Genomic DNA, 144,179 nt, shown 5'->3' with positions numbered 1-144,179 from the left:
CAAAAGCATGTCCTGCATTTCTGGCGCTATTTATAGCATCAATCATGCAGGGATTGTCTGCCACTCACTGTAGTGTCACGGCCATGGTGGTTGTGGCATTACAGTGATTGCCCAAATCGATGGGAACAGTGCTCACAGTGAAACATGAAAAGCTGGCAATTCAGCAGCGGCATACACCAGTACCCGACAATTTAGAACAGAAAGAATAGAGCTTCACACATAGATTAGATAGATAGAAACATGTCAGTCACATATATATGAAGTACAGTGACAGTGTTGCTTACTGTACTTGTCATTTAGTGTAAAGGATTTATTTAAAAAAAATAATAGTGTTTTCATGCACCATCTCTTTAAAAAAGCCGGCCGGCAATTCAGCAGCGGTACCCGACAATTTATAACAGAAAGAACAGAGCATCACACATAGATTAGAAAGATAGAAACATGTCAGTCACATATATAAGAAGTACAGTGACAGTGTTGATTACTGTACTTGTCATTTAGTGTTAAAATAAAGGATTTATTTAAAAAAAAATTGGCGTTGGGTTCCCCGTAATTATAGGCTCTAGCGGAGGTTAAGCAGACGGCTGGGGCAGATGTTTGAAGCCTGGGAAGGGGGTAATACCCACGGAGCTTCCCAGGCTACTAATATCAGCCCCCAGCTGAATACCTAGCCTTTACTAGCTATTAAAATGAGGGACCCCCCAAAAAAATGACGTGGGGTCAGCCCTAATTTAATAGCTAGCAAAGGCTAGACAGACAGCTGGGGGCTGATATTAATAGCCCAGGAAGGGTGCCATGAATATTGGCCCCCTCCCAGGCTAGAAACACCAGCCGTCAGCCGTCCTAGAAATGGCGCATCCATAGGATGCGCCAATTCTGGCACTTAGCCTCGCTCTTCCCACTGCCCTGTAGCGGTGGCAGTGGGGTAATAGGGCTCGGGTTGATGTCAGCTTATAATACCAGCTGACATTAAGCAAAGGTTAGTAATGGAGAGGCGTCTATAAGACACCCCCATTACTAACCCCATAGTCAAAGTTAAAAAAAAACACAAACACCCAGAATAAAGTCCTTTAATTGAAATAAAGACACAATTCTTTATTGTTCTAAATTAAACCATACTTACCAACACGCCCATCCCAGCTGAAGCCAATGTCTTCTGCAATAAAAATAAAATAATAAAGCAACATCATCCTTACCTTTCCATGGCTCCCACGACAGCTTCAGCTCTGCTACATTCACATGACAGGCTGGACCGCAGCAGAACGCTGCCATCCAGCTTGCCATGCAGCACACACTGAGAAGCGCAGGCACGCTTGCGCTCCTCAGTGTCTGGCTGTGACAGCATCCAGATGAGCCGAGGTCATGTCCAATGAACTCGACTCACCTCATGCACGTCACTGACAGCGTGGGAAGATTCTCCTGCGCTTGCAGTGAGCATGAGAGAATTCTGACGCTGAAGCGCTGAGTGCAGGAGAATTTTCCCACGCTGTCAGTGAAGTGCATGAAGTGAGCAGAGTTCATTGGACATGAGCTCACATCTTGCACGTCACTGACAGCGTGGGAGAATTCTCACACTGAAGTGCTGAGTGCAGGAGAATTTTCCCACGCTGTCAGTGACGTGCATGAGGTGAGCCGAGTTCATTGGACATGAACTCGGCTCATCTGGATGCCATCACAGCGAGACTCTGAGGAGCGCAAGCATGCCTGCGCTTCTCAGTGTCTGCAGCATGGCAAGCTGGATGGCAGCGTTCTGCTGTGGTCCAGCCTGTCATCTCGATGTAGCAGAGCTGAAGCTGTCGTGGGAACCATGGAAAGGTAAGGATGATGTTGCTTTATTATTTTTCTTTTATTGCAGGAGATCGTTGGCTTCAGGTGGAATGGGCGTGATGGTAAGTATGGTTTAATTTAGAACAATAAAGAATTGTGTGTTTATTTCAATTAAAGGACTTTTTTCTGGGGGTTGTGATTTTTTAAATACTTTGCTAGAAATTCATGGCGGTCATGTCTAATATTGGCGTGACCCCATGAATTCCGGGCTTAGGGCCAGCTGATAATGCCAAGCTGGCCCTAACTCCTTTATGACCCAGTGAGCCACCACACCAGGGCCCTGGATGAGTTGGGTACAGCGCCAGAAGATGGCGCTTCTATGAACGCGCCATTTTCCGGGGTGGCTGCGGACTGCAATTTGCAGCAGGGGGGGGCCAGAAAGCTTGGGCCTCCCTGCGCTGCGAATTCCAGCCCCCAGCTGCCTAGTTGTACCCGGCTGGACACAAAAATAGGGCGAAGCCCCACGTATTTTTTTTTTTAAATTATTTCATGAAATTCATGAAATAATTAAGGAAAAAAGGGCTTCCCTATATTGTTGTGTCCGGCCAGGTACAAATAGGCAGCTGGTGGTTGGGGGCAGCCCTTTCCAGCCTGCTGTACTTGGCTGGACACAAATATAATGCGAAGCCCCACGTCAATTTTTTTTCAGTTATTTCATGAAATAATTAAAAAAAAAAGGGCTTCCCTATATTGTTGTGTCCGGCCAGGTACAAATAGGCATCTGGTGGTTGGGGGCAGCCCGTTCCTGCCTGCAGTACCTGGCTGGACACAAATATAGTGCAAAGCCCCACGTCAATTTTTTTTTAATTATTTCAGGAAATAATTAAAAAAAAAAGGGCTTCCCTATATTGTTGTGTCCGGCCAGGTACAAATAGGCAGCTGTTGGCTGGGGGCAGCCCGTTCCTGCCTGCTGTACCTGGCTGGACACAAATATAGTGCGAAGCCCCATGTCAATTTTTTTTTAATTATTTCATGAATTGCCTGAAATCATTTAAAAAAATTGACGTGGGGCTTCGCACTATATTTGTGTCCAGCCAGGTACAGCAGGCAGGAACGGGCTGCCCCCAACCACCAGCTGCCTATTTGTACCTGGCCGGACACAACAATATAGGGAAGGCCTTTTTTTCTTAATTATTTCATGAATTTCATGAAATAATTGAAAAAAAAATACGTGGGGCTTCGCCCTATTTTTGTGTCCAGCCAGGTACAACTAAGCAGCTGGGGGCTGGAGTCCGCAGCGCAGGGAGGCCCAAGCTTTCTGGGCCCCCCCGCTGCAAATTGCAGTCCGCAGCCACCCCGGAAAATGGCACGTTCATAGAAGCACCATCTTCTGGAGCTGTACCCAACTCATCCAGGGCCCTGGTGTGGTGGCTCACTGGGTAATAAAGGGGTTAGGGCCAGCTTGGTATTATCAGCTGGCCCTAAACCCGAAATTCATGGGGTCACGCCAATATTAGACATGACCGCCATGAATTTCTAGCAAAGTATTTAAAAAAAAGCACAACACCCAGAATAAAGTCCTTTAATTGAAATAAACACACAATTCTTTATTGTTCTAAATTAAACCATACTTACCATCACGCCCATTCCAGCTGAAGCCAACGATCTCCTGCAATAAAAGTAAAATAATAAAGCAACATCATCCTTACCTTTCCATGGTTCCCACGACAGCTTCAGCTCTGCTTGTTAGAACTCTCCTGTTAGGTTTTTTTTTTATTCTGCTGGTCACATGACCATTTTTGACTATTTAATCTGGCTCCGCCCTTCTGGTCTTGCTGGACTTCATGGTATTTACTACTCTTGAGCTAGCTTGGTGCTCTGTTGCCGTTCTCTCTTAGTTTTGCTAGGTCTTCTGACCTCTATGCTTTTTGTTGTGTGTTTGTCTTTGACTGCTACTATTTCTGCTAGGAGGTGTCCAAACTTATCCCAGTCCCTAGTTCTTGTAGGGATCCCTCCCTCACATCTATAGGTCTTCGTTCAGACTAGCCGAGGACTTTAGCGGGTCTGATCGCAGGATCAGGTTCCCCGTTACATCGTAGGGATCTAGTTTAGTTCTACTGTAGGGACAGTTCTCCTGTCTTTCCTTAGTCCCTGTAGCAGATCATAACACTGCTACATCGAGATGACAGGCTGGACCGCAGCAGAAAGCTGCCATCCAGCGTGTCATCAGGAAGACACTGAGAAGCACAGGCATGCTTGCGCTCCTCAGTGTCTCGCTGTGACGGCATCCAGATGAGCCGAGTTCAAGTCCAATGAACTCAGCTAACCTCATGCGCGTCACTGACAGCATGGGAAAATTCTCCTGCACTCAGCGCTTCAGCGTGAGAATTCTCCCACGCTGTCAGTGACGAACACGAGGTGAGCTGAGTTCATTGGACATGAGCTCACCACATGCACGTCACTGACAGCGTGGGAAAATTCTCCTGCACTCAGCGCTTCAGCGTGAGAATACTCCCACGCTGTCAGTGACGTACATGAGGTGAGCTGAGTTCATTGGACATGAGCTCACCTCATGCACGTCACTGACAGCGTGGGAAAATTCTCACGCTGAAGCGCTGAGTGCAGGAGAATTTTCCCACTCTGTCAGTGACGTGCATGAGGTTAGCTGAGTTCATTGGACATGAACTCACCGCATGCACGTCACTGACAGCGTGGGAAAAATCTCACGCTGAAGCGCTGAGTGCAGGAGAATTTTCCCACGCTGTCAGTGACGTGCATGAGGTGAGCTGAGTTCATTGGACATGACCTCGGCTCATCTGGATGCCGTCACAGCCTGACACTGAAGAGCGCAAGCATGCCTGCGCTTCTCAGTGTCTGCGGCATGACAGGGGGGATGGCAGCTTTCTGCAGCGATTCAGCCTGTCATCTCGATGTAGCAGAGCTGGAGCTGTCCTGGGAACCATCGAAAGGTAAGGATGATGTTGCTTTATTATTTTTCTTTTATTGCAGGAGATCGTTGGCTTCAGCTGGAATGGGCGTGATGGTAAGTATGGTTTAATTTAGAACAATAAAGAATTGTGTGTTTATTTCAATTAAAGGACTTTATTCTGGGTGTTTGTGTTTTTTTTTTAACTTTGACTATGGGGTTAGTAATGGGGGTGTCTTATAGACGCCTCTCCATTACTAACCTGGGCTTGATGTCAGCTGGCATTATAAGCTGACATCAACCCCAACCCTATTACCCCACTGCCACCGCTACAGGGCAGTGGGAAGAGCGAGGCTAAGTGCCAGAATTGGCGCATCCTATGGATGCGCCATTTCTGGGACGGCTGACGGCTGGTGTTTCTAGCCTGGGAGTGGGCCAATATTCATGGCACCCTTCCTGGGCTATTAATATCAGCCCCCAGCTGTCTGCCTAGCCTTTGCTAGCTATTAAAATAGGGGGGACCCCACGTCATTTTTTTGGGGGGGTCCCCCATTTTAATAGCTAGTAAAGGCTAGGTATTCAGCTGGGGGCTGATATTAGTAGCCTGGGAAGCTCCATGGGTATTACCCCCTTCCCAGGCTTCAAACATCTGCCCCAGCCGTCTGCTTAACCTCCGCTAGAGACTAAAATTACGGGGAACCCCACGCCAATTTTTTTTTTAATAAATCCTTTATTTTAACACTAAATGACAAGTACAGTAACCAACACTGTCACTGTACTTCTTATATATGTGACTGACATGTTTCTATCTATCTAATCTATGCGTGATGCTCTATCTTTCTGTTCTAAATTGTCGGGTACCGCTGCTGAATTGCTGGCCGGCTTTTTTAAAGAGACGGTGCATGAAAACACTAATATTTTTTTTAAAAAATCCTTTACACTAAATGACAAGTACAGTAACCAACACTGTCACTGTACTTCTTATATATGTGACTGACATGTTTCTATCTATCTAATCTATGTGTGATGCTCTATTCCTTCTTGTCTAAATTGTCGGGTACCGGTGTATGCTGCTGCTGAATTGCCGGCCGGCTTTTTTAAAGAGAGCGTCTTCTGAGCAGTTTATCAGCTTTTGGACACCTTTGAAGGTATTTTCTATGTATTTCTATGTGTTTTTGTTTGCCTGCCATTGGTTTTAACGGTGTTCGACGGTGTTCTAAGGTGTTCGACGAACAGATCGATGAACAGTTCCTCGAACATCCCGGTGTTCGACGAACCGAACCAAACCCGGATACTACGGGGGTGGCTCAACACTACTCGAGCATCACTATGCTCGACGAGCTCGGCGAATATTTCCAGATTAGTCGGGCAGGAACAGGCACTCCCTGCATGTTTGGCGCTCTTTAGAGAGCCAATGAACATGCAGGGATTGCCTGCCACGCACTGAAATGCCGTAGCCATGTTGATTGTGGGCATTATCGTAATTGTTTGGCTGTACAGTGTCATCAGGTCTATATAAGACCTGGCACCGCTATGCTCGTCACAGTGTACCCTGGAATCAGGCAGAGTAGGGAGAGGTGCTTCTGCGTCAGGGAGAAATTTGCTTCTTTATAGTTAGTATAGGTATTCCATAACATATATACAGTATTTATCCATCTGAACTAACAGTCCTTCTGAGGACTAATCCAGCTGCATATATTCAGTAGTGATATCAGGAGTTAGGCAGGCAGGCAGTGTATGTGGCAGACTGTAGTGCATGATACAGCACAAGAGGTTCCATTGAACTTCCTGTTAGTATAGTTATATCCTATATATATATCCATCTCAACGAACAGTACTTCTGAGGAGTAATCCAGCTGCATATAATCATTGCTAGGCAGGCAGTGTATGTGGCAGACTTAATTGCATGATAAAGCACAAGATGGTCCCTTGAAAGTCCTGTCTGCTGCTGCTTTAATAATTACAGATATTTGTAGACATAGCCCCAGATATCAGGGGCCAGGGCAATTTTTTTTTATCTTAATCCTGGTTATTAGCTTAAAACGCAATCCAGAGTCAGATTTTTTCTGTTCCATTTTCTTGTTCTCACTGCCTCCTTTTCCATTCTGTTGCAGTGTGTCGGTCAAGCTATTCACACTAGGTGTCTGTGTAGAATAGTATTAGTAAATTAAAGACCTGCTATTTAAAACCGTGGTTTTCTGTCAGACATAACACCTATAAGAGTGTTTCAAAATCAGACATTTCTTCCATTTTCATTCCGTTGCAGTGTGTTGGTCAAGCTATTCATACTAGGTCTCTGTGTAGAATAGTCTTAGTAAATTACAGGCATGCTATTTAAAACCGTGGTTCTCTGTCAGACATAACACCTATAAGAGTGTTCCAAAATCAGACATTTCTTCCAATTTCATTCCGTTGCACTGTGTCAGTCAAGCTATTCACACTAGGTGTCTGTGAAGAATAGTATTAGCAAATTACAGGCCTGCTATTTAAAACCGTGGTTCTCTATCAGACATAACACCTATAAGAGTGTCCCAAAATCAGACATTTCTTCCATTTTCATTCCGCTGCAGTGCGTCGGTTAAGCTATTCACACTAGGTGTCTGTGAAGGATAGTATTAGCAAATTACAGGCCTGCTATTTAAAACCGTGGTTTTCTGTCAGACATGACACCTATAAGAGTGTTCCAGAATCAGACATTTCTTCCATTTTCATTCTGTTGCAGTGTGTCGGTCAAGCTATTCACACTAGGTGTCTGTGAAGGACAGTATTAGAAAATTACAGGCCTGCAATTTAAAAACGTTGTTCTCTATCAGACATAACCCCTATAGGAGTGTTTCAAAATCAGCCATTTCTTCCATTTTCATTTCGTTGCACTGTGTCGGTCAAGCTATTCACACTAGGTCTCTGTGTAGAATAGTATTAGTAAATTACTGGCCTGCTATTTAAAACCGTGGTCCACTGTCAGACGTATCACATATAACTGCGTTCCAAAATCAGCCATTTCTCGTGAACGTGAAAAATGTTGTCCTCCATTAAAAATGGGCAAGGTGCGTGGCAAGGGACGGGGAAGTGGACGTGATGGTGATGGTGCATGCAGAGGCAACGGCCGAGGATGTAGCCTTGGGCAAGCTGAAATTGTGCCACAACAAACACCTACATCTTGTCCCAATTACTAGGGGACCGCAGAACACCACAATTAAACACATAGCAATGTCAAAAAGTTGTTGGTTGGATAGCAGATAATGCTTCTAGTCACTTTGCCACGACCACCACCACCTTGTCTTCCACATGGTCAAGTCTCAGTAGCCGTGAGTCTGGACTGCATATTCCTTACCCTAATCCTCCTTCCTCCCATCATGCCGAGTGCCCGGAGACAACTGATGCCGCACTTGGACACTCAGAAGAGATGTTCGCTTTTCCATTTGTAGATTCAGGGCTCTCGCCCGCCAGCTTCAAGCAAGTCAAGAGGAGAACGCGTAAATCGATGCCCAAATAGTGGGGCAGCCACGGTCACATGATGGCGACGGTGGGAAAGTGAAATTACTGTCGCAAGAGAGGGATGATAATGATGATGAGACATAATTGCCAGAAAGTCAGGAGGAGGACCAGGGTGCGGAAGTGGAAGACAAGGTTGTGGATGATATAGTAACTGACACAACCTGGCAGGAGAACATGCAGAGCGAGGACAGCAGCACAGAGAGGGAGGGAAGCAGAGCACCCCAACAGGCAGGAAGAAGCAGTGTGGTGGCCGCAGACAGAAGGCAGGCAACCATTCCCCATAACACCAACATGACGGAAGTTTCCAGCACAACTGTTAGGTCTTCTAGAGTCCAGTTATTTTTTAAAGACTCTAGAGATAACCCCAAAAAGGCAATTTGCACCACCACGTGGAGACGGAAGATTTCCTCAACCTGATTGCAGCGGCCGTCCCTCAGTACTCGGTCCCCAGCCGCCACTATTTCTCCCGGTGTGCCATCCCCGCTGTAACATCCCTGGCGGCGTGCTTGCATGGTGCACCACCTACCACCATGCAAGACCGCAATCTTACCTGTCAGTCCATGCTGCACTCTTTGCTCCAGTACCTGCTCTGTCCATATCTCTTGTCTGATTGCTTAAGGCATCGGCGCGGCTTTCTGCTTGTTTCTTATAGCTACTGTGTGCACAGTCCTAATGCGTCCCCAGCCTATTGCTGTGAATCACTGGATACTTAAACCCCCTCCACCCAGTAGGAGGTGCCTGAGCAATACTTTCTCTGTTTGTCCCTTGCAACTGAATTGCCAGGTCCTGTCCTGTATCTAGTCTGTTCTGCCACCCTGGGGGCTGTATACCCAGGCCTGTTACCAGTCTGTTCTGCCACCCTGGGGGCTGTATACCCAGGCCTTTTACCTGTCTGTTTCCGCCACCCTGGAGGCTGAGTTCCCAGGACCGTTTCTGTAACTTGTTTCTGTTTCAGTTCCTGTCTGAACAGTGTCCTAGCCCGATTCTTGTTTGCTTCCATGTTTTTACCTTCCCTTTTCCTGCAGTGTCTGAACCTGCACCTAACTCCAACTCGTTGTCTCTGTACTTCTCTTTGTGAGTTTTGTGTCCACTCGCTACTTCATTGTAAGTACCTTGTCTGTATCTGGTTCTGCAAGTTCTGTTTCCCTGCCTCCTTATTTACCTCCTGTGTTCTAGCTATCTTCCTGTATCTTCCAGTCTGTTCCATGTGAACAGAGCCCTGTCCTGTCTGCCTTCACCTTCTGCTCTGTTCTGCTCTGTTTGCTCACCGCTCCGGCGGTTCCGCTCTGCTCCACTTGTTTACCGCACCTGCGGTTCCGCTCTGCTTGCTCACCGCTCCGGCGGTTCCGCTCTGCTCCGCTTGTTTACCTCACCTGCGGTTCTGCTCTGCTCTGCTTGCTCACCGCTCCGGCAGTTCCGCTCTGCTCTGCTTGTTTACCGCACCTGCGGTTCCGCTCTGCTCTGCGTGTTCACCGCTCCGGCGGTTCCACTCTGCTCCGCTTGTTTACCGCACCTGCGGTTCCGCTCTGCTCTGCTTGTTTACCGCCCATGCGGTTCCGCTATGCTCTGCTTGTTCACCTCTCCGGCGGTTCCGCTCTGCTCCGCTTGTTTACCGCACCTGCGTTTCCGCACTGCTCTGCTTGTTCACCGCTCCGGCGGTTCCGCTCTGCTCTGCTTGTTTACCGCACCTGCGGTTCCGCTCTACTCTGCTTGTTTACCGCCCATGCGGTTCCGCTCTACTCTGCTTGTTCACCTCTCCGGCGGTTCCGCTCTGCTCCTCTTGTTTACTGCACCTGCGGATCCGCTTTGCTCTGCTTGTTTACCGCACCTCCGTTTCCGCACTGTTCCGCTTGTTTACTGCACCTGTGGTTCCGCTCTGCTCTGCTTGTTCACCGCACCTGCAGTTTTGCTCCGCTCTGCTTGTTCACCGCACCTGCGGTTTTGCTTCGCTCTGCTTGTTCACCGCACCTGCGGTTTTGCTCCGCTCTGCTTGTTCACTGCACCTGCGGTTTTGCTCTGCTCTGCTTGTTCACCGCTCCTGCGGTTTTGCTCTGCTAGTCCACCGCACCTGCAGCTCTGTTCCTGTATCCCAGTCTGTACAGGTCCCTATCCAGCCTGCATTCATACCTGCCAGTATCTGCCTGTCTGCATTCCAGCCGTGCCTGTCAGCACCCGCCTGTCTTCATACCAGCCGTGCCTGCTAGTACCCACCTGCCTTCATACCAGCCGTGCCTGCCAGTGCCCACCTGTCTGCATACCAGCTAACCTGCCTGTTCCTGCATTCCCCGGTGTGGGTCAACAGCTGTGCCCGAGGTCTGACCTGGAGTAGCACCTGGTCCCTCTGCTCGGTTCCTCCCTGGTTCACGGAGTCGACTGAGCCGCCGTGTGACCTTGGTCGGATCGGGTTGATACTTAGTTACAACCCTCCAGGCACTCCTCGGTTCATGGTACAGTGGGATCACTAATCATGCTCACACCAGTCAGTCCAGGCGCAAGCGTAACAGTTTGCTCAGGCCATGGTTCCCGTTGAGCCCCACGGCCCTTCGCTCTCAGAGACATTTTGAATCCTTGTCTGGTGAATACGTGCACCAAGAAATTTTTTTTTTCTCAAGCTGTGGCCCAGGCAATTTATGAACAAGCCCAAATGGATCTATCAGCACTCGTTCCTGCGGATCCACCACGGTACTATGGGGATCCAAAACGAGGCCGTGCATTTGTTGAGCAATGCATGCTGCATTTCAAGTTCTATGCTCACTGTTTTCCTACTGATTGGGTTAAAGTGGCATTCATGATGTCCTACCTAGCGGGTGATGCCTTGAAATGGATCACCCCCCTATGGGAAGCATGGGATCCAATCGTCTCTGACCTGCAGGCCTTCCTGGTGGCCTTTCTAATGGTCTTCGATGACCCTAATCCTGAAGCTTCTGCTAAAGCTTCCCTTCCCAATATCCTGGAGCAGCCCCGATGGGTGATGTGTGTAGGTAGCCTACTAGTTCTCCAGCCTGAAGAGACTGCTGCCCACACAGAATCCACACAGGATGACAATGCTCCACAGAATACATCCCTTCCCAACTTCAAGAGGCAGTCCAGATGTGCAAGGCATAGAGGTAAACCATCACACCAGGTTCTGTCCTCCCAAAGACCTCCTGTTCCCCAGCCTATAGAGGCAGCACTCCGCACAGAATCCATGAAGGATAACTATGTTCGTCAGGCAAAGCAGAGGCCAGAACTCAGTCACAAAATCGGATTGTGGTCCCGCTGCGGTTGTTTGGGACCCCTTGACGGTTTTTGTCCAGCGAAGGTTGGAGAATCCCAAGACATTAGGCCTATAGGAGAGGCTGCACTTGGCGTTAGTGTTTCATCTCCACAGATGACCATGACTGTCTCCGTGGCAAGTGAAGGCCTCGGATTAACTGGAAATTTCGGGCGTAAAGCCTTGAATAGTCAGTGTCTGATTCCCGTCCGACAACTCCAGAAGCCGGTTTTGGCATTGTCTGCGGAAGGACGAGCACTACTCAGAAACAGTCAAAATATGTCTGTACAAATTAAGCTCCAGATTGGAGCATTGCACATGAAGAAGTTCACATTCCAGGTGCTGTCTGGTTTACCCACAGGTCGTCCAGAGCCGAGAGATCTAGTGCCCGCTCAGGTCTGGAGATCCTGCATGGTGTTTCCTGGGGGACTGCTGAGGTGCAAGGGGTGTCCAGTCCCCATATCTGCAGGACAGTCAGCAGTAGAGTTGAGCCACCCCCGTAGTGTTCGGGTTCGGTTCGTCGAACACCGGTGTGTTCGCCGAACTATTGTTGAACTGTTCGTCGAACTGTTCGTCGAACACCGTTAAAAACAATGGCAGGCAAACAAAAACACATAGAAACACATAGAAAACACCTTCAAAGATGTCCAAAAGCTGACAAACTGCTCAGAAGACACAACTAACACATGGAAAAGTGACAAGTACATAGAAGTCATGCAAAAAGAAAAGAGGTGGAGGAGTAAAAGGAGGGGGAGACACAGATATAGGCATGTCATGCTCTTCTAAAATCAAGAAAGACTGGAGTAAAAATCTAAAATCAGTCTACCAACACCCAGACGTCGTGACAAGAAAATTAAAAAAAGAAATATCTTTAGGTAGAATGGCGGTTCCATTCAGAACACTTTCCTTACAAGACGTAGTGGTATCCCCATTGTGAGTTGTGCCAAAAACGGAAACCAATACATTCGGACTAATCCAACATTTGTCATATCCAAGGGGCAGGTCAGTAAACGACAACATCGACGCGAAACCAAGTTCAGTAGTATATACTGTACATCCTTTGACAAGGCAATCAGGTGGATCAAGAAGTTTGGCCTAATGGCCAAAACAGACTTTGATGCGGCATTCTGGTTACTTACTACCTGTGCATCCGAATAGTGTCCACCTATTGCGCTGCATCTGGGAACTAGCATACTATATAGATCACTGTTTGCCAATGGGGTGGTGCAGATCCTGCTCACTATTTGAGGCGTTTAGTTGCTTCCTCGAATGGGTTGTAATGGACGTTTCTAAGGGGGCACATATTATCCATTAACTCGACAACTTCTTATGTCTGGGCCCAAAAGATTTGCCACAGTGTGAATACACGCGGTAGTCCACCTGTGAGAAGGAGAGAGGTGGATGGAGAGCGGACACCACAGAGCCGAGGGGTAAGATGGAGAACGGAAGAAAGAAAGAGGGTGAGGGAGGTAAGGGAGTACAGTGGAAGGCCGACCAGAGCTCCCCCACATTCCTGCTGGGCGGGGAACAGCCCTGGGAAGAAAAGCCGCTAGCGAATCTCTTTGAGGTTACGGGCGTCAGCGGGCAGAGGGACTACGCTGGAGTGCGAAGCCGACACGGCCAGTCCGTTCCTGCCCGTGCGACCCCCGTGTCTCAGGGTTTGTGCCAGAGCCGCGGTGGACCCTGATGGCCCGCCCCCCTCTCCCAATACTGGTGCCTGTACGCTGGTGGGTCGAGCCCCCCCGCGGTGGGGGGGGGGAGTAACATCTGCAGAAGAAAGACCATCTTCCAGCCAAACTAAGATGTGTACTTCTTTTCGTGGACAATGTGATATGATCCCTTTCTTACGGACACGCCCATCGCTACAAATTCCAGATGAGGCACAAAAACAGCAGGTGCTTCAACGGATATCAAGTGCTCCTTCAAGTGGGCTCTCCTCCACCTCAACTTCAACATCACAAATACTCCAGTCCTCAGAGGTGTCACCCCAATCGCACTTGCTTCCTCACAGCTCCTAAGTCTCCAGCTGCCCGTCTGAGTATGGGGTAACACAGATGATTGAGTCTGCACAGCTGTTTACTCATACTATAGCCTGGGAAATGGAGGTCTGCTCCAGAGCTTCTGTTAATCCAGACGAGGAAATTATCGGCACTGATGCCCAGAATCTTTATGAGTCGGATCCAGGACCAGATGAAGAAGGTTCTGAGCATAATGTAGACCCTCGTTCCCAAACGAGACAATGATGAAGACGATGATGAGACTCAAATACCTGATTGGAGTGACAACTTGACTTTTCAGTCAGGGCAGGAAGAGGTTGGCTCTGAGGAAGACGGGTGTGAGAACACACAGGGTGATGATGACGAGGTTGGAGATCCCACTTACTGTCAACCCACAGTCAGCCAGTCGATGAGGTCAACAGAAGAGGTGGAGGAGGATGCTATTGACGATGAGGTTAGGTTGCACCTCCCTGGACAGAGACGGAGTACTGGAACCACGTCAACAACTGCATTCTCAACCGCAACTCTGTCTCTGACCACAAGTCGTAGTGGCTATTCAGGTCGCATGGGCTCTAAGCCTTGCATAGCCTGGGCATTTTTTCTGATCGATAAGGATGACCCAACTCGTGTTATCTGTAATATTTGTCACCAAAAGCTAAGTAGAGGCCAAAAAATTCATAGTTTGAGTACTTCATGCATGAACCGTCACATGGATATGAAGCTTAAGTTGCAGTGGGAAGCTCACTGTGCTACAATGCGGCCTAGCGGGCCGGGCCAACCACCGTCTGCCCCATCTTGTGCATCTTCGGCCTCTTCATCCTCTGTGACAGGGAGGACAGCAGTCCCACATGTTTTTGGACGCAGACCTGCCACCTCTTTACCCGCAACAGCCAGGGTGATTGGCAGGTCATCATTTCATTTAGAAGTGGAAACACCAGCTGGTGTTGAGCGCTCTCTGACATCGAGAGCACCACCTTTGGATCAAGGAAACTTAACTTTTCCGCCTGCATCATCCTCACAGACCGGCAGTTTGCCGGGGACACCCTAATCAACCCCGTCTAAGCACAACAGGCGGCCCTCGGTCTCTCAGATGTGGACAAGTAAAAGACCATTTCCTCCTAGCCATGATAAAGCTAAGAGGTTGAATTTCACCATCTGCAAGCTGTTGGCTACAGAAATGCTGCCTTTCCTCCTGGTGGACACAGAGGATTTTCGAGACCATATGTATGTCGCAGTGCCCCAGTACCAGATGCCCAGTCGGCACTACTTCTCAAAGAAAGGTGTGCCTGCGCTATACCAGCATGTTGCACACAACATCACTGCTTCTTTGAGAAACTCTGTTTGTGACAGGGAGCATTTCACCACAGACACTTGGACGAGTAGGCATGGACAGGGGCGTTACATGTCGTTGACTGGGCACTGGGTAACTAACGTGACAGCAGGACAAGGGGCTGTTGTCCAAGTCTTGCCATCCCCACGAGTTGTGCATCAATCCTCTTTATCTCGAAGTTCCTCCACTGCTTCTGCCTCCTCAACCTCCTCTCGGTCCCCCACCTGCACCCAAAGCCTGTCTGGCAATGCCACCCGCTTTCTAACTACGCAGAAGGAATCCTGCATACCTCCCTACTATGCTGGCAGCAGGCCTCAACGGCATCAGGCGGTGTTTACTTTGAAATGTCTGGGAAATGTGAGTCACACAGCTGAGGAGTAGTGGTCAACTCTGGAGACCCAGTTTCATGAACGGTTGTCTCCACAGGACCTGCAACCAGGGAAGGCCATGTGCAACAATGCTGCAAACCTGGGTGCGGCCCTTCACCGGGGCAATGTCACACACGTGCCTTGTATGGCTCACGTGTTGAACCTGGTTGTCCAGCAATTTTTGGCCCACTATCCCGGACTAGATGACCTTCTGCAGAGGGCACGGTCGCTGTGTGCTCACTTCCGCCGTTCGCATCCCGCAGCTCAATGACTTACATCTCTACAGAAGTCGTTGGGCCTGCCAGTTTACTGGCTGAAATGCGATGTGCCGACACGGTGGAATTCAACTCTGCACATGTTGCAGCGATTGTGGCAGCACCGACAAGCCCTGGTGCAATATGTTGTGATGTATAGCCTGGGCCAACGAGATCCAGAGGTGGGGCAAATCACGCTGCAGGAGTGGTCTCAGATCAGGGACCTATGCACCCTTCTGCACAGTTTTGAAATGGCGACGAAGATGTTTAGTGCTGACGATGCCATTATCAGCATGACTATTCCGGTGATTTACATGCTGGAGCACACGTTAAACAGAATTTGGAGTCAGGTGGTGGGACAAGAGGAGGTGGAGGAAGTAGAGGAGGAGTCGTATGCGGAAGGGATAACATCTCCAAGGTCCAGACAGTCGGCAGCACCAAGTCGGCAGGCATGGGAGGGTGGGGGAGAGGGATTAACCAGGGTGCACTGTAGCAGCCAAACTGTTGAGGAAGGTGCAGGAGCTGAGGAAGAAGTGGAGTACGAACTGGCGATGGGCATGGAAGACTCATCAGATGAGGGAGACCTTGATCACATTTCTGTTGTGCGAGGTTGGGGGGAGAAGGCAGAGGAAGGAAGCATGATTCTTACGTCGCTACCAACACAACAAGGACTTGGTCCTCCTGGATGCGCAAGACACTTGAGTGCCTTCTTGCTGCACTACCTGCAACATGACCCTCGCATTGTCAGAATTCGAAGTAATCCCGACTACTGGGTTGCCACACTCTTAGATCCCCGGTACAAAAGTAAATTTGCCGAAATAATTCCTGCCATAGAAAGGGATTCACGCATGCAGGAGTATCAGCAGAGGCTGTTGCAGAATCTTACATGTGTTTTTCCACAAAACACCAGTGGTGCACGTAGTGAATCTCACAGTTCTAACTTGCTAACCGTGGGACTGTCGAGTCTTCATCACTCAAACCATAACAGTAACAAAGTATCTGCTGGTCAAAGCAAATTTGTGGAATCGTTTCACCACTTTTTTAGACCATCCTTTGCAAGGCCACAGGAGACAAGAAGTCTGACACATAGTCAACGCCTTGAGAGGATGGTACAGGAGTATTTCCAAGTGAACATCGAAGCCATGGCTGTGTCACTGGACCCTTGCTCATTTTGGGCTTCCAATCTGGAAAAATGTCCGGAGCTCGCCACTCACGCCTTGGAGATCTTGTCATTCCCTGCAGCCAGCATTCTCTCTGAACATGTGCTCAGCGCTGCTGGTGGTGTGCTGACAGATAAGCGCATGCGGCTGTCCACTGAGAATGTAGACAGACTCACGTTCATAAAGATGAACAAATCTTGGATCCACAAGGACTTTTCTACCCCTGTGTCATCATGGGGCGACTAAAAGCTTGAGGATTTGGTAAAATCACCTCACCAACCATTATAAGCAACTCTGGGGCAATTGATGCCACTTATGTGGTGTCTGTGCCACAATTTTTGGAAAAAATTGAGACTCTTTTTGGAGTCCCCTTGCTGTGTTTTACGTGACGTTGGCATCGTCAATTCCAGGTGGGTTGAGTCGCTGTTATGATCTGCTACAAGCACTAAGGAAAGAAAGGAGATCTGTCCCTACAATAGAACTAAGCTAGATCCCTACGATGTAACGGGGAACCTGATCCTGCGATCAGACCCACTAAAGTCCTCGGCTAGTCTGTACGAAGACCTATAGATGCAAGCGATGGATCCCTACAAGAACTAGGGACTGGGATAAAGTTGGGCACCTCCTAGCATAAATTGTAGCAGTAAAAGACAAACACACAACATAGAACATAAAGGTCCGAAGACCAAGCTAAACAGACTGAGAAAGGTAACTAAGCACCAGGCTAACTTAAGAGTAGAAATTACAATGAAGTCCAGCAAGGCCAGAAGTGCGAAGCAGGATTAAATAGGCAAACAAGGTCATGTGACCAGCAAGATAGAAAAAACCTAACAGGAGAGTTCTAACAGTACCCCCTCTTCTATGAGGATCCTCCGGATCCCCTAGGCCCAGGCTTATCAGGAACCCTCTGTGAAACGCTCTGACAAGTCTGGAAGCAGAAACATCTTCCGCACTCACCCATGAGTTATCCTCGGGTCCGAAACCTTTCCAAGCGACGAGATACTGCAAACTCCCTCTATACCGTCTAGAATTTAGGATGCGGGAAATTTCGTATTCCCCGTCCTCCACCACTGGAGGAACAGTGGCAGAGACGTCTCCATCCGACACATAAGCTCTTTTCAACAGAGAAACATGAAACACCGGATTAATCTTCCAGGAGGTAGGAACCTCCAACCTAACAGCAGATTGGTTAACTACCTGAAGCACATTAAAGGGCCCTCCAAACTTGGGACCCAATTTTTTAGAAGGAATCATCAACCGCAGATTCTTAGAGGACAACCAAACCATGTCACCAATAGCAAACAAAACCTCTTGCCGTTTCCTATCAAAGTACCTCTTAGATTTTTTGTTAGCCTCCTGAAGATTACCACGCACATCCGTCCAAACTCTCTCCAAGTCACCGGAAAAACTGTCCTCCTCAGGCACAGCTGATACCAATTTGGAGAATGACCCAAAAGACGGATGTCTCCCAGAACAACAAAAAAAAGGCGAACAACTAGCAGAAGAGGATGTATGGTTGTTAAGAGCAAACTCAGCAAGTGGCAGAAACTCAGAACACCCCTCCTGATTGTCTGCCACAAAACAATGCAAGAACTGCTCAACATCCTGATTCTTCCTTTCTATCTGGCCATTAGACTCAGGATGATATCCGGATGAAAACGACAAATGAACTCCCAACCTGTCACAAAAAGCACGCCAAAAACGAGCCACGAACTGAGGTCCCCTATCCGAAACAATGTCAGTAGGAACACCATGTAGTCTGACAATTTCCTTGACAAAGGCCTTAGCGAGAGTCCTAGCGCAGGGCAGTTTGATGAAAGGAACCAAGTGACACATCTTGCTAAAACGGTCCACGACCACCCAGATTACTGTGAAACCCTCAGAGGGGGGAAGGTCAGTAATAAAGTCCATAGCCAGATGTGTCCAAGGTGCACTAGGAACCTCCAGAGGGCAAAGCAACCCCGCTGCAGGAGTATGTGAAGACTTAAATCTAGCACACACCGTACATTGACGCACCCACTTAATGACTTCCTTCTGCCATCCAGGCCACCAAAAACTGCGACCCACAAGTCTCTTGGTCTCAGAAATTCCTGGATGACCTGCCAACCGAGACTCATGACACTCAACAAACAAATCTCTCCTAAAGGTCCTAGGCACAAACAACCTCCCATGGGGAGTGTTAGATGGGGCATTCTCCTGTGCTTTAAGAATCTCATCTTCCAAAACGGAGTCCAATGCAGCAATCACAACACCTTCTTGTAAAATGATCCCCTCCTCCTCAGCACCGACCATGGGAGAAAATCTGTGAGACAAAGCATCAGCTTTAACATTCTTGGTACCCGGGATGTAAGTAACGGAAAAATTAAACTGCGAGAAAAAAAGTGCCCACCTAGCCTGACGGCATTCAAGCGCTTGGCAGCATCAAGATAGATCAGATTTTTATGATCAGTGAAAACCTGAATGGGAAATTCAGCACCTTCCAAGAAATGACGCCAGTGTTCAAATGCGAGTTTAATAGCCAGCAATTCCCGATTACCAATATCGTAATTAAGTTCAGTCTCAGAAAATTTTTTTGAAAAAAAAGCACAGGGATGTACTCCATCCTTGTTTTTCTGAGACAACACCACACCGACCCCCACCGAAGAAGCATCAACCTCAACCAAAAACGGCTTAGTCACATCATGCTGCATAAGGATGGGAGCAGAGCTGAACCTCTCCTTTAGAAACACAAAAGCTTCAATGGCCTCAGTAGTCCACTGAACCGCATTAGCACCTTTCCTGGTGAGATCGGTCAGTGGTTTGACAATAATAGAAAATTTTTTAATGAATTTTCTGTAATAATTGGCGAAACCCAAAAACCTCTGTATCGATTTCAAACCAATAGGCCTAGGCCATTCCTGAACTGCCTGAACCTTCACAGGGTCCAACTCAAAGCCCTCGCTGGAGATAATGTAGCCCAAAAAACTAATTCTCTGTACAGCAAACTCACATTTCTCCAGCTTAGCAAAAAGCGAATTGTCAATTAATAACTGTAATACCTCACGTACGCTCTGCCAATGAGACTCCAGATCAGGCGAATAAATCAAAATGTCATCCAAATACACAACCACATTTTTGCCGATCAAAGGTCTAAGGATGTCATTAATAAGATTCTGAAAAAATGCTGGAGCATTGGTAAGACCAAAAGGCATAACCAGGTTCTCAAAATGACCCACAGGAGTGTTAAAAGCAGTCTTCCATTCATCACCCTCCTTCATGCGCAACAAATTGTATGCCCCCCGGAGATCAATTTTAGAGAACCAATTGGCCCCCACTAACTGATTAAACAAATCAGGAATCAATGGCAATGGGTAAGGATTGCGTACAGCAATTTTATTAATCTCACGAAAATCCAGACAAGGACGTAAACCGCCATCCTTTTTTTTAACAAAAAAAAATCCAACAGCCACAGGAGACTTGGAAGGCCTAATGTGACCGGCGGCCAAGCTTGTCTGGATATATTCCTCCAAAGCCTTTCTCTCAGGAATAGTAAGATTAAATAAACGACTTTTAGGAAGAGTCGCTCCAGGGACAAATTCAATGGTACAATCATAGTCTCTATGGGGAGGCAATATTTGTGACTCCTCCTCAGAAAAAACTCTCCAAAAATCCTGAATAGGTACAGGTAATTCCCCTTTTTTCACCACAGCAATACGTCCGTTACAACACTTGTCATAACACTTAGGACTCCAGGACTTAATTTCATTGGTAGACCAATCCAGTACAGGATTGTGCAATTTTAACCAGGGTAATCCCAAAATTACTGGAGAAGGCAAATTATTTAATACCACCAAATCCAAATTTTCTTGGTGAATACCATTAATAGTGAGGGGAAATTCACAGACCTTGTGAGTAACACTCTTCAAGGGGGAGCCATCGACAGAAACCACAGCAATAGGGGATGACAAAGGTTTGGGTTTTAATTTAAGTTTTTCCAAGAATCCCCCATCAATCACATTGAGAGTAGAACCACAATCCACAAATATCCGAAATTCAATTAATTCTTCCTGAGCAGCAGTAGCAGCAGAAAGAAATACCCCCTTAGAATTTAAACAGGCAATACGGGCGTAACTGACCTTTTTTTTTTTTTTGTTCATACGAAGCACACAGTTCTTAATAAAATGGTCAGATTTCCCGCAATAAAAGCACAAACCTTCAGAAGATCTGCGGTCTTTTTCCTGAGAGCCGAGTGCCATCGCCCCAATCTCCATCGGCTCTCCAATGTCAGTACAGACCCTCTCAAGACTCGGAGCTGACATGGCAGAGGATTTACTTTCATTAACCCTTGCACGCAGTCTCCTGTCCACCCGTATAGCTAATTGCATAGCCTCCTGCAAGTTTCCAGGTGTGGGATAAGCAATCAGCAAATGCTTAACCCTTTCACCTAGCCCCGCAAGAAACAAACTTTTCAAAGCTGAATCGTTCCACCCCACCTGGGCAGACCACCGACGGAAGTGAGAACAATATTTTTCCACATTACCTGATCCCTGCCTCAAATGTCTTAATTCAGTCTCAGCTGTTGAGACACGATCAGGATGATCATACAACAAACCCAAAGCAGAAAAAAAACTATCCACTGATCTAAAGCATGGATCACTAGGTTGGAGAGAAAAGGCCCATCCCTGAGGTTCTTTGCGCAAAAGTGACATTATGAACCCTATGCGCTGTGATTCATCACCAGAGGATCAGGGTCTCAAACGAAAATACAATAAACAAGCATTTTTAAAGGAAAAAAATTCCTGTTGATCACCAAAGAATAAATCATTCTAACGTACCTTAGGCTCCACAAAATGTGCTCCAGAACAGCTACTCACGTGTTGTTGGAGCTCGGCCACCTCCAGAGAGAGTCCCTGCAGGCTTTGAGCCAAATCCTGAACCAACACCATGATGGAAACTGGAAGTCTTTCCTTAGAGATTTTTTTGGGCTGGACTTACTGTTATGATCTGCTACAAGCACTAAGGAAAGAAAGGAGATCTGTCACTACAATAGAACAAAGCTAGATTCCTACGATGTAACAGGGAACCTGATCCTGCGATCATACCCGCTAAAGTCCTCGGCTAGTCTGTACGAAGACCTATAGATGCAAGGGAGGGATCCCTACAAGAGCTAGGGACTGGGATAAAGTTGGGCACCGCCTAGCAGAAATTGTAGCAGTAAAAGACAAACACACAACATAGAACATAAATGTCTGAAGACCAAGCTAAACTGACTGAGACAGGTAACTAAGCACCAGGCTAACTTAAGAGTAGAAATTACAATGAAGTCCAGCAAGGCCAGGAGGGCGGAGCAGGATTAAATAGGCAAACAAGGTCATGTGACCAGCAAGATAGAAAAAACCTAACAGGAGAGTTCTAACAGTCGCTCCCCCCCTTTTAACCGTAAGAAACTACATACACTATGGCTTGGGGTAACACAGATGGTTGAGTCTGAAGAGCTGTTTATTTAGACATTTGCTCCAAAGCTTCAGTGTCTGCTAGTCAGTGTAGTAGCCCAGCTCTGAAGCAAGCTACACCGCCTGTGTATCTAATAAGAATTTTTAACTGCTTCTAGCCTAGGCAATACTTTGGGCGTAGTAGCCCAGCTGCAAAGCAAGCTGCACAGCCTGTGTATCTAATAAAAATTTTTAACTGCATCTAGCCTAGGCACACTGTGGGGACCCCTAACCAAACCCAGACGCTCAGCCCCCCTACCGCCCCCTTTCCTTGACAATACAATAATGTAACTCTTACAACTGGATGGTGAGGATCGGTCACAGCTTTATTAACTCTTTATACTTAATCCATTAGAAAGGCATTTTTATTTCTAAAATAATTCAGCTTGTTGCAGCATGCCCTGTGTCTCCACACCGGCAAGTTGGCCAACAAGTGTAACTCTCCAACATGTCCTTTCTATTTCCAGGCCACGGAGGATCCTGCGTACTCGTATGCAGGACTCTGACCCCCATCCATCACGCTTAATGCTTGTTCCACTCCGTCCTGGTGTCCTGACAGGAATATGTCCAGTCCAATATCCATTAAGTGAACACCGTCGGACCGTTGTAGTGCCGGCGTCCCTGCCCTCTGCTAGGCAGGGACGCTGTTCCCCTCACCGCTCTGCTCCGTGCCCGGCGTCCCTCTCCCGCTCTGCTGGCAGCGCGCGCTCCTTCCCGGCCACTGTGCTTAGGGCGCACGCGCGCGCCCTCCCTCCCTCTTGAAGGGGCCGCGCGCGCCGTCCTAAGGAGTCCCCGGCCAATGGCCGGAGGACTTTACCATATATAAGGCACCTCCTCCAAAATGGAGGTGCCCGAGCAATGTTGTTGCACCGTTCTACTCTGCTTCAGCCCTCAGGTCCCGTTGCCAGTTACCTGCCAGTTACCTGCCAGATTACTGACAGCTTGCTGTCCTAATCCTGCCTGATTTCCTGTTACCTGCCTGCCTGCCTGTGGTCCGACGGTCTGCCTTACAACTCCGGTCAGTCTGTCTAAGGACCAACTTGCCCGCTCACCTGGGAGCGCACATCAGCTACCTGCCTGCTTGCCTGAGGTCCGACGGTCTGCCTTACAACTCCGGTCAGTCTGTCTATGGACCAGCTTGCCCGCTCACCTGGGAGCGCTTCTCCGCTACCTGCCTGCTTGCCTGCCCGGAGGCTCCGCTGTCACGTGCTGTGACCACCAGCTATTCCAGACTCTTGCCCGCTCACCTGGGAGCGCTTCTCCGCTACCTGCCTGCTTGCCTACCTGGAGGCTCCGCCGTCACGTGCTGTGACCACCTGCTATTCCAGAGACTCTCGCTTGCTCACCTGGGAGCACACATCCTCCATCTGCCTTGCTAGCCTACCTGGAGGTTCAGCCATCACAGGTCGTACCTACCCCTTACCTAGAGACTGCCCCGGTCACTTGCCGTGACCTCCAGCCCGTTCTTCCAGAGACTGCCCTGATCACTTGCCGTGACCTCCTGCCCGTACACCCAGAGACTGTCCCGGTCACCTGCTGTGACTGCCTGCCTGGTCGCCACCCGCTCCCTTACAAGGACCGCTCCCTTGTATAGTAGCCCAGAGGTTCCGCCTCCCAGACCCGTTACAGTTTGCTCGGGCCATGGAACCCGGTGGCACCCAAGCTCCCTCGCTCTCGGACCTGTGTCATGAACTGTCCCGTCAAAGGTCCCAACAGGAGTCCATCCTGGGTCACCTGCGGAATGTCAATACTCGCCTGGACACTCTGACTGTTCCACCAACAACCTCCGCCAGTGCCATGTCTCGCAATCCGGCAGCTCCGCTGTCCACTAACACCATGATAGCCTACCCCGGACCTCGGCTTTCTGCACCTCCTCGCTTCGGAGGCGACTCAGCCCAGGCTCGGGGCTTCATAAATCAGTGCACCCTGCACTTTGAACTATTGTCCCACCAGTTTAACTCCGACCGAGCCAAAATTGCATTCATCATGTCCCATCTCACCGGGGAGGCCCTGGCCTGGCTAAATCCTCTATGGGAGAGAAGAGACCCCCTGGTGTCCAACTTGCCTGCTTTTCTCACGGCTTTCCGGAAAGTCTTCGACGAACCCGGACGGAAGACCTCATCCGCGTCATCGTTGCTACGCCTCCGTCAGGAAAGTCTCACCGTGGGCCAATATGCCATACGGTTCCGTACCCTTGCCTCGGAGCTGGCCTGGGATAACGACGCTCTGGTTTCCGTCTTCTGGGAGGGTCTGTCCGGCCGTATTAAAGATGAACTTGCCGGTCGGGACATTCCTACCACTCTCGATGACTTAATAACTCTTGCCACCCGGATTGACCTACGGTTCCAGGAGCGTGCCAGAGAGGTCACCCGTGAGAGGAGGTTACCACGTCTAGCTCCTACTTTTCAGAAACCCGTCACTCCTTCTGTCTCTAACCAGGTACACCCTCCTGAGCCTATGCAGGTCGACCAGACCAAGATGGTCAAGACCCGTCAGGACTTACGCCGTGCCGAGGGGACCTGCTTCTACTGTGGCAGTAAGGAGCACCGGATCCGTGCCTGCCCGGAGAGGTCGGGAAACGCCTGTGTCTAGGTTCGCTCAGAGAGGTCCACGTAGACAAGAATAAATCCTCTCCATCCCTGCTGTTGTCAGTTTCAATCGTCTACGGGGAGAACCGTTATTTCGAACTAGCCCAACTGGACTCTGGAGCAGCCGGGAATCTTATTTCACAGTCCCTGGTAGAGAAATACCGCATCCCCACCAAACCTCTGGCTGTACCCTTGTCTGTTGCTGCCGTGGATGGGGGGCTCTTACCACGCCCCATCCAACTCATCACCGAATCCATTACTCTGCAGGTGGGAATGCTGCATTCTGAAAGTATCTCCTTCCATGTTCTGCCTGGACTCTCTCACGCCCTCTTGCTAGGCCTACCTTGGCTCCAGAAACATGCACCCGTTCTTGACTGGCAGACCGGAGAAGTCCTTCGCTGGGGACAGGGCTGCCATAAGACCTGTCTGGTTCCCGTTCATCCCGTCCGTCCTTCTCCTACCCCAGCTAATCTACCTGGACTTCCGATTCCTTATTGGTCTTATGCTGATGTCTTTAATAAAAAGGAGGCAGAGACACTACCCCCTCATAGACCATACGACTGCCCTATCGACCTGTTACCTGGTACTTCTCCTCCCCGTTGGCGTATTTATCCATTATCCGCTGCTGAGACCCGGTCGATGTCCGAATATATTGAGGAGAATCTGGCCAGGGGATTCATCCGGAAATCTACCTCCCCGGCGGGAGCAGGCTTCTTTTTCGTCAAAAAGAAGGACGGCTCTCTCCGTCCCTGTATAGACTATAGAGGACTTAACCAGATCACGGTGAAGAATAAGTACCCCCTTCCGCTCATTCCGGAGTTATTTGATCGTCTGAGGGGGGCTAGAATCTTCACCAAACTGGACCTCCGTGGGGCGTACAACCTGGTTCGTATCCGTCAGGGGGATGAATGGAAGACGGCATTCAACACCCGGGACGGCCACTATGAATATCTGGTAATGCCCTTTGGCCTCTGTAACGCTCCTGCCGTCTTTCAAGAGTTGGTCAATGACATCTTCCGGGACCTTCTCTACTCCTGCGTAGTGGTGTACCTGGACGACATCTTGGTCTTCTCTCCGGATCTCCTGACTCACCGGAGGGATGTTCGTCAGGTCCTGCTCAGGCTCAGGCAGAACCATCTCTACGCTAAATATGAGAAGTGCCTCTTTGAGCAGACCTCGCTTCCGTTTCTGGGCTACATTATCTCTCAGACCGGCCTACAAATGGATCCTGAGAAACTGTCTGCCATCGAGAAATGGCCCCGACCAGAGGGGTTGAAGGCTATTCAAGGGTTCCTGGGCTTCGCCAACTATTACCGCCTCTTCATCCCGCACTTCTCTTCCCGGACTGCCCCAATTTCCGCGCTCACCCGTAAGGGTACTAATCCCAAAGAGTGGCCGCCCGAAGCAGAGGAGGCCTTTCTTTCCCTAAAACAGGCCTTCTCTTCCGCCCCGGTGCTGCATCGCCCGGACGGCAACAAGCAGTTCTTCCTGGAAGTTGACGCCTCCTCCTCTGGAGCCGGAGCGGTACTTACTCAAAAATCATCTTCCGGGAGAATGGTAACTTGTGGCTTCTTCTCCAAACTCTTCTCCTCTTCTGAGCGCAACTATTCCATAGGAGACCGAGAGTTATTGGCCATCAAGCTGGCGTTGGAGGAGTGGCGTTACCTACTCGAGGGGGCTCTTCATCCGGTAATAATTTACACTGACCACAAGAACTTGGCTTACCTCCAGCATGCCCAGAGACTTAACCCGCGCCAAGCCCGGTGGTCCTTGTTTTTTGCTCGCTTTGATTTTGTTCTTCATTTTTGCCCGGCTGACAAAAACGTCAAAGCAGACGCCTTGTCCCGATCCTTTCTGGTGTCCGATCTCGAGGAAGAACCTAAACATATCATCGATCCCGCCAGAGTAATGCAGGTGGCTCCCGTGAGTCTAAATCGTCTCCCTCCCGGTAAGACGTTTGTTTCAGTACCTGATCGGGAGAAGATCCTACACTGGGGCCATTCGTCTAAACTAGCTGGCCACGCCGGTCAGAAAAAGACCCTCCAGCTTATTGCCCGGCACTATTGGTGGCCTACCCTGCACAAGGACATAATAGACTTTGTTTCTGCCTGTGTGTCCTGCGCCCGCAACAAAGTCCCGAGACATCTGCCAGCCGGACGCCTCCTTCCGCTTCCTGTACCTGCTGCCCCCTGGCAGCATATAGCAATGGACTTTATAACTGATCTCCCAGGCTCTGCCGGTTGTACGGTCATTTGGGTGGTCGCTGACCGCTTTTCCAAGATGGCTCACTTTATTCCCCTGCCAGGCCTTCCGTCTGCACCCGAGCTGGCTAAAGACTTTATCCGCCACATCTTCCGTCTTCATGGCCTGCCCCTCCACATCGTGTCGGATCGTGGGGTACAGTTCACCTCACGTTTCTGGAGAGCCACTTGTAAACTACTAGACGTCACCCTGGACTTCTCTTCCGCTTACCACCCACAGTCCAATGGTCAAGTGGAGCGGATCAATCAGAACCTGTCCAGTTACCTCCGGCACTTCGTTAATGCCCACCATTCTGACTGGGTGGATCTCCTACCATGGGCCGAGTTCTCTTATAATAATCACGAGAGCGAATCCTCCTCCAAATCCCCGTTTTTTGTAGTCTTTGGTCAGCATCCTCGGATTCCTTTTCCTGTCTCCACCTCTGTGGACAACCCGGCTGCGGAATCTCTCGTTAGCAAATTTTCCTCCATATGGGAGAGTACCCGGTCCGCACTCCTTCTGTCATCCGAGCGTATGAAAAGACACGCTGACAAAAAACGCCTGGATCCTCCACAATTTCGTCCAGGAGATAAAGTCTGGCTCTCATCTAAATATGTTCGACTCAAGATACCTTCTTACAAGTTAGGGCCTCGGTTCATCGGTCCTCTGGAGGTCATCAGTCAGATCAACCCGGTGGCCTATAAATTGAAACTCCCGGCCAACTTACGGATCCCTAACTCCTTCCATGTATCTCTCCTCAAACCCGTGGTACTTAACTCTTTTTCCAAGTCTACAGGTACGCCTCCTGCTCCGGTTTCTGCTGAGGACGAGTTTGAGGTAGAGAACATTCTTGCCACCAAAAGGGTAAGAGGAAAGACCTTTTTTCTGGTAGATTGGAAGGGGTTTGGTCCTGAGGAGAGAACGTGGGAGCCCCGGGAGAACATCCATGCCCCTCTCATCCTAGCTAAATTTCTATCTGGCCTAAAAAAGGGGGGGCCTAAAGGGGGGGGTACTGTAGTGCCGGCGTCCCTGCCCTCTGCTAGGCAGGGACGCTGTTCCCCTCACCGCTCTGCTCCGTGCCCGGCGTCCCTCTCCCGCTCTGCTGGCAGCGCGCGCTCCTTCCCGGCCACTGTGCTTAGGGCGCGCGCGCGCGCCCTCCCTCCCTCTTAAAGGGGCCGCGCGCGCCGTCCTAAGGAGTCCCCGGCCAATGGCCGGAGGACTTTACCATATATAAGGCACCTCCTCCAAAATGGAGGTGCCCGAGCAATGTTGTTGCACCATTCTACTCTGCTTCAGCCCTCAGGTCCCGTTGCCAGTTACCTGCCAGTTACCTGCCAGATTCCTGCCAGCTTGCTGTCCTAATCCTGCCTGATTTCCTGTTACCTGCCTGCCTGCCTGTGGTCCGACGGTCTGCCTTACAACTCCGGTCAGTCTGTCTAAGGACCAACTTGCCCGCTCACCTGGGAGCGCACATCAGCTACCTGCCTGCTTGCCTGAGGTCCGACGGTCTGCCTTACAACTCCGGTCAGTCTGTCTATGGACCAGCTTGCCCGCTCACCTGGGAGCGCTTCTCCGCTACCTGCCTGCTTGCCTGCCCGGAGGCTCCGCTGTCACGTGCTGTGACCACCAGCTATTCCAGTCTCTTGCCCGCTCACCTGGGAGCGCTTCTCCGCTACCTGCCTGCTTGCCTACCTGGAGGCTCCGCCATCACGTGCTGTGACCACCTGCTATTCCAGAGACTCTCGCTTGCTCACCTGGGAGCACACATCCTCCATCTGCCTTGCTAGCCTACCTGGAGGTTCAGCCATCACAGGTCGTACCTACCCCTTACCTAGAGACTGCCCCGGTCACTTGCCGTGACCTCCAGCCCGTTCTTCCAGAGACTGCCCCGGTCACTTGCCGTGACCTCCAGCCCGTTCTTCCAGAGACTGCCCTGATTACTTGCCGTGACCTCCTGCCCGTACACCCAGAGACTGTCCCGGTCACCTGCTGTGACTGCCTGCCTGGTCGCCACCCGCTCCCTTACAAGGACCACTCCCTTGTATAGTAGCCCAGAGGTTCCGCCTCCCAGACCCGTTACAACCGTATGAGGCCTGCTTTTTTTCCTTCCAGTTGTCGGTGTCGTATCACTACACCGCCTCTGTCTCTTCTAAATTTTGCCATCCGAATATTTATTACCCGCCTTGTCCGTTCGATGGCCGTGATGTCTCGAGCACCTAGCCATGCCGCTATAGGCACAATCTCAGACCATACTATAGTTAGTTTTGTGAAAAATTCTCTGAAGCGCTCAGTGTCTAGTTTCATTATTGCCATTAGGGCTCTTGTGATGACCTAGGTCATTTCCCCCGGCCTGTATAACTAAGATGACCGGACCTCTTGCCTCTCTCCCTACCTTGATTACCTCCATTACTACTTGTGGCCATTGCAGGCCTCTAATACCTCTCCAGTTGAAATATGTATAATGAAACTCTAATTTACTCCCGCCTGGGCGGACTTTCGCCCTTTTTTCTGCCCAATATATATACGAGTGGCCTATCACCCACACTGTTGGCTTAGCGTCACCTGTAAAAGAAACAAACCACGTTAGGATAACAAGTCCGGTCTTATGTATCTCGCCAAACACGTGGATCGCCATCTCCCTATTGTCTGAACTTCCGTTTCTGACAGTCCAGATTTTGCTGCTTCCGTGGCCGCGCCTATGCGGAATGAGTGTGTCTCATAATCTTTGGGGTGGTTCCCTGCCGATGTTAGACATTTATTAAATATAGCTTGGAACTGGTATCTTGATAATGGCGTTCCATCAATGTGTGATAGGAAGAAATTACTTTGTGATCTGATGGTTATATATGTTTTTACTATTGTTACCCGACTCAGTGTACCGTTTGTGGGTTGTAGAAGTACCCAAGTGCCCCTGCCTGCTGGAACCATTTTCGATTTGGTATGCGTAGACATATTGCATTATTGGCTATGACTACATCCTGGTGAAATAAGCCTCCACTGGTGGTAATTTTGGATTGAGGGACTAATTTGCTTATGCATAGCGCCCCGAAGAAGGCGATCGCAAATGCAGTAGACAGTAGTGTTGCTTCAAATTGTGAGTGTCATGTTAATGGTGTTAGGGATATGATGTGAGAAATCAGTTTTAGTGACACGGGATGGGACGTCTACACTCCTGACTTGGCTGACCCCTTTTCTACCCTTTTATGGATTGTATGATGATTAATTTCTTTGTCACATCTCCCCAATTCAGTAGCTGGAAGTGAAATGCTACTCCGGTCAGACACCGCTGCGCTGATGCCCCTAATATGCCCCTCATCATTAGCTGGTAGAAAAATTCTATGGTGACTTGTAATCTGGCTTGTTCACATTGGTCAACCCGTCTGCATGCTACTAGTCGTGTCCACTCTTCCCATATGCTTGCGACGTCGACGGGGCAACTGACGCTCTGATTAATGGTATCAACTATTCGCCACTAGATCCCATAGGGAGGGTGGGCAACTGTTGCCCGATGGGTGGGCGTTGGGGAGGAGCTCTGTGAAAATCTGCCAATTGAATTGTGATAAAGCGTTAGCAGCAGTGCTAGACCCCTCAGCATCGTGGCTAGTGTGGACCCATACATTGTGTTTTAGGCACAAGAATGCTAGCCGGCATAGTAGGCCTAGCACTGGGAGAGACGATGATGCCATCTTATTAATGCAGTGCGCTAGGCTGGTGTTTTTTGTTATGAAGCGTATATTTTTGTTAGCCAGGCGAGCGCCCCATATTTCTATTGCTACCACTATTGGGAAGAGTTCCAGGAATGTCTGTTTTTTTGTCAGCACTTGTTCTGCCCAATACGGAGGCCATAAGCTTGTGCACCATTGGTTATTTAGTATCGCTGCATATCCGTACAGATGGGCTACTCCAATGAGTAACAGACACTGCTACAGGCCCAAAAGGTTTTACTTGGCTAGATGCAGTAAAAAATTGTTATTAAATACAAAGGTGGTGTAGCTTGGTACAGATGGGCTACTACAATGAGTAGCAGACACTGCTACTATGCCCAAAAGGTTTTACTGGGCTAGATGCAGTAAAAAATTGTTATTAAATACAAAGGTGGTGTAGCTTGGTACAGATGGGCTACTCCAATAAGTAAGAGACACTGCTACAGGCCCAAAAGGTTTTACTTGGCTAGATGCAGTGAAAAAAATGTTATTAAATACAAAGGTGGTGTAGCTTGATACAGATAGGCTACTCCAATGAGTAACAGACACTGCTACAGGCCCAAAAGTATTTACTGGGCTAGATGCAGTAAAAAATTGTTATTTAATACAAGGGTGGTGTAGCTTGGTACAGATGGGCTACTCCAATGAGTAACAGACACTGCTACTATGCCCAAAAGGTTTTACTTGGCTAGGTGCAGTAAAAAATCGATATTAAATACAAAGGTGGTGTAGCTTGGTACAGATGGGCTACTCCAATGAGTAACAGACACTGCTACTATGCCCAAATGGTTTTACTTGGCTAGATGCAGTAAAAAATTGTTATTAAATACAAATGTGGTGTAGCTTTGTACAGATGGGCTACTCCAATGAGTAACAGACACTGCTACTATGCCCAAAAGGTGTTACTTGGCTAGGTGCAGTAAAAAAATGGTATTAGATACACAGGTGGTATAGCTTGCAACAGAGATAGGCTGCTCCACTGACTAACACACACTGCAAGAGGCCAAAAAGGATTGGCTTAGCTAGATTTAGCCAAATGCTGTGAAAAACACTTGCACAGCACTGGCACAGACCTGCCTGGCAAAAAGTGCTAGGAACTGCCGTAACCTAGCCCTCAAAAGGGCTGCAATTACAACTAGTCCCTACTCCCTAAACCTATCTGTCTATTTAAGAGCAAATTCGCTTGCAATTCACACAGTTACAAAGTATAGCGCCCACAGCAGCAGCGGTGCCGTCTAACACTCAGCTGCAACAGTGAGAAAATGGTGGCGACGGGGAAAATGGCTGGATCTTATAGGGCAAGGACATGTGACATACACAGCCAATGACACATGCCCTTGCTTGTGTGAAAAAAAAGCACTTAGCTGCGTGTGTGCGCTGCTGATAGGCTGACAGACTGCACCTCCCCAATGTAAATGCGGGATAGAAAAAAAAAATGGAGATGGGCATTATTTCTGCAGAGATCCATTCCCTGCCCCTCCCCCCGCCCACTCTACACTGAAACTGTCTATTAACATTGATTAACAGTATTACTGTGAAAAAATCCAGTTACAATTTTGGTGCACGAACAGTTATCGAACTTAACCTCGAACAGCTGGATTTTTTGCAAATCGTTCGGGTTCGTCGAATGGCTCGAACACCGCCCAAAACAGCTCGAATTTGAGATTGGCGAACAGTTCGAGTTGAACACTGCTCATCTCTAGTCAGCAGTTTCTTCTTCTTCTTCACCAGATCTGCTAGTCGCTGACTCACTGTGCGCTGAAGTCTCCGAAGGAAGGGATGCAGAGGCATTGTCCCCACACAGTCTCTGCACCCCTCCAACCAGGCGGAGGACCTCCAGTTGTCTCCTGAATCCTCCGGGGTGCTACCTGATAACAAATGGAGAGAGACTTTTCTGCACCCTGTACCTGGTACTTCGCCCACTTCATCCAGTAAGCTTGGCAAAGTGTCTGTCAAGGCGGTGGTTTCCCCCGAGTCTCTGTACCCCTCCAACCAGGTGGAGGACTTCCAGTTATCTCCTGAATCCTCCGGGGTGCTACCTTATAACAAATGGAGAGAGACTTTTCTGCACCCTGTACCTGGTACTTCGCCCACTTCATCCAGTAAGCTTGGCAAAGTGTACGTTAAAGCTGTGGTTTCCCCCGAGTCTCTGCACCCCTCCAACCTGGTGGAGGATCTCCAGTTGTCCCGTGAATCCTTTGGGGAGCTACCCAATATTAATAAGTGGAGAGAGACTTTCCTGTGTCCTGTTCCTGGTTCCTCGCCCACTTCATTTGTTGCTGAGGATGGCCTGATGGAAGGAAGCATCCTAGTTACCAAGATGATGAGACCAGCTTTGTTCCCTCTAGTGGACAGAAGAGGAAATCTTCTTGAGGAGAAGGATCGGCCTCCAAATTCTCTGCAGAAAATCCTTGCTGGCTGGAGGAAGAGGGGGCGTAGAGGGGGGGTACTGTAACATCCCTGGCGGCGTGCTTGCATGGTGCACCACCTCCCACCATGCAAGACCGCAATCTTACCTGTCAGTCCATGTTGCACTCTTTGCTCCAGTACCTGCTCTGTCCATGTCTCTTGTCTGATTGCTTAGGGCGTCGGCGCGGCTTTCTGCTTGTTTCTTATAGCTACTGTGTGCACAGTCCTAATGCATCCCCAGCCTATTCCTGTGAGTCACTGGATACTTAAACCCCCTCCACCCAGGAGGAGGTGCCTGAGCAACACTTTTTCTCAGTTTATCTTTTGCAACTGAATTGCCAGGTCCTGTCCTGTATCTAGTCTGTTCCGCCACTCTGGGGGCTGTATACCCTGGCATGTTACCTGTCTGCTCTGCCACCCTGGGGGCTGTATACCCAGGCCTGTTACCTGTCTGTTTCCGCCACCCTGGGGGCTGAGTTCCCCACCTCGTTTCTGTATCTTGTTTCTGTTTCAGTTCCTGTCTGAACAGTGTCGTAGCTTGTTTCTTGTTTGTTTCCATGTTTGTACCTTCCCTTTTCCTGTAGTGTCTGAACCTGCACCTAACTCCAACTCATTGTCTCTGTACTTCTGTTTGTGAGTTTTGTGTCAACTCGCTACTTCATTGTAAGTACCTTGTGTGCATCTGGTTCTGCGCGTTCTGTTTCCCTGCCTCCGTATTTACCTCCTGTGTTCTAGCTATCTTCCTGTATCTTCCAGTCTGTTCCATGTGAACAGAGCCAAGTCCTGTCTGCATTCACCTTCTGCTCTGTTCTGCTCTGCTTGCTCACCACTCCGGCGGTTCCGCTCTGCTCCACTTGTTTACCGCACCTGCGGTTCCGCTCTGCTCTGCTTGTTCACCACTCCGGCGGTTCCGCTCTGCTCTGCTTGTTTACCACACCTGCGGTTGCGCTCTGCTCCACTTGTTTACCGCACCTGCGGTTCCGCTCTGCTCTGCTTGTTTACTTCTCCGGCGGTTCCGCTCTGCTCTGCTTGTTTACTGCACCTGCGGTTCCGCACTGCTCCACTTGTTTACCACACCTGCAGTTCCGCTCTGCTCTGCTTGTTCACCGCCCCTGCGGTTTTGCTTCTCTCTGCTTGTTCACCGCACCTGCGGTTTTGCTCCGCTCTGCTTGTTCACCGCTCCTGCGGTTTTGCTCTGCTAGTCCACCGCACCTGCGGCTCTGTTCCTGTATCCCAGTCTGTACTGGTTCCTATCCAGCCTGCGTTCATACCTGCCAGTATCTGCCTGTCTGCATTCCAGCCGTGCCTGTCAGCACCCGCCTGTCTTCATACCAGCCGTGCCTGCTAGTACCTGCCTGCCTTCATACCAGCCATGCCTGCCAGTGCCCACCTGTCTGCATACCAGCTAACCTGCCTGTTCCTGCATTCCCCGGTGTGGGTAAAAAGCTGTGACCGGGGTCTGACCTGGAATAGCACCTGGTCCCTCTGCTCGGTTCCTCCCTGGTTCACGGAGTCGACTGAGCCGCCGTGTGACCTTGGTCGGATCGGGTTGATACTTAGTTACGCCCCTCCAGGCACTCCTTGGTTCATGGTACAGTGGGATCACTAATCACGCTCACGCCAGTCAGTCCGGGAGCGAGCGTAACACCCGCATTTTACAAGCACGAGTCTCACAACATTAGACGTGCCCTCAACAACGCAGTTACTGAGAAAATCCACCTAACCACGGACACGTGGACAAGTGCTTGTGGGCAGGGACAGTACATCTCGCTGACGGCACACTGGGTTAATATGGTGGAAACCGGGACCCAGTCGGACCTTGGGATGGAAAATATCCTCCCGACGCCGAGAATTAAAGGTCCTGTGTCAATCAGGGTTGCCCACACATTCTACAGCTCCTGCACCTCCTCCTCTTCAGCCTCCATCTCCGAAATTACCACATCAGATGCAAGCTTGAAGCACTGCAGCACTGCTTGGCCAAGCGGCAACAGGCTGTGCTGAAGCTAATATGCTTAGGTGACAAACCGCACAACGCTGAAGAGTTGTGGACAGCTCTGGAAGAGCAGGCAGATCTGTGGCTGACACTGCTGACCCTACAGCCAGCCATGGTCATGTGTGATCATGCCTGGATCCTGGTGGCGGCTCTGAGTCGTGTCGAGCTCACACACGTACCATGCATGGCCCATGTGCTTAACCTAGTGGTTTAGTGGTTTCTCAAAACCTACCCGGATCTGTCAGATCTGCTTGTCAAAGTACACCGCCTGTGTGCCCATTTTAGAAAGTCAGCTACATCTTCCGCCGCCCTTGCCGTGCTTTAGCAGCGTTTGCAACTTTCAGCTCACCGACTGATCTGCAGTGTCCCCACACATTGGAACTGTACATTGCAGATGTTGGGAAGGATTTGTGTGCAGAAGAGGGCAGTTGTTAAATATCAGAATCAACAAGGCTGTCGGTGTTCAGGTCAGACTCCACATATAAAACCTCAGGAGTGGACATGGATGTTAGACAGATGTACCAATCTTCAAAACTTTGAAGACTCCACCTAGATGGTTAGCGGCGATGATGCCATAATTAGAGTCACCATCCCGCTTCTCTCTCTTCTGAAATGCTCTCTGCTCACAATTAGAGAAGATTCATTGCAGGCGGAGCACGATGACATGGAGCAGGGAACCATACAGCATGATTCCACACAGCCCAGCCTCATCGCATCCCAACGTGGATTGGGTGACAATGAGGAAGAGTAGGAGGAGGAGGAAGAACAGGAGCTAGTTTCCTGCGCTATACACTGTGTTCCAAATTATTATGCAAATAATATTTTCTCAGATTTTCCCAAATTACCTATATGAATTGCAGTCATTGTAATTTTCCAGTCAAAGAACTATTACAGTACAATTGAAAGGTTTTTGTACAAACTGCCTATGATAACAATATATTTTTAAAAAAATAAATAACTCAAACTGCACTCAAAATGCATGTTCCAAATTATTATGCACAGCAGAGTTTTCAACCTTTTCATTTTAACAAAGAACAAAAAAATGGTCATTTTTGAAATTATAAGCATTAGCAGGTTATTACAAACTGAAATCAAACACTTTTCAACTCAAAACTTTATTCTAGGTGATGTTACATTTGCACATAGGACCGCTTGTTCGAAAGGAGCTTCTGAACTATCTCGTCCATTGAATTTGTCAAGTTTTGGATGGTTTCTGCTTCAATTGTTTTGCATGATTACAGAATACACTCCCAGAGCTGTTTCTTAGATGTGAACTGCGTCCCTCCATCATAGACACTCCATTTGATGATGCTCCAGAGGTTCTCAATGGGGTTGAGGTCAGGGGAGCATGGGTGCCACACCATAAGTTTGTCCCCTTTTATGCCCATAGCAGCCAGACATGCAGATGTGTTATGTGCAGCATGAGACGGGGCATTGTTGCGGAATTATTGAAAAAATTCCCTTCTGAAAACGCTGGTGACAGAGGTTACAGTTCTTTGGACAACCAAGGAGTACAGGCGATAGAGACACAAATGCAATCGAGCAGAGGAAGAGGAACACTGTCAAAGTTCAGGGACAGTTTTCTCAGACCCTCCCATCGCACAAGCTCTGATGCATTGGGTACTCTCCCAAGGAGGGAAAAGTTGAGGAAGATGCTAAGGGAGTACCTTGCCGACTGTACCCCCATCCTCCGCGATTCCTCTGTGCCTTATAATTGTTGGGTATCCAAGCTGGATATGTGGCATGAACTGGCTCTCTATGTCTTGGAGGTCCTGGCCTGCCCTGCCGCTAATGTTTTGTCAGAGCGGGTTTTTAGTTCCTCCTCCTTCTTCGAATCCTCATTCTCCACCACCATATCACCACCATATGTACCATATCAACATATCTACATCTTTTGCAAGGGACATTGGAGTTCCTCCAAATTTTTAGCATCCGTTGCTTCACTGCATAGGCAAACAATATGCGAGACCCACTTCCTAATAATGGGAACATTGTTTTCAGGAGACCCTCTGACCTCTATGTCTCTTGCAAGGGGCATTGGAGCTCCTCCAAATTTTTGGCAGCCACTCTTTCACTGCATAGGTAAACAGTTTGGGAGACACATTTCCTAATAATGGGAAGATTGTTTTCAGGAGACCCTCCAACCTCTACGTCTTTTGCAAGAGGGGCATTGGAGTTTTTCCAAATGTTTGGCAGCCGTTGCTTCACTGCATAGGCAAACAGTATGGGAGACACACTTCCTAATAATGTGAATATTGTTTTCAGGAGGCCCTCTGACCACTTTGTCTCTTGCAAGGGGCATTGGAGTTCCTCCAAATTTTTGGCAGCCGTTGCGTCGCTGCATAGGCAAACACTATGCGAGACCCACGTCCTAATAATGGGAACATTGTTTTCAGGAGGCCATACGACCTTTACGTCTCTTGCAAGGGGCATTGGAGTTCCTTCAAATTTTTGGCAGCCATTGCATTCACTGCATACCCTTTAACTGTATAGCAGACCCTCTCCTTTCTAATGAGAACATGTCATTACTGTGGCCCAGCTCTATGTGTCTTTAAATTGTTAGTAGGTTTTTTCCTACATTTCGGCAGCCGTTGCACTCACTGCATATTCTATAACTGAATAGCAGACCCTCTCCTTTCTAATGGGAACATGTCGTACCCGTTACTGTTGCCCAGCTCTATGTGTCTTTAAATTGTTAGTGGGGTTTTTCCCAAATATTTCTCAGCCCTTGCAGTGACAGCAAGGGCATTACCACTATAGGAGGCCAACTTTTTTTAACTGAGACCCCCCTCTATGTCTTTTCAAAGGGGTATTGGGTTGCGTCCAAATTTTTGGCAGCCCTTGCAATCACTGCATACGCAATAACAGTATAGGAGACCTATTTGTTAATAATGGGAACAGCAAAGCATAGCCGGCTGATGGCTCTCTAACAATAGCGAGGGCCGACTGCTGGCTTTTTAAGAATAGTAAGGCTGTAAAAATAGTGTTAGTGACTTTTACAATCCCTACTTCATAAATTAAACAGGATGTGTCTGATGATGTGTCACACACCACATGGCCAGATAAGGTTGTAAAATCTTAAAATCACATTTCCCGGGGAATGCATTTGTCTTGGTTGAAAGCAATGCAAAAGTGCAAAAACGCATCAAAAACGCTACTTGTGAACATAGCCCAAGGTGTGGAGGAGCATTTTTGATTTTGGTTATTTATTTTGCCCTCAGTATCTCTACACAGTAATAATGTTCCATCTGTATTTCCTTGTAGCACTAATATTCCCCTGTGCCTCCTTACATTTTACAGCACCATAATTCCTAGAATTTTAATACCCCTGTGCATCCTTACAATGATTATGATCTCCCAGGTTTCTGCCAGGCACAAATGGAGGTTTTTCTTTCTCATTCTTTGCGATTCTAGCAGAAAAAAAATGACATGCTTCATTGACTCCATATCATAGATAATCTCTCCTAGAAGCATTATCTATAATATATGGCAGGCAGTATGCAGCACCATATGGTAACCAAAGTACCTACAGTTTAATAGTAAGCATGATGCCTAAAGCTTATTGCTTTAAAACATCAAAACAATGGAATAATCAATGGACTGGAACCAGCTCAGCACAATCAATTTGACATTAGTGTAAGACATTTAAGTATTTTAATGTAATTTGATCCCTGACACATAACTGTCATTGATGATAGCATATATTATAAAAGATACTTCCACTATTTCTGGCTTTGAAGAATAGTATCAGGTGTAAAGGGGATGGACACCACCACCCCTTTAAGAATGACTTTTCCGTGTTATTATTCCCACGTGCAGCAGTAGTTGTCCCCGTGTGAGTGTAATGTCTAATGTAATGTTGATGCTTTTATGTGTTCTCCCTGTATTGTACAGTGCAGCAGTTGCCTAGTTACAGCAGCATGGCAGAGCTGGCCAGGGGGAGGAGTGGAGCAGGGAGGAGCAGAGGCAGTGAGCTTAGGGATAGGAGACAGGAAGTCAAGGGGCAGTATCCAGGTGGCCATGCCCAGGACAAGGTGTCAGAGAAGAGCTCCAGAGAAAGGGAGCTGGCGTGAAGACGGGGGTGTCCCCGCAAAGAAGGAGTTGAGGCATTGGGGCCGTAAGCCCATGAGTAAGGACCAGTGATGGTGTAAATGCACTCAGAGAAGAGGCCAGTACACGAGACATCAAGGGTCCATGTGAGTACCAGAGAGTCCGGCAGCCAGAGACCTGAGCCAGGGTTAGAAGGTGCGAGGATCCGAGGACAGAGACTAGGCACTAAGCAGAGTCCGGCAGCCATAGACCCAGGCCAGGGTTAGAAGGTGCGTGGGAGAGAGAGAGAGTGCTGACAGTCCTCAGAAGGAGCTGAGGACTGAACAGAGGCTGTGGAAAAGGGATGTACATATACATATCTATATCCGAGTAGCACAGCGAGAGAGAAAAGGGACTGTGCAAAAGGCATAGGAGCCTTATCCAAGTAACACAGCTTCCCTAGGACAAGCGGCAACCAGGACAGAGGGTGTGCTGAAGGTGAAAGTCTGCCTGCTTGTGTTGAACTGAGTCAGAAGGTAGAGAAACGGCTTATTGTCCCTGCATAAGACCTGGGCCTGAGAATATCTGCTGCACCTACCCGTACACTTCAATCTGTCAGTAAAGTTGGTTTTATTTAAAAGCACTCACTCTATCCGTTTATTCATGTGCAAGGTGCCACGAGTATCACCCCGTGCCACCTCGTTACACTTGGCGTAGTCGGCAGGATCGTATCCAAACGTCCTGTGCCCACCGGACTAGTGGGGAGGACCCCTGAGGCCTGTGAGACGGCGCCCGCATGGCGCATTGCAGTGGCGACCACACTGTGGTCCAAGATGGCGCTGAACACTGACAAGAAGATGGTGGTCAGTGGCGCGAAATCCTGGGGAGGCAGAGAAAGCGCACATAGAAGTTGCCCGCCCTACGAGAGCAAGTGTGTGCTGAGGGAATGGCCTGAGAGAAGGAGGCGGTCCCCAGGATTGTATCTGCAGGCCGGCAGATGGAGGAAAAAGAGGAAGAAGGCCTGCCCCAAGCAGCATGATGGTGGGTAGGCGGATCCTCGTGTGGAGTAGTGCAGGTGACCTGTCGCCATTTTCAAGTTGGAGAGTGAATCTGAGTGGAAGACCGATGTTGCCGAGTCCTCCTGATAAGAAGAGAATTTTTTTTGCTGAAAAAGAGTGTTGCCCCGCAAGTTGAGGGCGATGAAGCCGGTTGTTATGTTCTGCTACCAGAGCTAAGGAAAGAGAGGAGATCTGTCCCTACGATAGAACTCAGCTGAATCCCTACGATGTAACAGGGAACCTGATCCTGCGATCAGACCTGCTAAAGTCCTCAGCTAGTCTGTACGGAGACCTATAGATGTGGGGAAGGAATCCCTACAAGTACTAAGGACTGGGAGGAAAATGGACACCTCCTAACAGAAATAGTAGCAGACAGACGAACAAACAAAATATATAGAACATAGAGGTCCGTAGACCAAGCAAACTAACAGAGTTAGATACAGAGCACAGGCTAGCTAGAAAGTAGTTATACAATGAAGTCCAGCAAAGCCAGAAGGGCGGAGCAGGATTAAATAGGCCAACAAGGTCATGTGACCAGCAAAGGAAAAAACCTAAGAGCAAGGTTCTAACAGTACCCCCCCTTCTAAGAGGATCCTCCGGATCCCCTAGGACCAGGCTTATCAGGAAATCTCCTGTGAAACGCTCTGATAAGTCTGGACGTGGAAACATCATCTGACCTCACCCAAGAGTTATCCTCGGGTCCGAAACCTTTCCAGGCCACAAGATACTGCAAACTACCTCTATACCGTCTAGAGTTAAGGATGCGAGAAATTTCATATTCCCCGTCCTCCACCACCGGAGGAACAGAGGCAGAGGCGTCACCATCCGACACAACAGCTTTTTTTAACAGAGAGACATGAAATACCGGATTAATTCTCCAGGAGGTAGGAACCTCCAACCTAACAGCAGATTGGTTGACAACCTGAAGCACCTTAAAGGGCAATACAAACTTGGGACCCAATTTCTTAGAAGGAATCCTCAACCGCAGATTCCTAGAGGACAACCAAACCATGTCACCAACAGCGAACAAAACCTCCTGTCGTTTCCTATCAAAGTAGTCTTTAAATTTTCTGTTGGCCTCCTGAAGATTACCACGCACATCCGTCCAAACTCTCTCCAAATCACCGGAAAAATTCTCCTCCTCAGGCACGGCAGATCCCAACTTGGAGAACGACCCAAACGACGGATGTCTCCCAGAACAACAAAAAAAAGGCAAACAACCAGCAGAAGAAGATGTATGATTGTTCAGAGCAAATTCAGCAAGTGGCAGAAACTCAGACCACCCCTCTTGATTGTCTGCCACAAAACAACGCAAGAACTGCTCAACATCCTGGTTTTTCCTTTCTGTCTGGCCATTAGATTCAGGATGATATCCGGACGAGAACGACAAATGAACTCCCAACCTGTCACAAAAGGCACGCCAAAAACGAGCCACGAACTGAGGACCCCTATCAGAAACAATGTCAGTAGGAACGCCATGAAGTCTGACAATTTCCTTGACAAAGGCCTTAGCGAGAGTTTTAGCGCAGGGCAGTTTGACGAAGGGAACCAAGTAACACATCTTGCTAAAACGGTCCACGACCACCCAGATGATAGTAAAACCCTCAGAGGGGGGAAGGTCAGTTATAAAATCCATAGCCAAATGTGTCCAAGGAGCACTAGGAACCTCCAAAGGACAAAGCAACCCCGCAGCAGGAGTATGTGAGGACTTAGATCTAGCACATATAGTACATTGACGCACCCACTTAATGACTTCCTTCTGCCATCCAGGCCACCAAAAACTGCGACCCACCAGTCTCTTGGTCTCAGAGATTCCGGGATGACCTGCCAACCGAGACTCGTGACACTCAACAAACAAATCTCTCCTAAAGGTCCCAGGCACAAACAACCTCCCATGAGGAGTGTTAGATGGGGCATTCTCCTGTGCTTTAAGAATCTCATCTTCCAAAACAGAGTCCAAAGCAGCTATCACAACACCTTCTTGTAAAATGTTCTCCTCTTTCTCAGCACCGACTATGGGAGAAAAACTGCGAGACAAGGCATCCGCCTTAACATTCTTAGTACCAGGGATGTAAGTAACGGAGAAATTAAACCGCGAGAAAAACAATGCCCACCTAGCCTGACGGGCATTCAAGCGCTTGGCAGCATCAAGATATATCAGATTTTTATGATCCGTAAGAACCTGAACGGGAAATTCCGCACATTCCAAGAAGTGGCGCCAGTGTTCAAATGCGAGTTTAATAGCCAATAATTCCCGATTACCAATATCGTAATTCAGTTCAGTCTCCGAAAAATTTTTTGAAAAAAAGGCACAGGGATGTAATCCATCCCCGTTATCCTGAGACAATACTGCGCCAACCCCCACAGAGGAAGCATCAACCTCAACCAAAAACGGCTTAGTCACATCAGGCTGCATAAGGATGGGAGCAGAGGTGAACCTCTCCTTGAGATACACAAAAGCTTCAATGGCCTCAGAAGACCACTGAACCGCATCAGCACCTTTCCTGGTGAGATCGGTCAGAGGTTTGACAATACTAGAAAAATTTTTTATGAATTTTCTGTAATAATTGGCGAAACCTAAAAACCTCTGTATCGATTTCAAACCAATAGGCCTAGGCCATTCCTGTACAGCTTGACCTTTCACCGGGTCCATCTCAAAACCATCGCTGGAGATAATGTAACCCAAAAAACTAATTCTCTGTACAGCGAACTCACATTTCTCCAGCTTAGCAAAAAGCGAATTGTCCATTAATAACTGTAATACCTCACGTACGCTCCGCCAATGAGACTCCAGATCAGGCGAATAAATCAGAATGTCATCCAAATACACAACCACATTTTTGCCGATCAAAGGTCTAAGGATGTCATTAATAAGATTCTGAAAAAATGCAGGAGCATTAGTAAGACCAAAAGGCATAACCAGATTCTCAAAATGACCCACAGGAGTGTTAAAAGCAGTCTTCCATTCGTCACCCTCCTTCATGCACAACAGATTGTATGCCCCCTTAAGGTCAATTTTAGAGAACCACTTGGCCCCCATTAACTGGTTAAACAGATCAGGAATCAATGGCAGTGGGTAAGGATTGCGTACAGTAATTTTGTTAATCTCACGAAAATCCAGACAAGGACGTAAACCGCCGTCCTTTTTTTTTACAAACAAAAATCCAACCGCCACAGGAGACTTAGAAGGCCTAATGTGACCGGCGGCCAAACTTGTCTGTATGTATTCCTCCAAAGCCTACCTCTCAGGAATAGTAAGGTTAAATAAACGACTTTTAGGAAGAGTCGCTCCAGGGACAAATTCAATAGAACAATCATAGTCTCTATGGGGAGGCAAAACCTGCGATTCCTTCTCAGAAAAAACTCTCCAAAAATCGTGAATAGGAACAGGCAATTCTCCCCTATCCAAAGCTGCAATACGCCCGTTACAACACTTGTCATAACATTTATGGCTCCAGGATTTAATTTCACTGGTAATCCAATCCAGTACAGGATTGTGAAATTTTAACCAGAGCAATCCCAATATTACTGGAGAAGGCAAGTTATTCAACACTACCAAATCCAATTTCTCATGGTGAACACCATTAATAGTGAGAGGAAATTCACAGACCTTGAGAGTAATATTCTTCAAAGGGGAACCATCCACAGAGACCACAGCAATGGGGGATGATAAAGGTTCGGGTTTTAAATTGAGTCTTTCCAAGAATCCCCCATCAATAACATTCAGAGTAGACCCACAATCAACAAACACCCGAAATTCCATTAATTTTTCCTGAGCAATCGTGGAAGCAGCTAAAAATACACCCTTGGAATTTAAACAGGCAATACGGGCATGACTGACCATTTTTTTTTCTTTCTTCATACGAAGCTCACAGCCTTTAATCAAATGACCAGATTTTCCGCAATAGAAACACAAGCCTTCAAAAAATCTACGGTCTTTTTCTTGAGAGCGAGGTGCCACCGATCCAATCTCCATCGGTTCACCACTGTTAGTACACACATTCTCATAACCAGAAACTGACATAGCAGAGGATTTGCTCTCATTAACCCTTGCATGCAGTCTCCTATCCACCCGTATAGCTAATTGCATAGCCTGTTGCAAATCTTCAGGTGTAGGATAAGCAATTAGCAGGTCTTTAACCCTTTCATTGAGCCCAGCAAGAAATAGACTTTTCAGAGCAGAATCGTTCCACCCTGTTTGAGTAGACCAATGACGGAAATGAGTACAATATTTTTCCACATTACCTGATCCCTGTTTCAAACGTCTCAACTCAGTCTCAGCTGATGCGACACGGTCAGGATCATCATATAATAGTCCCAAAGCAGAAAAAAAACTATCCACTGATCTGAAGCATGTATCACTAGGTTGCAAAGAAAAGGCCCACTCCTGAGGCTCTTTGCGCAAAAGTGACATTATGAACCCTATGCGCTGGGATTCATCCCCAGAGGACTTGGGTCTCAAACGAAAATACAATAAGCAAGCATTTTTAAATGAAAAAAATTCTCGGTGTTCACCAAAAAATAAATCCGGCAAACATACCTTAGGCTCCAAGAAATGTGCTCCAGGACAGTTACTCACGTGCTGACGGAGCTCGGCCACCTCCAGAGAGAGTCCCTGCAGGCGATGAGCCAAATCCTGAACCGACACCATGATGGAACAGAAAAATCTTTCCTTCGAGCATTTGCTGGGCTGGACTTACTGTTATGTTCTGCTACCAGAGCTAAGGAAAGAGAGGAGATCTGTCCCTACGATAGAACTCAGCTTTATCCCTACGATGTAACAGGGGACCTGATCCTGCGATCAGACCTGCTAAAGTCCTCAGCTAGTCTGTACGGAGACCTATAGATGTGGGGAAGGAATCCCTACAAGTACTAAGGACTGGGAGGAAAATGGACACCTCCTAACAGAAATAGTAGCAGACAGACGAACAAACAAAATATATAGAACATAGAGGTCCGTAGACCAAGCAAACTAACAGAGTTAGATACAGAGCACAGGCTAGCTAGAAAGTAGTTATACAATGAAGTCCAGCAAAGCCAGAAGGGCGGAGCAGGATTAAATAGGCCAACAAGGTCATGTGACCAGCAAAGGAAAAAACCTAAGAGCAAGGTTCTAACACCGGTCAAACTGGACCAAAGTGAAGCCGCGATGGCAGCTGTTGTTTTCTCTCTTATACCAGTTGGTGCCTCGACATCGGAGGCCTGTTATGGACTTGGACTTTGATGACTTCAGCAATTGCCGCTGGGGTCCAGATCGATGCTGCCTTGCAAGAGCAGGCACACGTGTGTGTTACCCCTTTAAATGCTTTAGTACCGTTGGAGAAGGAATCGTGTCCCTGCTGCCACAGGGAATGTAATGGACTGTGCCCGAATGCAGTTGGGCATGCAAAGGACCCTTTGCAGTAATTTTTGCATTTCTTAAAGGGACAGTACCGATTTTTGTCCCTTAAAGGGGAAGTGATTTTTCGCGGGGTCTTTCTTTTGTTTTGTTGCCTCGTCAAGTGAGGCTGGATTTTGCATGTTTTGGACTTCTGTGCTTCACAGCAGTGGACTTGTTGCGACTCCACCGGAGCAGAGTGTGTGTGTGGGCTACCCCTTTAAGATGCGCACGTGGGGACTGTGTTTATGCTATGTTTCTTTACAGGGCCCCTGCATGTCTGAGGACGGCCTTGTTTAAGAAGAGGGGGGGGTGTAAGGAGGATGGACGCCACCACCCCTTTAAGAAGGACTTTTCCCTGTTATTATTCCCACGTGCAGCACTAGTTGTCCCCGTGTGAGTGTAATGTCTAATGTAATGTTGATGCTTTTATGTGTTCTCCCTGTATTGTACAGTGCAGCAGTTGCCTAGTTACAGCAGCATGGCAGAGCTGGCCAGGGGGAGGAGTGGAGCAGGGAGGAGCAGAGGCAGTGAGCTTAGGGATAGGAGACAGGAAGTCAAGGGGCATTATCTGGGCGGCCATGCCCAGGACAAGGTGTCAGAGAAGAGCTCCAGAGAAAGGGAGCTGGTGTGAAGACGGGGGTGTCCCCGCAAAGAAGGAGTCGAAGCAGTGGGGGCCATAAGCCCACGAGTGAGGACCAGTGAGGGTGTAAATGCACTCAGAGAAGAGGCCACTACACGAGACATCAATGGTCCATGTGAGTATCAGAGAGTCCGGCAGCCAGAGACCTGAGCCAGGGTTAGAAGGTGTGCGAATCCGAGGACAGAGACTAGGCACTAAGCAGAGTCCGGCAGCCATAGACCCAGGCCAGGGTTAGAAGGTGCACGGGAGAGAGAGAGAGAGAGTGCCGACAGCCCTCAGCAGGAGCTGAGGACCGAACAGAGGCTGTGGAAAAGGGATGTACATATATATATCTATATCCGAGTAGAACAGCGAGAGAGAAAAGGGACTGTGGAAAAGAAATAGGAGCCTTATCCGAGTAGCACAGCTTCCCTAGGACAAGCGGCAACCAGGACAGAGGGTGTGCTGAAGGTGAAAGTCTGCCTGCTGTGATGAACTGAGTCGGAAGGTAGAGAAACGGCTTATTGTCCCTGCATAAGACCTGGGCCTGAGAATATCTGCTGCACCTACCTGTACACTGCAATCTGTCAGTAAAGTTGGTTTTATTTAAAAGCACTGACTCTATCCGTTTATTCATGTGCGAGGTGCCGGGGTGCTCGCTGAAGGTTGCTCAGTAGACTCGCCCACGACTACCTCGTTACACTAACACACACATATCTATGTTAGATTTATAGTTCTACCAATATAATTCAATTACTATAGGAAGGAAATTAGAATGCAAGATTATTATTATTATTATTATTATTATTATTATTATCTAATGAAAGAACAAAGCACTGTGAGAAAAACTTTTTTGACAACCCTTTAGACAATGTAATAACTCTATTAGTGGTTGTCACTCAGGGTTTAGCTAGTCACAGTCAGTCAGCATACCTTTTTAATGGCATGGAATAGCATGGTACACTTCAGTATTCTATACAAAGATACGGAGTACTGTACAGTTAAAAACGTGAATTGCACAGTATAGACTTTTTTACTATAAAAAATTATTAACCTCGCATATCCCCTATTCAGTAGGAAACTTTGTAACCTCTCAGATATCTGTGAAGAAAAATGAAAGACATGGTATAGTTGCACAATAGTAAAAAAAAAAACCCTTAGTGATACCCAGATGATTGTCACAGTTCTATATTGCAAGTCACATTCCTCTTACCAATTGTATTTTATGGAAAAAAAAAGTAAATTAAGTTTAGCTAGTCATACATAGGCTATATCTGTCTGCAGAATGATTCTTTACATGTTAGCTATGTCTCCCAGCTCCCTTATATACATGAATGCTCTGTTTGACCAAGCATTCATGGGTATTCAATAGGAAGAGAGGAGAAATCTCTAGCAGCAACTTATCTCCTAGAGAATGAAAGGATTAGGTGAGTGTTTGAAATCAAACTGTTCGATCCTTATTACATCCAACATAATCTTTCATGGTAAAGTCAGAAGGTTCGCCATATACATTGGAAGGTCAGCGGATCTTTTTGATTCACCCAATTTCAATTTAGTTTGCACAGGTACTGGGACCTTTCTCTATTTGTCTCTGTATTTTGCCTTTCAATTTAATAAGTTTACATTTGCTTTTATTTTCTTAATTTTCTTTATGTCATCTTTTAAGACCTACAAAGAAGGTAAGAATACATATGTTATGACAATAACATTTTCATTAACAATTAGAATTAACAAAAAAAAAAGAGAAAAAAATATCAAAGTGTTACTTATTATGTCAACAATGGTCCCACAGGCCTAAAATACTGGATTTATGATAATTAGTGGCAATGATCGAATCTTTTTGAAATTTAAATTCAACATCTTTGACTAATCTTTCCCTAAAAAAATGGATTTTCAGCAAATTGATTTGCTGCAACCTGCAATAATTACAAAGTCTCCAATAGACATCTTTTTGAAATTTGAATTTGCCAGCTTTTAATAAAAAAAATGGCAATTATAATAACAAAGCACGAAAAAAAATGTGTGTAACACTATGAGATTTCCTAGGACTGCAATGAATTCCTTTTACATTTTGTAACGCAAACACAGCCTTAGTGATGTTGAAGTGACCTCAAGATATCTAGCTATAGGTAAACTGATCATAACAAAGAGTAACAAATAACTCTTTTATTAACACACTGCAAATTGCCAGACTTTTTCTGTCTTTTGAAATGTAAAACTGGTTCAAAAGTTATCCATTTTCTAGCAGTTTCTAGCAGTTCTGGTGTATATAGAAACATAGCTTAAAAGGTAAAAAAAAACATGACTTTTTGACGAGTGATGATTAGTGTTGAGCATTCCGATACTGAAATATCGGGTATCGACCGATATTCGCTGTATCGGAGTTCCGATACTGAGTTCCGATACTTTTACAATATCGAATACCGGAATCGGAAGTTCACATAATGCCTGCGCCCTGCAGTGTCTCTGAAGGATGACAAGCTGGATGGCAGCGCTCAGCTGCGATCCAGCCTGTCATCAGAATGCCATCCCAGCTTGAAAGAATTCTCCTGATTGTTTAAAAGCCGGCGGGCGGTAAAAAGCCGCCGGCTTTTAAATAATCACTCAGCCCCATACTGCTTCCCCGCAGCCTCCCACCCCGATCCTCCGCTCCCCCCATCCTGATCGTAAGTTGGACCGGGCGGGGAGCACAGCACCAAGGAGCGGGGAGCACAGCACCAAGGAGCGGGGAGCGAAGGACCCGGGCGGGGAAGCCGGCAGTGAAAAGACTTCACCGCCGGCTTTCCCGTTCTGTGCTGCGCTTTCCCGACGGTTATTTCAAATGAACAGCTGAGGTATCAGGTGATGCTGTTCAGCTGTTCATTTGAAGTCGCCGCGGTGCCCTCAGAGGGTTCATGTGAGTTCATGCTTGACTGCACTGCATGAACTCACATGAACTTTCCCACAGCAGCACAGGTCAGCCTCACCTCCCAGACCATCAGCCCGTCATGATGTGTCTGTGCGCGGTGTCTGTGCGCGGTGTCTGTGCGCGGTGTCTGTGCGATGTCTGCGGGTGTGTGCGGTGTCTGTGCGATGTCTGTGGGTGTGTGCGCGGTGTCTGTACGATGTCTGCGAGTGTGTGCGGGTGTGCGCGGTGTCTGTGCGATGTCTGCGGGTGTGTGCGTGCAGGCAGACATAGGCCGATGTGACACTACTACTCCCATCGGCCTATGTCTGGCCCCCGTCCACTCGTGCCAGCAGGATCAGCTCGATGGGAGCAGTAGTTCCCATCAGCCTGATCCTGCTATTTAAACTGCCCCATGTGCTATTTTTGCCCCTATACATGTTTTTTTTGGTCCCCAATAAATTTTAAATACATGTCATTGGTGGCCAGTGGTTACCTACAATAAATTAGTTTATACATTACCTGTCCCCGCCGATCGCCACCTAAAATAAAGTAAAAAATAAAAAACTACACCTATACTCACCTAGACACCTAATTCCCCGAAGCCATCGATCTCCTGTAATAAAATGTAAAATAATAAACCACAACCTTATCTTTACCCCTCCGTAGTAGTCCACGAGTGTCCCACGATGATCTCCAGTTTAGAGCAGCCACATAGAATGTGACCGCTCTGAACCGCTGCCGCCGCTAGAATGATGGGGCCGTAAAGCAGCCCCGTCATTGCATAAGCGGGTTCGCCGGAGTTCAGGCAGCGCTGCTCCGGTTAGCTCCTTTACGGCCCTGCTGTACCGTGAGAAATTTCCATGGTACATCAGTGCCGTAAAGGAGGTCTCCGGAGCAGCGCTGACTGAATGCACTCTGGTGACCTCAGTCAGTGGCTCCCGCTGCCGGGAGCGGACGTGTTCCCGGCAGTGTGAGCTTACAGCAGCCATGCACAGCTGTCACCATCTCCAGATGTGACAGCTGTGCATGGGATATCAGCGCAGCAACGTGGACAGGTAACTATTTTTTTTTAGTAAACTAATAATTAAATAAAATAGTGTGTTTTATTTCAAATAAAAAATTTTTTCAGGGTGTAGTGTGTGTTTTCTTTTTAACACTTTGTAGGTTAGTAATGGGGGTGTCTTATAGACGCCCATCATTACTAACCTGGGCTTCATGGCAGCTGGCGCTGACATGAACCCCAGCCCTATTACCCCACTGCCAACGCACCAGGGCAGTTTGGAAGAGCGAGGCTAAGAGCCAGAATTGGCGCATCCTATGGATGCGCCATTTCTGGGGCGGCTGACGACTGGTGTTTCTAGCCTGGGAGGGGGCCAATATTCATGGCACCCTTCCTGGGCTATTAATATCAGCCCCCAGCTGTCTGCCTAGCCTTTGCTAGCTATTAAAATAGGGGGGACCCCACGTCATTTCTTTGGGGGGGTCCCCCATCTTAATAGCTGGTAAAGGCTAGGTATTCAGCTGGGGGCTGATATTAGTAGCCTGGGAAGCTCCGTGGGTATTACCCCCTTCCCAGGCTTCAAACATCTGCCCCAGCCGTCTGCTTAACCTCCGCTAGAGACTAAAATTATGGGGGATCCCACACCAATTTTTTTTTATAATAAATCCTTTATTTTAACACTAAATGACACTTGAGGAGTTAATAAAGATGCAATCCCTAAATTATTATTTATTTTTTAATTAATTTTTCCCAAAAATTTTGACGTGGGCTATGCCATATTTTTGTATGCCAGCCAGGTACAGCATCCAGGAACGGGCTGCCCCCAACTCCTAGCTGCCTAATTGTACCTGGCCGGACACAACAATATAGGGAAGCCCTTTTTTATTATTATTTCATGAATATCATGAAATAAGTAAAAAAAAAAAAAAAATACGTGGGGCTTCGCCCTATTTTTGTGTCCAGCCAGGTACAACTAAGCAGCTGGGGGCTGGAATCCACAGCACAGGGAGGCCCAAGCTTTGTGGGCCCCGCCTGCTGCGTACTGCAGTCCGTAGCCACCCCAGAAAATGGTGCGTTCATAGAAGCGCCATCTTCTGGCGCTGTATCCAACTCATCCAGGGCCCTGGTGCGGTGGCTCACTGGGTAATAAAGGGGTTAGGGCCAGCATTGTATTATCCGCTGGCCCTAAGCCCGAAATTCATGGGATCACGCCAATATTAGACATGACCGCCATGAATTTCTAGTAAAGTATTTAAAAAAAACACAACACCCAGAATAAAGTCCTTTAATTGAAATAAACACACAATTCTTTAATGTTCTAAAATAAACCATACTTACCATCACGCCCATTCCAGCTGAAGCCAACGATCTCCTGCAATAAAAGTAAAATAATAAAGCAACATTATCCTTACCTTTCCATGGTTCCCAGGACAGCTTCAGCTCTTCTACATCGAGATGACAGGCTGGATCGCAGCAGAAAGCTGCCATCCAGCCTGTCATCCCGCAGACACTGAGAAGCGCAGGCATGCTTGCGCTCCTCAGTGTCTGGCTGTGGCGGCATCCAGATGAGCCGACAATGAACTCAGCTCACCTCTTGCACGTCACTGACAGCGTGTGAGAATTCTCCTGCGCATGCGGTGAGCATGAGAGACTCGGTTCATCTGGATGCCGTCACAGCATGACACTGAGGAGCGCAAGCATGCCTGCGCTTCTCAGTGTCCGCGGGATGACAGGCTGGATTGAAGCTTTCTGCTGCGATCCAGCCGGTCATCTCGATGTAGCAGAGCTGGAGCTGTCCTGGGAACCATGGAAAGGTAAGGATGATGTTGGTTTTTTATTATTTTTTTTTTATTGCAGGAGATCATTGGCTTCAGCTGGAATGGGCGTGATGGTAAGTATGGTTTAATTTACAACAATAAAGAATTGTGTGTTTATTTCAATTAAAGGACTTTATTCTGGGTGTTGTGTTTTTTTTAAATGCTTTACTAGAAATTCATGGCGGTCATGTCTAATATTGGCGTGATCCCATGAATTTCAGGCTTAGGGCCAGCGATAATACCAAGCTGGCCCTAACCCCTTTATTACCCAGTGAGCCACCGCACCAGGGCCCTGGATGAGTTGGGTACAGCGCCAGAAGATGGCGCTTCTATGAACGCGTCATTTTCCGGGGTGGCTGCGGACTGCAATTTGCAGTGGGGGGGTGGCCCAGAAAGCTCGGGCCTCCCTGCGCTGCAGATTCCATCCCCCAGCTGCCTAGTTGTACCTGGCTGGACACAAAAATAGGGAGAAGCCCCGCGTATTTTTTTTTTTAAATTATTTCATGAAATTCATGAAATAATAAAGAAAAAAAGGGCTTCCCTATATTATTGTGTCCAACCAGGTACAAATAGGCAGCTGGTGGTTGGGGGCAGCCTGTTCATACCTGCTGTACCTGGCTGGACACAAATATATTGCGAAGCCCACGTTAATTTTTTTTTAATTATTTCAGGAAATTCATGAAATAATTAAAATAAAATTGATGTGGGGCTTCGTCCTATATTTGTGTCCAACCACGTACAGCAGGCAGGAACGGGCTGCCCCCAACCACCAGCTGCCTATTTGTGCCTGGCCGGACACAAAAATATAGGGAAGCCCTTTTTTTTTAAATTATTTCATGACATAATTAAAAAAAAATTGACGTGGGGCTTCGCACTATATTTGTGTCCAGCCAGGTACAGCTGGCAGGAACGGGCTGCCCCCAACCACCAGCTGCCTATTTGTACCTGGTTGGACACAACAATATTTGGAAGCCCTTTTTTTCTTAATTATTTCATGAATTTCATGAAATAATTAAAAAAAAAAATATGTGGAACTTCGCCCTATTTTTGTGTCCAGCCAGGTACAACTAGGCAGCTGGGGGCTGGAATCCGCAGCGCAGGGAGGCCCAGAAAGACATGACCGCCATGAATTTCTAGTAAAGTATTTAAAAAAAACACAACACCCAGAATAATGTCCTTTAATTGAAATAAACACACAATTCTTTATTGCTCTAAATTAAACCATACTTACCATCACGCCCATTCCAGCTGAAGCCAACGATCTCCTGCAATAAAAGAAAAATAATAAACCAACCTCATCCTTACCTTTCCATGGTTCCCAGGACAGCTCCAGCTCTGCTACATTCACATGACAGTCTGGGCCGCAGCAGAAAGCTGCCATCCAGCTTATCATCCCGCGGACACTGAGAAGCGCAGCCATGCTTGCGCTCCTCAGTGTCAGGCTGTGACGGCATCCAGATGAGCCGAGTCTCTCACGCTCACAGCATGCGCAGGAGAATTCTCCCACGCTGTCAGTGACGTGCATGAGGTGAGCTGACTTCATAGTCGGCTCATCTGGATGCCGTCACAGCCAGACACTGAGGAGCGCAAGCATGCCTGCGCTTCTCAGTGTCTGCGGGATGACAGGCTGGATGGCAGCGTTCTGCTGCGGTCCAGCCTGTCAACTCGATGTAGCAGAGCTGAAGCTGTCCTGGGAACCATGGGAAGGTAAGGATGATGTTGCTTTATTATTTTTCTTTTATTGCAGGAGATCGTTGGCTTCAGCTGGAATGGGCGTGATGGTAAGTATGGTTTAATTTAGAACAATAAAGAATTGTGTGTTTATTTCAATTAAAGGATTTTATTCTGGGTGTTTGTGTTTTTTTTTTACTTTGACTATGGGGTTAGTAATGGGGGTGTCTTATAGACGCCTCTCCATTACTAACCTGGGCTTGATGTCAGCTGGCATTATAAGCTGACATCAACCCAAGCCCTATTACCCCACTGCCACCGCTACAGGGCAGTGGGAAGAGTGAGGCTAAGTGCCAGAATTGGCGCATCCTATGGATGCGCCATTTCTCGGGCGGCTGACGGCTGGTGTTTCTAACCTGGGAGGGGGCCAATATTCATGGCACCCTTCCTGGGCTATTAATATCAGCCCCCAGCTCTCTGCCTAGCCTTTGCCAGCTATTAAAATAGGGGGGACCCCACGTCATTTTTTGATGGGGTCCCCCATTTTAATAGCTAGTAAAGGCTAGGTATTCAGCTGGGGGCTGATATTAGTAGCCTGGGGAGCTCCGTGGGTATTACCCCTATCCCAGACTTCAAACATCTGCCCCAGCCGTCTGCTTAACCTCCGCTAGAGACTAAAATTACAGGGAACCCCACGCCAATTTTTTTTTTAATAAATCCCTTATTTTAACACTAAATGACAAGTACAGTAATCAACACTGTCACTGTACTTCATATATATGTGACTGACATGTTTATATCTATTTAATCTATGTGTGATTCTCTATTCTTTCTATTCTAAATTGTCGGGTACAGATGCTGAATTGCCGGCCGGCTATTTTAAAGAGACGGTGCATGAAAACACTAATATTTTTTTAAATAAATCCTTTACATTAAATGACAAGTACAGTAAGCAACACTGTCACTGTACTTATATATGTGACTGACATGTTTCTATCTATCTAATCTATGTGTGATTCTCTATTCTTTCTATTCTAAATTGTCGGGTACCGGTGCTGAATTGCCGGACGGCTTTTTTAAAGAGACGGTGCATGAAAACACTAATATTTTTTTTAATAAATCCTTTACGCTAAATGACAAGCACAGTAAGCAACACTGTCACTGTACTTCATATATATGTGACTGACATGTTTCTATCTATCTAATCTATGTGTGAAGCTCTATTCTTTCTGTTATAAATTGTCGGATACCGGTGTATGACGCTGCTGAATTGCCGGCTTTTCATGTTTCACTGTGAGCACTGTTCCCATCGATTTGGGCAACCACCTCCCCCAATACATTCTACATTATTGTTAGTTGTTTTCCTTCATGTAGATTTAACCTACAAGGAAAGAAAGGGTTTATTTTCATTCCGATATTTGTGTCCCATTGACTTGCATTGGTTTCCGGTATCAGAATCGGCGATATCCGATACTTTTTGGGTATCGGCCCGATCCAATCCGATCCTATATTTCCTGATATCGGAAGGTATCGCTCAATACTAGTGATGATTCAAAAATTATCTCTGTTTTGTAAGTATAAGGAGGTTTGCACTTTGCTAAATGAAGAAACAATAGCTTTTTTATAATTCATAAAAAATCATCTCTTTAATTAGGGAGACAAAGCAGTGTACTTTACTGCCTTGAATTTGAAGAAGTAATGGTCCCTCAACTAGAAGTAAAAAAAAATTATCCCCTTTTTGGAGTTCGCAACTAGTTTGCTAATCGCAAATAACTAGGAAATTATAAAGGCTTTTTATCAAGCTGTTCAAAAATTATCCCCTTTTCTAGGGACAAAACAGATGTTCTGTATTGAACATGAAAAAGACATGGCTTGTTGTCACCAAGCCTTTTAAAAAATTAGCCCTATTTTCAGAGGTGTTTTTTAAGGGTACGAAAACATGAGAGTTTGTTTCCCAGTATCAGTAGTACTGTCTAGCAATATAAAGCACAGTGGGCAGCTGGGGTGTGTGTGACTGATGTAGCTGTGCAGTGGCTGCAGCAGAAGAAGCATGGTAGAGAAATAAAATGGGAACACTATTGAAGTATACAATTTCACACTGTTCACATGTCCACCATTATAACTATGCTCCTACAAACATGACATGAAAACTCTATTTTTAATATATAACGTTTATTAATAGAATGAATAAAATCACATAAAAAATTACAAGAAAAAAGGGAAGGGAACCACATAGAAGAGAAGGTCAGGCTCAGGGATATATATATAATTAATGCAGTTAGAGCGTTAACCCATAAGCACCATATATCTTAGTGGCCTATCACGGCACTATTCATAACAGTACAACTCTTTTCCACATGATAAATCGTTACATGAAATGGCTCTTATGGGGAGATGAGGAGAGAGTGTATACCTATAAAGTACATATGCATAAAGTGCTAAGTGCCTGGAGTATAAAGCCCCACTCTCCACCTCTCTCCACAGACCCACAACATAAGATATTTGTAAAGTACTAGATAGTCATGAGAAAAAAGGAAAAGAAAAATTCAGTTAGAGGGATTAACATCAGTTGCTCGGTCATATTGCATATCATTGTCTTAGTGACATATAAAAAAGATGCTCTATGTTCACAGACAGAAAAATGAAGCATATCAAGAAAAGAACACTGTGTCTACTGTGAAACATGGAGGAGGCCCTGTTATGTTCTGGGGCTGCTTTGCTGCATCTGGCACAGGGTGTCTTGAATCTGTGCAGGGTACAATGAAATCTCAAGACTATCAAGGGATTTTAGAGAGAAATGTGCTGCCCAGTGTCAGAAAGCTGTGACCCAAAACACACAGCTAAAAACACCCAAGAATGGCTAAGAGGAAAACATTGGACTATTCTGAAGTGGCCTACTATGAGCCCTGACCTAAATCCTATTGAGCATCTTTGGAAAGAGCTGAAACATGCTGTCTGGAAAAGGCAACCTTCAAACACGAGACAACTGGAGCAGTTTGCTCATGAGGAGTGGGCCAAAATAACTGTCGAGAGATGCAGATGTCTCATTGACAGTTACAGGAATCGTTTGATTGCAGTGATTGCCTCAAAAGGTTGTTCAAGAAAACATTAAGTTAAGAGTACCATCATTTCTGTCCAGGCCTATTTCATGAGTTTAATTTTTTTTTAAATTCTGCAGAAGCAGGGTTGAAAAGCAATGACTGACTTTCATTTGTTCATTTTCATAGATTTTTAATTTATTATTACTTTTGTCAGATTCAAGTTATTTATGCAACCATTGTGGGTTTTTCTTTCATTAAACGAGGGGTAACAACAATTTTGACCATGTGTGGATGCCAATTCCTCCTGCTGAAATTTTTTTTAACAATTTTGAATAAAATTGATAATTTTAAAACAAAATTTCACTACTGAAGCGTAAAGAAGTTTGGTTGGATAATTTTCAACAATTTTTCCTTTTCTTAAAACCCTAAAGTTGCCATTTGGAATGAATTTAGTTTTGTGCCATGTCTGTGATCTGCTTTTTTTCAACAACATTAAACAACTGAATGAACATCCTCCGAGCCCGGTGATTTCATAATTTTTGCCAGGGGTTGTATGATTCTCAGATTACGAAAAAAACCTTGCCCTTCACCATTTCTTATACTGCTGAAGTGTAAAGGAATGAAAAAGATGCCCATGCCCTTCTTGAAGTTCTTATGGTTATACAATGCATTGCCATGGTTTCAATGTTGTATTATCTAGTTTGTGTTCTGCAACAGTGGGATAACTTCTGGGACCAACCCAGGTAGAAAGACTTAAATGGGCATGTAAATGCAATTTCCTGCTGTTAGGCAGATAGGGAGAATAATTGAGAAAGAGACATATGGTCCTGCTGCTAGCAGACCTGTATGGAAATGAGTGTTTGTGTACCAAGAAAAGGAGACCATAATTGGATAGCATGTTCTGAAGAAAACCAGAAATAAGTGACAGAAATATTCCTTATCTCAGGCAAGGGTGTCTAAAGCAAACAATTACCTATACTAAATAAGAAAAAGGAGTGTAGCCAGACCTGAGGGTCATAGAGGGGAAGATGGCCAGACTGGGATATGAGTTCTCCTATGGGGAACTGAAGATTCAGTGTCACAGCAAGAAGCATGTGGCCCTCATCGAATGCACTCGGAGAGTAGTAAGGGTTTGTAGCGACATACCTAATCCAGTAAGGTCCTCACAAATCAACTGGAAGTTGAAACTAGCTGTGAGGAGCCGTAGTGACACAACTTCATACATGTGGTCTTTACAGGGGAACATGGAGGTTCCCATAATGGTTTGCTGGACTGATGTACCTTGTAATGGAAGTAATGTACCACCACATGTAACCATAAAGTCCCTGCCTTTGGATTGTGCTGAAGAAGTATTCTTGAAGTTGTTCAGTAAATTAAAGTTTATTTTTGGACTCTGGCCTCATTCATCTCTATTCCATCTGGTTCTGGCCTGCTAAGTAAAGCAGCAACATGTGATCTGCAGAGGTCTTTCATGAAGGTAACAGCAGCACACATACCCAGCCTGGATCCCCATTTTCCTGTAACGTGGCAGGGCGCAGATGCGCACCTTGGCCATGACTGTCACCCCACCCATTATTAGAGAGCGGGCTAAAGTCATTATGCATTGCCGCGTAGGCCTCCTCACTATGCCCGTGCTGTATTTAAATGAGGTTGGTCCGATCCGATGGGCGTCCTCCTTACAGCATCTGTTCCTTCTCTCTAGTAAAAGCCGTCTTCCGGATCTGATTGATGTGGATGATGTATCCTGCGTCATTCACATAGCTGAACAAAGTCTACTGCCTGCGCAGCAGCATCGCCGGCCATGCAGTGCATTTTGCTCTGTCCTACAGGATGCATCACCCACATCAATCAGAGCCGGTGGATGGATTTTACTAGGAAGAGATGCCGCAAGGAGGACGCTAACCAGACCAACCTCATTTTGAAAAAAAATGATGTTGCCTTGCTGCTTTCTAGTGCATTAGGTATTAAGAAAAAAATGTGTAATTCAAAATACAGCAGGACAAGCTGCCAGTCCAGCTACACTACATAAATAGTTAATCACATGGAGTCTAGCACTGCTACTGGAATCTCTCCTAACTCTCTCTGTCTCTATAAAATTTGCAGACTACAAATTACATTAATACATTCATCTTATTCACTGCTGCATTTGTACAACACAAACTGTCTGCAGTCCAATATTTTAGCCTTTTTTCCCCAATCTGTATTGCTTATCTGTGAGTTCTTACTATGGATATGGAAAGTATTCAGACCCCTTTAAATTTTTCATTTCTTTGTTTCATTGCAGCCATTTGGTAAATTCTAAAAAGTTCATTTTTTTTCTCATTAAAGTACACTCTGCACCCCATCTTGACAGAAAAAAAACAGAAATGTAGAAGTTTTTGCAAATTTATTGAAAAAGAAAAACTGAAATATCACATGGTCATAAGTATTCAGACCCTTTGCTCAGACACTCATATTGAAGTCACATGCTGTCCATTTCCTTGTGATCCTCCTTGAGATGGTTCTACTCCTTCATTGGAGTCCAGCTATGTTTAATTAAACTGATAGGACTTGATTTGGAAAGCCACACACCTGTCTATATAAGACCTCACAGCTAACAGTGCATGTCAGACGAAATGAGAATCATGAGATCAAATGAACTGCCCAAGGAGCTCAGAGACAAAATTGTGGCAAGGCACAGTTCTGGCCAAGGTTACAAAAGAATTTCTGCATTACTCAAGGTTCCTAACAGGACAGTGGCCTCCATAATCCTTAAATGAAAGAAGTTTGGAACTAGCAGAAGTCTTCCTAGACCTGGCCGTCCAGCCAAAAGAAGAGCCTTGGTGATAGAAGTAAAGAAGAACTCCAAGATCACTGTGGCTGAAGTCCAGAGTAGAGATGAGTGGTGTTCGACTCGAACTGTTTGCCAATCTCAAATTCGAGCTGTTTTGAGCTGTGTTCGAGCCGTTCGGCGAACACGAACGATTTGAAAAAAATCCGGCTGTTCGAGGTTATGTTCGATAACTGTTCGTGCACCAAAATCATAACTGGATTTTTTCACAGTAATGCTGATAATCAATGTTAATACGCAGTTTGAGTGTACAGCGGGGCGGGGGGAGGGTCAGGGGATGGATCTCTGCATAAATAATGAAGATCTCCATTTTTTTTTCTCTTTCCCGCATTTACAGTGGGGAAGTGCAATCTGTCAGACTATCAGCAGCGCACACACGGAGCGAACTGCTTTTTTTCACACAAGCAAGGGCATGTGTCATTGGCTGTGTATGTCACATGTCCTTGCCCTATAAGACCCAGCCATTTTCACCATCGCCACCACTTTCTCACTGCAGCAGCTGCGTGTTAGACCGCACCGCTGTTGGTGTATGCGCTATACTTTCAGTGTTAATTTCAAGCCAATTTTCTCAGAAATATACAGATAGCTTGGGAGTAGGGAATAGTTGTGATTGCAGTCCTTTGGAGGACTAGGTTACAGCATTTCCTACGACTTTAAGCAGGCAGGTCTGTGCTCTTAAATAGATAGGTTGGGAGTAGGGACTAATTGTAATTGCAGTCCTTTTGAGGACTAGGTTACAGCATTTCCTAGGACTTTTTGCCAGGCAGGTCTGTGCCAGTGCTGTGCAAGTGTTTTTCACAGCATTTGGCTAAATCTAGGTAAGCAAATCCTTTTTGGCCTCTTGCAGTGTGTGTTAGACAGAGGAGTAGCGTATCTGTGTTGCAAGCTACACCACCTGTGTATAGAATACAATTTTTTTTACTGCACCTAGCCAAGTAAAATCTTTTGGGCATAGCATCATTCTATTAGGCCATCTATACTAAGCTCCACCTACTTGCAAATTACTAATAATTTTTATCTGCATCTAGCTCGGAAAATAATTTTGGGCTTGTAGCAGTGTGTGGGACTTATTCTTAGTCCATCTATACTAAGCTCCACCAGCTTGCAAATTACAAATAATTTTTAGCTGCATCTAGCTCGGAAAATAATTTTGGTCTTGTAGCAGTGTGTGGGACTTATTCTTAGTCCATCTATATATACTAAGCTCCACCAGCTTGCAAATTACAAATAATTTTTAGCTGCATCTAGCTCGGAAAATAATTTTGGGCTTGTAGCAGTGTGTGGGACTCATTCTATTAGTCCATCTATACTAAGCTCCACCACCTGTGTATGTAATAAAATTGTTTTACTGCATCTAACCCAGCCAATCCTTTTGGGCTAATACCACAGCTTGGCTACTCAGCTCTGCTCGGTTCCTATCCATCGTTTTTTGTGCAAACAACTCCAGAGTTGTCAATTAGTTAACCACCAAAATGAGTGGAAAAAGGCCTGTTGCTGGTGGAAAGGGGAATAGGCATGTTGGGAAGGGAAAAAAAGGTTGTGTCCGTGGGGTAGGTGTTAAAGCAACATTAACATCTGCAGAAGAAAGACCATCTTCCAGCCAAACAAAGATGTCTACTTCTTTTAGCGGACAATGTGATACGATCCCTTTCTTACGGCCATGCCAATCGCTACAAATTCCAGATGAGGCACAAAAACAGCAGGTGCTTCAACGGATATCAAGTGCTCCTTTAAGTGGGCTCTCCTCCACCTCAACTTCAACAACACAAATACTCCAGTCCTCAGAAGTGTCACCCCAATTGCACTTGCTTCCTCACAGCTCCCAAGTCTCCAGCTGTCTGTCTGAGTATGGGGTAGAACAGATGGTTGAGTCTGCACAGCTATTTACTCATACTATAGCCTGGGAAACGGAGGTCTGCTCCAGAGCTTCTGTTAATCCAGACGAGGAAATGATCTGCACTGATGCCCAGAATCTTTATGAGTCGGATCCAGGACCAGATGAAGAAGGTTCTGAGCATAATGTAGACCCTCGTTCCCAAACTGTAACTCCTGTTGGTGGAGACAATGATGAAGACGATGATGAGACTCAAATACCTGATTGGAGCGACAACTTGACTTTTCGGTCAGGGCAGGAAGAGGATGGCTCTGAGGACGAGGCGTGTGAGAACACACAGGGTGATGATGACGAGGTTGGAGATCGCACTTTCTGTCAACCCACAGTCAGCCAGTCGATGAGGTCAGCAGAGGAGGTGGAGGAGGATGTGACTAGCCCAGGGGATGGGGATGACTCGGTACCCGGGCCTTTGCCTGGCCTTTGGGATGTCGCGGTGGTCGGCTCCCGGGCCCGTACCCTGGGGTCAGTCTTTAAAAGGGTGGATAATTGTTAATTTTATAAGAGTTTGTGATGCCACCTGTGGTATCTGGTGAGCAGCACCAGCGCTGCAGTAGTCCACTGAGGCCGGTGATAAGGCAGCTCAATGGTATAGCTCCCCACAGGTGGAGCTAGGCCTCAGAAAAGCGTATGCAGGGGGAATGCAGGACAGGCGAGACCCAGCTGGGTCAGAGCAAGAACGGGAACGGACACGGTAGTCACTTCAGTACCTTTTACTGGTGGAAATTCAGGCACATCCCGGAGCACTGTAGGGTGAAGGGTGCATATCAGGATCCTCCCCAATGAGCGGGTGTAGGGCCTCCTGTTTCTTGCCTCTGCATAGTAAGTTTCTGACCTGCCTGGAGCTAAGCTTAACTTTGTCTCTGTCCTGCGCTGGCTGACCTTGTGGTAGGGCCTTGTCTTGGAGTACACGCTCCCAGTATGCGGGGCCTAAGCGTCTCCTGGCTGTATTACGTATCAGCACCTTAGCGATCCTGGGACTTGCAGTTCTCCAGGGATTCCGGTTATGCCTTACTGGGTCATAGAGATCCCGGTAAGCTCGGATCCGGTGTCCGGTAAATGCTTCGGGGTGAGCTGGTTAAGCTCTTCTGCCCCCTATGTACTAACTCTCCACTCGCTTTCGGCCTACTCGGGCGCTCACTAGGCTATGCACACAAACGGCAACTTGCCACGCTTCACCAATCTTATGGCGCCGGCACACCTTAAGCTCTAACTGGGCTCCCTGAATCAAGCTAACAGGAGCCTCGTGCTCCACTGCTGAACTATTAACTGAGTTCTCTAGACTAGACTGAGCTCCACTGCAGACTGACCTCTCTTAGGCTTCTCTACTGCAGGAACTCTTCAGAGGAACTGAACTGCCTAGCTCCACCTTCCCTATGAAGGTGTGTTCAGCGCTGCTGGTGGTGTGCTGACAGATAAGCGCACGCGGCTGTCCACTGAGAATGTAGACAGACTCTCGATCATAAAGGTGAACAAATCATGGATCCGCAAGGACTTTTCTACCCCTGTGTCATCCTGGGGAGACTAAAAGCTTGAGGATTTGGTAAAATCACCTCACCAACCGTTTTAAGCAACTCTGGGGCAATTGATGCCACTTAAGTGGTGTCTGTGCCACAATTTTTGGAAAAAATGGAGACTCTTTTTGGAGTCTCTTTGCTGTGTTTTACGTGACGTTGGCATCGTCAATTCCAGGTGGGTTGGGTCGCCCCCCCTTTTAACTGTAAGAAACTACATGCACTATGGCTTGGGGTAATACAGATGGTTGAGTCTGAAGAGCTGTTTACTCAGAGATCTGCTCCAAAGCTTCAGTGTCTGCTAGTCAACGTAGAATTTTTAACTGCATCTAGCCTAGGCAATACTTTGGGCATAGCAGCCCAGCTGCGAAGCAAGCTGCACCGCTTGTGTATCTAATAAGAATTTTTAAATGCATCTAGCCTAGGCAGACTGTGGGGACCCCCAACTAAACCCAGACTCTCAGCCCCCCTTCAGCCCCCCTTTCCTTGACAATACAATAATGTAACTCTTACAACTGGATGGGTGAGGATCGGTCACAGCTTTATTAACTCTACATACTCATTCCATTAGAAAGGCATTTTATTTCTAAAATAATTCAGCTTGTTGCAGCATGCCCTGGGTCTCCACACCGGCAAGTTGGCCAACAAGTGTAACTCTCCAACATGTCCTTTCTATTTCCAGGCCACGGAGGATCCTGCGTTCTCGTATGCAGGACTCTGACCCCCATCCATCACTCTTAACGCTTGTTCCACTCCACTATAGTTAGTTTTGTGAAAAATTCTCTGAAGCGATCAGTGTCTATTTTCATTATTGCCATTAGTTATGCGCTCTTGTGATGACCTAGGTCATTTCCCCGGGCCTGTATAACTAAGATGACCGGACCTCTTGCCTCTCTCCCTACCTTGATTACCTCCATTAGCACCTGTGGCCATAGCAGGCCTCTAATACCTCTACAGTTGAAATATGTGTTATGAAACTCTAATTTCCTCCCGCCTGGGCGGACTTTCGCCCTTTTTTCTGCCCAATATATATACGAGTGGCTTATCACCCACACTGTTGGCTTAGCATCACCTGTAAAAGCAACAAACCACATTAGGATAACAAGTCCGGTCTTAAGTATCTTGCCAAACACATGGATCGCCATCTCCCTATCCTCTGAACTTCTGTTTCTGACAGACCTGCTCTTGCTGCTTCCGTGGCCTCGCCTATGCGGAATGAGTGTGTCCCGTAATCTTTGGGGTGGTTCCCTGCCGATGTTATGCATTTATTAAATATAGCTTGGAACTGGTATCTTGATAATGGCGTTCCATCAATGTGTGATAGGAAGAAATTACTTTGTGATCTCGTGGTTATATATGTTTTTTCTATTGTTACCCGACTCAGTGTACCGTTTGTGGGTTGTAGAAGTACCCAAGTGCCCCTGCCCGCTGGAACCATTTTTGATTGGCGTATGCGTAGACGTATTGCATTATTGGCTTTGACTACGTCCTGGTGTAATAAGCCTCCACTGGTGGTAATTTTGGATTGAGGGACTAATTCGCTTATGCATAGCGCCCCGAAGAAGGCGATCGCAAATGCAGTAGACAGTATTGTTGCTTCAAATTGTGAGTGTCATGTTAATGGTGTTAGGGATATGATGTGAGAAATCAGTTTTAGTGACACGGGACGGGATGTCTACACTCCTGACTTGGCTGAACCCTTTTCCACCCTTTTATGGATTGTCGGATGATGAATCTCTTAGTCACATCTCCCCAATTCAGTAGTTGGAAGTGAAATGCTACTCCGGTCAGACACCGCTGCGCTGACGCCCCTGATATGCCCCTCATCATTAGCTGGTGGAGAAATTCTATGGTGACTTGTAATCTGGCTTGTTCACATTGGTCAACCCGTCTGCCTGCTACTAGTCGTGTCCACTCTTCCCATGCCTTACCGTATGCTTGCCACGTCGACGGGGCAACTGATGCTTTGATTAATGGCATCAACTATTCGCCACTAGATCCCATAGGGAGGGTGGGCAACTGTTGCCCGATTGGTGGGCGTTGGGGAGGAGCTCTGTGAAAATCTGCCAATTGAATTGTGTTAAAGCGTTAGCAGCAGCTTTAGACCCCTCAGCATCGTGGCTAGCACGGACCCATGCATTGTGTTTTAGGCACAGGAATGCTAGCCGGCGTAGACGGGAGAGACGATGATGCCATCTTATTAATGCAGTGCGCTAGGCTGGTGTTTTTTGTTATGATGCGTATATTTTTGTTAGCCAGGAGCGAGCCCCATATTTCTATTGCTACCACTATTGGGAAGAAAAAATTTTTTCTGGGCTAGATGCAGCTAAAAATTATAATTAATTTCAAAGCTGGTGGAGCTTGGTATAGATGGCCTAATGCAATGAGTACCACACACAGCTAATATGCCCAAAATTAGTTTACAGGCAAGATGCAGCTAAAAATTATTTTGAATTTGCAACCTGGTGGAGGTTAGTATAGATGGACTAAATGAACAAGTCCCACACACTGCTACAAGCCGAAGCCCAAATATTTTTCCAGAGCTAGATGCAGCTAAAAATTATTATTAATTTCAAAGCTGGTGGAGCTTGGTATTGATGGCCTAATACAATGAGTACCACACACTGCTACTATGCCCAGAATTTTTTTCCAGGCAAGATGCAGCTAAAAATTATTAGTAATTTGAAAGCTGGTTGAGCTTAGTATAGATGGCCTAATAGAATGAGTACCACACACAGCTAATATGCCAAAAATTAGTTTACAGGCAAGATGCAGCTAAAAATTATTTTGAATTTGCAACCTGGTGGAGGTTAATATAGATGGACTAATAGAACAAGTCCCACACACTGCTACAAGCCGAAGCCCAAATATTTTTTCAGAGCTAGATGCAGATAAAAATTATTTTGAATTTGCAACCTGGTGGAGGTTAGTATAGATGGACTAATAGAACAAGTCCCACACACTGCTACAAGCCCAAGCCCAAATATTATTTCAGAGCTAGATGCAGATAAAAATTATTCTGAATTTGCAACCTGGTGGAGGTTAGTTTAGATGGACTAATAGAACAAGTCCCACACACTGCTACAAGCCCAAGCTCAAATATTTATTCATAGCTAGATGCAGATAAAAATTATTTTGAATTTGCAACCTGGTGGAGGTTAGTTTAGCTGGACTAATAGAACAAGTCGCACACACTGCTACAAGCCGAAGCCCAAATATTTTTCCAGAGCTAGATGCAGCTAAAAATTATTAATTTCAAAGCTGGTGGAGCTTGGTATAGATGGCCTAATACAATGAGTTCCACACCCTGCTACTATGCCCAAAATTATTTTCCAGGCAAGATGCAGCTAAAAATTATTAGTAATTTGAAAGCTGGCGGAGCTTAGTATAGATTGCCAAATAGAATGAGTACCACACACAGCTAATATGCCCAAAATTGGTTTACAGGCAAGATGCAGCTAAAAATTATTTTGAATTTGCAACCTGGTGGAGGTTAGTATAGATGGACTAATAGAACAAGTCCCACACACTGCTACAAGCCGAAGCCCAAATATTTTTTCAGAGCTAGATGCAGATAAAAATTATTTTGAATTTGCAACCTGGTGGAGGTTAGTATAGATGGACTAATAGAACAAGTCCCACACACTGCTACAAGCCGAAGCCCAAATATTTTTTCAGAGCTAGATGCAGATAAAAATTATTTTGAATTTGCAACCTGGTGGAGGTTAGTATAGATGGACTAATAGAACAAGTCCCACACACTGCTACAAGCCCAAGCCCAAATATTTTTTCAGAGCTAGATGCAGATAAAAATTATTTTGAATTTGCACCCTGGTGGAGGTTAGTATAGATGGACTAATAGAAAAAGTCCCACACACTGCTACAAGCCGAAGCCCAAATATTTTTTCAGATCTAGATGCAGATAAAAATTATTTTGAATTTGCAACCTGGTGGAAGTTAGTATAGATGGACTAATAGAACAAGTCCCACACACTGCTTCAAGCCGAAGTCCAAATATTTTTTCATAGCTAGATGCAGGTAAAAATTATTTTGAATTTGCAACCTGGTGGAGGTTAGTATAGATTGACTAATAGAACAAGTCCCACACACTGCTACAAGCCCAAGCCCAAATATTTTTTCAGAGCTAGATGCAGATAAAAATTATTTTGAATTTGCAACCTGGTGGAGGTTAGTATAGATGGACTAATAGAACAAGTCCCACACACTGCTACAAGCCCAAGCCCAAATATTTATTCATAGCTAGATGCAGATAAAAGTTATTTTGAATTTGCAACCTGGTGGAGGTTAGTATAGATGTACTAATAGAACAAGTCCCACACACTGCTACAAGCCGAAGCCCAAATATTTTTTCAGAGCTGGATGCAGATAAAAATTATTTTGAATTTGCAACCTGGTGGAGGTTAGTATAGATGGACTAATAGAACATGTCCGACACACTGCTACAAGCCCAAGCCCAAACATTTTTTCAGAGCTAGATGCAGATAAAAATTATTTTGAATTTGCAACCTGGTGGAGGTTAGTATAGATGGACTAATAGAACAAGTCCCACACACTGCTACAAGCCGAAGCCCAAATATTTTTTCAGAGCTAGATGCAGATAAAAATTATTTTGAATTTGCAACCTGGTGGAAGTTAGTATAGATGGACTAATAGAACAAGTCCCACACACTGCTACAAGCCGAAGTCCAAATATTTTTTCATAGCTAGATGCAGGTAAAAATTATTTTGAATTTGCAACCTGGTGGAGGTTAGTATAGATTGACTAATAGAACAAGTCCCACACACTGCTACAAGCCCAAGCCCAAATATTTTTTCATAGCTAGATGCAGGTAAAAATTATTTTGAATTTGCAACCTGGTGGAGGTTAGTATAGATTGACTAATAGAACAAGTCCCACACACTGCTACAAGCCCAAGCCCAAATATTTTTTCATAGCTAGATGCAGGTAAAAATTATTTTGAATTTGCAACCTGGTGGAGGTTAGTATAGATTGACTAATAGAACAAGTCCCACACACTGCTACAAGCCGAAGTCCAAATATTTTTTCATAGCTAGATGCAGGTAAAAATTATTTTGAATTTGCAACCTGGTGGAGGTTAGTATAGATGGACTAATAGAACAAGTCCCACACACTGCTACAAGCCGAAGCCCAAATATTTTTTCAGAGCTAGATGCAGATAAAAATTATTTTGAATTTGCAACCTGGTGGAGGTTAGTATAGATGGACTAGTAGAACATGTCCGACACACTGCTACAAGCCCAAGCCCAAATATTTTTTCAGAGCTAGATGCAGATAAAAATTATTTTAAATTTGCAACCTGGTGGAGGTTAGTATAGATGGACTAATAGAACATGTCCGACACACTGCTACAAGCCCAAGCCCAAACATTTTTTCAGAGCTAGATGCAGATAAAAATTATTTTGAATTTGCAACCTGGTGGAGGTTAGTATAGATGGACTAATAGAACAAGTCCCACACACTGCTATAAGCTGAAGCCCAAATATTTTTTCAGAGCTAGATGCAGATAAAAATTATTTTGAATTTGCAACCTGATGGAAGTTAGTATAGATGGACTAATAGAACAAGTCCCACACACTGCTACAAGCCGAAGCCCAAATATTTTTTCAGAGCTAGATGCAGATAAAAATTATTTTGAATTTGCAACCTTTTGGAGTTTAGTATAGATGGACTAATAGAATGATGCTATGCCCAAAAGGTTTTACTTCAGTTGGTGCAGTGAAAAAATTGGTATTCTGTACACAGGTGGTGTAGCTTGCAACACAGATAGGCTACTCCACTGACTAACACACACTGCAAGAGGCCAAAAAGGATTTGCTTTGCTAGATTTAGCCAAATGCTGTGATAAAAACTTGCACAGCACTGGCACAGACCTGCCTGGCAAAAAGTGATAGGAACTGATGTAACCTAGCCCTCAATGGACTGCAATTACAATTTGTCTTTACCCCCAACCTATTTATTTAACAGCACAGACCTGCCTGATAAAAGTGATAGGAACTGATGTAACCTAGCCCTGAAAAGGACTGCAATTACAATTAGTCTTTACTCCCAAGCTATCTGTAGATTTGTTCGAAAATTGGCTTGAAATTAACAAAGAATAGCGCACACAGCAACAGCGGTGCCGTCTAACACGCAGCTGCAACAGTGAGAAAATGGTGGCGACGGGGAAAATGGCTGGGTCTTATAGGGCAAGGATATGTGACATACACTTCCAATTACACATGCCCTTGCTTGTGTGAAAAAAAGCAGTTCGCTCCGTGTGTGCACTGCTGATAATCTGACAGATTGCACCTCCCCACTGTAAATGCGGGAAAGAGAAAAAAAAATGGAGATCTTCATTATTTATACAGAGATCCATCCCCTGCCCCTCCCCCCGCCCCCCTGTACACTCAAACTGCATATTAACATTAATTTTCAGCATTACTGAGAAAAAATCCAGTTATGATTTTGGTGCACGAACAGTTATCGAACATAACCTCGAACAGCTGAATTTTTTTCAAATTGTTCGTGTTCGCCGAACGACTCGAACAACTCCCAAAAAAGCTCAAATTTGAGATTGGCGAACAGTTTGAGTCGAACACGGCTCATCTCTACTGACGATGCCATTATCAGCATGACTATTCCGGTGATTTACATGCTGGAGCACATGTTAAGCAGAATTCGGAGTCAGGTGGTGCGACAATTGGAGCTGGAGGAAGTAGAGGAGGAGGAGTTGTATGCGGAAAGGCTAACATCTGCAAGGTCCAGACGGTCGGCAGCACCAAGGCGGCAGGCATGTGAGGGTGGGGGAGATGGATTTACCAGGGCGCATGTTAGCAGCCAAACTAGTGAGGAAGGTGCAGGAGCCCAGGAAGAAGTGGAGGAATAACTGATGGAAGACTCATCAGATGAGGGAGACCTTGATCACATTTCTGTTGTGCGAGGTTGGGGGGAGAGGGCAGAGTAAGGAAGCATGATTGTTACCTCGCCACCAGCACAACAGGGACTTGGTGCTCCTGGATGCGCAAGACACATGAGTGCCTTCTTGCTGCACTACCTGCAACATGACCCTCGAATTGTCAGAATTCGAAATAATCCTGACTACTGGGTTGCCACACTCTTAGATCCCCGGTACAAAAGTAAATTTGCTGAAATAATTCCTGCCATAGAAAAGGATTCACGCATGCAGGAGTATCAGCAGAGACTATTGCAGAATCTTACATGTGCTTTTTCACAAAACACCAGTGGTGCACGTAGTGAATCTCACAGTTCTAATTTGCCAACCGTGGGACTGTCGAGTGTGCAGCACTCAAACCGTAACAGAAACACAGTATCTGCTGGTAACAGCAATTTTGCGGAATCGTGTCATAGCTTTTTTAGCCCATCCTTTGCAAGGCCACAGGAGACAAGAAGTCTGACATATAGTCATCGCGTAGAGACGATGGTACAGGAGTATCTCCAAGTAAACATCGAAGCCAAGACTGTGTCACTGGACCCTTGCTCTTTTTTGGCTTCCAATCTGGATAAATGGCCGGAACTCGCCACTTACGCCTTGGAGATCTTGTCATGCCCCGCAGCCAGTGTTCTCTCTGAACGTGTGTTCAGCGCTGCTGGTGGTGTGCTGACAGATAAGCGCACGCGGCTGTCCACTGAGAATGTAGACAGACTCACGTTCATAAAGATGAATAAATCATGGATCCGCAAGGACTTTTCTACCCCTGTGTCATCCTGGGGAGAGTAAAAGCTTGAGGATTTCGTAAAATCACCTCTCAAACCATTTTAAGCCTTCAATTACTAATAATTTTTAGCTGCATCTTGTCTGGAAAATAATTTTGGGCCTGTAGCAGTGTGCGGTACTTATTCTATTATGCCATCTATACTAAGCTCCACCAGCTTGCAAATTACTAATAATTTTTAGCTGCATCTTGTCTCTAAAATAATTTTCGGCCTGTAGCAGTGTGCGGTACTTATTCTATTATGCCATCTATACTAAGCTCCACCAGCTTGCAAATTACTAATAATTTTTAGCTGCATCTTGTCTGGAAAATAATTTTTGGCATAGTAGCAGTGTGTGGTTCTCATTCTAACCAACTGTTTTAAGCAACTCTGGGGCAATTGATGCCACTTAAGTGGTGTCTGTGCCACAAATTTTTGGAAAAAATGGAGACTCTTTCTGGAGTCCCCTAGCTTTGTTTTATTTGACGTTGCCATCATCAATTAGAGGTGGGTTGGGTCCCCCCCCCATTTTAACCGTAAGAATATACATACACTATGGCTTGGGGTAACACTGATGGTTAAGTCTGGAGAGCTGTTTACTCAGAGGTCTGCTCCAAAGCTTCAGTGTCTGCTAGTCAGCGTAGTAACCCAGCTGCGAAGAAAGCTGCACCGCCTGTGTATCTAATAATGATTTTTAAATGCATCTAGCCTAGGCAGACTGTGGGGACCCCTAACCAAACCCAGACGCTCAGCCCCCTAACACCCCCTTTCATTGACAAGACAATCATGAAACTCTTACAACTGGATGGGTGAGGATCGGTCACAGCTTTATAAACTGTTTATACTCATTCCATTAGAAATGCATTTTATTTCTAAAATAATTCAGCTTGTTGCAGCATGCCCTGTGTCTCCAGTCTCCACAACGGCAAGTTGGCCAACAAATGTAACTCTCCAACATGTCCTTTCTATTTCCAGGCCACGGAGGATCCTGCTTACTCGTATGCCGGACTCCGACCCCCATCCATCACTATTAACACTTGTTCCACTCCGTCCTGGAGTCCTGACAGTAACATGTCCAGTCCAATATCCATTAAGTGAACACCGTCGGGCCGTATGAGGCCTGCTTTATCTCCTTCCAGTTTTCAGTGTCGTATCACTACACAGCCTCTGTCTCTTATAAATTTTGCCATCCGAATTTTTATTACCTGCCTTGTCCGTTCGATGGCCGTGATGTCTCACACGCCTTGCCATACCGTTCTCGGCACAATCTCTGACCATACTATAGTTAGTTTTGTGAAAAATTCTCTGAAGCGCTCAGTGTCTAGTTTCATTATTGCCATTAGTTATGCGCTCTTGTGATAAGCTATGTCGTTTCCCCCGGCCTGTATAACTAAGATGACCGGACCTCTTGCCTCTCTCCGTACCTTGATTACCTCCATTAGTACCTGCGGCCATTGCAGGCCTCTAATACCTCTCCAGTTCAAATATGTGTTATGAAACTCCAATTTCCTCCCGCCTGGGTGGACTTTCACCCTTCTTTCTGCACAATATATAAACGAGTTCTTAATCATTGCATAGCAAAATAACAGCAAGGAAGTGGTATGTATATGTCATGTCCTGCTATGCACTTGTTTAAGGCTGAGTTAATCAGAAATTTAAACACACATCCCATGTTAAAATCGTATAGCATAGAAACAATGCATATAAATGTAAATAATCAAAAAGAAAAAGAAAAAGTAAAAAAGGAACACATATATAATAATAATCTATAAATGATCACTCATAATGATACATCAAATCATGTCTGATGTTTAAACCCGCTGGTACACGTGTATTTAAAGTATTAATCCACCAACTTTCTCTATTAAGGAGCTTTCTCCTATAATCATCCACCAAATCTCCACCAATCGCCACGGCCCACGGAGGGGCCACCACAGTTAGTGAATCCTTCCTTATTTAGTATAGAGTCTACCAATACTTTGGGCGTATTATCCCAGCTGCGAAGCAAGCTGCACCGCCTTTGTATCTAATGAGAATTTTTAACTGCATCTAGCCTAGGCAGACTGTGGGGACCCCCAACCCAACCCAGATGTTCTGCATCTAACCCAGCCAATCATTTGATAGTATTGCTAGTAGCAGAGTCGCATGGGCTCTAAACCTTGCATAGCCTGTGAATTTTTTATGATCGCTAAGGATGACCCAACTCGTGTTATCTGTAACATTTGTCACCAAAAGCTAAGTAGAGGCCAAAAAATCCATACTTTGAGTACTTCATGCATGAACCGTCACATGGATATGAAGCATAAGCAGCAGTGCGAAGCTCAATGTGCTACAATGCGGCCTAGCGGGCCGGGACAACCACCATCTGCCCCACCTGTGTCATCCTGGGGAGACTAAAAGCTACTGCGTAGTCTTTTCCAAAAATTTGAGGGAATTACCACGGGAATGGTTTGGAAGAGGTATAAGAGTTTAGGTAGGACGTTCATTTTTAGTATACTTATTCTGCCGAACCTGGAAAAATCCTTCACCGTCCAAGAAGTAAGATCTTTATGGAGTTGTTCAATATAGGGCCCAAAATTAAGATAATATAGACGGGAGAGGTCTCTATGAATACGAATTCCTAAGTATTTGATACCCTGTGAGGGCCAGGCAAAGGGAAAGTTGGACTGGATGGAATCCTGTATGGATTTTGGGAGGGAGACATCGAGGGCCTCAGAATTCGCTGCATTGATTTTAAAATTTGACCATGTAACAAAGTGATCTATTTCAGCCATAACAGCAGGGATGGATATATGTGATTGAGTGATATATACTAGGACATCATCAGCAAATGCAGAGCACTTGTACTCGGTGCCTCCCACCTCAATCCACCTAATATTGGGGTTATCGCGAATTGATGAGAGCAGGTGCTCCATCACTAGGATGTATAAGAGAGGGGACAGAGGACATCCCTGCCTTGTCCCATTGGTGATTATGAAAGGTGATGAAAATGTTCCATTTATCTTCAGCCTAGCTGACGGATTGCGATACAGGGCCATGATTTGGGCTATAAAAGGGTCCCCTAGACCCATACCCCAAGCTTTTTAAGGGAATAATATATGGCGTGCCAGGAAACTCTATGGAATGCTTTCTCAGCATCCAATGAGAGTATCTAATTACAAATTTTTAACTGCATCTAGCCCAGGCAATACTTTGGGCCTAGTAGCAGTGTCTGCTAGTCAGCGGATTATCCCACCTGTTAAGCAAGCTACACCACCTGTAGTTTGGACAATTAATTTTTTCAAAGGAAATGCTTCAGGCCCCCGGGACACTCAGTGAAGAGCATCGGGGAGGCACCCCAAGGCACAGGGGCTGGGACTGGCGGTCGGACGCCTTGCGGTGGACCACCAAGCTCGATCCTTATAAAAGCTTTTTAACTGCAGCAGCTTTAGTGGACGCTACTGGAGCTGGAATTCCCGCGGCTGCTGGTATCAGACTTGCCCTCCAATAGATCTTTTTAAAAGGATTTAAAGTGTACTTATTCAAATTACAGAGACAATTTAAATTAAAAAGCTTAGACCTGCCTCCACCGCAGGGGGGCTCGCTCGATCCACCAGCGGACAGGCACCAGTATTGGGAGAGGGGGGCTGGCCGTCAGGGTTCACCGCAGCTCTGGCACAAACCCGGCGACACGGAGGTCGCACGGGCAGGAACGGACTGGCCGTGTCAGCTTCGCACTTTTTTGGTTTTAGAAGGGCATGACATGCCTATATCTGTGTCTCCCCCTCCTTTTACTCCTCCACCTCTTTTCTTTTCGCATGACTATATGTACTTGTCACTTTTCCATGTGTTAGTTGTGTCTTCTGAGCAGTTTGTCAGCTTTTGGACAACTTTGAAGGTGTTTTCTATGTGTTTCTAAGTGTTATTATTTGCCTGCCATTGGTTTTAACGGTGTTCGAAGGTGTTCGACGAACAGTTTGACGAACAGTTTGACGAACATACGGGTGTTCGACAAACCGAACCGAACTCGAACACTACGGGGGTAGCTCAACTCTAGTCCAGAGATGCAATAGGGAGATGGGAGAAAGTTCCACAAAGTCAACTATCACTGCAGCCCTCCACCAGTCGGGCCTTTATGGTAGAGTGGCCCGACAGAAGCCTCTCCTCAGTGCAAGACATATGAAAGCCCGCATAGAGTTTGCTCAAAAACACATGAAGGACTCCCAGACTATGAGAAATAAGATTCTCTGGTCTGATGAGATGAAGATAGATCTTTTTGGTGATAATTCTAATCGGTATGTGTGGAGAAAACCAGGCACTGCTCATCACCTGCCCAATACAATCCCAACAGTGAAACATGGTGGTGGCAGCATCATGCTGTCAGGGTGTTTTCCAGCTGCAGGGTCAGGACAACTGGATGCCATTGAAGAAAACATGAATGTAGCCAAATACAGAGATATCCTGGATAAAAACCTAGTCTAGAGTGCTCTGAACCTCAGAGTTGGCTGAAGGTTCACCTTCCAACAAGACAATGACCTTAAGCACACAGCTAAAATAACAAAGGAGTGGCTTCACAACAACTCTGTGACCATTCTTGACTGGCCCAGCAAGAGCCCTGACCTAAACCCAATTGAGCATCTCTGGAGAGACCTGAAAATGGCTGTCTACCAACGTTCACCATCCAACCTGACAGAACTGGAGAGGATCTCCAAGGAAGAATGGCAGAGGATCCCCAAATCCCCAGGTGTTGCATCATTCCCCAGAAGATTCATAGCTGTACCTCACAGGGGTGAATCTACTCAATACTGAACAAAGGGTCTGAATACTTATAACCATGTGATATTTCAGTTTTTCTTTTTTAATAAATTTGCAAAAATTTCTACATTTCTGTTTTTTTTCAGTCAAGATGGGGTGCAGAGTGTGAAAAATGAACTTTTTAGAATTTACCAAATGGCAGCAATGAAGCAAAGAGTGAAAAATTTAAACGGGTCTGAATACTTTCCGTACCCACTATATGTCCTTTCACTATCCTGAATCACTCTAAAATGGTGACTGCATTCCCAATCTTGGCTTTTATGCAGGCGATAATACTAACTCTTTGTTGGCTGTACTTTACCATGTAATGTGATAGCTGTAAGGAATCAAGGAGAAGCCTGAGCAGCCTCACTTGCATTCATGTGACTCTGCTTTGACTGAGGCAATATATTTCAATGTTTAAAATAGTGGCAAGCTTTTTTTTACCTGTTTGCAAGAATCAAATCGCAAACTCATCGAATTCAAAAGGACATGAAGATTTTCTTATATTCGACACAAAGTCGATCCGAATTGAATCAATTTGTCCATCTCCAATAATTAGATGTATTCCTCAGAAATTCTTATTAAGTGGTATATTCATTAGACAAGCATATTAGAAATTGTAATAATCACAAAAATGACATTTATTTCATTATGGCCTCTTGTTCTGCTTCAGTTTTCAGAAAGGTATCTGCATTTTTATATCTATGATATAGAGAAGAAAAAAAATCCTGTTAATTGTGTTCTATTCTTTAGAGTCTACTAGTTCATTAGAAGTAACAGTAAAGTTTTGATGAGCCAACAATAATCGGCTAAAGGAAAATGAACAGGGATATAAATTTCATGCAAACTGAATCATTAACATTTTTGCTTGTATCTTGGAAACACCATAAATCATGAATATCCTCAACTATCATGACAAAACATCATTGCAAATTAGGATTAATTATATAGCACAACAATGCATCCAATGTAAGGTAGAATACCTTAGTTACTGTTGTAACATCTTGATCATAATGTTATAAAAGACATAAAGGAAGTATCTCTCCATTACTATCTATCATCTTACTGAACGTCTACATCTTTACATAAGTTTTTTTTTAAGGATTATGCTTTTTCTTTAAAAGAAGGGTAAGTGTAGTAGTTAAATTTCAGGGTAGGAGTTAACTCCTAACATCCCAGTCAGCACTCTCCAGGGCATTAATGGCCTCATTACAGGCGCAGTGGTTGATGGCTATGTCTAATGGTATGACGGCCACTGTCCCTTTCCCCTCTCTCTCAGCTCCTAACAAGCTGCGGTTATAAATCTTGCAGCGGCCTGCACCATTGGCTGTTTTAAGAGCAGATTTCCTTTCACAAATCAGTGACCTTGTTGTTGTTCAAGTGACCTGTTTCTTCTGTATGTAAATAAGGTGATAACAGTGTAGATTCAACGCAATCCATTGATAGCTGAATTTGTTACAGTAGAACTTGAGCTGAGTTTTATAGTTTTACTGATATGATAGTTCTGCAATTCACCAGAACTGTAACTCAAGGAAGTGTGCCTGCCATGCCAGGGACCAGGAAGTGACGGGACTATGTGAAGATTGAATAGCTCTGCACTATTCAAGAGACATTTTGGGAACACCCTTTAAAAGCAATAATTCTCGGGAAGAACATATCTACACTTAAGGAGTATAACGGAACATGGCACAATTTATTTTCTGTATTACATATGAAACACTTACATATCTAAAGTAGAGGGATTATGCACATTGTTAAATGGCCCATTATGACTTACTAAAAAATATACTTCAATATGGCCATATTGTTATGTTCTGCTACCAAAGCTAAGGAAAGAGAGGAGATCTGTCCCTACTATAAGACTCAGCTGAATCCCTACGATGTAACAGGGAACCTGATCCTGCGATCAGACCTGCTAAAGTCCTAATCTAGTCTGTACGGAGACCTATAGATTTGGGGAGGGAATCCCTACAAGTACTAAGGACTGGGAGGAATATGGGACACCTCCTAACAGAAATAGTAGCAGACAGACGAACAAACAAAATAGATAGAACATAGAGGTCCGTAGACCAAGCAAACTAACAGAGTTAGATACAGAGCACAGGCTAGCTAGAAAGTAGATATACAATGAAGTCCAGCAAAGCCAGAAGGGCGGAGCAGGATTAAATAGGCCAACAAGGTCATGTGACCAGCAAAGGAAAAAAAACCTAACAGCAAGGTTCTAACAGTACCCCCCCTTCTAAGAGGATCCTCCGGATCCCCTAGGACCAGGCTTATCAGGAAATCTCCTGTGAAACGCTCTGATGAGTCTGGACGCGGAAACATCATCTGACCTCACCCAAGAGTTATCCTCGGGTCCGAAACCTTTCCAGGCCACAAGATACTGCAAACTACCTCTATACCGTCTAGAGTCAAGGATGCGAGAAATTTCATATTCCCCGTCCTCCACCACCGGAGGAACAGAGGCAGAGGCGTCACCATCCGACACAACAGCTTTTTTTAACAGAGAGACATGAAAGACCGGATTAATTCTCCAGGAGGTAGGAACCTCCAACCTAACAGCAGATTGGTTGACAACCTGAAGCACCTTAAAGGGCCCTACAAACTTGGGACCCAATTTCTTAGAAGGAATCCTCAACCGCAGATTCCTAGAGGACAACCAAACCATGTCACCAACAGCGAACAAAACCTCCTGTCGTTTCCTATCAAAGTAGTCTTTAGATTTTCTGTTGGCCTCCTGAAGATTACCACGCACATCCGTCCAAACTCTTTCCAAATCACCGGAAAAATTCTCCTCCTCAGGCACGGCAGATCCCAACTTGGAGAACGACCCAAACGACGGATGTCTCCCAGAACAACAAAAAAAAGGCGAACAACCAGCAGAAGAAGATGTATGATTACTGTTAGAACCTTGCTGTTAGTTTTTTTTTCCTTTGCTGGTCACATGACCTTGTTGGCCTATTTAATCCTGCTCCGCCCTTCTGGCTTTGCTGGACTTACTGTTATGTTCTGCTACCAAAGCTAAGGAAAGAGAGGAGATCTGTCCCTACTATAAGACTCAGCTGAATCCCTACGATGTAACAGGGAACCTGATCCTGCGATCGGACCTGCTAAAGTCCTAATCTAGTCTGTACGGAGACCTATAGATTTGGGGAGGGAATCCCTACAAGTACTAAGGACTGGGAGGAATATGGGACACCTCCTAACAGAAATAGTAGCAGACAGACGAACAAACAAAATAGATAGAACATAGAGGTCCGTAGACCAAGCAAACTAACAGAGTTAGATACAGAGCACAGGCTAGCTAGAAAGTAGATATACAATGAAGTCCAGCAAAGCCAGAAGGGCGGAGCAGGATTAAATAGGCCAACAAGGTCATGTGACCAGCAAAGGAAAAAAAACCTAACAGCAAGGTTCTAACACATATAAATGAACCCTTACACGTTTTTCTGCCTAATCTACTCCTGAGATGCTAACTGTGGCAAGAGTCTGGCTTTCACTGACTGTTGGTGCACTATAGCCAACCTGTTCCTGGGACTGTGGGAGAGGGACCTCTTCCTGTCGGGTCAGCAATCGTCGATTGACTGCGTCCTCTCCTGGACGCTGTACATCGACAACATCTTGCTGATATGGCAGGGTTCATCTGTGCAGTTGAATTTATTTATGCGAAGTCTCAATATTAATGATAATAATATTCACAATACGTATCAGTACGATCCAAACCACGCTGAATTCTTGGATGTGTTACTGATGAGGGATGCTGATGGAGCGATACAGACCAACATCTATCGAAAATCCACTGCAACAAATATGTTGCTTCATGCTTCATCTTCACACCCTCAACATATGGTGCAATCGGTCCCGATTGGACAGTTCCTGAGACTCCGCAGGATCTGTTCGACGGATCACGATTTTGAAATCCAAGCCAAGGATCTGAAGTCTAGATTTTTTGAGAGGGGTTAAAGCCAAAGAACCATCAAGAGGGCATATAATAGGGCTAAATTCTCTTCGAGACAGGCTCTTTTATATAGAGCCCGTGATGCCACCAATGACGATATGGTAAGATTTATAACTAAATATCACACGCAGGTCCCAGCATTAAGATGTGCCTTGTTGACAGCATGGCCCGTCTTAAGAGCGGACCCTGTGTTATCTAAACTTGTTCCAGCAAAATCATCAATAACATTTCGTCAGTCTAAAAATCTTTGCGACCAATCAGTAAGAAGTCACTATGTGAGTGAACCCATGCTCACTTTTTTGGACGGGTTCTTAGGCAGACAAGGCTGTACCCCATGTGGCCATTGTGTTGCATGCTTGAATATAGAGAGATGTGAAGACTTCTGTGATTCAAGTGGCAATAAACACTATAAAATTAAGAAATAGATTAATTGTCAGACAAAAAATGTTATTTATTATGTCACTTGTCCATTGCTGAGTTATGTTGGTCTGACAACACGTCTCTTGAAAATACGTGTTAGAGAACACATATTGGTTATATTGGCAGTGGCAGAACAAACAGATGTGGCCGCACTAAAAACTTTACCACAACATTTTAAGTTGAAACATCAATGTAATGCTGATTTCTTGAGAGTCAGAGGGATTGATAGTGTGGAAGTTAATATTCATAGTGGACAAATATCCAAACGCCTGGCCCAAATGGAGGCCAGGTGGATTTGGACTCTGAATACTACCCACCCCAATGGTTTAAACGAGAATGTAAGCTTTGTGCCCTTTTTGTGATCACCATTCAGTGATAATTGTGATGAAACAGCCAATATACATGTACATGATGCTATGTTTTTATATGGTTTTAATTTTGTATACATATTCTAGATTCATCATCCTTATGTGGTCACTTTTCATGACAAGCATCCCTTCACCATCATTTAATGGCAACAGACCGAAGACATCAGCGATATGATTCTTATCATGTTTTCATGGAATCTTGAGAGACGTCATGGATCTCACATTTTCAGTGTGACGAATACTAATGAATATCAAAGTATATTTTGTATGTGTCATACTATCTATATCATTTATGGTTAGTAGGGCAGATACTGTTGGTAGGGATAATGCATATATTATATGTACAGCATTTTATGTGCGATGTATGTATACAATTTTTTCACTATATATAATATACTTAGTATAAATAATTGTTTAAAAAGTACGTATGGTGCGCTTCTAGAGTGGTTAGTTGTATTATTGGAACTAAAGAAATACATACAGCATTCATGGGATGGTATTCCAGTGATGAATGAATAGGCAATTACTTGTCCCATCAATTGTGGACTCTGGATGACTCTGCATGTGGAACATAAAATCTAAATTTATAAATATGTAATATCATGTGCATTCCTGTTAATCATGATTGGATATCTTATGCCCCTACATATTTTGTTTAACTCAAATGTGTGTCTATCTGATTATTGAGAGATGTGCATACCTTGATTCCTGTATGCTGTTTTGTGCCCCATTACCGGACAGTATGTTGACTGGATAATTGATACACACCAATGTATCTCTTGCTGTCTGTTTCCATCACTCTTTCCACTAGTGTTGTGGCCTGTGAACGCATACAGCTCATATGCGCCCGTCGGCTTCTTGCATCGCTCTGTGATGCCGCCGCCATGCGCCTCCATTGCTGTTGGGATGCATATGTCACCTCTACAGGCGCGCGGCATCTTTGGGTAAGAGTGCTGTGTTACTTGGTTACATCTGCTTCCGGTGGGCGGATGCATGTGACGTGGGCAATAGTATGAGTGACTTCCATTTCTATTTCTCTGTTTGGTTACGCCCCTTGACAAAGGCTTACGGCCGGAACGAGCGTCAGGGTTGGAGCGCCTGCAGTGGCAGAGTCTGTCTCAATTACAGGCATCCTTTATATGATCCTCTGTGCACTATATAAGATACAGATTGCAATATGTTTAGCTTGTGTGCACCATAATAGATATAGACAGCAATACGTTTGAGACTGCCCTGTGATTTTTTATTGACACCATGCACACACAGTGTTGACAGTGGGCTACATGCCACTTTTACTTCCATAGTGAGTGGGGGCTGGTGTCACTTTATATGGTAAATAGTGCCAGGCGCTTCATGTTTGTCACCACTGTATTTATTGTGTATGTTGTATCTCCCACTCCTGGTTATGAAATTTTTAATAATAAAGATTACTTTTAGATTTAAATATCAATATGCCTGGAGTTCATCTTTTGTTGGTTTTTGGCCTTTGTCTTTCCAGTTCAGACTTTGATATAACAGAGCTTCTTGTATTGGCATGTGATCAGTGTTGTATGTGGATGGGTCTGGCTGACTGGCTCATTTCAATATGTAAGTCCATTTATGCATCACTATAGACATGTAATTTAATTATAAAGATGTACACTTTTGCTTCCCCCTCAAAAAAAAGTAATAATTAATTAATATAAATTAGGCACTGTTTGTGGATTAATAATCTCACTTCGAATTTCACAAAAATGTAAATTTGCCAGGAACCCAAAATTGATTAAACCAAATCAAGCAAAATGGCCTCCGGCAGGCCACCATTTTCTTTGATTCATTTTAGAGCTGTTTGTTTTAATTTTTGAACTACTTCATATATTATGCATGGAGGAGTTAAATTAATGGGTTATAATGCATATTACAAACACAGAACTCTTCTTCTAAGAATGTCTCTGAAACCATTTGCACATTAAATCTTTGTGAAGCCAATAATGAGAGAGTGTCCAAGCCAGTAAATTTACATAGTATGGACAGGGAGGGGTCAATACAGGCAAATAAAGGATATTTTAACATAACAATAACCTGACTGTAGACTAATCAGGCATGCTTGCTGGGGTCAAAGAAGAAATTAAAAAGCCTCAAGGACAAGCAGACACTAAGGAAAGCTACATGGCAGCCCATGTCTATGGGTTCCACCCAGACAGTCATTGACTGTTACAGTAATCAAAGTACAAATGACAATTTAACCTATAATTATATTGGGTGTGAAAGTATGTCTGAGCCACTAAAACTATCCAAATGGCCAAATATTAATGCACCTGATTAAAAATGTAACTTGAAGTTCCTAAGCTTAAATGCAAGATCTGTAGTAAGCCTCTCCATCTACTGTACCATGTGCTACAGTGTATATAATACTAGCATCATTCCATGCCGCAGAGAGGTCTTTGACCTTCTCAGTAAGCAGTAATCAGGATTTCAGTGTGGCTGCTATCACACATGTAGCCCCTTTAGACAACAATTTTCTGAAAAGTCACGTGATAAAAATATTTGTGCAACTTGTCTGCAACTTGATGTGGCGTGACTATTTTAGAGTTCTGATTTTGTTGCATTTTGTGTGTGATTTTCTATAAAATCTATGACTTACAACCAGTGAGAGAAAGCCCAACACATTTGAAAACATTTGCGACTCTTTGTTTCATTCACTGTACATCGCATGTCGTCAGCGACACCATAGGAAATCAAAACTTTCAGCATTGCAATGTGTTGCTGCGATTTCATTGTCACACGGCAGCATGTCTTTATGTAGTCATTAGTGTTGAGCGAGCATGCTTGACACTGCTCAGTACTCGCTCGAGCATCTCACTACTCGGGATGTTCGGCGAGCACCGAGCATTTTCGGGTTACTCGGGCGGGAGCTCGGGTCTCCGCCCTGCATGTTTGGCCTCTTTACAGAGCCAATGAACATGCAGGGATTGCCAGCCAGTCACTGTAATGCCGCAGCCATATTGGTTGTGGGCATTACAGTGATTGGCTGGCCGCACAGCGTCACCTCGAGTATTTAAAACTCGAGGCACCGCCACCTTGGACACAGTCGCTCCGGATCACACAGTGTAGGGAGAGTGCTGCTGAGCTAAGGTAAGATTTATACTGCGAAATAGGTAGTGTAGGGTCTCTAAAGCCTGCTAAATCAAACAAATAGTCCTTCTGAGGACTAATATCTATCCCAGATATCAGGCAGGCAGGCTGTATAAGAGACGCACTGGTTATACCAACAAACACTGCATTACAGTCCTGTGTGCTGCTGCTGCTCAAATTGCTAGACTTAGCCCCAGGTCTCAGGGGCCAGGAAAAATTCTTTTTTTTTTTCATCTAAATCCTCTTTTTTTTTTTTTTCCTCAGTCAGACTGTACAAATACCCATCTTATTAACCTTTTGGTATTTTTTCCCAAAAAAATAAAATTGACTGTGTCTGTGAGTGTTCAGACACAAATATATCTGTTTAAAAGAGTCTGGTTTCAGCCAGATAACTAGAACTGTGGTTTTGTAGTTCAACGGTTCAAATCTCTGCATTATCCACTTTTTTGCCTTTTTTCCATAAAATAAAACAGTTTGAGTGTCTCGCTGACTGTTCAAACACAAATATATGTATTTAAAAAGTCTGGTATATGCCAGGAAATTAGAACTGTGGTTTTCCTCTTCCACGGTTCAAATCTGGGTGTTATCCACCTTTTTGCCTTTTTTACTTAAAAAAAAAACAGTTTGAGTGTCTCGGTGACTGTTCAGACACAAATATATCGGCTTAAAAAAGTCTGGTATATGACAGGAAATTAGAACTGTGGTTTTCCTCTTACACTGTTCAAATCTGGGTGTAATCCACCTTTTTGCCTTTTTTACCTAAAAATAAACAGTTTGAGTGTCTCGCTGACTGTTCAGACACAAATATATCTGTTTAAAAGATTCTGGTGTAGGCCAGAGAACTAGAACTGTGGATTTCCTCTTACACGGTTTAAATCTGGGTGTAATCTACCTTTTTGCCTTTTTTACATAAAAAAAACAGTTTGAGTGTCTCGCTGACTGTTCAGACACAAATATATCTGTTTAAAAGATTCTGGTGTAGGCCAGAGAACTAGAACTGTGGTTTTGAAGTTCCACGGTTCAAATCTCTGTATTATCCACTTTTTTGCCTTTTCTCCATAGAAAACAGAGTTTCAGTGTCTCGCTGACTGTTCAGACACAAATATATCTGTTTAAAAGATTCTGGTGTAGGCCAGAGAAATAGAACCGTGGTTTTCCTCTTCCACGGTTCAAATCTGGGTGTAATCCACCTTTTTGCATAAAAAAATACAGATTCAGTGTCTCGCTGACTGTTCAGACACAAATATATCTGTTTAAAAGAGTCTGGTGTAGGCCAGAGAAACAGAACTGTGGTTTTCCTCTTCCATGGTTCAAATCTCCTTTTTATTACCTTTTTGCCATTGCGAGTGTAAGCTATTTTACTTCATTTACAATGGTTAATATCAACTGCTTGGATATGGTAAATAAAGAATGCTCTTCAAACAATTCCACAAATTACCACCTCCACACTATATAGAAGTGCAGAAAAGAAGAGAACCATAAAAATAAAAACATAATTTTTATTAATGCAATTAAAATATCACAATCTGACTACATAATAACAATACTTAATTAAAAATGTCACAACAGAGTACCCAGTAGAAAAAGAGGGGGATAGCAATCTGCCCTCAGTTTTAATAATATATTAGGCTCCAATCATCCAAATTGATATAAATGGCATAAAAAAGCTGCAATGAAATATAGCTAATCGACCCAAGGGAATGCCTAACAAAGGTAATCTAAAGGGGAAATATAGTTACAGAGGGGATACTACCCCTTCAAATTATCATCCCCAATACAAAAGACCCTTAAATTGGCTAAATAGGTGATGCAAAAATATATCTGCAGCTCTAATATAATACTATACTCATTTGTAGTGGCACAAAAAGACCCTTACATAGAAAAATATAAGCCATGTTAAATACCTGGTCCAAGGTGAGGTGAAAAAATGAGCCTTACAGGAAAATAACAGCCACTGAGCAGGAAGCTATCCCCCTTCACCCCGACGCGTGTTTCGCCCGCTTGCTTCTTCCGGGGGCGTGTCCAGGGTGAGGAGGGAATGTCTTCAAATACACTAAATGGGCCAATAGAATCGCTTCCAATTCAGAACAGGGGAGCCAATCGCCGGACATCTACTGCGCATGACGCGACTGCTCCTCCTCCAAGATAAACCATGGCTTCCTGTGGAAGCGCTCACTGACACGCATGCTGGAACGCAAGCCCGTCAGATACGAGCACTCACGGAAGCCGAGGAGAACGGAGAAAGGTACGCATGCGCATTGCCCGGCGATATGGAAACAGAGACTGTGGAAGTGCATAGAATATATATGATTAATGAATAATGAAAAAATATATATATATAAATATGGATGATGGAGACCACATAAAAAAGAAAAAGGAAATAATCCACATGAAAAACAATAATAAAATACATAACAGGCAAATATATTAATAATATACACCAAAACATATTACATAAATATATAATAATATACACAAAATAATAATAATACTAATAATAAAAAACATTTTTTGAATCTAATAAAATAAATATAGTGAATCATGATAATATCATACAACGATTATAAATATAACAATTTATTAAACAATAAATGTATAATGATGAAAATAGAAATGTGAATTATACCTTTGTATACAGCAGTAATAAATGGCATTTAAATAAAAAGTGAATAGAAAGTGCCAAAAGTGCATATATTAATACGTCCCAATATAGTTAAATAAATACAAAATATAATATACATCTAGCAATAAGTATAAAGTGTGATAATATATAATATTAATTAATGAAAAAAACATTAATCAATGTTAAAAATTAATAGTAATATTAATAGAGTGCAATAGTGAAAAAATATATATATATATATATATATATTGTTATTATGTAGTCAGATTGTGATATTTTAATTGCATTAATAAAAATTATGTTTTTATTTTTATGGTTCTCTTCTTTTCTGCACTTCTATATAGTGTGGAGGTGGTAATTTGTTCAATTACAATGGGCAAGGAGCGTGGGAAGGGATGTGGAACTGGACGTTCTGGTGATGGTGCGTGCAGAGGATGCGGCCGTGGCCAAGGTGAAAATGTGCCACAACCAACAGCCACATCTTCTCGCTCCCACTTCTTGACCATATTACTAGGGAAGCACACAACAGCACCACTATTGCGAACTGATCAGTGTGAACAGGTTATTAATTGGATAGCAGATACTTCCAGTCACCTGGGCACCACCACCTCCGGTCTGTCTTCCACACGGTCAAGTCTTAGTAGCCGTGAATCTCGACTGCATACTCCTCCTCACCCTGATGCTCCTTCCTCCCACCATGCCGAGTGTCGTCAGACAGCAACTGATCCCACAGTTGGACACTCTGAAGAGCTGTTCACTGATCCATTTCCATATTTGGGCCCCTCGCCTGCTCCGCTTGAAGTGGTGGAAGAGGAGATCCCATGTAGCTATGGCCAAATATTTGAACAGCCACAGCCACAGGAAGGCGACGCTGGCAATTTGTCACAAGAGGTGGACGATGACAAGACACAATTGCCACGAAGTGAGGAGGAGGACCGTGGTGCGGAAGTGGAAGAGGAGGAGGTGGTGGATGATCTAATAACTGACCCAATGTGGCAGGAGGACATGCAGAGCGAGGCCAGCAGCACACAGGGGGAGGGAGGAAGAGTACCCCAACAGGCAGGAAGAAGCAGTGTGGCGGCCGCAGATAGGAGGCGGGCAACCGTTCCCTGTAACACCAACACGAGGGTCGCTGTCAGTACAAGCGGTAGGTCTTGCAGAGTCTGGAATTTTTTTAAAGACTATGTTGATAACCCCAAAAAGGCCATTTGTATCACCAGCCAGGCCAGCATCAGCAGGGTTGACAAATCTACCAGAATGACCACCACCAGCATGATCAGGCACATGTCAGCAACGCACCCGACTTTGTGGGGCGAACCCCAGGGTCCACGACCAGTGTCAGCGAGTGTCACCACTGCTTCTTCCGCTGTTGTGCGTTTAAGAGAACCCCCTGTTGTGCGTGCAAGGCAATCCCCTGTCCATAATGCATGCAAAGATGCCCCCTCCTCTCAGTCTTCACTTTTTATGGTAGTTTCTCAAGAGACAGCATCAACGTCCACGTCCACATCCCAAAGCAGCATTCAATTGTCAATATCCCAGACCTTTGAATGAAAGCGCAAATTCTCAGCCAGCGCACCACAGGCCACAGTCCTAAATTCGCACATTTCACGACTGCTTGCATTGGAAATGCTGCCTTTTAGGCTGGTGGAGACGGAATCCTTCCGCAACCTTATGGTGGTGGCCGTCCCTCGGTACTCAGTCCCCAGCCGACACTATTTTGCCCGGTGTGCCATCCCCGCACTACACAAGCACGTGTCCCAAAACATCTGCCGTGCCCTCAAAAACGCAGTTACTGGGAGAGTCCCCCTGACAACGGACACGTGGACAAGTGCTTGTGGCCCGGGACGGTACATCTCCCTGACGGCACACTGGGTAAACATATTTTAAGCTGGGACCCAGTTGGACCTTGGGATGGAACACATCCTCCCCAAACTGAGGATTGCGAGCTTTATGTCAGTCAGAGTTGCCCCCACAGTGTACAGCTCCTGTGCATCATCCTCCTCCTCCTCATGTTCAGCCTCCATCTCAGATATCACCACATCAGTTACAAGCTGGAAGCACTGCAGTACTGCCTCAGACAAGCGGCAACAGGCTGTGCTGAAACTCATAAGCTTAGGTGATAAACCTCACACTGCTTGTGAGTTGTGGACAGCTGTGAAAGAGCAGGCAGATCTGTGGCTGAGACCGCTGAACCTACATCCAGGCATGGTCGTGTGTGACAATGGCCGTAAACTGGTGGCGGCTCTGAGGGGAGGCGAGATCACACACGTACCATGCCTGGCTCATGTGCTTAACCTCGTGGTTCAGCGGTTTCTTAAATCGTACCCCGAGTTGCCAGATCTGCTTGTCAAAGTACGCCGCCTGTCAGCTCATTTTTCGGAAGTCGGCTACAGCTTCCGCCGCCCTTGCTGTGTTGCAGCAACATTTGCAGCTTCCGGCACACCAACTGGTGTGTGATGTCCCCACGCGTTGGAACTCTACCCTCCACATGTTGCAAAGGATTTGTGAGCAGAAGAGAGCAGCTATGGAGTACCAGCTTCAACATGGCCGTCGATATTCAGGTAAGACTCCACACATAAGACCTCAGGAGTGGACCTGGATGTCTGACATATGTACCATCCTGACAAAGTTGGAGCAGTCCACCAAGATGGTGAGTGGCAATGACGCCATCATTAGCGTCAGCATCCACTTGTCTGTCTTTTGCAACGCTCTCTGCAGAGAATTAAAGAGGAGGCATTGCAGCCAGAGTATGGTGAGATGGATCAAGAAGCCGTAGCGGGCGATTACACAGAGCCCAGCCTCATCTCATCCCAATGTGCATTGGGGGACAATGTAGGAGAAGGGGAAGAAGAGGAGGAAGAAGAACAGGAGCTGGTATCATGCGCTGTAGATGGTAGTACCTGTACAACTGTCATACCGTCGGTTCAGCGCGGGTGGCCTGAGGACAGGGGGGAGGAGGAGGAGAGCATGGTCAGTCGTCATCTTGGTGAGGACACGGAAGTCTTGCCCATTACCAGTCTGGCATGCATGGCTGACTTTATGTTACGCTGCCTTAACCGTGACCCTCGCGTTGTCAAAATGTTGGGTGACAGTCATTATTAGTTGGTGACACTTTTAGACCCCCGCTACAACTTTCACTCTCTTATTCCTGAGGTGGAGAGGTCTACAAAAATGGGGCAGTACCAAAAGGCCCTTGCTGCAGAACTGTTAAAAAAATTCCCATCTGAACACGCTAGCGGCAGAGGTCACAATTCGTTGCCCAACCAAGGTGGACAGGCGAGAGAGACGCAACTCCAATCCAGCAGAGGCAGGGGAACACTGTCAACGTTCTGGGACAGTTTTCTGAGTCCCGCCCAGCTTACAGGCCCTGAGGCGCGGGGTACTCTCACAAGGAATGGAAAGTTTCAAAAGATGGTGAGGGAGTACCTTGCCGACCGTTCCAGCGTGCTCCGTGATTCCTCTGTGCCTTTTAATTATTGGGTATCCAAGCTGGACGCTTGGAATGAACTCGCTCTGTACGCCTTGGAGGTCCTGGCCTGCCCTGCTGCTAGCGTGTTATCGGAGCATGTTTTTAGTGCCACTGGGGGAATTATAACTGATAAGTGCAATCGCCTGTCAACTGACAATGCTGACAAGCTGACCCTTATCAAAATGAACAAGGGCTAGATTGGGCCAGACTTCTCATCACCACCAAATGACTGCAGAGCAACATAAAGTCAAATCCACTGTGTTATTTCGGGAGGTGTATTCACATGCACCGCTTCACACCCACACATGGGTATACGCTTCCTCATTTCGGCTGTTTTTTGCTCTTCTCCTTATCCTCAGCCTCCACCACCACTATACCACCAGGGTGCCAGCATTGCAAGTTCCTCCGTCCTTATCTTTGGCAGCTTTTGCTTGGAAGGCATAGGCAAAGACTATGGGAGACCCACTCCCCAATAATGGGAATAATGTTTTTAATATGCTGTACTGCATGGCTCTTGTAAGGGGCATTGAAAGTTCCTCCGTCCTAATTTTTGGCAGCTTTTGCTTGGAAGGCATAGGCAAAGACTATGGGAGACCCACTCCCCAATAATAGGAATAATGTTTTTAATATGCTGTACTGCATGGCTCTTGTAAGTGGCATTAAAATAGTTTTGTAAAGCTACTGTGGCCTCCATGTCTCTTCCAAGGGTCATTGATATTGTCTTTTTATTCCACTAGGACCTCCACGTCTTTTCCATGGGGCATTGATATTGTCTTTTTATTCCACTGTGACCTCCACGTCTCTTCCAAGGGGCATTAAAACCGTCTTGTTAATCTTGTTAATCATAGAGAAAGATGAGGATAAAGCTAATCTATTAAATAATTTTTTTTCGACAACTTTCACAAAGGAAATCGAACTAACAGGAGAAATGAGAAGTGACAAACTTAATCCTCCACTAAGTATGACAAATCTAACCCAAGTTGGGGTACAGAAACGCCTCAGCAACATTAAAATAAACAAATCACCAGGACCTGATGGCATACACCCACGGGTACTAAGGGAACTAAGTAATGTGATAGACAGACTGTTATATCTTATATTTAAGGACTCTGTTGAGACTGGGTCTGCACCACTTGATTGGCGACAGGCGAATGTAGTGCCAATATTCAAAAAGGGAGCGAAAAGTGACGCCGGAAACTATAGGCCGGTGAGTCTGACATCCGTTGTGGGCAAAATTTTTGAAAGCTTCATTAAAGAGGCAATTACGGAGCATCTTGATGCTAATAATCTTTTAATCCCGAACCAACATGGATTCATGAGGAATCGCTCCTGCCAAACAAACCTGATTGACTTCTACGAGGAGGTTAGCTCTCGAGTAGATCAGGGGAAACCAGTGGATGTCGTGTATCTCGACTTCTCAAAAGCGTTCGATAGCGTGCCACATAATAGATTGGTATACAAAATGAGAATGATGGGGCTGGGGGAAAATGTCTGCAAGTGGGTAGCTAACTGGCTAAAGGATAGAAGGCAGAGGGTGGTTATAAATGGAATATACTCAGATTGGGTAAGCGTCACTAGTGGGGTACAACAGGGGTCTGTACTAGGCCCAATGTTATTTAATATCTTTATTAACGACATAGTCAACGGGATAAATAGTAAAATATCAATATTTGCAGATGACACAAAGTTATGTAAAACAATTAATACAAAAGAGGACAGTGCAGACCTACAGAGGGATTTGGATAAGCTGGGTAGGTGGAGCTTTAAATGGCAAATGAGGTTTAACGAGGAGAAATGTAAGGTCATACATATGGGAAGGAAAAATGGAAGTCACCAGTACTCACTGAATGGGAAATCATTGGGGAATTCAGAGATGGAGAAGGACTTGGGCATCTTGATTGATAGCAAACTAAATTGGAGTGCCCAAAGTCAGGCCGCTGCTGTAAGGGCAAACAGGGTAATGGGATGTATCAGAAGAGGTATAGCCGCAAAGGATGAGAACATTGTTCTTCCACTGTACAAAGCACTGGTCAGACCACACTTGGAATACTGTGCTCACTTATGGGCCCCAATATATAGAAAGGATATAAATGAGCTTGAAAAGGTACAAAGGAGGGCAACAAAATTAATAAAGGGAATGGAGGGACTGCAATACCCAGAGAGGTTGGCAAAACTAGGACTATTCAGCCTGGAAAAGAGAAGGTTGAGGGGGGACATAATAAATGTGTACAAATATGTTAGGGGACAGTATAGAGATCTTGCCCGGGATTTGTTCAAAAGGAGGGATATTACGGTAACAAGAGGGCACTCACTAAGACTGGAAGAGAAAAGGTTTCAGCACCAGCATAGGAAGGGGTTCTTTACGGTAAGAGCAGTGAGAATATGGAATTCACTGAGTGAGGAGACGGTAATGTCGTATTCACTACACCAGATCAAGTGGGGGATGGATGCATTTCTAGATACCAGGCAGATTTCAGCATATACTTAAAAATAAAATAAAATAGTAGGTTGATACAGGGATTTATTCTGACTGCTGGTTTCAGAGTCGGGAGGGAATTTTTCCTCAGGTGAAGATTGGCTAAATCATTTGGAGTTTTAGCCCTCCTCTGGATCAACTTTAGCAATTACAGAACTAACAGGTCGAACTTGATGGACGCAAGTCTTTATTCGGCTTTACAAACTATGTTACTATGTTACTGTGACCTCCACGTCTCTTCCAAGGGGCAATAAAACTGTATTAGTAAACCACTCTGAACTCCACATCTCTTCCAAGGGGAATTAAAAGCATCTTGGTAAGCTACTGTGACCTCCACGTCTCTTCCAAGGGGCATGAAAATCGTCTTGTTAAGCTTCTGTGACCTCCACGTCTCTTCCAAGGGGCATTAAAACCGTCTTGTTAAACCACTCTGAACTCCAGGTCTCTTCCAAGGGGCATTAAAACCATCTTGTTAAGCTACTGTGACCTCAAAATCTTTTCCAAGGGGCATTGATATTGTCTTTTTATTCCACTGCGACCTCCACCACTCTTCCAAGGGGCATTGATATTGTCTTTTTATTCCACTGCGACCTCCACCACTTTTCCAGGGGTCATTGATATTGTCTTTTTATTCCACTGGGACCTCCACGTCTCTTCCAAGGGGCATTAAACCGTCTTGTTAAACCACTCTGAACTCTACGTCTCTTCCAAGGGGCATTAAAATCATCCTGTTAAGCTACTGTGATCTCCACGTCTCTTCCAAGGGGCATTAAAACCGTCTTGTTTAACCACTCTGAGCTCCACGTCTCTTCCAATGGGCATTAAAACAGTCTTGTTAAGCTACTGTGACCTCCACATGTCTTCCAAGGGGCATTGATATTGTCTTTTTATTCCACTGCGACCTCCACCACTCTTCCAAGGGTCATTAAAACCGTCTTGTTAAACCACTCTGAACTCCACGTCTCTTCCAAGGGGCATTAAAACCGTCTTGTTTAACCACTCTGAACTCCATGTCTCTTCCAAGGGGCATTAAAACCGTCTTGTTAAGTTACTGTGACCTCCACATCTCTTCCAAGGGGGATTGATATTGTCTTTTTATTCCATTGCGACCTACACCACTCTTTCAAGGGGCATTGATATTGTCTTTTTATTCCACTGCGACCTCCACCACTCTTCCAAGGGTCATTGATATTGTCTTTTTATTCCACTGCGACCTCCACCACTCTACCAAGGGGCATTGATATTGTCTTTTTATTCCACTGGGACCACCACGTCTCTTCCAAGGGGCATTAAAACAGTCTTGTTAAACCACTCTGAGCTCCACGTCTTTTCCATAGGGCATTAAAATTGTCTTCTTAAGCTACTGTGACCTCCACGTCTCTTCCAAGGTGCATTAAAAACATCTTGTTAAACCACTCTGAACTCCAAATCTCTTCCAAGGGGCATTAAAACCATCTTGATAAGATACTGTGACCTCCACATCTCTTCCAAGGGGCATTGATATTGTCTTTTTATTCCACTGCGACCTTCACCACTCTTCCAAGGGGCATTGATATTGTCTTTTTATTCCACTCTGACCTCCACAACTCTTCCAAGGGTCATTGATATTGTCTTTTTATTCCACTGCGACTTCCACCACTCTTCCAAGGGTCCTTAATACCGTCTTGCTAAACCACTCTGAACTCCACGTCTCTTCCAAGGGGCATTAAAATCGTCCTGTTAAGCCAATGTGATCTCCAAGTTTCTTCCAAGGGGCATTAAAACCGTCTTGTTAAACCACTCTGAACTCCACGTCTCTTGCAAGGGGCATTAAAATCGTCCTGTTAAGCTACTGTGACCTCCACGTCTCTTCCAAGGGCCATTAAAACCGTCTTGTTAAACCACTCTGAACTCCATGTCTCTTCCAAGGGGTCATTAAAATCGTTTTGTTAAGCTACTGTGACCTCCACATCTCTTCCAAGGGGCATTGATATTGTCTTTTTATTCCACTGCGACCTCCACCACTCTTCCAAGGGGCATTGATATTGTCTTTTTATTCCACTGCGACCTCCACCACTTTTCCAAGGGTCATTGATATTGTCTTTTTATTCCACTGCGACCTCCACCACTCTTCCAAGGGGCATTGATATTGTCTTTTTATTCCACTGCGACCTCCACCACTTTTCAAAGGGTCATTGATATTGTCTTTTTATTCCACTGCGACCTCCACCACTTTTCCAAGGGTCATTGATATTGTCTTTTTATTCCACTGGGACCTCCACGTCTCTTCCAAGGGGCATTAAAATCGACCTGTTAAGACACTGTGATGTCCACGTCTCTTCCAAGGGGCACTGAAACCGTCTTGTTTAACCACTCTGAACTCCACGTCTCTTCCAATGGGCATAAAAACAGTCTTGTTAAGCTACTCTGACCTCCACATCTCTTCCAAGGGGCATTGATATTGTCTTTTTATACCACTGCGACCTCCTCCACTCTTCCAAGGGTCATTAAAACCGTCTTGTTAAACCACTCTGAACTCCACATCTCTTCCAAGGGGCATTAAAATCGTCCTGTTAAGCCACTGTGATCTCCACGTCTCTTCCAAGGGGCATTAAAACTGTCTTGTTTAACCACTCTGAACTCCACGTCTCTTCCAAGGGGCATTAAAATTGTCTTGTTAAGCTACTGTGACCTCCACATCTCTTCCAAGGGGCATTGATATTGTCTTTTTATTCCACTGGGACCTTCACCACTCTTCCAAGGGGCATTGATATTGTCTTTTTATTCCACTGAGACCTCCACCACTCTTCCAAGGGTCATTGATATTGTCTTTTTATTCCACTGCGACCTCCACTACTCTACCAAGGGGCATTGATATTGTCTTTTTAATCCACTGGGACCACCGCGTCTCTTCCAAGGGGCATTAAAACCGTCTTGTTAAACCACTCTGAACTCCACGTCTTTTCCAAGGGGCATTAAAATTGTCTTCTTAAGCTACTGTGACCTCCACGTCTCTTCCAAGGTGCATTAAAACCATCTTGTTAAACCACTCTGAACTCCAAATCTCTTCCAAGGGGCATTAAAACCATCTTGATAAGATACTGTGACCTCCACATCTCTTCCAAGGGGCATTGATATTTTCTTTTTATTCCACTGCGACCTTCACCACTCTTCCAAGGGGCATTGATATTGTATTTTTATTCCACTTCGACCTCCACCACTCTTCCAAGGGTCATTGATATTGTCTTTTTATTCCACTGCGACCTCCACCTCTCTTCCGAGGGGCATTGATATTGTCTTCTTATTTCACTGGGACCTCCATGTCTATTCCAAGGGGCATTAAAACCATCTTGTTAAACCACTCTGTACTCCACGTCTCTTCCAAGGGGCATTGATATTGTCTTTTTATTCCACTGCGACCTCCACCACTCTTCCAAGGGTCATTGATATTGTCTTTTTATTCCACTGTGACCTCCACCACTCTACCAAAGGACATTGATATTGTCTTTTTATTCCACTGGGACCTCCACGTTTCTTCCAAGGGGCATTAAAACCGTCTTGTTAAACCACTCTGAACTCCACGTCTCTTGCAAGGGGCATTAAAATCATCCTGTTAAGCTACTGTGACCTCCACGTCTCTTCCAAGGAGCATTAAAAGCATCTTGTTAAACCACTCTCAACTCCATGTCTCTTCCAAGGGGTCATTAAAACCGTTTTGTTAAGCTACTGTGACCTCCATATCTCTTCCAAGGGGGATTGATATTGTCTTTTTATTCCACTGCGACCTCCACCACTCTTCCAAGGGGCATTGATATTGTCTTTTTATTCCACTGCGACCTCCACCACTTTTCCAAAGGTCATTGATATTGTCTTTTTATTCCACTGCGACCTCCACCACTCTTCCAAGAGGCATTGATATTGTCTTTTTATTCCACTGCGACCTCCACCACTTTTCCAAGGGTCTTTGATATTGTCTTTTTATTCCACTGGGACCTCCACGTCTCTTCCAAGGGGCATTAAACCGTCTTGTTAAACCACTCTGAACTCCACGTCTCTTCCAAGGGGCATTAAAATCATCCTGTTAAGCTACTGTGATCTCCACGTCTCTTCCAAGGGGCATTAAAACCGTCTTGTTTAACCACTCTGAACTCCATGTCTCTTCCAATGGGCAATAAAACAGTCTTGTTAAGCTACTGTGACCTCCACATCTCTTCCAAGGGGCATTGATATTGTCTTTTTATTCCACTGCGACCTCCACCACTCTTCCAAGGGTCATTAAAACCGTCTTGTTAAACCACTCTGAACTCCACGTCTCTTCCAAGGGGCATTAAAATCGTCCTGTTAAGCCACTGTGATCTCCACGTCTCTTCCAAGGGGCATTAAAACCGTCTTGTTTAACCACTCTGAACTCCATGTCTCTTCCAAGGGGCATTAAAACCGTCTTGTTAAGTTACTGTGACCTCCACATCTCTTCCAAGGGGCATTGATATTGTCTTTTTATTCCACTGCGACCTCCACCACTCTTTCAAGGGGCATTGATATTGTCTTTTTATTCCACTGCGACCTCCACCACTCTTCCAAGTGTCATTGATATTGTCTTTTTATTCCACTGCGACCTCCACCACTCTACCAAGGGGCATTGATATTGTCTTTTTATTCCACTGGGACCACCACGTCTCTTCCAAGGGGCATTAAAACAGTCTTGTTAAACCACTCTGAACTCCACGTCTTTTCCATAGGGCATTAAAATTGTCTTCTTAAGCTACTGTGACCTCCACGTCTCTTCCAAGGTGCATTAAAACCACCTTGTTAAACCACTCTGAACTCCAAATCTCTTCCAAGGGGCATTAAAACCATCTTGATAAGATACTGTGACCTCCACATCTCTTCCAAGGGGCATTGATATTGTCTATTTATTCCACTGCGACCTTCACCACTCTTCCAAGGGGCATTGATATTGTCTTTTTATTCCACTCCGACCTCCACAACTCTTCCAAGGGTCATTGATATTGTCTTTTTATTCCAATGCGACCTCCACCACTCTTCCAAGGGTCCTTAATACCGTCTTGTTAAACCACTCTGAACTCCACGTCTCTTCCAAGGGGCATTAAAATCGTCCTGTTAAGCCACTGTGATCTCCAAGTTTCTTCCAAGGGGCATTAAAACCGTCTTGTTAAACCACTCTGAACTCCACGTCTCTTGCAAGGGGCATTAAAATCGTCCTGTTAAGCTACTGTGACCTCCACGTCTCTTCCAAGGGCCATTAAAACCGTCTTGTTAAACCACTCTGAACTCCATGTCTCTTCCAAGGAGTCATTAAAACCGTTTTGTTAAGCTACTGTGACCTCCACATCTCTTCCAAGGGGCATTGATATTGTATTTTTTATTCCACTGCGACCTCCACCACTCTTCCAAGGGGCATTGATATTGTCTTTTTATTCCACTGCGACCTCCACCACTTTTCCAAGGGTCATTGATATTGTCTTTTTATTCCACTGCGACCTCCACCACTCTTCCTAGGGGCATTGATATTGTCTTTTTATTCCACTGCGACCTCCACCACTTTTCCAAGGGTCATTGATATTGTCTTTTTATTCCACTGGGACCTCCACGTCTCTTCTAAGGGGCATTAAAATCGACCTGTTAAGACACTGTGATCTCCACGTCTCTTCCAAGGGGCATTAAAACCGTCTTGTTTAACCACTCTGAACTCCACGTCTCTTCCAATGGGCATAAAAACAGTCTTGTTAAGCTACTCTGACCTCCACATCTCTTCCAAGGGGCATTGATATTGTCTTTTTATTCCACTGCGACCTCCTCCACTCTTCCAAGGGTCATTAAAACCGTCTTGTTAAACCACTCTGAACTCCACATCTCTTCCAAGGGGCATTAAAATCGTCCTGTTATGCCACTGTGATCTCCACGTCTCTTCCAAGGGGCATTAAAACTGTCTTGTTTAACCACTCTGAACTCCACGTCTCTTCCAAGGGGCATTAAAATTGTCTTGTTAAGCTACTGTGACTTCCACATCTCTTCCAAGGGGCATTGATATTGTCTTTTTATTCCACTGAGACCTCCACCACTCTTCCAAGGGTCATTGATATTGTCTTTTTATTCCACTGCGACCTCCACCACTCTACCAAGGGGCATTGATATTGTCTTTTTAATCCACTGGGACCACCGCATCTCTTCCAAGGGGCATTAAAACCGTCTTGTTAAACCACTCTGAACTCCACTTCTTTTCCAAGGGGCATTAAAATTGTCTTCTTAAGCTACTGTGACCTCCACGTCTCTTCCAAGGTGCATTAAAACCATCTTGTTAAACCACTCTGAACTCCAAATCTCTTACAAGGGGCATTAAAACCATCTTGATAAGATACTGTGACCTCCACATCTCTTCCAAGGGGCATTGATATTGTCTTTTTAATCCACTGCGACCTTCACCACTCTTCCAAGGGGCATTGATATTGTCTTTTTATTCCACTCCGACCTCCACCACTCTTCCAAGGGTCATTGATATTGTCTTTTTATTCCACTGCGACCTCCACCTCTCTTCCGAAGGACATTGATATTGTCTTCTTATTTCACTGGGATCTCCATGTCTATTCCAAGGGGCATTAAAACCATCTTGTTAAACCACTCTGTACTCCACGTCTCTTCCAAGGGGCATTGATATTGTCTTTTTATTCCACTGTGACCTCCACCACTCTTCCAAAGGTCATTGATATTGTCTTTTTATTCCACTGCGACCTCCACCACTCTACCAAAGGCCATTGATATTGTCTTTTTATTTCACTGGGACCTCCACGTCTCTTCCAAGGGGAATTAAAACCATCTTGTTAAACCACTCTGAACTCCACGTCTCTTCCAAGGGCCTTTAAAATCGTCTTGTTAAGCTACTGTGACCTCCACGTCTCTTCCAAGTGGCATTAAAACCGTCTTGTTAAACCACTCTGAACTCCATGTCTCTTTCAAGCAGCATTAAAACCTTCTTGTTAAGCTACTGTTACCTCCACGTCTCTTCCAAGGGGCATTAAAACCGTCTTGTAAAGCGACTGTGACCTCCACGTCTCTTCCAAGGGGCATTGATATTGTCTTTTTATTCCACTGGGACCTCCACGTTTCTTCCAAGGGGCATTAAAACCGTCTTGTTAAACCCCTCTGAACTCCATGTCTCTTCCAAGGGGCATTAAAACCATCTTGTTAAACCACTCTGAACTCCACGTCTCTTCCAAGGGGCATTAAAATCATCTTTATAAGCTACTGCGACCTCCACCTCTCTTCCAAGGCGCATTGATATTGTCTTTTTATTCCACTGCGACCTGCACCACTCTTCCAAGGGGCATTGATATTGTCTTTTTATTCCACTGCGACCTCCACAACTTTTCCATGGGTCATTGATATTGTCTTTTTATTCCACTGGGACCTCCACGTCTCTTCCAAGGGCCATTAAAACCGTCTTGTTAAACCACTCTGTACTCCACGTCTCTTCGAAGGGGCATTAAAATTGACCTGTTAAGACACTGTGATCTCCACGTCTCTTCCAAAGGGCATTAAAACCGTCTTGTTTAATCACTCTGAACTCCACGTCTCTTCCAATGGGCATTAAAACAGTCTTGTTAAGCTACTGTGACCTAAACATCTCTTCCAAGGGTCATTGATATAGTCTTTTTATTCCACTGCGACCTCCACCACTCTTCCAAGGGTCATTAAAACCGTCTTGTTAAACCACTCTGAACTCCACGTCTCTTCCAAGGGGCATTAAAATTGTCCTGTTAAGCCACTGTGATCTCCACGTTTCTTCCAAGGGGCATTAAAACCGTCTTGTTAAACCACTCTGAACTCCACGTCTCTTGCAAGGGGCATTAAAATGGTCCTGTTAAGCTACTGTGACCTCCACGTCTCTTCCAAGGGCCATTAAAACCGTCTTGTTAAACCACTCTGAACTCCATGTCTCTTCCAAGGGGTCATTAAAACCGTTTTGTTAAGCTACTGTGACCTCCACATCTCTTCCAAGGGGCATTGATATTGTCTTTTTATTCCACTGCGACCTCCACCACTCTTCCAAGGGGCATTGATATTGTCTTTTTATTCCACTGCGACCTCCACCACTTTTCCAAGGGTCATTGATATTGTCTTTTTATTCCACTGCGACCTCCACCACTCTTCCAAGGGGCATTGATATTGTCTTTTTATTCCACTGCGACCTCCACAACTTTTCCATGGGTCATTGATATTGTCTTTTTATTCCACTGGGACCTCCACGTCTCTTCCAAGGGGCATTAAAACCATCTTGTTTAATCACTCTGAACTCCACGTCTCTTCCAATGGGCATTAAAACAGTCTTGTTAAGCTACTGTGACCTCCACATCTCTTCCAAGGTGCATTGATATTGTCTTTTTATTCCACTGCGACCTCCACCACTCTTCTAAGGGTCATTAAAACCGTCTTGTTAAACCACTCTGAACTCCACGTCTCTTCCAAGGGGCATTAGAATCGTCCTGTTAAGCCACTGTGATCTCCACGTCTCTTCCAAGGGGCATTAAAAACGTCTTGTTTAACCACTCTGTACTCCACGTCTCTTCCAAGGGGCATTAAAACCGTCTTGTTAAGCTACTGCGACCTCCACCACTCTTCCAAGGGTCATTGATATTGTCTTTTTATTCCACTGCGACCTCCACCACTCTTCCAAATGTCATTAAAACCGTCTTGTTAAACCACTCTGAACTCCACGTCTCTTCCAAGGGGCATTAAAATCGTCCTGTTAAGTCACTGTGATCTCCACGTCTCTTCCAAGGGGCATTAAAACCGTCTTGTTTAACCACTCTGTACTCCACGTCTCTTCCAAGGGGCATTAAAATCGTCTTGTTAAGCTACTGTGACCTTCACATCTCTTCCAAGGGGCATTGATATTGTCTTTTTATTCCACTGCGACCTTCACCACTCTTCCAAGGGGCATTGATATTGTCTTTTTATTCCACTGAGACCTCCACCACTTTTCGAAGGGTCATTGATATTGTCTTTTTATTCCACTGCGACCTCCACCACTTTTCCTAGGGGCATTGATATTGTCTGTTTATTCCACTGCGACCTCCACCACTTTTCCAAGGGTCATTGATATTGTCTTTTTATTCCACTGGGACCGCCACGTCTCTTCCAAGGGGCATTAAAATCGTCCTGTTAAGACACTGTAATCTCCACGTCTCTTCCAAGGGGCATTAAAACCGTCTTGTTTAACCACTCTGAACTCCACGTCTCTTCCAATGGGCATAAAAACAGTCTTGTTAAGCTACTCTGACCTCCACATCTCTTCCAAGGGGCATTGATATAGTCTTTTTATTCCACTGTGACCTCCACCACTCTTCCATGGGTCATTAAAACCGTCTTGTTAAACCACTCTGAACTCCACGTCTCTTCCAAGGGGCATTAAAATCGTCCTGTTAAGTCACTGTGATCTCCACGTTTCTTCCAAGGGGCATTAAAACCGTCTTGTTAAACCACTCTGAACTCCACGTCTCTTGCAAGGGGCATTAAAATGGTCCTGTTAAGCTACTGTGACCTCCACGTCTCTTCCAAGGGCCATTAAAACCGTCTTGTTAAACCACTCTGAACTCCATGTCTCTTCCAAGGGGTCATTAAAACCGTTTTGTTAAGCTACTGTGACCTCCACATCTCTTCCAAGGGGCATTGATATTGTCTTTTTATTCCACTGCGACCTCCACCACTCTTCCAAGGGGCATTGATATTGTCTTTTTATTCCACTGCGACCTCCACCACTTTTCCAAGGGTCATTGATATTGTCTTTTTATTCCACTGCGACCTCCACCACTCTTCCAAGGGGCATTGATATTGTCTTTTTATTCTACTGTGACCTCCACAACTTTTCCATGGGTCATTGATATTGTCTTTTTATTCCACTGGGACCTCTACGTCTCTTCTAAGGGGCATTAAAACCGTCTTGTTAAACCACTCTGAACTCCACGTCTCTTCGAAGGGGCAATAAAATCGACCTGTTAAGACACTGTGATCTCCACGTCTCTTCCAAAGGGCATTAAAACCGTCTTGTTTAATCACTCTGAACTCCACGTCTCTTCCAATGGGCATTAAAACAGTCTTGTTAAGCTACTGTGACCTCCACATCTCTTCCAAGGGGCATTGATATTGTCTTTTTATTCCACTGCGACCTCCACCACTCTTCCAAGGGTCATTAAAACCGTCTTGTTAAACCACTCTGAACTCCAGGTCTCTTCCAAGGGGCATTAAAATCGTCCTGTTAAGCCACTGTGATCTCCACGTCTCTTCCAAGGGGCATTAAAACCGTCTTGTTTAACCACTATGTACTCCACGTCTCTTCCAAGGGGCATTAAAACCGTCTTGTTAAGCTACTGTGACATCCACATCTCTTCCAAGGGGCATTGATATTGTCTTTTTATTCCACTGCGACCTCCACCACTCTTCCAATGGGCATTGATATTGTCTTTTTATTCCACTGCGACCTCCACCACTCTTCCAAGGGTCATTGATATTGTCTTTTTATTCCACTGCGACCTCCACCACTCTACCAAGGGGCATTGATATTGTCTTTTTATTCCACTGGGACCACCACGTCTCTTCCAAGGGGCATTAAAACCGTCTTGTTAAACCACTCTGAACTCCACGTCTTTTCCAAGGGGCATTAAAATTGTCTTCTTATGCTACTCTGACCTCCACGTCTCTTCCAAGGTGCATTAAAACCATCTTGATAAACCACTCTGAACTCCAAATCTCTTCCAAGGGGCATTAAAACCATCTTGATAAGATACTGTGACCTCCACATCTCTTCCAAGGGGCATTGATATTGTCTTTTTATTCCACTGCGACCTTCACCACTCTTCCAAGGGGCATTGATATTGTCTTTTTATTCCACTCCGACCTCCACCACTCTTCCAAGGGTCATTGATATTGTCTTTTTATTCCACTGCGACCTCCACCACTCTTCTGAGGGGCATTGATATTGTCTTTTTATTTCACTGGGACCTCCATGTCTATTCCAAGGGGCATTAAAACAATCTTGTTAAACCACTCTGTACTCCACGTCTCTTCCAAGGGGCATTGATGTTGTCTTTTTATTCCACTGCGACCTCCACCACTCTTCCAAGGGGCATTGATATTGTCTTTTTATTCCACTGCGATCTCCACCACTCTACCAAGGGTCATTGATATTGTCTTTTTATTCCACTGCGACCTCCACCACTCTACGAAAGGCCATTGATATTGTCTTTTTATTCCACTGGGACCTCCACGTCTCTTCCAAGGGGCATTAAAGCCATCTTGTTAAACCACTCTGAACTCCACGTCTCTTCCAAGGGCCTTTAAAACCATCTTGTTAAACCACTCTGAACTCCACGTCTCTTCCAAGGGCCTTTAAAACCATCTTGTTAAGCTACTGTGACCTCCACGTCTCTTCCAAGGGGCATTAAAACTGTCTTGTTAAACCACTCTTAACTCCATGTCTCTTCCAAGGGGCATTAAAATCGTCTTGTTAGGCTACTGTGACCTCCACGTCTCTTCCAAGTGGCATTAAAACCGTCTTGTTAAACCACTCTGAACTCCATGTCTCTTTCAAGCAGCATTAAAACCATCTTGTAAAGCGACTGTGACCTCCACGTCTCTTCCAAGGGGCATTGATATTGTCTTTTTATTCCACTGCGACCTCCACCACTTTTCCAATGATCATTGATATTGTCTTTTTATTCCTCTATAACCTCCACCACTCTTCCAAGTGGCATTGATATTGTCTTTTTATTCCACTGGGACCTCCACGTTTCTTCCAAGGGGCATTAAAATCGTCTTGTTAAACCACTCTGAACTCCATGTCTCTTCCAAGGGGCATTAAAACCATCTTGTTAAACCACTCTGAACTCCACGTCTCTTCCAAGGGGCATTAAAGTCATCTTGTTAAGTTACTGTGACCTCCACGTCTCTTCCAAGGCGCGTTGCTATTGTCTTTTTATTCCACTGCGACCTGCAACACTCTTCCAAGGGGCATTGATATTGTCTTTTTATTCCACTGTAACCTCCACCACTCTTCCAAGGGACATTGATATTGTCTTTTTATTCCACTGGGACCTCCACCACTCTTCCAAGGGGCATTGATATTGTCTTTTTATTCCACTGGGACCTCCACGTCTCTTCCAAGGGGCATGAAAACCATCTTGTTAAACCACTCTGAACTCCACGTCTCTTTCAAGGGGCATTAAAACCGTCTTGTTAATCCACTCTGAACTCCACAACTCTTCCAAGGGGCATTAAAACCGTCCTGTTAAACCACTCTGACCTCCACGTCTCTTCCAAGGGGCATTAAAACCGTCTTGTTAAACCACTCTGACCTCCATGTCTCTTCCAAGGGGCATTAAAACTGTCTTGTTAAACCACTCTGAACTCCTCATCTCTTCCAAGCGGCATTAAAACCATCTTGATAAGATACTGTGACCTCCACATCTCTTCCAATTGGCATTGATATTGACTTTTTATTCCACTGCGACCTTCACCACTCTTCCAAGGGGCATTGATATTGTTTTTTTATTCCACTGTGACCTCCACGTCTCTTCCAAGGGGCATTAAAACTGTCTTGTTAAACCACTCTGAGCTCCATGTCTCTTCCAAGGGGCATTAAAATCGTCTTGTTAAGCTACTGTGACCTCCACGGCTCCACCATGTGGCATTAAAACCGTCTTGTTAAACCACTCTAAACTCCATGTCTCTTTCAAGCAGCATTAAAACCGTCTTGTTAAGATACTGTTACCTCCACGTCTCTTCCAAGGGGCATTGATATTGTCTTTTTATTCCACTGCGACCTCCACCACTTTTCCAATGGGCATTGATATTGTCTTTTTATTACACTATAACCTCCACCACTCTTCCAAGGGGCATTGATATTGTCTTTTTATTCCACTGGGACCTCCACGTTTCTTCCAAGGGGCATTAAAACCGTCTTGTTAAATGACTCTGAACTCCAGGTCTCTTCCAAGAGGCATTAAAACCGTCTTGTTAAACCACTCTGAACTCCACGTCTCTTCCAAGTGGCATTAAAATCATCTTGTTAAGCTACTGTGACCTCCACGTCTCTTCCAAGGGGCATTGATATTGTCTTTTTATTCCACTGCGACCTGCACCACTGTTCCAAGGGGCATTGATATTGTCTTTTTATTCCACTTTAACCTCCACCACTCTTCCAAGGGACATTGATATTGTCTTTTTATTCCACTGCGACCTCCACCACTCTTCCAAGTGGCATTGATATTGTCTTTTTATTCCACTGGGACCTCCACGTCTCTTCCAAGGGGCATTAAAACCGTCTTGTTAAACCACTCTGAACTCCACGGCTCTTCCAAGTGGCATTAAAATCATCTTGTTAAGCTACTGTGACCTCCACGTCTCTTCCAAGGGGCATTGATATTGTCTTTTTATTCCACTGCGACCTGCACCACCCTTCCAAGGGGCATTGATATTGTCTTTTTATTCCACTTTAACCTCCACCACTCTTCCAAGGGACATTGATATTGTCTTTTTATTCCACTGCGACCTCCACCACTCTTCCAAGTGGCATTGATATTGTCTTTTTATTCCACTGGGACCTCCACGTCTCTTCCAAGGGGCATTAAAACCGTCTTGTTAAACCTCTCTGAACTCCACGTCTCTTCCAAGGGGCATTAAAACCGTCTTGTTAAACCACTCTAAACTCCACATCTCTTCCAAGGGGCATTAAAACCGTCTTGTTAAAGCAATCTGACCTCCACGTCTTTTCCAAGGGGCATTAAAACCGTCTTGTTAAGCTACTGTGACCTCCACGTCTATTCCAAGGGGCATTAAAACTGTCTTGTTAAACCACTCTGAACTCCACGTCTCTTCTAAGGGGCATTAAAACCGTCTTGTTAAGCTACTGTGACCTCCACGTCTCTTCCAAGGGGCATTAAAACCATCTTATTAAATCACTCTGAACTCCACAGCTCTTCCAAGGGGCATTGAAATGTTGTTTTTAATTACCTCTAACCTCCACGACTCTTCCAACGTGCATTGCATTTCCTCCTAATTTTAGTCAGCTTTGGCTTTTCAATGCATAGGCGAACACTAAGGGAGACCCACTCCCCAATAATGGGTAGAAGGTTTTTAGTACTCTGTAATCCACGTCTGTTTCAAGGGGCATTGCAGTTCCTCATAATTTTTGGAAAGCCTTCCATTCACTGCTTAGGCCAACAGTGTACAGGAGACCCAGTTGCTATAAATGGAACAAACAGTTTAGTTAAGGCCCTTTGACCTCCATGTCACTTCCAAGGGGCATTTGAGTGCCTCAAAATTTTTGGTAGGCATTTCACTCACTGTATGCCCTAAAACTGTGTAGCCGAACAGCTCTTTTTGGTACAGAAACATATCCCACAAGACATGTGTGTTTGACTGGCCTGATATTGTTGTGAATGGTCCCTGTTCCTTCTGCTCTTTCTCCTTTGCCACCACTTCATCCATCATTCATCACCTGAAGCTTTGTTTTAACGGGAGTCATAGAACTGGGATAGTAGCAGGAAAACATCCAGCAATCCACCGAGGAGGTAGGATATGCGCCAAAACACTGACCACCTCAGGCCTAGCCGCTACTACATACATGCGCTTGCATTCCAAGGAACAGAAAGCTAAGGAGAATGATGGCCTCATGATCTTGAATAATTTACTCGTTGTGTAGGAGGCCGACCACTGCTGCTGACTACCTTCTGAACTTTGTGTTGAAGCCTGATTGACCCAGGACCCGCAATCCTCTATGTCTGGAGGACTTGTTGCATCCCGGTGTCCAACTGTGTCCCGGCATCCACAATATTTACCCAGTGTGAAGGCATCAGGGAGATGGACCATCCCTGGCCACATTCACTAGTCCACGTATTTTGTGGTTAGGCTGTCCTTCCCACTAAATACACTGGGGAGGGCACAGGTAATGTTTTCGTATGCGCGCTTGTGTATAAGGTGCACCAGGACAAATAGGGGTGGCTGGGGACCGTTTATGGACACCCGGCCGCCCCCTGGCGGCTGGGGATCAAGCGTGGACACCCTGCCGCCGGTCGGCTGGGGACTGAGTATGGATACCAGGCCGCCAACGCAGCCAAAACGTGGTGGCCAGATTCCGCCTCCACATGCTTAAAAGGCCCAATTTCAAGTGAAAGCAAGCAAGCAGTATGGTATTGCAGCCTGGGGGTGGGTGGGTGGCAGGCTGCACACTTACGCTTGCATTCCAAGAAAACAAAGCAGATGCTAACTCCTATCATCATCATCATGCTCCTCACCTTTGCACTCTCAACTCCCCTGATGGCATAGCCAGGGCCCAACGGAGGAGTCTGGGTGTCTGGTTGGCTCTTCCAATGCTGCCCTAAAGCAGGCCAGGCTAAGAAAAGTGTAGGGAAGGTTACCGGGACAATTAGTGGTGGCTGGGGACTGAGTATGGAGTCCTCGCTGCCGAAGCAGCCATGAGGTAGTAGCCAGCTTTGGCCTCCTCCAAACTAAAAGGCCCCATTTCAAGTGAAAGCTAGCAGTATGGTATTGCAGCCTGGGGGTGGGTGGGTGGCAGGCTGCACACTTATGCTTGCATTCCATGAAAACAAAGCAGATGCTAGCTTCTATCATCATCATGCCCCTCAACTTGGCACTCTCACCTCCCCTGATTGAGAAGCCATGGCCCACCGGAGGAGTCTCTAGTTGTCTGGTGGGCAAGTCCAATGGTGCCCTAAAGCAGGCCAGGCTAAGAAAAGTGTGGGGAAGGTTCCTGGGACAAATAGTGGCGGCTGGGGACTGAGTATGGAGACCTCACCGCCGTCGCAGCCATGAGGTAGTGGCCAGCTTCGGCCTCCTCCAAACTAAAAGGCCCCATTTCAAGTGCAAGATAGCTGTATAGTATTGCAGCCTGGGGGTTGGTGGGTGGTTGGCTGCATATTTGCGCTTGCATTACAAGGATTGGGGGAGGTACAATTGAACACTGCCCTGGGACAAGGACTTGCACGGGGATAGTTGCAAGTCTGCATCTTCTGATGCGGCAAGGATCACTTCTGATGGCCACACTTTTAGACAGTGACCTGGGTGTCAGAGATGCTTCCAGGGGTCTTCCCCATGCTGTTCCCATGTCTTTTCAGCACTGTATGCATGTGTCACACAGCACATGGCCAGATAAGGTTGTAAAATGTTAAAATGACATTTCCCGGTGAATGCATTTGTCACGGTTGAAAGCAATACAAAAGTGCAAAAATCGCATGAAAAATGCTACTTGCGAACATAGCCCAAGGTGTGGAGGAGTATTTCTGTTTTTGGTTATTTATTTTACCATATACACAAGTCTTTACCCTGGAAAGGATGTTCCTTAACATATTTCACAGGAAAACAGTTTCAGTTTCGTTTTTGAACGTTTTATTGTGAGCCGGTAAAAGTGGCTTAATACCTCTGACCATGTTGTTGACAACAGTGACCTGGGGGTCAGAAATGCTTCCTGGGGTGATCCCCATGCTGTCCCCATGTAATTTGAGCACTGTCACTATCATTTTGGGCACTTTTTAGGCTTTCTACAGACTGCCGGGGGTGCCACCGCAAAAATGCTCGGGTCTCCCATAGACTAACATTGGGCTCGTTGCTCGGGTCGAGCACCCGAGTACCACGGTGAGCTCAGCCCGAGCTTCGAGCACCCAAGCATTTTAGTGCTCGCTCAACACTAGTAGTCAGGCTTGAAGCTACACCCTTACATCTGTCTGTTTATCCACCTATTTATCTATCTATCTACAAAAAAAACAACTGATCAGCACCTCCATACAGAATAAAGCAAGTATGAACTCATAGTATACAAACAAAAGAATACTGCCGCACTCTGTAAGCGCTAAGATGTATGCAAACATTGAATATATCAAACTTTGACTGCATTACTGCTCTATAGTATATACTTATAAAAAGGAAGTTACTTAGCACATAAATTGGCCAATTGATGAGAGAGCAGCAGTGGCGACAAAGCGTACCTTTCTTTGATGGGACCTTAACCTAAATTGTATCAAACATGCCTCTGCCAAGCAAAAAGCCTACATATTTTAAGGACATGTAGGATCCAGCACAAATTAAAAGTAGCCTTCGACTAAAGGGAGGAGTGCATTGTCAGAAAAGGAGGTAGTTAAAGCCTTCAATAGTATACTACAAAAAACTGACCAACACTTCCAAACAGAATAAAGCAAGCGTTAACAGCTGCAAGCTGCTATGATTGCATAATATGCAAACTGTATCTATCTATCTATCTATCTATCTATCTATCTATCATCACTAGTGTTGAGCGAACATGCTCGACACTGCTCGGTACTCGCCTGAGCATCACGCTACTAGGGATGTTCGGCGAGCACCGAGCATTTCCGGGTTACTCGGGCGGGAGCTCGGGTCTCCGCCCTGCATGTTTGGCGCTCCGTATTAGACAGTGTAGGGACAGCACTGCTGATTTAGGGAGAGATATAAACTGCGAAATAGTTAGTGTAGGGTCTGTAAAGGCTGCCAGAACAAACAAACAGTCCTTTTCAGGACTAATATCCATCCCAGATACAGGCAGGCAGGCTGTATAGGAGACACAGTGGTTATACCAGCAAACGCTGCATTACAGTCCTGTGTGCTCCGGTTGCTGAAATTGCTGGACTTAGCACCAGGTGTCGGGGGCCAGGAAAAATCCTTTTTTTTTAATCTAAATCCTCCTTTTTTTTCCTCCTTCACACTGTACAAATACCCGTCTTATTAACCTTTTGGTGTGTCCCCTCCCCCCAAAAAAAAGCGTGTCTCTGATTTTTCAGACACAAATATAACTGTTGAAAATAGTCTGGTGTAGGCTAGAGAAACAGAAGTGTTGTTTTGCACTTCCACGGTTCAAACCTCTGTATTATCCATTTTGGGCCATTTGAATCTAAAAAAAAAAACAGTTTGAGTGTGTCGCTCACTGTTCAGCCGCAAATATCTCTATTTAAAAAAGTGTGGTATACCCCAGTACAATAACTGTGGTTTTGCCATCCCACGGTAAAAAATCTCTATTATTCAGCTTTTGGTATATTTTCTGTAAAGAAAAACAGTAGTGTCTCCTGACTGTTGTGACACAAAAATATATCTGTTGCAAATAGTCTTGTGTAGGCCCGACATCCCAGCGTGGTTTCGCAGTTCCACGGGTCAAATCGCTGTATTATCCAGTTTTGGGCCTTTGGCATCTAAAAAAAAAGCAGTTTGAGTGTGTCGCTCACTGTTCAGCCGCAAATATCTCTATTTAAAAAAGTGTGGTATACCCCAGTAAACAATAACTGTGGTTTTCCTCTTCCACGGTTCTAATCTACTCTTTATTACCCTTTTTCCATTGATAGTGCAAGTGTAAGCTATTTTACTTCATTTACAATGGGCAAGGCGGGTGGCAAGGGACGTGGAAGTGGATGTTTTGGTGATGGTTCGTGCAGAGGATGGGGCTGTGGCCAAGGTGAAAATGTGCCACAACCAACAGCCACATCTTCTCGCTCCCACTTCTTGACCAAATTACTAGGGAAGCACAGAACAACACCAGTATTGAGAACTGATCAGTGTGAACAGGTTATTAATTGGATAGCAGATAATACTTCCAGTTACCTGGGCACCACCACCTCCGGTCTGTCTTCCACACGGTCAACTCTTAGTAGCCGTGATTCTCGACCGCATACTCCTCCTCACCCTGATGCTCCTTCCTTCCACCATGCCGAGTGTCGTCAGACAGCAAGTGATCCCACACTTGGACACTCTGAAGAGCTGTTCACTGGTCCATTTCCATATTTGGGCCCCTCGCCTTATACGCTTGAAGTGGTGGAAGAGGAGATCCCATGTTGTGATGCCCAAATATTTGAACAGCCACGGCCACAGGAAGTCGACGTTGGCAATTTGTCACAAGAGGTGGACGATGACGAGACACAATTGCCAGGAAGTGAGGAGGAGGATCGTGGTGCGCAAGTGGAAGAGGAGGAGGTGGTGGATGATCTAGTAACTGACCCAAAGTGGAAGGAGGACATGCATAGTGAGGCCAGCAGCACACAGGGGGGGGGAGGCAGAGTTCCCCAACATGCAGGAAGAAGCAGTGTGGTGGTCGCAGACAGAAGGCAGGCAACCGTTCCCCGTAACACCAACACGAGGGACGTTGCCAGTACAAGTGGTAGGTCTTCCAGAGTCTGGAATTTTTTTAAAGACTCTGCTGATAACCCCAAAAAGGCCATATGTTCCACCTGCCATGCCAGCATCAGCAGGGGTGACAAAACTACCAGCCTGACCACCACCAGCATGATCAGGCACATGGCAGCAAAGCACCCGACTTTGTGGGGCGAAACCCAGGGTCCACGACCAGTGTCAGCGGGTGTCACCACTGCTTCTTCCACTGTTGGGCGTGCAATAGAACCCCCTGTTGTGTGTGCAAGGCAATCCCCTGTCCATACTGCATGTAAAGATGCCCCCTCCTCTCAGTCTTCACTTGTTATGGCAGTTTCTCAAGAAACAGCATCAACGTCCACGTCCACGTCCCACCGCAGCGTTCAATTGTCCATATCCCAGACCTTTGAACGAAAGTGGAAATTCGCAGCTAACGCCCCACAGGCCACAGTCCTAAATTCGCACATTTCACGACTGCTTGCGTTGGAAATGCTGCCTTTTAGGCTGGTGGAGACTGAATCCTTCCGCAATCGTATGGCGGTGGCCGTCCCTCGGTACTCGGTCCCCAGCCGACATTATTTTGCCCGGTGTGCCATCCCCGCACTACACAAGCACGTGTCCCAAAGCATCTGCCGTACCCTCAACAACTGGGAGAGTCCACCTGACAACGGACACGTGGACAAGTGCTTGTGGGCAGGGACGGTACATCTCTCTGACGGCACACTGGGTAAACATAGTGGAAGCCGGGACCCAGTCGGACCTTGGGACTGAACACATCCTCCCCACACCGAGGATTGCGGGCCCTATGTCAATCAGTGTTGCCCCCACAGTGTACAGCTCCTGCGCATCCTCCTCCTCCTCCTCATGTTCAGCCTCCATCTCAGATCTCACCACATCAGTTACAAGCTGGAAGCATTGCAGTACTGCCTCCGCCAAGCGGCAACAGGCTGTGCTGAAACTCATAAGCTTAGGTGATAAACCTCACACTGCTTGTGAGTTGTGGACAGCAGTGAAAGAGCAGGCAGATCTGTGGCTGAGACCGCTGAACCTACATCCCGGCATGGTCGTGTGTGACAATGGCCGTAACCGGGTGGCGGCTCTGAGGCGAGGTGAGATCACACACGTACCATGCCTGGCTTATGTGCTTAACCTCGTGGTTCAGCGGTTTATTAAATCATACCCCGAGTTGCCAGATCTGCTCGTGAAAGTAGGACGCCTGTCAGCTCATTTTCGCAAGTCGGCTACAGCTTCCGCCGCCCTTGCTGTGTTGCAGCAGCGTTTGCAGCTTCCAGCACACCGACTGGTGTGTGATGTCCCCACACGTTGGAACGCTACCCTGCACATGTTGCAAAGGATTTGTGAGCAGAAGAGAGCAGTTGTGGAGTACCAGCTGCAACAAGGCCGTCGATATACTGGTCAGACTCCACACATAAGACCTCAGGAGTGGACCTGGATGTCTGACATATGTACCATCCTGACAAACTTTGAGGAGGCCACCAAGATGGTGAGTGGCGATGACGCCATCATTAGTGTCAGCATCCCACTTGTCTGTCTTTTGCAACGCTCTCTGCAGAGAATTAAAGAGGAGGCATTGCAGCCAGAGTATGATGAGATGGATCAAGAAGCCGTAGCGGGCGATTACACACAGCCCAGCCTCATCTCATCCCAACGTGCATTGGGGGACAATGAGGGAGAGGAGGAAGAGGAGGAGGAGGAGGAGGAAGAACAGGAGTTGCTGTCATGCGTTGTAGACGGTAGTACCTGTACAAGTGTCATACCGTCCTTTCAGCGTGGGTGGCCTGAGGAGAGGGCGGAGGAGGAAGAGGAGTAGGAGGAGGAGAGCATGGTCAGTCGTCATCTTGGTGAGGACACGGAAATCTTGCCCATTACCAGTCTGGCACGCATGGCTGACTTTATCTTACGCTGCCTTAACCGTGACCCTCGCATTGTCAAAATGTTGGGTGACAGTCATTACTGGTTGGTGACACTTGTAGACCCCCGCTACAAGGAGAACTTTCACTCTCTTATTCCTGAGGTGGAGAGGTCTACAAAAATGGGGCAGTACCAGAAAGCCCTTGCTGCAGAACTCTAAAAAAAATTCCCATCTGAACTCGCTAGCGGCAGAGGTCACAGTTCGTTGCCCAACCAAGGCGTACAGGTGAGAGAGATGCAACTCCAATCCAGCAGAGGCAGGGGAACACTGTCAACGTTCTGGGACAGTTTTCTGACACCCGCCCAGCTTACAGGCCCTGAGGCGCGGGGTACTCTCACAAGGAGTGGAAAGTTTCAAAAGATGGTGAGCGAGTACCTTGCCGACCGTACCAGCGTCCTCCGTGATTCCTCTGTGCCTTTTAATTATTGGGTATCCAAGCTGGACACTTGGAATGAACTCGCTCTGTATGCCTTGGAGGTCCTGGCCTGCCCTGCCGCTAGCATGTTATCGGAGCGTGTTTTTTGTGCCGCTGGGGGAATTATAACTGATAAGCGCACTCGCCTGTCAACTGACAATGCTGACAAGCTGACCCTTATCAAAATGAACAAGGGCTGGATTGGGCCAGACTTCTCATCACCACCAAATGACAGCAGAGTAACATAAAGTCAAATCCACTGTGTTATTTCGGGAGGTGTATTCACGTGCACCGCTTCACACCCACACATGAGTATACGCTTCCTCGTTTTGGCTGTTTTATCTTCTTCTCCTTATCCTCAGCCTCCACCACCACTATACCACCAGGGTGCCAGCATTGCAAGTTCCTCTGTCCTTATTTTTGGCAGCTTTTGCTTGCAAGGCATAAGCAAATACTATGGGAGACCCACTCCCCAATAATGGGACTTATGTTTGTAATATGCTGTACTGCATGTGACGCGCCCCCTGGGCCATGTGTACACGTGTGTGAGATACCTGGTGCCGGGTCTCTGGGGTCTGTAGTCTCCGTGGCGGTGACCCAGTCCCGTGGCTCAGGCTGGTCAAACCAGTGGCAGTCTTTCTTAGGTTTTGAGGTTAATTCTCCGACTGTGCCACCCATGGATTGCGGTCAGGGAGTACCACCGCTGCGAGGCAGACCGCTGAGGCTGGTGTTGTGTGCACAGCAGAGAATGGGATAACTCCCCACGATAGGAGTATAGCCTCAGGGCAGTGAGTGTGGATGATGGGGGTGATGGTGCACGAGCGCAGCAGGAACGACTCAGAGTCTTTGCAGTGCAGTTCAGGGTCTTTACTGGTGATTATAAGGTAGACCCTCCCGGGAGTACTAGCTAGCATAAGAGGCCTGGTCAGTCTGTGAGCAAGCAGGAGTTCCCCTGGCCAGGTGGAGTTGTAGGCCTCCCCGTCTGTCTGCACTCTTCCTGGCTACCTTGCTGTAAGCGGGTAGAAGTAGCCCACGTCCCTGAGTGTACCGTGTAGTGCTCACCCGTATGGCTGGTGACTAGGGGCCTTCTGTTAGCCTCCGCTCCACGATGGCGGTGCTGGTCCCTTGCTTGTGACTGAGCCTCCGGGCTTCTATGGCCAGAGGATCTGAAATCCCCTGCCGGCTGGTTTCTGCTGCTGGATATATAAGTCCTCACAGCCTCGGACTCCTGTGTCTGGTTCCTATTGTATTCTGCCATGGCGAGCTCTGCTCAGCTTCCAGCCCCTGGTCTTTAGCTCCTAGCTCCTACAGAGCTCCTTGCTGTTACTTTCCCTTGCTCTCACTCTGACTCTGACTGTTCTCTGTTCTCTGACTCACTCAACCCCGCCCCAGATCCAGTTTATAAGGGCAGAATTCTCCCCTCCCAGGACTGGGGCAGGAGGATGTTGTATGTTTAAGGCATCCTGACCAGGAAACCTCCCACTTGCTCTCCAACGTAATATCACAATTACTGTGGTGACCAGACCCCTGGGGAGCCACACATGGCTCTTGTAAGGTGCATTGCAGTTCCTCATAATTTTTGGAAAGCCTTCCATTCACTGCTTAGGCCAACAGTGCACAGGAGACCCAGTTGCTATAAATGGAAAAAAAGGTTTAGTTAACGCCCTCTGACCTCCATGTCATTTCCAAGGGGCATTGGAGTGCCTCGAAATTTTTGGTAGGCATTGCACTCACTGTATGCCCTATAACTGTGTAGCCGAACTGCTCCTTTTATTACAGAAACATATCCTACAAGACATATCTGGTTGACTGGCCTGATATTGATGTGAATGGTCCCTGTTCCTCCTGCTCTTTCTCCTTTGCCACTACCTCATCCATCATTTATCACCTGAAGCTTTGTTTTAACAGGAGCCTTAGAACTTGGATAGTAGCAGGAAAAGATCCAGCAATCCTCGGAGGAGGTAGGATATGCGCCAAAACGCTGACCACCTCAGGCCTAGCCGCTATTACATACATGCGCTTGCATTACAACAAAACAAAGCAGATCCTCATCATGCTCCTCACCTTGGCACTCTCAACTCCCCTGATTGAGAAGCCAGGGCCCACCGGAGGAGTCTGATTGTCCGGTGGGCTCGGCCAATGCTGCCCTAAAGCAGGCCAGGCTAAGAAAAGTGTGGGAAAGGTTACCGGGACAAATAGGGGTGGCTGGGGACCGAGTATGGACACCCGGCCACCCCCTGGAGGCTGGGGAGCAAGCGGGGACACCCGGCCACCAGGCGGCTGGGGACTGAGTATGGATACCAGGCCGCCGACACAGCCATGGCGTGGTGGCCAGATTCTGCCTCCACATGCCTAAAAGGCCCAATTTAAAGTGCAAGCAAGCAGTATGTTATTGCAGCCTGGGGGTGGGTGGGTGGCAGGCTGCATACTTGCGCTTGCATTGCAAGGAATGGGAGAGGTACAATTGAACACTGCCCCGAGACAAGGACTTGAATGGGGATAGTTGCAAGTCTGCAACGACAGGTGCAAGGTGGGAGGCATCTTCGCATGTACCATGAACAGGGGTTTGGCATGCACACACTACAGCTGAATAGGCTCTCCTTCCCACTAAATGCACTGGGGAGGGCACAGGTAATGTTTTGGTATACGCGCTTAATCTTATGTATAAGGCACACAAGGACAAATAGGGGCGGCTGGGGACTGAGTATGGATACCTCGCTGCCGAAGCAGCCATGAGGTAGTGGCCAGCTTCGGCCTCCTCCAAACTAAAAGGCTCCATTTCAAGTGCAAGCTAGCAGCATGGAATTGCAGTCTGGGGGTGGGTGGGTGGCAGGCTGCACACTTACACTTGCATTAAAAGAAAACATAGCAGATGCTGACTTCTGTCATCATCATCATGCTCCTCACCTTGGCACTCTCAACTCCACCGATGGAGAAGTCAGGGCCCACCGGAGGAGTCTGGTTCTCTGGTGGGCTCGTCCAATGTTGCCTAAAGCAGGCCGGGCTAAGAAAAGTGTGTGGGGGGATGTTCCAAGGAGAAATAGGGGCGGCTGGGGACCGTGTGTGGACACCCGGCCGCGGGGCGGCTGGGGACCAAGTATGGACACCCGGCCGCCAGGCGGCTGGGGACTGAGTACGGATTCCAGGCCGCCAACACAGCCATGACGTGGTGGCCAGATTCCGCCTCCACATGCCTAAAAGGCCCAATTTCAAGTTCAAGCAAGCAAGCAGTATGGTATTGCAGCCTGGGGGTGGGTGGGTGGCAGGCTGCATACTTGCGCTTGTATTGCAAGGAATGGGGGAGGTACAATTGAACACTGCCCTGGGACAGGGACTTGCACGGGGATAGTTGCAAGTCTGCATCTTCTGATGCGGCAAGGATCACTTATGATGGGCACACTTTTAGACAGTGACCTGGGAGTCAGAGATTCTTCCAGGGGTCTTCCCCATGCTGTTCCCATGTCTTTTCAGCACTTTATGCATGTGTCACACAGCACATTGCCAGATAAGGTTGTAAAATGTTAAAATGACATTTCCCGGTGAATGCATTTGTCATAGTTGAAAGCAATACAAAAGTGCAAAAACGCATAAAAAATGCTACTTGTGAACATAGCCGAAGGTGTGGAGGAGTATTTTTGTTTTTGGTCATTTATTTTAACTTATACACAAGTCTTTTCTCTGGAAAGGATGTTCCTTAACATATTTCACAGGAAAGCACTTTCAGTTTCGTTTTTGAACGTTTTATTGTGAGCCTGTAAAAGTGGCTTAATACCTCTGACCACGTTGTTGACAGCAGTGACCTGGGGGTCAGAAATGCTTCCTGGGGCGATCCCCATGCAGTCCCCATGTCATTTGAGTACTGTCACTATCGTTTTGGGCACTTGTTAGGCTTTTAAAAGACTGCCGGGGGTGCCACCGCAAAAATGCTCGAGTCTCCCCTAGACTAACATTGGGCTCATTGCTTCGGTCGAGCACCCGAGTATCACGGCAAGCTCGGCCCGAGCTTCGAGCACCCGAGCATTTTAGTGCTCGCTCAACACTAATCATCACCATCTACCATCTGATATGGAATTTGTTTTTCCATTAATGTGTATATTAATTAGATTATTTAGAATCAATACATCCTGCACTGACAAGTCAATAAGTATCAAGGGCTGAATATTGATACATATAGTAAGCAATGCATGTCTTTCCTGACAGAAGCAATAAGAAGTTCCTCCAGTACCTGTAACCACTGTAGAAGAGGAATGCTATAAAGAGAATCCCATTAGATGCAATCACTAATTCTCCTTAAAGGGAATCTGTCAGCAGGATTTCACACTCAAACTGTTATATGTACATTTAGCTCTCGCAAATGAGGCTATTGATCAGAAGTCTTTATCAATCCAGCTATATTCATCCAGCGTTGTCTCCTCCTACTTGACTGATAACTCCTTTGCCTAAAGTCAGACATAGCATAGAGGATTGAAAGAATAATGAAGTAAGAATGTTTTAGAATTGTGTGAAGCAGGAGGAGGCTGTGCTGGGCAGGGAACAGAGACGGAGTGACAGAGGCTTCAGATCCACCATAGTCCAGGAATCCCTTTACCTAAACAGTTTGCCCCTTCATTGTTGAGAAATCAGTGTTTAAATGTATATGAAAATGAGGCTATTGATCAGAAGTCTTTGTCACTCCATTCTATTTGCACAGCATTGTCTCCTCCAGCTTGACTGATGACTCCTTTGCCTGAAATGAGACACAGCATAGAGGATTGAAAGAATAATGAAGTAAGAATGTTTTAGAATTGTGTCAAGCAGGAGGAGGCTGTGCTGGGCAGGGAACAGAGCTGGAGTGACAGAGGCTTCAGATCTACCATAGCCATTTGCATATGAATTCAAACACAGATTTCTCAGTAACGGAGAAACAGACTGGCTATGTAAAGGTATTTTTGGACATTGAAAGAGCTGAAAGAGCATATGAATAATTTAGGGGCGAACTCCTGCTGACAAAGTCCCAATAAGACACTGTTGCTGTTACAAGGTGGGAAATTTTGAGCTTCTTGACTGTCATGGAGAGAAGTATATCAGTGGGGTTACATTGTGGCTAGCACTGCAGGGTATTGTGGCTGGCTTTTTAGTTTCAAATAAATAGAAAAGCACAAACCCTGGAGAAATTATGCTGAAAAACACTTTGTTGATAAAGAGATGAACATTAAAAGACAAAGACTTGTGTGTCTGTCTTCTTTAAGGCTCGCTGTGCCAGTAACATCATTACATTTTGATTATTTTCAAAGAAAACCAATGCTTTCAAAAGGTAAAATAATAAAGTGTATTTAAGTTGGCTTCAATTGTAGATCAGACAAATGTAAAACATTCTTATTTCATTATTCTTTCAAGCTTTCTTCTGTCTAGATTTGTTTTGACAGACAATGTGGCGACCTTAAAAATTATCAGCCTACAAATGGTACATGTTGAAGATTAACAGTTTCCAAAATAGGATGTGAGTTTCAGACGTTGTCAGAACACAACTTACAGGAATTCAATCATGTTTCAATCATTAGCTTTAATAAGAGAGTTGCATCTAATTCACTGTGTGAACCTCAGTGAAACAATCGTCCCTGCTGTTAACTTGGCTAGCTATATATATAGAAAGCAAAGAATTAAAGCTGGAGCCTGCGAAATGTATCAAGTTGTTGAACCAAATTTGATTAAGTGATACTTGAAAATGCAATTCAATAACATCTCTCATTTTTTGACTATTTTTAATTTTAGATGGGATTGTAGTTCATTACTATACTTTCTATGTCTAATTCCCCAGTAATAGGCACAAAAAGCTTTACCCAACAGAGTTTTACAGAAAGGTCACTGGGGTTTAAAGGTTTGGACAAATGCTTGGATAAAGAGATTAAAAAATAAATAAACGTATCTGGTGTCACCATGTTCCTAAAAGTCTCATCTATCATAATATAAAATTAATTAGCCCAGCTCATGCTCCTGGTGACAATACCTTAAAGAAGTTGTCCAGTACTTTATATTCCCCCCCCCCACCCAATGTATCCCCCTGGGGCCAATAAGGATTTTTGTAATTAGCTTACGTTACAGATACTGCCTGTGAGCGACGCTATCCTTGGCCGCTCACAGGCATCACGTGACCCCACACTGACGTCACAACAAGTGAGGCGTGATTCAGCGCTGGGGTCCCGCAGTGGCTGCTGGGTTGTGGGCGGGTTTCCCTCCGCGTCACACCCAGCGTCCATCGCTTGCTTTCCCAATGAATAGGGAGAGGCAGAGCGCGCGGTGGATGCCGAGTGTGATGCAGGGGGGTAACCCCACCCACAGCCTGGCATCCACCATGGAACGCAGAAGACAGAGACCCCCGGCTGCTGCCAGCACTTGTCGTGACGTCAGAGGATGTCAGCGCCGGCTGCAGCCGGGGGTCACGTGATGCCTGTGAGCTGCCAGTGATACCGCCGCTCACAGGCAGTAGCTGCAACGTAAGCTAATTACAAAAATCCTTAGGGGCTCTGGGGGAATACATTGGGGTGGTAATATAAAATTCTGCACAACCCCTTTAAAGGAGTTGTTCACTACTAGGACAACCCCTTCCCATTCTGAATGCTTGCTCCCGTTAATATAGAAACACCTATACTCACTTCCTGTACTGGCGCCATTCCAGCGGTGTCGGCACTCACGTTCCCAGGGCTCCTGTGAGGTTATGTCACTGCTGACGTCACTGTCTTTTCCTTCGCACATATAAGTAATCAAGAGAAAGTGAAAGCTGAGACTGGTCACTCATTTCTTTTTGATTACTTATACATCTGAAAGAGAAGAGAGTGACGCCGACGCTGACTGGGCACAGGGCTCACGTGACGTAACATCCTCACATAAGCCCCAGGAACGCAAGTGCCAACACCGCTGGAACAGCGCTGGTAAGGGAAGTGAACATAGGAAGTTTTTTTTTTAACGGGGGCAAATATTCAGAATGAGAAGGGGTTGTCCTAGTAGTAGAATACCCCATTAATTCCTTGTCATTTGACATACTGAGATATGCAAAATCAAAAAGTTTTTACTATTTTTTTGTTTTTGCAGATGCAATAATAAATGTGTCAAATTTTCAATATTAAAAAAAGTCAGATATATCTGCAGAAAACTGTGAAAACCTTTTTTTTTTTTTACAGCATCAGTTAATTTACAATCCATGACCACCTGCTATCCACCTATTAAACCACAGCTTATAAATCAATACTATATTATTAAAAATGTATCATTATTCAAAGTGTGCAAAATGCAGAATAGCATCTTAAGCTGAATAAAATGAATTCAAGAAAGAAAATCACAGTATGCATTTAGCAAGGTAAATTGTTCTGATTAAGAATACGTTCTCAGGAAGGAATACAACTATCTTTTCTTATACAGAAAGGTGACATCTAGTGGAACATAAATGAACTTCTATGAGTTTTTTTATTACTATAATAATTCTGCACAATTTATATACTGTATGGGATGAGGGACTTACTGCAGTGAATGATAAGAATTTTAGGAATCAACAAGAACGGATGCAGCAACAATTCGTTAGTAAAAAAATTGCACAGACACAAATTTTAGTCTGTTTTTAAATAACTGATCTCCGTTGGATCCGTTTTTATAACATTGAAGTCTATCGAAAACAGATCCGTTAATTAGCCATCTGTTTTTCTTTCAATTCTACTGGATACATTTATTGCTTACTCGATCCAGTAATGGATCGATTTTTTGCTTACTGGATCCAATAAACAAAAAACAGATCTGTTGCAAATGAAAGAAAATAGGTGGCTAATTAACGGATCCGTTTTCCATAGACTTCAATGTTAAAAAAAACTGATCCAGCAGGCATCAGTTATTTAAAAACAAACTAAAACGTTGTGTTTGCACAACTTTTTTGCCTACGTATTGCTGCTAGATCCGTTCTAACTGATCACTATTGGACATGTGAACATAGCCTAAGATGCCCCATGACACATACTTTTACATACTGTAGATCCCAGATTTCAGAGCGAATATTGCAATGTCTTAGTGTTGCTAGATTTTTCTTACTACTCCCTGGTGTCAATTTTATATAGCTATTACATTGCAACCTCCCAATGCATCAATATACAGATAGTAATTATAGACATAGTAATAGAAAACAATAATTAATATTTATTATGTTATGAGATAACGTGTCCTTAAAAATGGGTGGAGACAGAAAATTACCCCTGTGCGAGAATTGTTTATGGACCCCCACTCTTAAAGAAATCTCCATTTTATTTATTATTTTTTTATGCCCATTGGCTTGAACTAGGGAACCATAATAAAATCAGAGCTACTCATCCCATCGGGTTCAACAGTGCCTCTACCCGCAATGGCTAAGATTTTTGTCTGAAGCAATGAAGTCACAGCTACAACACATGTGATGACTGCAGCCAATCACTGTGCTCAGCAGCTTGCATCATCTACTTCAACATGACCACTGAGCATAGCAAATGGCTGCGCTCTAGTTGTGATGTCACCACTGCAGCCTGTTGGCAAACACTGCAGCAGTAGTGGTGAGGCAGGACTTTTCTGAGGAGAATGAATAACTCTGATATTATTGTTTTACCCAGTACAAGCCTATGATTATCAAGGAAAAATACAATGAAAAAACCCTTTCCGCAACACATTTCATGCAACCAAAATATGTGAGATACACATCAAAAAATCACAGTGCATACAGTGGGAAAAAAAGTATTTAGTCAGCCACCAATTGTGCAAGTTCTCCCACTTAAAAAGATGAGAGAGACCTGTAATTGACATCATAGGTAGACCTCAACTATGAGAGACAAAAAGAGAAAACCAATCATGAAAATCACATTGCCTGATTTGGAAAGAAATTTTTTAAAATTTTGGTGGAAAATAAGTATTTGGTCAATTTCAAACAAGCAAGATTTCTGGCTCTCAGACCTGTAACTTCTTCTTTAAGAGGCTCCTTTGTCCTCCACTCATTACCTGTAGTACTGGCACCTATTTGAAATTGTTATCAGTATAAAACACACCTGTCCGCAACCTCAAACAGTCACACTCCAAACTCCACGATGGTGAAGACCAAAGAGCTGTCAAAGGACACCAGAAACAAAATTGTAGCCCTGCATCAGGCAGGGAAGACTGAATCTGCAATACGCAAGCAGCTTGGTGTGAAGAAATCAACTGTGGGAGCAATAATTAGAAAATGGAAGACACTGATAATCTTTCTCGATCTGGGGCTCCACACAAGATCTCACCCCGTGGGGTCAAAATGATCTCAAGAACGGTGAGCAAAAATCCGAGAGTCGCACAGGGAGACCTAGTGAATGACCTGCAGAGAGCTGGGACCAATGTTACACAGGCTACCACCAGTAACGCACTACGCTGCCAGAGACTCAGATCCTGCAGTGCCAGACGTGTCCCTCTGCTTAAGCCATTACTTGTCCGGGCCCATCTGAAGTTTGCTAGAGAGCATTTGGATGATCCAGAAGAGTATTGGGAGAATGTCATATGGTCAGATGAAACCAAAGTAGAACTGTTTGGTAGAAACACAACTCATCGTGTTTGGAGGAGAAAGAATGCTGAGTTGCATCCAAAGAACACCATACCTACTGTGAAGCATGGGGGTGGCAATATCATGCTTTGGGGCTGTTTCTCTCTCAATTGACCAGGACGACTGATCCATGTACAAGAAAGAATAAATGGGGCCATGTCTGATGAGATTTTGAGTACAAACCTCCTTCCATCAGAAAGGGCATTGCAGATGAAACGTGGCTGGGTCTTTCAGCATGACAATGATCCCAAGCACACAACCAGGGCAACTTCGTGAAAAGCATTTCAAGGTCCTGGAGTGGCCTAGCCAGTCTCCAGGTCTAAACCCTATAGAAAACCTTTGGAGGGAGTTGAAAGTCCGTGTTGCCCTGCGACAGCTCCAGAACATCAGTGCTCTAGAGGAGATCTGCATGGAGGAATGGGCCAACATGCCCACAAAATTGTGTGCCAACCTTGTAAAGACTTACAGAAAACGTTAGACCTCTGTCATTGCCAACAAAGGATATATAACAAAGTATTGAGATGAACTTTTGTAATTGACCAAATACTTATTTACCACCAAAATTTGAAAAAAATTTCTTTCCAAATCAGACAATGGGATTTTCAGGATTTGTTTTCTCATTTTGTCTCTCATAGTTGAGGTCTACCTATGATGTCAGTTACAGGCCTCTCTCATATTTTTAAGTGGGAGAACTTGCACAAATGGTAGCTGACTAAATACTTTTTTCCCCACTGTATGTAATATAAGTACAATCAGACCAGTCGCTCCGTTCATTTCAGGGGTCAGTTAGAGTTACGGGGCCCCTGGTCTCAGAATAAGTGGGAGTTCTACTTCTGGGATCCCCCACAGATCACAAAAACGGGGCCTTCGTAAATCTCATCACCCCCTGAAGAAAGCTTAGCTGCTGATTGGGCATGGGTGCAGCTTCTCGATGTTACGGATCCGGGTGGTGGAACTTCTGTGCGGTGATGCAAGGAGGGACCAGAGGGGCATAACTAAGTGCCAACCCGGACTGACCCTGGCCACACGGCGGCTTAGTCGGCTCCATGAACCAAGGAGGGACCGGGAAGGTGAACCAGGTGCCACTCTGGGACCAGCCTTGTGTAAGAGCAGGCGACTCCCACGGGTCAGATAGCTGAAGCTGACAGGTACAGCGGATAAGGTAGCCTGACAGGTGATCCGGGTAGGCAAGCAGGCGGGCATGGCAGGTAGCCTGACTGGTGATCCGGCTAGGCAAGCAGGCGGGCACGGCAGGTAGGTAGACAGGTGATCCGGGTAGTCAAGCCGGCGGGCATGGCAGGTAAACTGATGGGTGATGCAGGTAGGTAAGCCGGCGGGCACGGCAGGTAGACAGGCAGGCGGGCATGGCTGATAGACAGGCTGGCGGGAACTGCTGATAGATGGGCGGACACAACTGATAGACTGGCTGGAGGGCACTGGAACCTAAGGGCTGAGGAGAGTGTTAGCACACAAACAACAACCTTGCACAGGCACCGCCATTTTGGAGGAGGTGGTTTAAATAGGAGTGGTCCTCCGGCCATTGGCCGGGGACTCTTTAGGACGGCGCGTGGCCCCTTTAAGTGGGAGGGAGAGCGTGCCCTACGCTCAGTGCCCGGGAGGCTGCGCGCGGTGTGCGCAACAGCAGCAGCAGGGGAGCTGGAGGATGCCGGACTGGGACCGCAGTGGTGAAGGGAACGGCGTCTCCGCCCACCAGGAGGCAGAGACGCTGACGCTACACTCGATTGTAAGGCCCAGCTCACACTGAAGATTTTCAAGCAGAATTTTGATACAGACACTTCCATTCTCGGCACGGCTGCAGTTTGCACCATTCCGCAATCTTCCAAAGGTTAGTATGATAGAGGACACCATTCCTAATAAATATAGGGATTAACCTACCGCATGCCAATAGACAATTGAGACTAAAGAAAAAGAAGTTTGCGAATACAGGGATCACTAACTAATAATAATTACTAGTGTTGAGCGAGCACTAAAATGCTCGGATGCTCGAAGCTCGGGCCGAGCTCACCGTGATACTCGGGTGCTCGACCCGAGCAACGAGCCCAATGTTAGTCTATGGGAGACCCGAGCATTTTTGCGGCAGCACCCTCGGTAGAAAGCTTAAAAAGTGCCCAAAACGATAGTGACAGTGCTCAAATGACATGGGGACAGCATGGGGATCGCCCCAGGAAGCATTTCTGATCCCCAGGTCACTGCTGTCAACAACGTGGTCAGAGGTATTAAGATACTTTTACGGGCTCACAATAAAACGTTCAAAAACTAAACTGAAACTGTTTTCCTGTGAAATATGTTAAGGAACATCCTTTCCAGGGTAAAGACTTGTGCATAAGGTAAAATAAATAACCAAAAACAAAAATACTCCTCCACACCTTGGGCTATGTTCACAAGTTGCATTTTTTATGCATTTTTGCACGTTTGCATTGCTTTCAACCGTGACAAATGCATTCACCAGGAAATGTTATTTTAACATTTTACAACCTTATCTGGCCATGTGCTGTGTGACACATGCATACAGTGCTGAAAAGACATGGGAACAGCATGGGGAAGACCCCTGAAAGCATCTCTGACACCCAGGTCACTGCCTAAAAGTGTGCCCATCAGAAGTGATCCTTGCCGCATCAGAAGATGCAGACTTGCAACTATCCCCGTGCAAGTCCTTGTCCCAGGGCAGTGTTCAATTGTACCTCCCCTATTCCTTGCAATGCAAGCGCAAATATGCAGCCAACCACCCACCCATCCCCTGGCTGCAATACCATACCGCTTGCTTGCTTGCACTTGAAATTCTGCCTTTTAGGCAAGTGGAGGCGGAATCTGGCCATCACGTCATGGCTGCGTCGGCGGCCTGGTATCCATACTCAGTCCCCAGCCGCCCGGCGGCCGGGTGTCCACGCTTGGTCCCCAGCCGCCAGGGGGCGGCCGGGAGTCCATACTCGGTCCCCAGCTGCCCCGCGGCCGGATGCCCACACACGGTCCCCAGCCGCCTGGGGGCTGCCGGGTGTCCATAAATGTTCCCCAGCTGCCCCTATTTGTCCCGGTGCGCCTTATACACAAGCGCGCATACCAAAACATTACCTGTGCCCTTCCCAGTGCATTTACTGGGAAGAACAGCCTAACCACAAACACTCTGACAAGAGAATGCGGCCAGGGAAGGTCAATCTCCCTGATGCCTTCACACTGGGTTAATATTGTGGAAGCCGGGACACAGTTGGACACTGGGATGCAACACGTCCTCCAGATATAGAGGATTGTGGGTCCTAGGTCAATAAGGCTTCAACACAAAGTTCAGAAGGTAGACAGCAGCAGTGGTCGGCCTCCTACACAACAAGTAAATTATTCATGATCATGAGGCCATCTATCTCCTTAGCTTTCTGTTCCTTGGAATGCAAGCGCATGTATGTAGTAGCGGCTAGGCCTGAGGTGGTCAGCGTTTTTGCGCATATCCTGCCTCCTCCGAGGATTGCTGGATGTTTTCCTGCTACTATCCCAGTTCTATGACTCCCGTTAACACAAAGCTTCAGGTGATGAATGATGGATGAAGTGGTGGCAAAGGAAAAAGAGCAGGAGAAACAGGGACCATTCACATCAATATCAGGCCAGTCAACCACACATGTCTTGTAGGATATGTTTCTGTAACAAAAGGAGCGGTTCGGCTACACAGTTATAGGGCATACAGTGAGTGCAATGCCTACCAAAAATTTCGAGGCACTCCAATGCCCCTTGGAAGTGACATGGAGGTCAGAGGGCCTTAACTAAACCATTTTTTCCACTTATAGCAACTGGGTCTCCTGTACACTGTTGGCCTAAGCAGTGAATGGAAGGCTTTCCAAAAAGTTATGAGGAAATGCAATGCCCCTTGAAACAGACGTGGATTACAGCGTACTAAAAATCTTCTACCCATTATTGGGGAGTGGGTCTCCCTTAGTGTTCGCCTATGCATTGAAAAGCAAAGCTGACTAAAATTTGGAGGAAATGCAATGCCCGTTGGAAGAGTCGTGGAGGTTAGAGGTAATTAAAAACAACATTTCAATGCCCCTTAGAAGAGCTGTGTGTTACTGGTCCTGGTGGTGGAACCTCTGTGCCGCGGTGCAAGGAGGGACCCAGGGGGACGTAACTAAGTATCTACCCGAACCGACCCTGGTTGGACGGCGGCTAACGACTCCGTGACCAGGGAGGATCCGAGCAGAGGGACCAGGTTCTACTCTGGGGACGACCTTGTAAGAGAGCAGGTGGCTCCCATGGGTCAGATGGCTGGGACTGACCGGTATGATGAATGGACACAGCAAGCAGGCAGAAGTCTCTGGATTAGCTGACGGGTGGTCACGGTACGTGACAGCAGAGCAAGTAGGAGTCTTTAGGTTACAAGGCAGGAAGTCACAGCAAGTGACAGCCGGAGCCTCCAGGTAGGCTGTCAGGTGGTCACGGCAAGTGACGGCCAAGCAGGCTGAAGTCTCTAGGCTAGCAGGCGGGTGGTCACGGCAAGTGACGGCCAAACAGGCTGAAGTCTCTAGGCTAGCAGGCGGGAGTCATGGCAAGTGGTGGCAGAGCCTCCAGGTAGGCTCGCAGGTAACAGGCAGGTAACACGCAAGCGCTCACAGGTGAGCGGGTTAGCAGGCATGGCAGGTAGCAGGTAGGTATCAGGCGAGTGCACTCAGGTGAGCGGGCTAGCAGGCATGGCAGGTAGCAGGCAGGTAACTGGCAGGTGCTTCCTGGTAAGCAGGTGGACTTGCCCATAGACAGACTGGCGGATGACTGGAGACAGACTGTCGGGCTGGAGAGTAGACAAGCTGGCTGACAGGACTGGTAGTCAGGCTGGCAACGGGACCTGAGGGCTGAAGCAGAGGTAAGGATACTGTGCAACAACTTTTGCTTGGGCACCTCCATTTTGGAGGAGGTGCCTTATATATGGGAGGTCCTACGGCAATTGGCCGGCGACTCCTTATGACGGCGCGTGCGGCCCCTTTAAGAGAGAGGGAGCTCCGGCCGTCGCAGGAAGAGGAGCGCTGGAGGACGCCGCGCAGGGAGCGAGGAGGTGAGAGGGACGGCGTCTCTGCCTGGCAGAAGGCAGAGACGCCGATGCTACAGTACCCCCCCCCTTATGCCCCCTCTTCTTTAGGCTTGCAAGAAATTTTTCAAGGAGAAGCGGGGCGTGGATGTTCTCCCTGGGTTCCCAAGTTCTCTCCTCTGGACCAAACCCCTTCCAATCCACCAAAAAAAATGTTTTCCCTCTTACCCTCTTGGTGGCCAGAATATTCTCTACCTCAAAAACGTCCTCAGCAAAAACCGGAGCAGGAGGAGTACCTGAATTATTGGAGAAAGAGTTAAAGACAGCAGGTTTGAGGAGAGATACGTGGAAGGAGATAGGAATGCGTAAGGTGGGTGGAAGCTTCAACTTGTAGGCCACTGGATTGATCTGTTTAAGGACCTCAAATGGACCGATGAACCGAGGACCCAGCTTGTAAGAGGGTATTTTGAGCCGCACATGTTTGGAGGAGAGCCAAACCTTGTCTCCCGGACGGAATTGAGGCGCATCCAGACGTCTCTTGTCAGCATGTCTCTTCATCCGCTCGGAGGACCGAATAAGTGCGGACCTAGCACTCTCCAACATGGTGGAAAACTCGCTGACCAGAGACTCCGCGGCAGGGTTGTCCACGGAAGCGGAGACGGGAAACGGAATCCGAGGATGTTGACCACAGACTATAAAGAACGGGGTCTTGGAAGTGGATTCGCTCTCATGATTGTTATAAGAGGATTCGGCCCATGGTAGGAGGTCCACCCAATCAGTATGGTGGGCATTGACAAAGTGCCGGAGGTAGCTGGTAAGGATCTGGTTGATCCGCTCCACTTGACCATTGGACTGTGGATGGTAAGCGGAGGAGAAATCCAGGGTGACATCCAACAGTTTACAGGTAGCTCTTCAGAAGCGTGAGGTGAACTGAACCCCTCGATCCGACACGATGTGGAAGGGTAGGCCATGGAGACGAAAGATATGGTGAAAGAAGTCCTTAGCTAGCTCTGATGCAGACGGGAGACCAGGCAGAGGAATGAAGTGGGCCGTTTTAGAAAAGCGGTCCGCGACCACCCAAATGACTGTACAACCTTAAACAAGGAGATCGGTAATAAAGTCCATAGCAATGTGTTGCCACGGGGCCGCAGGTATGGGAAGAGGCAGGAGATGACCGGCTGGTAAATGTCTGGGAACTTTGTTGCGGGCACAATATGAACAGGCTGAGATGAAGTCTACCACATCCTTACGTAGGGTAGGCCACCAGTAATGCCAGGTAATGAGCAGGAAGGTCTTCTTTTGGCCAGCATGGCCAGCTAGTTTAGAAGAATGACCACAGCGAAGAACCTTCTCACGGTCTGGAACCGCTACAAACGTCTTACCGGGTGGAAGACGAGTCACATCCAAGGGGGCCACATTCATCACCTTGGAGGGGTCGATGGTGTGCATAGGCTCCTCCTCTTGATCAGAGGACAGGAAGGATCGGGACAAGGCATCGGCTTTGACATTCTTGTCCGCCGGCCGGAAATGTAGGATGAAGTCGAAGCGGGCAAAGAACAAAGACCACCGGGCCTGACGCGGATTGAGTCTCTGGGCGTTCTGGAGATATGCCAGATTTTTGTGATCTGTATAGATGATCACCGGGTATAGAGCCCCTTCAAGCAGATAGCGCCACTCCTCCAACGCCAATTTGACGGCTAGCAATTCTTGGTGTTCTATGGAGTAGTTGCGCTCAGATGAGGAGAAGATTTTGGAGAAGAAGCTGCAGGTTACCATTCTCCCGGAAGATGATTTTTGGGTGAGCACCGCTCCGGCTCCGGAGGAGGAAGCATCAACCTCCAGGTAGAATTGTTTATTGCAGTCTGGACGGTGCAGCACTGGGGCAGAGGAGAAGGATTGCTTTAAGGAAAGGAAGGCCTCCTCGGCTTCGGGCGACCATACCTTGGGATTTGCCCCCTTACGGGTGAGCGCAGATATGGGAGCAGTCCGGGACGAGAAGTGTGGAATGAAGAGACGATAGTAATTGGCGAAGCCCAGGAATCGCTGTATCGCCTTCAACCCCTCTGGACGGGGCCACTTTAGGACAGCAGAGAGTTTCCCGAGATCCATCCGCAAGCTTGTCTGAGAGATAACATAGCCCAGAAATGGAAGAGAGGTCTGTTCGAAGAGGCACTTCTCGTATTTAGCGTAGAGGTGGTTCTGCCTGAGCCTAAGCAGGACCTTACGAACATCCCTCCGGTGTGTGGGAAGATCCGGAGAGAAGACCAAGATATCGTCCAGGTATACCACCATGCAGGAGTAAAGAAGATCACGGAAGATGTCGTTGACCAGTTCTTGGAAGATGGCGGGAGCATTGCAGAGACCGAAGGGCATCACACAGTACTCATAGTGACCATCCCGGGTATTGAATGCCGTCTTTCACTCGTCTCCTTGACGGATACGGACCAGGTTATATGCTCCACGTAGATCCAGCTTGGAGAAGATCCTGGCACCTTTAAGGCGGTCAAACAACTCGGAGATGAGTGGCAGGGGGTATTTATTTTTTACCGTGATCTGATTGAGTCCTCTATAGTCAATACAGGGGCATAGCGAGCCGTCCTTTTTTTTGACAAAGAAGAATCCGGCTCCAGCCGGGGAGGTAGACTTCCAGATGAATCCCCTAGCCCGATTCTCCTCAATGTACTCAGACATGGCCCGGGATTCGGCCGCAGACAACTAGTAAATACGCCCACGGGGTGGAGTGGCACCAGGTACCCGGTCGATCGGGCAATCATATGGCCTATGAGGTGGCAATGTCTCTGCTTCCTTTTTACCGAAGACATCTGCATAGGGCCAGTAACGAGCTGGAAGACCGGGTAAATTAGCTGGGGTAGGTGGTGGACGAACCAGGCGAACCGGAGCCATGCAGGTCTTATGGCAGTCCGGCCCCCACCGGAGTACTTCACCGGATTGCCAGTTAAACACAGGTTCATGTGTCTGGAGCCAAGGTAGGCCTAGCAATAAGGAGTGAGAGTGTCCGGGTAGCACATGGAAGGAGATTTTCTCAGAGTGCAGCATTCCCACCTGCAGGGTTATGGGTTCCGTGACGAGCAGGATGGTCACCGGAAGGAGTCTTCCATCCACGGAGGCGACTGACAATGGTTCAGAAAGAAATTTGGTGGGAATACGGTATTTCTCAATCAGGGACAGGGAGATGAGGTTTCCAGCAGCTCCAGAATCCACGTGGGCGCGTTCAAAGTGACGGTTCTCTCCCCAGGAGATAGAGACAGACAAAGTCAGGGTTGGAGAGGGCTTACTTTTGTCTAGGGCGACCTCTCCGAGCGGACCTAGACACTGGAGTTTCCCGGCCTCTTCGGGCAGGAACGGATCAGGTGCTCCTTACTGCCACAATAGAAACAGCTGCCCTCGGCTCGGCGTGACTCTTGGCGAGATTTGACCATCTTGGTCTGGTCGATCTGCATGGGCTCGGGTGAGTGCGCCCGGGGAGTGACAGATGAGGAGACAGGTCTCTGGAAAGTAGGAGCAAGGCGGGGAAACCTTCTCTCACGGGTGGTATCTTTGGTGCGTTCTTGGAACCGGATGTCAATCCGGGTAGCTAGTGACACCAGGTCATCCAAGGTGGTAGGACTGTCCCGACCGGCAAGCTCGTCTTTAATCTGACTGGAAAGACCCTCCCAGAAGACGGACACCAGAGCTCCGTTATCCCAGGCAAGCTCAGATGTGAGGGTGCGGAACCGTATGGCATATTGGCCCACGGTGAGACTTTCCTGGCGGAGACGCAGCATAGAGGAGGCTGATGAGGAGTTTCATCCCGGTTCATCGAAGACTTTCCGGAAAGCAGAGAGGAAAGACGACAGGTCGGACACCAGGGGATCCCCTCTCTCCCACAGGGGATTAAGCCAAGCCAGTGCCTCCCCAGTGAGATGGGACATGTTGAATGCCACTTTGGCCCGGTCGGAGATAAACTGATGTGCCAAGAGTTCAAAGTGCAGGGTGCACTGGTTTATGAAACCTCGAGCCAAGGCGGGGTCTCCACCAAAACGAGGCGGTGCAGAGAGTCGAGGACCGGGGCTGGATGCTATGGTATGGGTGGACAGGGGTGCTGCCGGAGCGTGAGTCGTACGACTCGCAGCAGACGCAGGTGGAACATTCAGTGTGTCCAGTCGGGAGTTGACACTTCGCAGGTAGTTTAGGATGGTCTCCTGTTGGGATCTCTGACGGGACACCTCCTGGAATAGGTCAGAGAGCGAGGGGGCTTGGGTGCCACCTGGTTCCATGGTTAAAACTGTTACGGGTCCGGGTGGTGGAACCTCTGTGCCGCGATGCAAGGAGGGACCCAGAGGGGCGTAACTAAGTATCTACCCGAACCGACCCTGGTTGGACGGCGGCTAACGACTCCGTGACCAGGGAGGATCCGAGCAGAGAGACCAGGTGCTAGTCTGGGGACGACCTTGTAAGAGAGCAGGTGGGTCCCATGGGTCAGATGGCTGGGACTGACCGGTATGACGGATGGACACAGCAAGCAGGCAGAAGTCTCTGGATTTGCTGACGGGTGGTTACGGTACATGACAGCAGAGCAGGTAGGAGTCTCTAAGATACCAGGCAGGAGGTCACAGCAAGTGACAGCAGGAGCCTCCAGGTAGGCTATCAGGTGGTCCCGGCAAGTGACGGCCAAGCAGGCTGAAGTCTCTAGGCTAGCAGGCGGGTGGTCACGGCAAGTGACGGCCAAGCAGGCTGAAGTCTCTAGGCTAGCAGGCGGGTGGTCACGGCAAGTGACGGCAGAGCCTCCAGGTAGGCTCGCAGGTAACAGGCGGGTAACAGGCAAGCGCTCCCAGGTGAGCGGGTTAGCAGGCACGGCAGGTAGCAGGCAGGTAACAGGCAAGTGCTCCCAGGTGAGCGGGCTAGCAGGCACGGCAGGTAGCAGGCAGCTAACAGGCGAGTGCACCCAGGTGAGCGGGCTAGCAGGCACGGCAGGTAGCAGGCAGGTAACTGGCAGGTGCTTCCTGGTAAGCAGGTGGACTTGCCCATAGACAGACTGGCGGATGACCGGAGACAGACTGTCGGGCTGGAGAGTAGACAAGCTGGCAGACAGGACTGGTAGTCAGGCTGGCAACGGGACCTGAGGGCTGAAGCAGAGGTAAGGATACTGTGCAACAACTTTTGCTCGGGCACCTCCATTTTGGAGGAGGTGCCTTATATATGGGAGGTCCTCCAGCAATTGGCCGGGGACTCCTTATGACGGCGAGCGCGGCCCCTTTAGGAGAGAGGGAGCGCGCGCGCGCCCTAAGCACAGGGCCCAGGAAGGAGCGTGCGCCGGCCGTCGCAGGAAGAGGAGCGCTGGAGGACGCCGCGCGGGGAGCAGGGATGTGAGAGGGACGGCGTCTCTGCAGGGCAGGAGGCAGAGACGCCGATGCTACCTGTGGAGTTCACAGTGGTTTAAAAAGACAGTTTTAATGCCCCTTGGAAGAGACATGGAGGTCACAGTAGCTTAACAAGACGGTTTTAATGCCCCTTGGAAAAGTGGTGGAGGTTACAGTGGAATAAAAAGACTATATCAATGCCCCGTGGAAAAGACATGGAGGTCAAAGTAGCTTAACAAGATGGTTTTAATGCTCCTTGGAAAAGTGGTGGAGGTCGCAGTGGAATAAAAAGACAATATCAATGCCCCTTGGAAGAAACGTGGATGTCCCAGTGGAATAAAAAGACAATATCAATGACCCTTGGAAGAGACGTGGAGGTCACAGTAGCTTAAGACAATTTTAATGCCCCTTACAAGAGCCATGCAGTACAGCATATTAAAAACATTATTCCCATTATTGGGGAGTGGGTCTCCCATAGTCTGTGCCTATGCCTTCCAAGCAAAAGCTGCCAAATATTAGGACGGAGGAACTTGCAATGCCCCTTACAAGAGCCATGCAGTACAGCATATTAAAAACATTATTCCCATTATTGGGAAGTGGGTCTCCCATCGTCTTTGCCTATGACTTTCAAGCAAAAGCTGCCAAAAATAAGAATGGAGGAACTTGCAATGCCCCTTACAAGAGCCATGCAGTACAGCATATTAAAAACATTATTCCCATTATTGGGGAGTAGGTCTCCCATAGTCTTTGCCTATGCCTTCCAAGCAAAAGCTGCCAAAAATTAGGACGGGGGAAGGTGCAATGCTGGCAACACGGACCACGGTCACCCTGGTGGTATAGTGGCGGTGCAGGCTGAGGATAAGGAGAAGAACAAAAAACAGCCAAAATGAGGAAGCGTATACCCATGTGTGGGTGTGAAGAGATGCATGGAAATACACCTCCCGAAATAGCACAGTGGATTTGACTTTATGTTACTCTGCTGTCATTTGGTGGTGATGAGAAGTCTGGCCCAATCCAGCCCTTTTTCATTTTGATAAGAGTCAGCTTGTCAGCATTGTCAGTTGACAGGCGAGTGCGCTTATCAGTTATAATTCCCCCAGAGGCACTAAAAACACGCTCCGATAACACGCTAGCGGGAGGCCAGGCCAGGACCTCCAAGGCGTACAGAGCGAGTTCATTCCAAGTGTCCAGCTTGGATACCCAATAATTAAAAGGCACAGAGGAATCACGGAGGACGCTGGTACGGTCGGTAAGGCACTCCCTCACCATCTTTTGAAACTTTCCTCTCCTTGTGAGAGTACCCCACGCCTCAGGGCCTGTAAGCTGGGTGGCTCTCAGAAAACTGTCCCAGAACGTTGACAGTGATCCCCTGCCTCTGCTGGATTGGAGTTTCGTCTCTCTCGCCTGTACACCTTGGTTGGGCAACGAACTGTGACCTCTGCCGCTAACGTGTTCAGATGGGAATTTTTTTAACAGTTCTGCAGCAAGGGCCTTCTGGTACTGCCCCATTTTTATAGACCTCTCCACCTCAGGAATAAGAGAGTGAAAGTTCTCCTTGTAGCGGGGGTCTAAAAGTTTCACCAACCATAATGACTGTCACCCAACATTTTGACAACGTGAGGGTCACGGTTAAGGCAGCGTAACAGAAAGTCAGCCATGCGTGCCAGACTGGTAACGGGCAAGACTTCCGTTTCCTCTCCAAGATGATGACTGACCATGCTCTCCTCCTCCTCCCCCCTGTCCTCAGGCCACCCACGCTGAACCCACGGTATGACAGTTGTACAGGTGCTACCGTCTACAGCGCATGATACCAGCTCCTGTTCTTCCTACTCCTCCTCCTCCTCTCCCTCATTGTCCCCCAATGCACATTGGGATGAGATGAGGCTGGGCTGTGTGTAATCGCCCGCTATGGCTTCTTGATCCATCTCATCATACTCTGGCTGCAATGCCTCCTCTTTAATTCTCTGCAGAGAATGTTGCAAAAGACAGACAAGTGGCATGCTGATGCTAATGATGGCGTCATCGCCACTCAGCATCTTGGTGGACTCCTCAAAGTTTGTCAGGATTGTACATATGTCAGACATCCAGGTCCACTCCTGAGGTCTTATCTGTGGAGTCTGACCTGAATATCGACGGCCTTGTTGCAGCTGGTACTCCACAACTGCTCTCTTCTGCTCACAAATCCTTTGCAACATGTGGAGGGTAGCGTTCCAACGTGTGTGGACATCACACACCAGTCGGTGTGCCGGAAGCTAAAAACGCTGCTGCAGCACAGCAAGGGCGGCAGAAGCTGTAGCCGATTTCCGAAAATGAGCTGGCAGGCGGCGTACTTTGACGAGCAGTTCTGGCAACTCGGGGTACGATTTAAGAAACCGCTGAACCACGAGGTTAAGCACATGAGCCAGGCATGGTACGTGTGTGATCTCGCTTCGCCTCAGAGCCGCCACCAGGTTACGGCCATTGTCACACACGACCATGCCTGGATGTAGGTTCAGCAGTCTCAGCCACAGATCTGCCTGCTCTTTCACAGCTGTCCACAACTCCCAAGCAGTGTGAGGTTTATCACCTAAGCTTATGAGTTTCAGCACAGCCTGTTGCTGCTTGGCTGAGGTAGTATTGCAGTGCTTCCAGCTTGTAACTGATGTGGTGATATCTGAGATGGAGGCTGAACACGAGGAGGAGGAGGAGGATGATGCGTAGGAGCTGTACACTGTGGGGGCAACTCTGACTGACATAGGGCCCGCAATCCTCGGTATGGGGAGGATGTGTTCCGTCCCAAGGTCCGACTGGGTCCCGGCTTCCACTATGTTTACCCAGTGTGCCTTCAGGTAGATGTACCGTCCCTGGCCACAAGCACTTGTCCACGTGTCCGATGTCAGGTGGACTCTCCCAATAACTGCGTTGTTGAGGGCACGGCAGATGTTTTGGGACACGTGCTTGTGTAGTGCGGGGATGGCTCACCGGGCAAAATAGTGTCGGCTGGGGACCGAGTACCGAGGGATGGCGTCCACCATAAGGTTGCGGAAGGATTCCGTCTCCAACAGCCTAAAAGGCAGCATTTCCAACGCAAGCAGTCATGAAATGTGCGAATTTAGGACTGTGGCCTGTGGGACGTTGGCTGCGAATTTGCGCTTTCGTTCAAAGGTCTGGGATATGGACAATTGAACGCTGCGGTGGGACGTGGATGTGGACGATGATGCTGTTTCTTGAGAAACTGCCATAACAAGTGAAGACTGAGAGGAGGGGGCACCTTTGCATGCAGTATGGACAGGGGATTGCCTTGCACGCACAACAGGGGGTTCTCTTACAGGCACAACAGCAGAAGAAGCAGTGGTGACACCCGCTGACACTGGTCATGGACCCTGGGGTTCGCCCCACAAAGTCAGGTTCTTTGCTGACATGTGCCTCATCATGCTGGTGGTGGTCAGGCTGGTAGTTTTGTCACCCCTGTTGATGCTGGCCTGGCAGGTGGTACAAATGGTCTTTTTGGGGTTATCAGCAGAGTCTTTAAAACCATTCCAGACTCTGGAAGACCTACCGGTTGTACTGGCAACATCCCTCATGTTGGTGTTACAGGGAATGGTTGCCCGCCTTCTGTCTGCGGCCACCACACTGCTTCTTCCTGCCTGTTGGGGTACTCTGCCTCCCTCCCCCTGTGTGCTGCTGGCCTCGCTCTGCGTGTTATCCTGCCACATTGGATCAGTTACTAGATCATCCACCACCTCCTCCTCTTCCACTTCCGCACCACAGTCCTCCTCCTCACTTCGTGGCAATTGTGTCTCGTCATCGTCCACCTCTTGTGACAAATTGCCAGCGTCGCCTTCCTGTGGCCGTGGCTGTTCAAATATTTGGCCATAGCTACATGGGATCTCCTCTTCCACCACTTCAAGCGGAGCAGGCGAGGGGCCCAAATTTGGAAATGGACCAGTGAACAGCTCTTCAGAGTGTCCAACTGTGGGATTAGTTGCTGTCTGACGACACTCGGCATGATGGGAGGAAGGAGCATCAGGGTGAGTAGGAGTATGCGGTCGAGACTCACAGCTACTAACACTTGACCGTGTAGAAGACAGACCGGAGATGTTGGTGCCCAGGTGAGTGGAAGTATTATCTGCTATCCAATTAATAACCTGTTCACACTGATCAGTTCGCAATAGTGGTGTTGTTGTGTGCTTCCATAGTAATTCGGTCAAGAAGTGGGAGCGAGAAGATGTGGCTGTTGGTTGTGGCACATTTTCACCTTGGCCATGGCCCCGTCCGCTACACGCATCATCACCAGAACGTCCAGTTCCACGTCCCTTGCCACACACCTTGCCCATTGTAAATGAAGTAAAATAGCTTACACTCGCACTATCAATGGCAAATGGGTAATAAAAAGGAGATTTGAACCGTGGAAGAGGAAAACCACAGTTCTAATTTCCTGGCGTATTCCAGACTTTTTTAATTTGATATATTTGTGTCTCAACAGTCACCGAGACACTCAAACTGTTTTTTTTTATGGAAAAAAGGCAAAAAGTTGGATAACACCCAGATTTGAACCATGGAAGAGGAAAACCACAGTTCTATTTCTCTGGCCTACACGAGAAACTTTTAAACAGATATATTTGTGTCTGAACAGTCAGCAAGACACTGAAACTTTTTTTTTATGGAAAAAGGCAAAAAGGTGGATTACACCCAGATTTGAACCGTTGAAGAGGAAAACCACAGTTCTATTTCTCTGGCCTACACCAGAATCTTTTAAACAGATATATTTGTGTCTGAACAGTCAGCGAGACACTCAAACTGGTTTTTTTTATGTAAAAAAGGCAAAAAGGTGGATAACACCCAGATTTGAACTGTGGAAGAGGAAAACCACAGTTATAGTTCTCTGGCCTACACCAGAATCTTTTAAACAGATATATTTGTGTCTGAACAGTCAGCGAAACACTCAAACTGCTTTTTTTTATGTTAAAAAGGCAAAAAGGTGGATTACACCCTGATTTGAACCGTGGAAGAGGAAAACCACAGTTCTAGTTCTCTGGCCTACACCAGAATCTTTTAAACAGATATATTTGTGTCTGTACAATCAGTGAGACACTCAAACTGTTATTTTTTATGTAAAAAAGGCAAAAAGGTGGATTACACCCAGATTTGAACCGTGGAAGAGGAAAACCACAGTTCTATTTCTCTGGCCTTCACTAGAATCTTTTAAACTTATATTTGTGTCTGAACAGTCACCGAGACACTCAAACTGTTTTTTTTATGTAAAAAAGCCAAAAAGGTGGATTACACCCAGATTTGAACCATGGAAGAGGAAAACCACAGTTCTATTTCTCTGGCCTACACCAAAAACTTTTAAACAGATATATTTGTGTTTGAACAGTCAACGAGACACTCAAGCTGTTTTTTTTTTATGTAAAAAAGGCAAAAAGGTGGATAACACCCAGATTTGAACCGTGGAAGAGGAAAACCACAGTTCAAATTTCCTGGCGTATACCAGACTTTTTAAATAGATATATTTGTGTCTGAACAGTCAGCAAGACACTGAAACTGTTTTTTTTTAATGGAAAAAAGGCAAAAAGGTGGATTACACCCAGATTTGAACCGTGGAAGAGGAAAACCACAGTTCTATTTCTCTGGCCTACACCAGAATCTTTTAAACAGATATATTTGTGTTTGAACAGTCACCGAGACACTCATACTGTTTTATTTTATGGAAAAAAGGCAAAAATGTAGATAATAGAGAGATTTGAACCGTGAAACTGCAAAACCACAGTTCTAGTTATCTGGCCGAAACCAGACTCTTTTAAACAGATATATTTGTGTCTGAACACTCACAGTTTTTTTTGTTTTTGGGGAAAAAATACCAAAAGGTTAATAAGACGGGTATTTGTACAGTTTGACTTAGTAAAAAAATAAAAAAAGAGGATTTAGATGAAAAAAAAGGATTTTTCCTGGCCCCTAAGACCTGGGGCAAAATCTAGCAATTTGAGCAGCAGCACACAGGACTGTAATGCAGTGTTTGCTGGTATAACCACTGCGTCTCCTATACAGCCTGTCTGCCTGCCTGATATCTGGGATGGATATTAGTCCTCAGAAGGACTGTTTGTTTCATTTGGCAGGCTTTAGAGACCCTACACTACCTATTTCGCAGTATAAATCTCTCCCTAGCTCAGCAGCACTCTCCCTACACTGTCTGATCCAGAGCGACTGTGTCCAAGATGGCGGCGCCCGGTTTTAAATACTCGAGGTGACGCTGTGCGGCCAGCCAATCACTGTAATGCCCACAACCAACATGGCTGCGGCATTACAGTGACTGGCTGGCAATCCCTGCATGTTCATTGGCTCTGTAAAGAGCGCCAAACATGCAGGGCGGAGACCCGAGCTCCCGCCCGAGTAACCCGAAAATGCTCGGTGCTCGCCGAACATCCCGAGTAGTGAGATGCTCGGGCAAGTACCGAGCAGTGTCGAGCATGCTCGCTCAACACTATTAATTATCAAATCTTTATTTAGAAAATAGATAAGCCAAAACATAGACAATTAAAACCATTTAAAAGGCTCAACTGTCTATCAGGAACATGATCAGGTCATAATAAACAAGAGCTCCACTGTTCTTAAATGAATGTATGATTACACTTTATTGTAAGACACCACATGGCAAATCTTCATTGCTGTCTCCCATAGAGATGAAGGGGAGGCATGAAGGAAGCAGCCGCTGTGGATATTCAACAGAATATCGGCATGCCTGTCTGTGCCAAACTTCTGCTTGAAGATCCGCCATTTAAACTGGCCCTAATAATTATCCCATATGTTGTGTATAGGGAATAGGTATTAGGTTACTAGAATATCCTCTTTAAGGCAGGTAACTGTACCTTATTGGAGGCAGGCAGGCAGGCAGAAAGGAAGCAGTCAGTAGGGTTGAATTTAGTAGTACTTAGTAGTTTTCAGGCAGCAGACAGAGACGGCCTCCAACTTCACACTGACCAATCAGGGGGTAAAAGAAGAGTAGTGGGTGGGTGGGCTAGCGGATGGGCGAATGGGAGGTTGGATGGGGAAATGGGTGATCGGAAGGCCGAGTGGATGGCAAGTGGGTGGGTGCACGCACCTGATCACTTTTGGGCCCTCAACTCCTGCATATAATGTGCCGCAAGGGTCCGGGGTGCACCGGCAGCTTAGGAACAAAAGATGGGACAGTAACGTCTAACGTCACTAATATCAGATGCAGCCAGCTCCCTCTACTGTTGCCATACAAGGTAATTAGATATGGGTGGGTGTGAGTGACTAGGGCCCCGGGACTTAATAAAGCAAAATAAAGTAATTAGTCCGGCCCTCAGTGTGCCACGCATTCTGGCAGGTTATTTATACTGTGGCTTGGCTGTGCTGCCTTAGCACAGGCTGCACAGTGTGTCTCACCCAGTTCGGGCTCCATCTCTTTGCTTCTGCTAATCAGGGCCCATACACCAGAAATGGCAGTAATGCCTTGATGGTGGCCCTGAGTACAGCGCACACTTTGTACATGACACACAAGCACAGTGCACAGATTGTACACATCACACAAGCAGAGCTCACACATCGCACACATCACAAAGGCATAGTGTACAATGCACACATTGTACACATCACACAAGCACTCCACACAAGTGCAGGACATTCACTGAATATATGCATCAGGCAAACACAACACACAGCTTGTGCACTTCCAGAATTCATCTCCAACAGACTTAAATGAGAAATTGCAAAGTTCCTACTTCCAATTAATTTTCTCCACTCACTAAATCTGCCAAGCCCTGCACCATTTCACCTTGCACCGAAATCTGATTACTTTCCTGGGCTATATACACAACTCAAAAAAATAAAGGGAACACTTAAACAAGAGAATATAACTCCAAGTAAATCAAACTTCTGTGAAATCAAACTGTCCACTTAGGAAGCAACACTGATTGACAATCAATTTCACATGCGGTTGTGCAAATGGAATAGATAATAGATGGAAATTATTGGCAATTATCAAGACACCTTCAATAAAGGAGTGGTTCTGCAGGTGGGGACCACAGACCACATCTCAGTACCCATGCTTTCTGGCTCATGTTTTGGTCACCTTTGAAGGTTGGTTGTGCTTTCACACTCCTGGTAGCATGAGACGAACTCTACAACCCACAGAAGTTGTTCAGGTAGTGCAGCTCATCCAAGATGGCACATCAATGCGAGCTGTGGCAAGAAGGTTTGCTGTGTCTGTCAGCGTAGTGTCCAGAGGCTGGAGGCACTACCAGGAGACAGGCCAGTACACCAGGAGATGTGGAGGGGGCAGTAGGAGGGCAACAACCCAGCAGCAGGACCGCTACCTCCGCCTTTGTGCAGCGAGGAACAGGAGGAGCACTGCCAGAGCCCTGCAAAATGACCTCCAGCAGGCCACAAATGTGCATGTGTCTGCACAAACGGTTAGAAACTGACTCCATGAGGGTGGTATGAGGGCCCAACGTCCACAGATGGGGGTTGTGCTCACAGCCCAACACCGTGCAAGACTCTTGGCATTTGCCACAGAACACCAGGATTGGCAAAGTCGCCACTGGCGCCCTGTGCTATTCACAGATGAAAGCAAGTTCACACTGAGCACATGTGACAGACGTGACAGAGTCTGGAGACGCCGTGGAGAGCGATCAGCTGCCTGCAACATCCTTCAGCATGACCAGTTTGGCAGTAGGTCAGTAATGGTGTGGGGTGGTATTTCTTTGGAGGGCCGCACAGCCCTCCATGTGCTCGCCAGAGGTAGCCTGACTGCCATTAGGTACCGAGATGAGATTCTCAGACCCCTTGTGAGATCATATGCTGGTGTGGTTGGCCCTGGGTTCCTCCTAATGCAGGACAATGCCAGACCTCATGTGGCTGGAGTGTGTCAGCAGTTACTGCAAGATGAAGGCATTAAAGCTATGGACTGGCCCGCCCGTTCCTCAGACCTGAATCCGATTGAGCACATCTGGGACATCATGTCTGGCTCCATCCACCAACGTCATGTTGCACCACAGACTGGCCAGGAGTTGGCGGATGTTTTAGTCCAGGTCTGGGAGAAGATCCCACAGAAGACCATCCGCAACCTCATCAGGAGCATGCCCAGGTGTTGTAGCAAGGTCATACAGGCACGTGGAGGCCACACACAATACTGAGCCTCATTTTGACTTGTTTTAAGGACATTACATCAAAGTTGAATCAGCCTGTAGTGTGTTTTTCCACTTTAATTTTGGAGGTGATTCCAAATCCAGGCCTCCATTGGTTAATAAATTTGATTTCCATTGATGATTTTTGGGTGATTTTGTTGTCAGCACATTCAACTTTTTACAGAACAAAGTATTCAATGAGAATATTTCATTCATTCAGATCTAGGATGTGTTATTTGAGTGTTCCTTTTATTTTTTTGAGCAGTGTACATTATGAGGTACTTAATTCATGGCCCTCTTCTATTTATGAGGGGTCACCCTCCCTTCTGGGTCACTGAGCAACAACACTGGCTGGAGAGGGTATATGTTCTCCCCTGTCCCTAATCATCAAGAAACTATCTTACCATATAAAAGAAAAAAAGTGAAATGATACATGTGCATCTCACTAAATTAGAATATCATCAAAAAGTTAATTTATTTCAGTTCTTCAATACAAAAAGTGAAACTCATATATTATATAGAGTCATGACAAACAGAGTGATCTATTTCAAGTGTTTATTTCTGTTAATGTTGATGATTATGGCTTACAGCCAATGAAAACACAAAAGTCATTATCTCAGTAAATTAGAATAATTAAAAATAAACACCTGAAATAAATTAACTTTTTGATGATATTCTAATTTAGTGAGATGCACCTGTATATAGTAGGATATCAAGGAAATCCTTATAGGTAAAATAATCAGGATTAACTATTTAAAGGGACTCTGTCAGCACAGGATGACTGTTTGAACTAAGTCTCTTGGTGCTTCATAGAGGGCCAATCATTTAAATACACCTCCCCAACTGCTTGTTTTTCCTCAATCTCCACCCCCTTTCTTCTTTGATCGACAGCTCTGTCTTCATATGGCCAGAGAAGGGCAGAGATGGATGGAAATCAATCAGGTGGGGAGGTGTATTTAAAAGGAAATTGTCACCAGTTGTGTCCTATATGAGCTAAAACTATGACCTTATGTAACGCTAGTGCTGCAATCCATAAATGTTTATATAACCCCCTGACTCCCCTTGTACATTCTCCAAAAATCTTTTTAAGTTGCACCGCGCTGTATGGTAATCAGGTCGGTCCGGTCCGATGGGTGAGGTTTCGTGTCTCTCCATCCTCCTTTAACTGATGTGGATGATGCCTCCCATCATCCATATTGCGGGGCAAAATTTTGCTCCTGTGCAGAGCAATCAAGCATAAGGTGATAGTTTTAGTTCATAAAGGATAAAACTGTTGACAGGCTCTCTTTAAATGATTGGCTATGCCGTGAAGCACCTAGCGTCTGTACTTGGTTTTAACAGTCATTCTGTGCTGACAGAGTCCCTTTAAAGCTATTTTATAGTCTTATAAACACTAATAACATCAGACATCACTTATTATTCACAATGTCAACACAACTGTCTGTTTACAGATATGATCTGTAGTAGAAGACAAGCAGTGTGATGTAATAGTTGACTCAAAGTTAGAAAAATATTAGACATCACAAAAGAATTACTTGAGTACAGGCCCAGATGAAATGATTTTATACAGATTATTGAACTCGGCAGTAACTACTAATGTTGCTATTATTTATAACATGATGTAATGTTTTGATTTTGATACACAAAAGTTCATTTTGGCTATGTGCACACGATGCAGAAATGCTCAGGATATTTTCCTGAGTGTTTCTGCATCTCCCTGGCAGAAAAAAACGCATGCGGATTGTAAATGCGTTTTCCTGCCAGGAACATGCGGAAATGAAGCGGTCCCACTGACATTTCTGCATGCGGATTGATAAGCGCTTCCCAAGCGATTAGCATCACTTGGAAAGTGCTTGTGACAACTAGGTCACACTATATAAATCCATGCAAACAGCATGGATTTATATAGTGTGACCCGAGAGAGTGGTAAAAATAAAAGAATAAATGTATACTTACCCTCCGATGGCCCCCGATGTCCCGCTC

The sequence above is a fragment of the Phyllobates terribilis genome, unplaced genomic scaffold (assembly GCF_046119375.1).
Source record: "Phyllobates terribilis strain yellow unplaced genomic scaffold, ASM4611937v1 Scaffold_11__3_contigs__length_659146591, whole genome shotgun sequence".
NCBI classification, from domain to species: domain Eukaryota; kingdom Metazoa; phylum Chordata; class Amphibia; order Anura; family Dendrobatidae; genus Phyllobates; species Phyllobates terribilis.
This window is presented reverse-complemented; position numbering follows the sequence as displayed.